The 119714-nt window shown below is 39.5% G+C and overlaps 5 protein-coding genes across 7 annotated transcripts; 1 reads left to right on the forward strand and 4 right to left on the reverse strand.

Moving 5' to 3' along the window:
• Positions 1-1301: 1301 nt before the first annotated feature.
• il11ra (interleukin 11 receptor subunit alpha) lies at positions 1302-63562 on the forward strand. Of its 3 annotated transcripts, XR_003675286.1 has the most exons (13): positions 1302-1431; positions 36154-36250; positions 43369-43435; positions 44206-44372; positions 47234-47348; positions 48048-48205; positions 52308-52471; positions 53050-53194; positions 53419-53520; positions 57653-57755; positions 57830-57923; positions 59951-60062; positions 60199-63562. XR_003675286.1 is itself a non-coding variant. In XM_028463496.1 (12 exons), the coding sequence occupies exons 2-11, from the start codon at positions 36154-36156 to the stop codon at positions 57906-57908; spliced, it is 1197 nt and encodes a 398-aa protein (XP_028319297.1). In that variant the 5' UTR covers positions 1302-1431; the 3' UTR covers positions 57909-57923; positions 59951-63562. The 3 variants fall into 3 exon arrangements, 1 of the variants encoding a protein (XP_028319297.1); XM_028463496.1 differs by having other exon boundaries at positions 59951-63562; XR_003675287.1 differs by lacking the exon at positions 57653-57755 and having other exon boundaries at positions 59951-63562.
• A 3159-nt stretch (positions 63563-66721) lies between these two features.
• On the reverse strand, positions 66722-74378 carry tmem267 (transmembrane protein 267). Its single transcript, XM_028463023.1, has 3 exons — positions 74284-74378; positions 70290-70740; positions 66722-68090 (listed from the first exon to the last, which is right to left on the reverse strand). The coding sequence occupies exons 2-3, from the start codon at positions 70683-70685 to the stop codon at positions 67755-67757; spliced, it is 732 nt and encodes a 243-aa protein (XP_028318824.1). The 5' UTR covers positions 70686-70740; positions 74284-74378; the 3' UTR covers positions 66722-67754.
• Positions 74379-76135: 1757 nt separating this feature from the next.
• Positions 76136-92367, reverse strand: ccdc97 (coiled-coil domain containing 97). The gene is made up of 7 exons (XM_028462814.1): positions 92015-92367; positions 90894-91085; positions 90647-90806; positions 89545-89633; positions 88735-88915; positions 87420-87543; positions 76136-76353 (listed from the first exon to the last, which is right to left on the reverse strand). Exons 1-7 carry the CDS (start codon positions 92171-92173, stop codon positions 76224-76226), a joined length of 1035 nt encoding a protein of 344 aa, XP_028318615.1. The 5' UTR covers positions 92174-92367; the 3' UTR covers positions 76136-76223.
• An 11508-nt stretch (positions 92368-103875) lies between these two features.
• Positions 103876-105110, reverse strand: LOC114473698 (nuclear RNA export factor 1-like). The gene has a single exon (XM_028463466.1). It carries the CDS (start codon positions 104941-104943, stop codon positions 103876-103878), a length of 1068 nt encoding a protein of 355 aa, XP_028319267.1. The 5' UTR covers positions 104944-105110.
• A 12749-nt stretch (positions 105111-117859) lies between these two features.
• On the reverse strand, positions 117860-118600 carry LOC114473699 (nuclear RNA export factor 1-like). The gene has a single exon (XM_028463467.1). It carries the CDS (start codon positions 118556-118558, stop codon positions 117860-117862), a length of 699 nt encoding a protein of 232 aa, XP_028319268.1. The 5' UTR covers positions 118559-118600.
• Positions 118601-119714: the final 1114 nt, after the last annotated feature.

Genomic DNA, 119714 nt, shown 5'->3' on the forward strand with positions numbered 1-119714 from the left:
CAGTATTTGATATAGTCTTTGAAGTTAAAACAAAGACATTTTGTCGACCCGCTGATCTGCCTTTGATGTAGAAATTATTTGATGTTTCTCTATGTGCTGCACTTATTTTTATTCTTGTTCTTTGTTGTTGATTTTTTAAATTTATTTAAAACATGTATATTTTGTTTACAAGAAAGCTACTGTAAATAACCAAGGACAGACGATTTTAAGCTCAGTGCACACAAGCAAAGGAACAGGAAAATTCCTAATACTTTCTTATCTTCTAATCAACATTTGTATACAAAATTGTCTACAGTTAATTAATAATACATTTTTTATTAGATTGATAATCTGTGATTGCTATTGGCGGGACCATTTTCACTGATTAGTAATTGGTAATTTTGACTAAATAACGTGATTAAAGTAAAATATTTACATAACAATGACAAAGTGAAGACCAGTGTTACAAATGGCCACAATAACCTCAATTATTCTTCATTCATATATATATATATAATTGCCAAATTTCATCCCCCCAGAAAATAAAAATAATAATAATGATCATTTCAAAAGGTATAATACATTTGAAACACACCCTTTACAATCACTGTACATCTTTTCTCTTAATTAAAAATTAATATTGCAAATCTGTAACTATATCTCCTGCCCATATTTAAGCTTTTTTTTTATTGAGTTTTTTTTTTTTAAATGTATTTATATTTTCCCTCATTACATTGATTCTTTTTTTTTTTTTTTTGCATATGTAATAATTCTTGTTCTATTCTATATAATGCTATTGTGTTGTTTGCAGATTGTGTTCTTTGGTTTTAAGATTTTTTGTTACCGACTAGCTGAACCAAACTGGAAAGTAGAAATTTCCTTGAACCTTTTATATTTTATTTTAACTTTTGATTAAAGTGTTTTGCATTGCTTTTGGATTTTGCACCATTGTTGTCGTTTTTGTTCCCACAGGCCATTTGCACTATAACTGTAGGTGCTATATTGTATTATTCACATTTTATATATATATATATATATATATATATATATATATATATATATATAAATCCACTCAAATAATAATGTAACACTTCAGAGTTCCAGCCTTGGATGTTTTCCTCCAAACCACACACTGTTTTTCAGAGCTTGGATCAGTGCTGTCAGCTCAGCCTCCATTAATCTCTTTAGTTTGGCCCGCCCACGCTTTCACAATGATTGACAGACTGCTCATCCAACGAGGCGGTAGCAGACATTGTCTGCACCGCCCCCTCCTCCTCCTCCCCCTCCACCTCCATTCCCTATTCCACTCCCTATCCGACTTTTGTTGCTCTCCTGTCCCGCTTGTCTGTGACGGCTCTCCGCGGGAAAACACGCTGAAGTTCGCGTCGAAACAACCAGCCATGGCAGACAACAACGCGATACCGCCTGCTTGACTCAGGGAGGTATTTCAAGGTGAGTTTGTGCTGCTTGTAGTAGTAGAGGGGAGTAGTAGTAGTAGCAACAGGGGAGCTGGGGGCAGGAAAGGAAAGGAGGGGAAAAGTTTCTCCGCCTCAGTGGTCGGGGCTGGAGTGGAGTGGGCCAGTGTACCGTAGCTCCTCTCATTCATTTTCATCATTAACAAGCCTCCTGTACTAATACAACCAGCAGTAGTGTTACATAATGTTTATCATACTCATGTGTTTGAGTTAGCTTTCTCCTAGTCTTTCAAATTAAATATTTTTTGTTGTTGACAATTTTTTAAATATGAATACATCATTGAAAATGAACAGCCTGTTAAACTTTGTAATTAGTGAAATGAATGGCACAGGAATTATGTATGATGATTAGGGATGTCCCGATCCGATATTGATATTGGATATCAGTCCGATATGAGCCAGAAAACGAATATCTGGTTTTATCGGACTGCATCTAAAATCGCCGATATAATATGTATTGTTTTTTTGGATTTATTTTTTTCATTATCTTCCATTTTATTTTTTTTAATTTATATTATTAAATCATAGAATATTCGTATTCTAATAGGTTAATTATTAGGCGTGTCCCGATCCAATGTCGATATTGGATATCGGTCCGATGTCAGCTTGAAAACGAATATGGGTTTCAAATTTCCTGATTTTTTATTTTATTTTTTATTTTTTGCTATTCATTTTTTATTTATTTTATTCAATTGTAGACTACTGTGGATATTATGTTGAAGAAATAAAAAGAAAGAAAATCGCTATCGCAATATTGATGAAAAAAAAAATCGAAATTAGATTATTTTCCAAAATCGTTCAACCCTAATATGGACCATTGTCTAGTGCAGGGGTGTCCAACCCTCTTTTAGATGTTTCCCGTCTTCCAACACACCTGATTGAAATGACCAGGATCGTTATCAGGCTTCTGTGGACCTTGATGATGAGTTAATAGGGATGTAACGATTAATCGTAAGGCAGTTAAAAATCGATTCATAGGTATCACGATTCACATCGATACTGTTTTTTTATCCAGCAGAGGGCGCTATCCAGAAGTGTTGGCAGCGGGCGGAATCTGCTAATACTTTCTTTCTAGCTGCCTTCTACTTTTAAACATGTTCATAAATGATTCCTTACCCCTTTAGCACCAAAAAATATCTGTAATATTACGTGAATATCTGTAAAAGTCACATTTTTCTCGTAGTTCTGTCTGCTCGCGTAGCATCTCTTCTTCACTACAAGATATCTGCATGCCAACCGACCAATGGGTTACCAGCGCCCTCTGCTGGTCCAAACAATTATCTCACCTAAATACAGTGAAATGTTTTTTTTTTTTTTTTTAAATCCAATTAAGGCACAAAATTCATTTTCAGTTGCACTTTTAAAAATAATTATTATGCAGTTTTGCATTGTTTACTATAGAACCAGAATTTTAATTAATAGGCTTCTTCATTATTATTATTATTCCTTTATTTATTTCATTCAAGATTTATTTTTAAATTGCATTGTTTTGAATAGTTTATCAAGGGATTCTTTTGACAATGAAAAACAAAAAAATAAAGGAATATTTTTCAGTCATAATTTTTCTACAGTCCCATTTTGTAAAATAAATCGTGAGAGAATTGTATCGTGAACCCAGTATCGTGAATCGAATCGTATCGGGAGTTGAGTGAATCGTTACATCCCTATGAGTTAATCATTTGAATCAGGTTTGTTGGAAAAGGGAAACGTCTAAAACATGCTGGATTGGGGCCCTTGAGGACCAGGGTTGGGCACCCCTGTTCTCGTGTCTACAGAGAGTTTGACACCCTGGAACTGAACCATAATAAAGCTTTAGCTTCTAACTTCTTCATGAGCTGCCCTAAAAGTAGAACATTATACAACACACTGTATAAGTATTGCAAATATTAAGGGGCAATAAAATAATTCCCAAAAAAGATACTAGCTTGTATTTTTTTATGTTGTATACAAAATTTGCAAACCACATGACATTCAGTTCAAGTGTGAATTGTTGAAGCTCCCTGCCTAGTGCCTATGCTCAGTCTCTTGGTGCTTTCAGGTCTCGCATGGTTCTTCAGCATTTTCACACAGTTACTGTATGTCTTCAGCGAGTTAAATGTTTTTGCAGTTGGATTTCAAAATATTTAAATGACTACTTGACTAACACAGAACTTTCCACAGCTTTGTCTTGCAAAACTCCTCAGTTAATTGTCCGGTTGCTCCAAGGAGAACCATGCAATACGTTCTGAGGTTGTGGCTGGATCTGGACCATGTGCTGTCATATATGCTTAAGCTATTACTGGGTAAATATTGAAACATTAGGCTTTATTTAGACTTCTCATATTATTATGTTTTACAGTGCAGTGTACTCTAGTGCTAATCAGTGGCCAAATTATGTCCTTGTAGAGTTTGCTTTTTATCTACAGTTCACTTAAACCCAAACGTAAGGACGTGATAGATCTGGAAAACAACTGTATGGTATTTATTTGAAAAAAAAAAAACTAGCATTATTTTAGATATCAGACAAATAAGGTTGTAAAAAATGAGTAAACGATGAGTAATTGTTTTTCTATATTTCCTTCTTTCACAAGAGGTTTGTTCTTTCAAACTTGGCAAAGCCTCGTTTAGCTTTTCTGCTTCAAAATACAGATTCTCACTTGACTTGAGTCTGAATGAAGTGCATAATGGCAACCTCAAGCACTTGACCATGATATAAACAAGATTTTTAGTATATTTAAACACAGCCAACTTCTAATTAGGGCCGTATAGTAGAGGTTAATGCTCCGAGTATACAATTACAAATAAATAGTGCGGTGTACAAGAACTCATTTGGCGTAAGGGAAAGCGAGAGATAGCCCTACTGCAGATGTGCATTCCTGAAGCCAGTGGAGTGATGGAGCCTTTAAATAGAGCTCAACAGGAATGCAAACAGAGCAGGCAGAAAGATGAAGCCTGAGGGCATCTGGGTAGTGGAAGAGTGAAGGTAGGTGACGGAACAGTTGGGAGATCAACAATCTAACTTTTACTAAAAAAGACAAAAACAGGAGAGTATGTTGTAATGTCTCCCTATAAAATCAAATTGGGGTCAAAGTTAATTCATAGCAAAGGGTGCAGACTGGAGTCGAGCTGTTAAAGTCAAAAGGTTGATTAAAAGTGTGGCGTCGTACTCACTAAAACTATTGTGACGTCACTTATGGGCTCGTGTTTATTTTATGGAGAGGCGGAGCCTGATTCTCGTAAAACAGCAAGAAGCCAAATCTAAGTCAGCTTTTCGCCTTGTTTATGCAAGCAAGCTTTTATCAGTCTTTTGTTTCTGGAGGCCACGACTAACATTAGGACATGACAGATGTAACTCAGAGTTTAACATGTTACATTGAAGCATGTGTATTCATATTCAGTCATGTGTTAAAGCCACAGGTTTGCTTTGTGTGGGAGTGTGTTTAGTTTCCAGATGTTTCCTGTTACCTGGCGTTGTGTACATGTTGTGCACTGGGGATGCAACATCTATCAACACCTTTTATATACTGTAGTTGCAAATAACAGTTGTTGATACATGACATTGTACTTGAGTATAGAAGAACAGACCAGACTTTTGAGGTGGTATTATTTAGGATGTTTTTTAACCCTGGTGTGTGTTTTGCAGTTCTCTTGCAGAGAAAATGAATAACAGTTGTTTGTGGCCCCTTCTTGTTGAATCTGCATCATTTATAATTATGTTTCTCTCTGTTGGATCTAAAGTCGGATTAATCCAAGGGATCAGGTTTGGCTTTTTCTGAATGTCCTAACAGAGTGCAGTTCTTGTGTCCTTTTGACCACCAGTATGAAAATATATCCGTAAATGCGGGTTGTTTACTTCTTGGAAGTTTAGGGCTTGTGGGTCCTTATAAAATTAAAACATGGACCAGTTTGGGGGGATATAACACTCAATAATAACGTAATGACAATACTTTGAATGTGCCTTCAGTTTTATCCTGACTCACTATTGCAGCTTTTAAGAGCTTTAGTTAGCAATAGAATAACTTCAGTTAGCCTTGTGAAGTGAACAAGGACAAACAACACTATATTTTGGAACTGAAGTACTCATAGAATCATATTATGTTGTGTGAAATCGACAGCATTGAAAGACATTATGACTCGTTTTTAACTCCTCCTCTTTTCTGTTTTAAAATTCCCTAAATTTCGTTACCCATTTCCACATCACGTGAACGTGTTCTGTTTTTTTTACCCCCAATTTATCGTTTTTCCCTGTTTAGATGAATTTACTGAAAACCTCCTGAAATCGTACCAAGCATGCTAAAAGTGGTTAACTACTGTTTATCAATTTTTAGAGGTGTCCCGATATCGATATAGGATATTGGTCCGATAATAGCCTGAAAACGAATATCGGATTCAAATTTTCTGATTTTTTATTTTTATTTTATTTTATATAATTGTAGAATACTATAGATATTATGTTGAAGGTGAACTTTTTTTGTAACCAATTGGTTAATAATAAATGGGTCAATTTTTCTCATCCCTTCTGTTGCTGACTATTGTTCTTTGTTTGAGTAACATCACGTGATCAAACCTTTTCTAACATTCCACACTACAAAATAAGTCATTATAATGTTATAATTTTTTTCATTAAAGAAAAGAGAGAGAGAGAGAAAAAAAAAAAATGTATGTATGATTTATACTGATATCGGATCTATATCGATATCGGTCGATACGATCGGAAATGAAAAAAATCCCTAACATCCATCATTTTACAGTATGTGCTTTAGATATTTATGAAAATGGGAACGTTAGACTGAAATCCACATGAGCCACACTAGACCCTCAGCCTCCCGTTTACCGAGAAAAATAGAAATGTGTGATATGGTTCCAAAACATTATTTGTGAAATTTTTAATTACAGTTTTGCATGAAATCCCACACAGCCGTGTGATTGGAGGTGTAATGTTTCTGCCATGGCATGTCACCAGGTAAACTCATCACCAGTTCAGCTAATACACCACATGCTAACTAGCGGTGAGTATTGGCAAGGATGTTGTAGGGCTGGGCGGTATACCGGTTCATACCGAACACTGGTACGTATATATTTTTATGTAATTTACTGCCGTACCAGTGTATTTGATTACGCAACGTTGGGAATGCTACGCTGCGCCACGTTTTAGATTGGACCCTTTTCAAGGTTGCACAGGGGGAAGGTAAACAGTAGCGCTCTGGTGTTAGTTACGATGTAAATGGTTTAGAAAGACATTGAAAGCTTTGAAGCTGCAGAACTAGTTGAACTTGTAATTTATGTGTACTTATTTTTAGGGATGCACCGAAATGAAATTTTGTAGCCGAAGCCGAATAAAATATAAATGCTTGACCGAATATCGAATGCGGTTAGGTTTTTCACTATTTTTTTTGATAGTGCCTAAATAGCCTAGAATACATTTTTAGACATGTTTTTTAAAGAAAGTAAATGTTTATTGAATATTCTGACATTTTTTTTTATATTCCACTAGCCTTTGCTTTTTAAAAAAATTGCACAACAAAGTTTTTCATTTATATTAGCCCTTCAAATAAAACAGAACATGCGTTCCAAAAAAAAAACTTGCATTAAAGGGGAGGTAAGATGAAAAAAATCACTAAACCTAAGGTCGAATGTGGCTTTTTTTGCAATATTTGGCCGAATATATTCGCTGGCTGAATATTTGGTGCATATCTGCTTATTTTGTGTGTTTTAGTCGTCTTTTGTATTTTTATTTTTTTTTTTTTGAGTAAATATGTGTTTTTGCTGTTTAATGTTTTTGGAGTCATTTGGAGTAATTTTGCTGTTTTGTTTTTGGAGTCCTTTTGTGTGTGTTTTTTACTCAATTTGTGTATATTTCTGTTATTTAGTGTGCATTTTTAGTCATTTTCTAAATTATTCTCTAATGTTGTGTATTCCTGTTGACATTTTGTAGGGGTTTTTTGAGTCATTTCATGTATATTTGTTGTTATTTTGAGTTTTTGGTTTCATTTGTGTATTTTTGGTGTTACTTTGTACTATTTTCAGTTATGTTTTTGTATATTTGTATGTTGTAATATTATTATTAAATAATGACATTATTATTGTATTATTATTTCAGTATTCTACAATATTCACTCATTCTGAGTAAAATAGACCATCCTAAGTCTACTGCAGTAATTCCTCTCTCAACCAGTAGAAAATCCCCTAATTATGCATGCAAAAATAAATAAATAAATACCGTCATATACCGTGAAATTGTTAGAATTTTGAAAAATACCATGATATACATTTTTGGTCATACCACTCAGCGCTAGGATTGTGCAATACGATATGTATCACGATACTTGGGTCACAATACGATATTAATCACAATATATTGCAATATTCTATCCAGTTAATATCAAAATTAAACATACAGATGAAAAATCAAGTTGCTGTATATGTTCATCAGAAGATATGGATCATTCAAAGGACAAATTGAGTCAAACCTATTTGCTTCAAAGCATTTTATTTATTATTAGTGTTTTTGGATATTTTCACAGAAAAAAAATGCAGTGTTATACACTGCCATCATAAAATAACATGTTTCTTTTCACTGAAACTACTGTGTAGAAGTCTCAAAGTAACCATTACAACATGACAGCATTGTAACAATTGTAAGTCAGAACATTAAGGATAAAACACACTGAGTTACTGACAATGCACAAAAATAAGAAAAAATAATTTCTCCTATTGTGTCCCTTTAAACACTGATCTGAACAGATTATATGAAAATAAAATGCCTGTGCAATGTCTCCAGCAGTGGAAAACATATGTCCACGAAAATGTGAAAAGGAAAATATTGATTAAATATCAGAGAAAAAAGAATTTTTTTTTTTTTTAGTTGGTTAAAAATAAATAAATAAATAAATAAATAAATAAATATATATATTGATTTAAAATCGGCACCCAAAAAATTGCAATATATCATGAAATCAATATTTTTTACACCCCTTATTATATCCCTGTCTTTGTACCAGTGGCTTTTCAGATTTGTGTGCAGTCATAATATCTGGACCACTTGTTCATCACTTCAGAAGATTGTCTGCATTCATTTTCAATAACAGGATAACATGATCACTACTTCAACCTTAACAAAGAGGATTATGAGCGGAATCGAACATTATCCATTTGTCACATTTTCTAGACATTCAGTGAGCTATTTTCCGGTGGAAATATTGCACATAAATGATTGATATTCTCCCAAAAACAAGCATTTGTGGCATTTCCGTTTCATATTGGGGCTCGATTTTAAATAAAGAGAGAGAAAGATAAAATAAAGCAAACAAAGCAAAACATAGAAAATCAGAAGCCCTACATTGGACATAGGGAACTTTGTGTAACATGTAATACGTTACTTTGTTTCAATGTTGGAGTTTAAATTAACAGGACTATGTGCCTGAATACTGACTCTTTTAAGTTTTGGTCATAACTTGTCAGCTTGATTTCATTGAGTATGGGGCTCATTTGAGTCCAGCTCAACTCCAAGCACTTCATTTGAGCTTGAGAGGGGTACTGTTATTGGCCTGTGTTTTTGCTTTTGCTTGATTCCCTGCAGACGGATCTGGCTGGCAGCTCAAATCTCTCCTGTAGCCTTGGCCAAAAACCACACGCACACATGCACACACACTCACACACACACACTGGCTCATACAGACCTTGACACAGATCTATGCATGCATATGTGCTTCACAAGTAAAGATGATCCAAAAGGTTTTGTGTGTGTGCGTGCGTGCACACAAACTTAAACACATCCATACCCCGTATCCACACTCATATTTCAGTCACACAGAGGTTCCATAGCAATCAACTTTAAATTATAAAGAAAGCTGCTCCAAGAAATGGAGCTCTGTGTGCCAGGTTTGAGCCTGCTCTACCACTGTGTGTGTGAGAGGCAGAATAAAAGTCAGCTCTTGATATCGGACCAACATCGAGGGGCCTTGAGTAGGGTATTTCTTTGGGCTGCTGTTTTTACACATGCCTCACTTATTATTGCTGAGAGCTCTGTTTTCTCTATAGTTTAGGAGTTTTCAAGATTCAGTTACACGATATGTACAGTATATACCTCAAACCTGGCTCGTCACTTCTCTAGCTCTAAACCACAAGGTCAAACCACTTAAACAGAGTGGGCTCGTGGTGCTGGAACCTGTTTCTCTGTCTGAGGTGGCTTTACAAATAATGGAGAAGATATTGTAGTATTGTGAAAAGAGACTTGTATGCTACAAGAACCGATACTCTAGGGGAAGCTGAGTGATGGTGGAAAAAATAATGGCTTTGAAAACACAAGCAAAGATGCAAAGAATCAAAATTCTCTACATCTGCTTCAGATAATGTAGCTTAAATCACAGCATAGCCAATCCCTTGATAATTAAAACCAAATGTGTTGAAAAAAATCAAAAGGTCAAAGAACAGAATTGCCATGTTTTAAAGTGAAAATCTATGAAATCCAAGTTCAAGTTCTCTTTGTTGTCCCACTAGGGTAAATTGGTTTGCATCACTTCTCACATATAAAACAAAAAAGAACATAATATACAAAGGACGAGAGATAAAACATATCGCAAAAAAGAACTCCAAAAAATTTGCAAATATATACAATTAAATCCAAGCAGATATGTCTCATAAATGCAAATTAATCTTCAAAGTGCTAAGTGCCATTAGGGTGCTTCACAGCCATTGCTTTTACAGTGCGAGTGTGAAAATAATGCAGCTCAAAAATTGATTCATGAATACTTCTTTTCTATTAACTCTGAAACCTGCAATATCCCAAACTGCGATCTACAAGTCTCGATGCGTTAATCCAGCATGCTTATCTTACCACACATTCCAGCGTCATCTTTGCATGCCTTTATTTGTCTCTGATATGTATATCCACATGACTTTACTACCATGGCATAGATAGACTGTTGTTGTTAGTTAATGACAATTGAAGCATAGTGAGGAATCACACCAGTGTAGAAATAACGGTGCAGCTGCTGTTCTTAACAAGGATATGCCAAAACCGTGTTGATTTTTAGTTACATTACAAAGCTAGATTGTGGTGCTCGGGTGATAAATTCATTTAAGTAAACAATACAAAACATTTCTAGGGACTTCAATTTTCCATGATCACTGAAAACAAACCGAGAACATTCTCAAACGGAAAAAGCCATCTGAACCAGGTTTTTTTTTTTTCTCTATCTAAAATCTAGCCCCAGTATGACATGGAATTACAGCCATTGCATGTTTTGGGATGGCTAATATTATACATTTACACACTATTTTCCCCTAGAAAACTTGTGACTGACTGTCTAGTAAGTGTAGCAAACAGACTCATATTTCCAATTTTGCTCATTACTTCATTCAAAATTTCATGCTACATGTTACTGTTCAACTAGTGATCAAGTTATCCTGTGACTGAAAATGAATGCAGAGTTTCATCTCCAGTGTGTTTTCAATGTTGGTGTATCAGCTGAACTGATGTTGAGTTTACCTGGTGACACGTCACCTGCAGTCACACAGTTGCATGCGCTTTCGTGCAAAATGTAAAGGTGATTCGCCAGTTAGTGGAAGTTAAGTTTCACAAATAATGTTTTGGGACCATATCACGCTATTTTTTGAGCACCAAAAGTGTTGCGAACAGACAAGTTAGCGCTCTCGCATCTCAGCGTAACTCTCCCGACTTTTGTACATCGTAGGAAGCATATAAATTTAAAATGAACAACAGTAGTTGACCCTGGTAAACCATATTTAGCATGTTTTCTTTGATTTCGGGAAGTTTAACACGTCAGCGTACCTGCAATACTGTATCTTTCAGCTATGTAATCAAGGTAATTCCTTGAAATAGCAAACAAGCAGCTCATATTGCAATGGTTTTAGTATGATTATGAGTGTGTGTGAAGGCAAACTTAATTGCACAATGGCCCTTGTAGTTTTCTGCAAAATTACCATCTGAAATGTATAGTGCATTTGGCCTATTGCAGTGTGGAATATGAAAAGAGGGCTAGCCAGGGAGATTTTCATATTTTTGCTTTGCAGTAACTTTCAATACAAAAGCAGATTTACAGTTGGTTGTTTGCCCAACTAATGTGGTGAAATACTAATTCTGTTACAACTATATTTGAGCACATACTGTAGATCCAGCACCTTGTTTTGGAAGTGGTTCATTAATGCAGATTTACATTGCTGTCTCAGTGGGGTTTATTTTTAAAGTCTGAGGGAGAGTTGAGAAAAAGCACTTAGTCTAGTGTTTCTTCTCTGCATGGAGTTTTTCCAAGAATTTTGGACGGGAAGTTGATTGTCTCCTCTGTGGCCTAGATAACTGCCCCAGACTTTTCCAGATTTCAGTTTATTTTGTTTTTGTAGTGTAGGTTGTTACAATCCTGTAATTCTTTGTATGGTACTAAATGCAGCATCTAAGTATGGCTCATTCATCAGTGCCATCAACTACATTGCTTTGGCTTTGACTCACAAAGGCTACAAATATTTTAAACCAAGGATCATAGACTCTGTCTTGTTTAAGGTTATACCGGAAAGGTTCAAATGTGAAGATACCTTGTGGTGTATTTGACTGAAGAATTTGTGTTACTAGTGGCCTCTTACAAATAGTCTGGCTACAAACAAATATGTCAGTTCTACTCTTCAGGGCATCTCATGGATGTCTAAATTAGAGTTGACAATTTCATTTAATTAATTTCACTAAATGACAAGAAGAAAAAAGCTATGACATATTTCAGATCCTTTTAGGGCACGTGTCGAACGTATCCGAAACCTATAGAGCATCTATTTTGGCCCGCAGGAAATAGTAAAAATGACAGAGAAAACGTGAGTCGTGTAAATCACCAACCAATTCAGTTGTAGATATCTCAGTCCCTTCAAATACACACACATTCAGTGAAACTCCACAATATTTATCAGGGCTCACAGTTTTCCCATGCTTGTATCACATGATTGCAGGTGTTTTTAACCTCAAATTGTTTAAAGAATTCTCAATGTTTACAAAATCCAAACTTTTTCCTCAAATTAGTACACATAATTTACCTAAATTACATTAAAATTGGTCACGAACGTAAGGATTTTTTAGTGAAGACCCTGCAGGGACTGAGATCTGCCACTAATTGCTTGCTTATTGTTGGTGCCTTACATACTTTATAAATAATTTATATCAATGTTATAATGTGGCCCACTTCAGATTGAACTGCTTCATGTTTGACTCCTGAACTAAAATTAGTTTGACACCCCTGCTTTAAGGTATGCAACCTTCAACAATACACTTTCAGACATTAGATTGCTATTGATTTCTTTTAATTGTTTGGAAATTAAGTGTGACACTAAAAGCAGAATCTATGGCCAAGTCCTTTGGTGGTTGTAGACAAAGTGGAACAGTGGGTGTATAAATGTTTAAGTCTGTTTGTAAAAGGCAGCATTCCTCACTTGGCTTGACTGTGAGATTAGTTCAATGTAGTTGTTTGAGACCGAGAGGTGAGGCTCTGTCAGCCTGTTATCAAACACTGGGTGTGTGTGTGTGTGTGTGTAAGTATGTTGCAAAGTGGCCACTATTTTTACCTGCATGTTGTTATATAATTAATTAGCTTGTCACTTTATATTATGTAACACTCATTTAAAATCTAGTGGGAAATTCTCTTGGGTAACAACCGCATGTCTGTGCATGTGCATCATGCGTGTGTGTGCGTGCATGCTTGTGCATCTGTATATCGACAAAATTGTTTCCTTCTTCCCAGGCTCTGTTTTTCTAACTTGTCTTTATCACTTTCTCTCCATCTCTGTCTCTCTATCTTCTACCTCTATCGTCTGCCTCCTGATGTCCCGATGCGGCTACCGTAATGTTTGTTGTTTTTATGGAGCGTTAGCAGTCTTAGAGGTAGATGAATGGACGCTATCGAGCATGGTGATTTTTATCGGATTTGGCAGGCAGATGACAAGAGACAAATGAGAGGAAATCTTAAACTACACATGCCATTTATTTCAGACAACATTCACACAGGTGAATTTTTCTTGTCACAAAGCCGAGGATAAGGTTCACCTGTGCAAAACTTTGATCAATTAGCTATAAGATTGAAACGCTCGAATAGTTTTGCACATTAAAATGGAATGACTGACTGACTACTGTGTTTATTTAATCTAATTTGTTGAGTTGTCGAGGCTGTGTGCCAAATTAGTGATAATTTCATCTATATTTACAATATTTGTTTTTCAAAATGTATTACAACTATATTCCACAAATGTGGCTATTGGCTGATGCCGTGTTCACACCAGATGCGTCACGAAATGTTTGTGCGACCAGATTACATACAAAGTCAATGGATAGATGCGGCCCAGAGACCCTTTGGCGTGAAGGAGAATCATTGCGGTAGTAGCAGGTAAAAGTTCTCTCTGTAGTCTTCTTCTTTGAAAGTCGGCACTGAGCTAGGATAGCATTAGCCACTAATCACACCGGCTTTTTTCACTGGTGGTTTATGTTTATGAGAGGAGAAAAAGGAGCGCAGCTCCTCGCTTCTGCAGGCAGTGAAACTCGCCGAGTTGGATGTGTCGTTGGTGGGCGGTGCTTCACTTCAAACGTGCATATGAAGTGAATGGGAAAATTTTTTGATCCCGCGACACATGTGGAACGTTTCTTGCGGCAGATGCATCCGGTGTTAGTTTTAAGATATGTGTAAAGATAATCACATTATGTCTACAAAGACACTAAACATTCAACAGCAAGTGTGTATATTTGGAAGTTGGGGCAATTTAACACTTTTAAAGGTTTAGCCTTTAAAACATTGTTTATTTGAGGAAAGCACAGTTTCTCTGCTCTTGCCTTTGATCTTTAACAGACCCTCATAATCTGCCTCCAGGTTTGCATACATATATGGGACACGTACACACAATGATAAAAGTGGCTCGAAATCAACAAGCATTGAAACCAAACCATGGTGGCACACTGTTTGCTATCTCAAGCAGACTAGATGAATAGTCCCCTGTTTGATATGGTGGAACAGTCTGATGAGGCACGCTGTCTTCTCATTGTGAAAGAAACTTTGTTATAGCCAGGGTTGCATCCTGTTTCCAGCAATCAGAACATATTAAGGTTGTTTGTTTCTTCTCGCTCTCTGTCAATTACAATCTAACTGGCTTTGTGAGCTGTGTGAGTTCATATGATAAATGGTGGCCTTTTATCTGACATTGCTTTGAGCAGTCACACTGTTGCGACTGCTTACAAGTACCTGTACTAAAGTGCAGATGATCTTTTGGTTTTCACCTCGGCTCGGTTTACATTTGCAATGTTTGCCTTTGACTGAATAGCAGCACTGTTGATCACCCAACTTACACTAATGTTCCACACTGTAAGTGTCTGTGTTTGGCTTTAGTTTGTTGGCCTCACTATACTGGTTCTGTTTACTTTAGTTGAATTTATTTTCTGAGGTAATGTAAGATTTTGATAAAGGTTGAATAAAAAAAGTGATTGATTGCAAAAATCCATTAGCACATGCTTTGCTAAGTTCTAAAGTAAGGCTGAACGATTTACCTTAATCGCATCGATATTGAGGTGTGATCAGATGCTGAGGTTTTTTATTCTATCTCCATCATTTGAGTGATATATATGTTCACCAATCAGAATCGCAGAGAAATGCCTTCCTAGGCTGCTGACCAATCAGAGATGGTTACAGGACACACGGTTGTATGCGCTGCAGCGAGTCTCTGAGTGCACTAACAACAACTACACTAGGGCCCTATAAAAATAACAGAATCACGGAATCAGCCAATGAAAACGGAATCTACTGTTGAACGCAGCAATGGACAGAATCAGGTTGAAACGCCATCACTGTGAGGAAAAGGAAATTCTTTTTTTATGCGGCTTTGTCCTCCCCACTCTCATTCTGGCCACTTCAAACATCGTCTAAGCCACCCGGGAAAAAAAAAAAAAACTTCATCCTTGCTTCCATTTATTTTTGATTAATCATTATGGTCTAGAATGATGTCATCAGGATCATTTAAATTAGGTTTATTTAAATTATTGGGTGACGTTAATGCTGCTGTCATACATCTTTATAGACATGAATAATTAAAAAGGAGTTGTCACAATAATCAATGTCAGTACAACTTATATTTACATTTTAATTGTATCGTACTCGTTATTTTGAATTACATTTTTGGTTTTGACATACATTTTTGTTTAATTATGTTTTTTTTTGTTAGTTTTTTTTGTTTTCTCACATGAGTTAAAAACTATTATTTTCTGAAAAAATGTATTAATATTGCTTTAAAAAAAACGGAATAAAAAAAAATTGATGTGGAAAACAAGGAATTTGGAGGAAAAAAAATAAAACGGATATGCATTTAAATGTATCAAATATTTTTAAAAATCGTAAATCATAACACTATATCTGTCAGAAAAATTAAAATTAGTTTTTTTGTCGTAAGCTTACAAACTTGAATCACAACTGTTAACAGGCTGTAAAATTGCAGGGGGAACTGTGTGATCCAGCTGCAGTTTTTGTAAGTATTTAGTATTTTGAATATTTTCCTTTTGTTGAAATACTAATAACTGTTATTTCAATGATTTACAATCAACCAATTCAATACATCGCCCCTGGAGTCATAGCATTTACTTCATCATACAACTACCCCAATAGGGAATCTTTTTTTTTAAGTTGTTGAAATGCTTAGTAGTAATTGTCTTGTGAAGTATTAATGAACAGCATGGTCGTGCATGTAAAATGTGATTATGTATTGATTAATTCATGCAGAATCCAGATATTTCCAGAGGATTCACATACTTAAATTGCAACTGCAAATTTGATTTAAAAATAACTTATTGATGACATAAAAAAAGAAAGAAGACTAACCAGTATCACTTTACTTGAAGTTATATATATAAAGGCTGACATTATGCTGCCATTATTGACATGACACCTGTCATTAGCATGAATCATGAAGTGTCCTTTGTTACCCTAACCCCTAACCCTTTGTTACCTTAACCCTACCTAACCCCCTAGATCCCTCCACCTTACCCAAAAAATTTCAACATAGCTCCAAAAGTGTCATAATTTACACTTAATGACGGCCTTTATCACACCTAATTCATGCTCATGACAGCGTAATGTCAGCCATACGTATGTATACAACTTTAAAGTGTGACTGACTAATCTTTAGCAGACAAACTAGAAACAGGACTATAGTATATTCCAAACAAAGGGTACATACACAGTACAAGTTACGAAAGATCAGGCTTTGACTTTCTGCAAAAGAAAAACTTTACGTAAATCTAAACCAGGGGTTCTCAACTGGTCTCCCCCTGGGACCTACATTTTGCCACGGTCATTAAATCGTGACCCAATTTATTTTAGAATTCAACCAACCAAATGTAGTTTTTCAAAAATAGCTGTTGAAAACACAAATATGTAATCTTTTTTAAAACATAAATCTATATATTTTCCTGTGCAACATGCATTCCACAGCATGCCTATAAAAGGCATATTAAGTATTTATTTATTTTTGACTAGCTTTCCGCGACCAACCCAGTACCCACTTTTGGGTCCCGACCCACCAGTTGAGGATCACTGGTTTAAACCATTATCACTTGGTGGGATTGATACAACATAAGGCACATTTGCACTATATGCATATTTTGAGAGTCGAATAGTAATCCAGATGAATCATCATCACTTGTTAGATTATTATGAATTAGTTAACTCCCTGTTGTTGTAGTTTTTAACAATGTAGAACTGCGAATCTCTGGGTTCAGTTATGCAATTCATTTTAGTTTTATTTTGCTTGTATTTGTTTCAGTTGACTTTATGAGTAATAGGGTAGGCATTAAGGATCTGAAAAAGGTGGATTAACTTAACATCACTTCCGGCTTCCTTTTTTTTCCCCGGCTTTGTTATTGAAACGAATGTCAGAAAGATCTATGCCCTAGTTTGTGATTCATAAAATTAGTTTCACTGTTTCTACTACCAATATTTCTCTCTCTCTCTACTCTTTTTTTCTTTCTTTCCCCCCCTCCTTCTCTATTCCTTTTTGTTTCGTCTTTTTCTTAGTGTTGGTGTATAGGCATTCTGGCTGTAGTAATAGGGAAAGCATGGCCTTCCCAGCAGAATGAGTCATAGCTCCTGTGAACTTGTATGTGTGTGCGTGCATGCACTGTAGCAGTGTGTGCTTTAGCTGTATGGGTTTCCCATGTGTTAACTTCCTGATGAACACATGCTTTGATACCTTAACACAGATTGTGTAATGGTCATCTCTAAACATACCTCTTTCACTCTTTATTTAGACTACCGATAGTCTTTGGCTCTTTTAAAGTGTTTCTCTTATTTTCATCTTGCTAGGAGTGTTGTAGAGTTGGCTGCACAGCAGAGTGATGTTAGTAGCAAGAGTGCCTAACAACTAGAAGGCCCCCAGTGTGCGTGTTGTGTGCGTTCTGTCTGGTTTGGCAGTTCTGGCCTTGTGTGGTTATCTCTTGGTAACTATTTTGGTTTTTTCTTATCACAGTGCAGAAAATACAACAGTTGAAGTGTGCATATTGAAAGAATTAGATAATCCCATTTTGGTGCACGAACAGTATTTATGGAAAATCCATCCATCCATCTTCTCCCGCTTAGCCGTTTCCGGGTCGCGGGGGCAGCATCCTCAGTAGGGAGGCCCAGACTTCCCTCTCCCCGGCCACTTCCTCCAGCTCTTCCGGGGGGACCCCGAGATGTTCCCAGGCCAGCCGAGAGACATAGTCTCTCCAGCGTGTCCTGGGTCTTCCCCGGGGCCTCCTTCCGGAGGGACGTGCCCTGAACGCCTCACTAGGGAGGCGTTCAGGGGGCATCCTAATTAGGTGCCCGAGCCACCTCATCTGGCTCTTCTCGATGCGGAGGAGCAGCGACTCTACTTTGAGCCCCTCCCGAATGACTGAGCTTCTCACCCTATCTCTAAGGGAGAGCCCAGCCACCCCACGGAGGAAACTCATTTCGGCCGCTTGTACCCGTGATCTTGTTCTTTCGGTCATGACCCAAAGTTCATGACCATAGGTGAGGGTTGGAACGTAGACCGACCTGTAAATAGAGAGCTTCGCTTTTTGGCTCAGCTCCCTCTTTACAATGACGGACTGGTGCAGACTCCGCATCACTGCAGACGCCGCACCAATCCGCCTGTCGATCTCTCGCTCCATCCTTCCCTCACTCGTGAACAAGACCCCGAGGTACTTAAACTCCTCCACCTGGGGCAGAACCTCATCTCCAACCCGGAGAAGGCACTCCACCTTTTTCCGGTCGAGAACCATGGACTCGGATTTGGAGGTGCTGATTCTCATTCCGGCCGCTTCACACTCGGCTGCGAACCGATCCAGTGAGAGTTGAAGGTCACGGTATGTTGGAGCCAACAGGACCACATCATCTGCAAAAAGCAGTGATGCAATACTGAGGCCCCCGAACCGGACCCCCTGAACGCCCTGACTGCGCCTAGAAATTCTGTCCATAAAAGTTATGAACAGAATCGGTGACAAAGGGCAGCCCTGGCGGAGTCCAACCCTCACCGGAAACGATTTCGACTTACTGCCGGCAATGCGGACCAGACTCTGACTCCGGTCATACAGGGAACGAACAGCTCCTATCAGGAGGTTCGATACCCCATACTCCCGGAGGACCCCCCACAGGAATCCCCGAGGGACACGGTCAAATGCCTTTTCCAGGTCCACAAAACACATGTGGACTGGTTGGGCGAATTCCCATGACCCCTCAAGGACCCTGCTGAGGGTGTAGAGCTGGTCCACAGTTCCACGGCCAGGACGAAAACCACATTGCTCCTCCTGAATCCAAGGTTCAACTATCCGGCGGACCCTCCTCTCCAGTACCCCTGAATAGACCTTACCGGGGAGGCTGAGAAGTGTGATCCCTCTATAATTGGAACACACCCTCCGGTCCCCCTTCTTAAAAAGGGGGACCACCACCCCTGTCTGCCAATCCAGAGGCACTGCCCCCAATGTCCACGCGATGTTGCAGAGTCGTGTCAGCCATGACAGCCCCACAACTTCCAGGGCCTTGAGGAACTCAAAATCATATCATAAATTAATCAATTAAGCAATCAATCAATCTTTATATATAAAAAGTCTTTTTCATACATAAAATGTAGCTCAATGTGGTTTTACAAGGTTAATAACAACCACCTTTTACAAACCTCATTCACCACACACAGACACACAGGTTAAAATATACCCATTGCCACATGACTGTGCCAATCTTGCTACTCTGCACTGGCTTCCAGTTAAGTTTCGCATAGAATATAAAATATTAGTTCTCACGTTCCGAGCATTACATGGTCAGGCCCCTAAATATATCTCGGACTTGTTGTGCCCCTACTCATCAGGGCGATGCCTTCGGTCTTCAGGTCAGAAGACCCCAAAAACTAAATTTAAAACCAGAGGAGACCTGGCGTTCCAGGCTGTAGCTCCCAGACTCTGGAATAACCTGCACCAGTCTCTCAGGGAGCTCAACTGTGTGGACACTTTTAAAAAACTGCTGAAGACTACACTTTACAGTAAAGCTTTTAGTTAACTGGATTTTAATTTTTATTTATCCTTTAATGTTGCTGTTCTTATGATATTTATGCACTCTTGTTTTATTATTCTATTATGTTGCACTTGTACTTTTACCCCAACTCTGTACAGCACTTTGTGATTTTATCTGCAAAAAGCTCTTTATAAATAAACTACTTACTTACTTACTTGTGTTGAGGATCTTGGTGAGGAGACACCATCACAAGGAGCCGTCTACACCAGGAGCAGGCCACAGGGTGCCGAGACAGCCCCCACTGCAGAGAGCTCCACCCCAGGAAACTTTGGCACAAGACCGAAGCAATCATGAAGAAAGATAAAAACAGATTTAAACTGAAACATTCGTAATCCTAATAGATAACGTAAATGATAATCCTAAAACTATAAAAACAACACAAAAGATAACAATCCTAAAACAATAAAAACAGCATAAGAATAAGGTAAAAGATGTGACTTGATAAAATTAACAGTACAATAAATATGATTTAAAAACAAAAAAAAATGAAATAAATAATTATTTAAAAGCTAAATTGAAAAAGTGCCTCTTGAGCCTGTTTGTAAATATATGAACGTTCTCTGCAGCCCTGAGGTGCTCCGGCAGACTGTTCCACAGACGGGGCCGTAAAACAGGAACAATGCCTAACCGTGGTTGTGTGTCCTGACTCTGGGGATTATTAAAAGGAGAGTACCGGAGGACGTCAGGGCCTGGCAAGGTTCATAGGGTAAAAGCAGTTCTGAGAGATAAGAAGGCCCAAGACAATTGGGAACAAATCGATTGCTGTAATGTGTTCCCACCTCCTGGTCTTTTTCAAGACACATGCTGCTGAATTCTGTAGTAACTGTAAACCCAAAATACTCTTTTTTGAGAAGACCAAAAAGCAATTCGACTAGTGATAAAAGCATGCATTAGCATCTCCGCATTGTCCCGAGAGAGAATGGGATGGACTCTGGCTATGTTCTTTAAGTCATAAAAACCTACTTTTGTTATATTTTTAATGTGAGGGATAAAAGTGAGTTGACTTAAAAAAGTCAAAAGTTTTTCTCTCTGGGCCTCAGGACTGATAGCTTACAAAACTTAACTTTTTTTCTTGATTGAGCTGGAGAAAGTTTACTGCTTCCACGTTTTGACATGTAAAATACATTTAACAAGAGCATCCATTCTTAGGATATCAAAAATTGTGGAATATTTCTATAGGATAATTTCAGCTGTAAGGTAGTGGATGGAGTGCAGAAAACAACAATGCAGGGTTATGGTGACAAAAGTGTACAGTATGTGTGTCAAACTCAGGGCCTGTGTTCTAAACCATATTACCAGAAAACCCAATCCTAATTCATTTGCACTTATAGGCAGAATAGGAATATGATTTTGAAATGGAATGTTTATTATCTACATATACTGTTAGTAGGTTTTCCATAGTTATTAATGGGATTTTCCTAAAATGTCCCACTTGAGAATAAGTAGAGCCATATGAGACCCCTTGATTGAAGTTATTTTCACATTCCTGGTGTACAGAAATGAGAGCGAGCTGTTCTGTAGTCTGACTGCATTTGGGGCAAAGCTGTTTCTAAGTCTAGACGATTTTGTCCGAATAGTAATACGTAGTTTTCTTCCAGAGAGCAGAGGTAAACAGTTAGTGTACAGGGTAGCAGGGAGGATATGGTTGTACATGTTTCCCAATGGATGCACCCAGTAGTCTTCTGTGAAGCCTGTGCTTCCTTCTCTGCCGCAGTGCAGCCCTTTAACTCCCATGCAACTTCTGAAACTTGATTTATAGTTCATGTCAAATTTCTAAGTTATGTTATTCAATCTTTGCAAAAAATAATAATAATAATCCTCCAAATATGTTGTAAAGTTTTAGCCTATGAAGAAGTCCAAAACCCAAGTTAGTATGATGCTTCAGAAGTGCAGTTTGCTCTTTTTACTTAGAAATATACCACAGGGTTATGTGAATGTGTGCAGTGCACCCACCTGTGACTTTCATTAGCGAATCTGTTGTAAACCAAACGCACCATTTACATAAACATTACAGGTTGCTGCATCTCGAGTCACATTTTTATGTTCTATAGAAGCTATCCTACTTCAGTCATTCTTTTCATGTACTATGAATTTTTAATTTGTCTCCATTTGTTCCTCTAACAACATCCACTGTACCTGTATATTAACAAATAAACTATCTGTAAGATGTATGTGCTTGTACATTGCATTGCTTCTGCTTGCATACACACACCAGTTGCACAGCAAGGTGTTTATGTGCATATCTTTCAGATATGCAAGATCCAGTTTTGCAAAGTTCTTCTCTGTCAGATCTTTTCTTTTACTTGTAGGATTTTTTCTCATTGTTGTATCTAAACATGTATATGGCTATCCATGGCTTGTGTTTATTAACAACTGGTGTGTGTCAGCCCACCACTGGTTCTGTCTGCCTGACTGTAACAGAGAGCAGATGTGTGGGGAGGTGGCTGCACAGTATGTTTAAAGAGCTTGTCATTGGCTCATAGAGAGCAGATGTTTACTGAGCCATCATCTTCCTTGAGCTACCAGCAAACTCTGCTATGAATCCAGACTCAAGAAGTTCAAACACAAAATGTCTAAGAATTTAGGTCACTTGCTGTTGGCTCGTGGATGTACAGTATTTAGATTTTTCTTTGGTAGATGCATAGATCCATGACTGGGATTTGAAACTTTTCTTCTTCCAAACCAATGTTATTAAAAGCTGCAGCTCATGGCCATAATCTGGGGCAGGGTCTTCAACTGAATTTGGTTAAAAATGTAAACCACAGTTAAACACATCTAAACATGCGGCTATATTGATGTAATTTCAGTTCTCACTGTAGAGGACTGCTTAGTTCTACGGGTGATTTGGTCTGCTTGTGTGTGTGTCAGTGTGAATCAGAGGTGGCAGATGAATAGCAGAGGTGGTGCAAACTTTCCTACTCATTGTTCCATGCCTGTAAAAAGAAGTTGCTGTATATTGTACAATAAACTGTACAGATTACCAGAGTTATGATTCATGTTGCAAAGAAGATATTTTCTGTAATATAAATTCAGTTCGATCAGTGAGCTTGAGTGGGGTGCGTGCATGCGTAACCTTAACAATTCATCATCAGTAGAGCACAGGCAACATGAGTTACAACAGCATAGAGTGAAGGAAAACAGAGTCCATTACACTCTGGCCAAATAAGATTTTTGTCGGACTTCATTATTTTAGTATAAACACATTTTAGTCTCCGCTTCTGTAAACAGGGTGACATACGATCAGGGCATGTTGTTCACTGTGAAACTTTTTAATATGAGCGTTGTGTCTTATTTTGTCTCAGAGACATTCAGGAGAGGGAGAGCTGACTAATCTCTGATCAATGCTGCTTTCTTTCATTTAAATCATTGCAAAAATGTACTTTTTAACAGTTTTTATCTTAAGACTTTAATAAGGGTATGTAAATATGTACTGTATACCGGAGTTGTTAATTAAGTAGTGGAAATTAGAAGGGGTAGGTTTAATTTAGCTTATGCTTCATCCTACTCCTTTTCGGACATGTTGCGTCATATTAATATTGTTGATGTGACTATTCTTGTTGGTTTGTTGTCTGTTTGTTGTTCTGTTTGCATTATTGTGCTACTTGCACATGTTCGAGATCAAATTGAGAATCAGAATCAGGGTTCAGGAGGAGAAGGCGGGGCTGTTAGTAAAAAAAGTGATGCAAGGCAAACAGACAGGCTGCTGAAGGCAGGTGACAGTGACGGTTGTTACAATATATCTGAGGGGTGCCTTAACCTATGATTGGGGGAAAACCCTTATAGTTCACACACTATGGGTTAGGGCTGCTCGATTATAGAAAAAATAATAATCACGATTATTCAAATGATTATTTGTCAACCAGATACTTATTTTTTGTACAAAAAAACATAAAATATATTCTTTAAACATGAATAAAAAAAATCCTTCAAACACTAAAATCAAGTATGTTCACTTTTACACAAAGCAAAACTCTTCTTGCATGTGATGTGTCTTTGCTGTAGGTTTTCATCATCAAACCCAAAGTGTTCCCATACAAAAGAATTTCACTTGCCACTTATTTACCAAGTGTTTTGCTGCGTTTCTTCTGCCATGTTGCAAGACCACTAGGAACAATTCCTCATGTTGGCCTGCAGGCTAGCTTTGACTTTGAGAGGGGTGGGATGGAGGGGAGGAGCTTGCATGTGTGTGGATTAAACAACTCAAAGTTAGAATTAATAACATGTGTGCCAAGCTTTATTATTTGTAGATGTCCGAAATAGTGGATTTGTTTTATTTAGCAAATAAAACATATGACTTTTTTTTTTTTTTTTTTTAATATTCGGTTTTTCTTGATTCATTTTTGTAATCGTTGGGTGTAATAATCAAAATCAGAATCAAAGTTTGATTAATTGAGCAGCCCTACTATGGGTGTGTTTTAGGTTTAAGCACTCACTCCTTCCCTCTGTTCACGGCCACCATCATTATACTTAAGTCGGGTGCTGCGTCACCTGCTTCAATTTTTCCACACGTGTCATCAGACTGGCTTAACTGATTGCACAACACACTATGCACAACTATAACATCCCATTGCACTCCCCATCTTAAAATAGTCAACTCTTCCACACTTCTTCTATTGTCCTACCCCGACTCCCTCTTCCCTGTTCCCTTCCCCCTCACTTAGATGTAACACTGCCCTCTTTTTATATTCTCCCTCTAACATAGTTTTTCTAGGGAGGGCTGGCGATGGTCACAATTATGTAATAGAATAAATTAATGTATTTAATTGCAATAATAAAACATGCGTAACTGTCACAATATGATTGCACTGCATATAATGTTGACCTTCAACAGCACATGCAGACAAGGTAGGAAAAAAAATAATAATAATAATTCACACTATTAAAATCACCTGAAACTGATTGGAGTGAGGTTGAATTGAAACTATACTCCATTGTTAAAGAAGCAGTAAAGTTAATACTTTCAGTTTAGTTGTTTGTTTGCAATAGGGCCCTGCTGTTACTTGTCTGTTGAAACAGATGAGTATATAATTCACCTACCTATGTCCTCTGGGTTCTTCCTCTTATTGTTAGACTGAACATTTTTTGTCATCATCACAGTGATAGAAATAAGTTGGACAACCCCACTATATTTTTAGACAAAACTATGAAGCAAGTAACACTCATTCAATTCTCAAAAGCAAAAGTTGCATGCGTCAGGCATCAATGTGTTTGTAAGTACAAAGTCCTGTGCTTGTGGAATAACGGTACTTTGCTATACAGTGAATATTATGTTGTTAAAGGTTGAGAAAGAAATTATTTTCATAACTGCTGCTGGCTGCTTGTGATGTTCCACTGGACAACATCTGCTTGGCTACTTGGTTTGTGGTCATTCAGCTCAGTAAACCACTAAACTGGGAGGAAAAAAATCTTGGCTTCTAAAGGTTATTCTTAACGCAGACTTCTTGAAGCTGCTTACCAAGTAAATGAGAAGTTGGACATTTCCCTGGAAAAAAAAAAAAAAACTTCTTTATTGCACAGAAATGACATCAGTTCTGGATTCAGTGCTGCCGTTTTATTCTATAATCTGCAGTAAAAGATCAACTCCCATGATGTTAAATAGCATAATTTCATACTGACTAGTGGTTTAGATTGACCTTTTATTTTACACCTATGCTATCGCACATGTTGACGTATGAAGTATTTTCCCAAACTGGTAATACTTCTCAATTTTTTATGCTTGAAAAATTTGGAAAAACTAGAAAATACTCGGACATTTGTAATGTGCTCATATGTTAGCTGAAAAGCAAAGCATAAGAAGAAAAAGTGCATGAAAGGATCAAGCATACAGTGAGAAAAGTTCCCTGCCATCACTATACTTTGCTTAAGGATTAAATGTAGCTGAAAAAAACTCAAAATCTTAAAGAAAGTATTAGAAGCTACTTCTAAAAACCAAAAGTACATCATAATAACTTTGTCAATCAGCTCATTGGTTAATCATCAACGTGTCATACCTCTAGGTGTTTCATCAAACTGTGAGGTGTTTATAGGGTCACATGGCTTCAATTATAGAGAGTGATATCAGATTTTTACTGGCTGGAGTGGCTTGTCTTTTCCAGTGAAGTGAACTTTTCTTTCTCTGCAAACTATCACCACACGTTTGTGTTTCTTTAAGCCGTGGCTCATTATGCATTTCAAGCAAATGTTTGTTTATACATGATGCTGGATTCAGCCTCACATACTTGTTTGCTTGAAAGATTGCTGTCTTCTTTCTGTGTGTGTGTGTGTGTGTGTGCGTGTGCGTGTGCGTGTGCGTGTGCGTGTGCGTGTGCGTGTGTGTGTGAATAGCTGGCATATGGTAGCCATCTTACCCTGGCGGCAAAGTAGGAAGAAATTCCAGCTTTGTACAGCCAAGATACTACACGTACACACGCGCACACACACAGTCCGATTAAACATTTAAAGGACTAAGTTTAGGAAATAGTTTTCCTTGAGTCAAATGCTGTCGTTTGTATTTTCACTTTTTTTCAGTCACTAGTGTGGGAACGGACGAAGTAATATTTCTAACTGAATACACAGGAGCTAGTACTTCTTGTGAGTTTTTTGGGCAAACATTAAATGTGGTTAATGTAGGGACCTTAATGTATCTTAATTTATTTGCTGTGGATGACATAACTCTACTGAAGCAGTTAATTTTAGGTCGACTGATATGGGATTTTCAAAGGCAGATGCAGATACCGATTTAAAAAAATAAATAAAAAATTCAGCCGATGGCCGATATCTAAAGCCGATTTCGGAAGCCGATAGTTGAGGCCGATATACTTTTTCTTTAAAGCACATTGATTCGGAAAGACAATTGAAACACTTATATGATATAAATGTATATATTAGAAATTTAATACACCAATAGAACTCCTAACATTTATTGAACTTTTAATATACCCGTACACAACCAAGTAAAACAAAGATGTTTGATCAGGCACTGTTATATTATATCCTTATTCTATTATCGGCTTTTTATTTGTAAGCCTATTGGCCTCTAACTTTCCCATGCATATGCTATTATTATTATTACCTTTTTTTGTTGTATATTTATACATCTGAATGGATGTTTTTTATGTTCTTTCTTTTTTCCTTTAATGGCTACTCTAAAGTGCTAAATAAAATAAATAAATAAAAAACGGCGATATTGAAAAAAATCCATATATTGGCGTGCCGATATATCGGTCGACCTCTCGTTCATTTGATCATTCTTGTTTCCTATAAGAACATAGAAGTTTGAACAAATAGTTAGTTCCCATAATTGAAGTTGATTGCTACAGGATTACTGTAACCAATTGTGTTTTAGGATCTTCCTCCTTGTTAACAGAATGTTTGCTTTGGATGTTTTTCATGATGTTGATTAGACAGCAAGCTGTCATTGTTTATATACTGTATATATATTTCAGTGACATGCCGTGAGCACTAGGGTTGGGTAGGCAGGGCGTTGCAAATCGAGGCCACCAATGTTGACACCAATGACAGTTTCATATATTTAGGCTGGCAAGTGTTAATCTAACAAAATCAACATTGTAAAACACCATTAAAGAAAAAAACAAAAAGCATTGCACACTCTTTATTGTACACTTGTTTTACCATATTTGATTTACTGTCTAGAAGTTTAGGGAAATACATACATGATAAACATCCAACCATTATTCATAATGCAAAAAAGAGCCATCAGACTGATACATAACGCAGGATACAGAGAGTACACATGGAATATTCTCAAAAACACTAGATTTAAAACTCCCAGATCTCATCCAACTCAAAACTGTCCAAATGATTTAAAAAGCAAGTAAAAGTTCACTTCCAAAAGGGTTGCAGAAAATATTTTTAGAGCAAGAAGGAGAATATAATTTAAGAGGAAAACTACATTTCAAGATACAAAATGCGGGAACAGCAGCCAAAAACATGAGTATAACAATAGCAAGGGTTAAATTATGGAACTGCCTAAAGGGTGAAATAAAACAAAGCAACAGCATAAACCAGTTTAAAAAGCTTTTTAAAATCATATATTTTTACTAAGAAGAAGAAAGAAGAGCAACAATTTTACCTAGGACAGCAACAATATATAATAGGTATATAAGGGTGTACAATATATTAATACATAAAACATAATAAAAGGTTTTTATTCATTTATATATTGCCACTCTAAATTTAATTAATAAAATTTGTGTCGTAATTATGTAATAGTTTAATATTAATATTATGTACATGTCATATACATTCATGTGTATATATATATGTGTGTACAGTATATATGTTTGATGTGAATCTATAAACGGTATATATAAAACTTGTGTGGAATATATATTGAATGTATATTGTAAAAATGGTAATATATTTATATTTATATTTATTTATTTTGATACATTTATAGAACTGTAAAGTTCATGCAATACTCACCTAAGGAGTAGGACATTTAAATAGAATGCAATTGAGATTTCCTCAAATCAAACAATTTATTGAAACAAATCAAACTTAAAATTAATAACAGCACCAACACAGCCTTAAGAGCATCTTGATAAACAAACAAAAAACAAATTTAAATCAACTTATTGCCTTTATCTGCTTTACTTATGCAAGCATACTCGAAGCTAAGTAGTTTAGCAAAGGCTAACACTAACACGGTCAATGTTAAGAAATAATTACCTGTGTTCCCAAGCGTTGTTGCAGATTCCTGTGACTCGAATAAAGACGGGGATAGTTGTTCGGCTCAATCTTTACGTAGGATAGGACAGTATTCATACGATGTCAACAAGATCTCAAAGCATGGGCTTCATTATGGCGCTAGTGTTCGTGGGTAAACTGATGCGTAGTTAGTGACGTTTTACGGTGACAACAGGATGGGGCTCTAGCTTGACGCTTTTGCTGTGGAAAACCAAACCGGTTCTTCAGCTAAACAAGAGTAGCTCTAACTTAGCTCCAGCTCCAACGATAGCTCCAAATGAGCTTCTTACATTTTCTCCACACTTTTAAACCAATTGTAGAGATACTGATCTGTGCGCATGAGCAGTGTTTAAACAAGAGTGTGGAGAAAATATAAGAAGCCATATGATTGGCTGAAAGCAAACACACCTGATTGCCAATGGTGACGTTTGTTGACCCTCGACGTCAGGGCAGTCTCAAAATTCACCACAGATTTCTCTCACAAATGGTTTCACAGCACAGAAGCAGTTTGTAAATGCACATTCAGCAATTCACATTATTTGTGGATTTATATTACATGTGTGCCTCAAAATAATAGTGAATTACAGCATTTGCATTTCAGAATTTATATTACAAGTTTGCATAAAATATATATTTGCGAAACAGATGTGTTGCATTTGTGAATCTGAAATACAACTGCGAAACAAAGCATGTGCATTCGTGAAAAACCCTGCAAGAGTTCATTCATTATGATACTGTTCTGATTCCGTAGTAGAAAGACCTAGAATCTAGGTTACAAACTAACGCTTCATTTGAGTAAAAGGCATTTGAATGAATGGTACTGCATTCTCAAAGTGTGTGATAGTTTTATTAGTTATATGTTTAAAAATCCTAAAACAATTCATTTTAACTGTGCCAAATGTTTAACGGGAAGCAAAGAGGAAAAACTCATGCAGAGCAATGTTATGGGTTCCATCAGAGGAAAAACCACTAATAAAAAAAGAGCTCTTCTATGACGTTTGTGATCCTCAGTCTAAGATGACATTAAGCTATTCTAATTTCAATGCATACGTACTTTCATGGTTGCAATTTATTTAAAAAGGGATTTTATTGTAACACAATTTGACTAATGACATTATACATTTATACTTTGCAATTGTTAAGGGCTGCAAATGACGGTGTGTGACAGTGAATCTGCAACACCAAACGTGTTTCATTATGACTCAGTGATATGATGGGAAAGGCCTATCCCACTGATTATCACTTCTCAGAGCACATGTATGTTAACTGGGTGGGACATGCTAGTAAGCAAGTGGACACAATGCTCTTAAAGTTGACTTGATAGAATCATAATTTTTACGATATCCGCTATAGTCATTTGACAACAATGAACTCACAGTGGATAGAGCATCACTAAACTCACTTCTTGCTACAGTTTCTCCACATGCCTACACACATTATTACACAAACTGAGAAATTGATTAGTGCCATTTTAAACATATCTTTTTTCTTTTATGTGTATTACACATAATTGGGAAGGAATAGCATATTTGAATTTAAAGTGAGATAAACCAATGCCTGCACTCAGGGGCTTCAAACTGGAGCACGCTCACTCGCACCCACACGCACCAGAGGCCAGTGTCATTGTGGTCCTGAAAGGTCAGACAGACTGTGTGCAGACATTCCCATGGTGACCAGAGTAAACACTAAAACCTACTGTTGTGGCCTGAGATCCATGAGCTGTTAGTTTAGTGCATACACACGCATGGACACACACACGTGCGCTCTCACTCAATGCTCTGATTTGCATTTATATTTTCATTGATATGAGCGTTTGTGTAATTGAATAAAAAGTATTAATTAACAAAAATGCAATTCAAAATGTTCATTTCTCATTACTATTTGTAATAATTCCACCTGGACTGGCCTATGGAAAGCCGATTGAACATATATTAGATATCTTTGATATCAAAGCTCAATGTCCTATACTAGTGAGGTCTTTAACTGTACTAGTTTACTCGTCGAATGCTGAAAGTAAACTAGTAGAGAGAAAAAATCCCTACATGTTTACTAGTAAGGTGCTAATTATCTACTAGTTAACTACACTTCTCTTCTGCTCCTCAACTATGATGGACGCTTATGCCTTTGTTTTCCCTCTCTTATCTGCCCTGCTGCTGCTTCTTCGTCATGTGCTGTCTTCTTGTCTGAATCTAATAGGAGCTTCTCTCTACATCTATACCCAAACCAAAATTATGGAATTGATCAACTGGTCTTTCAATACAATCGACCACGGGCAGAGGTGAGGCCTTCTGTCCTAGCGGAACGTTTGTGGCGGGAAACGCGACGAACTCGTAGGAGAAGTGGAGGATGTGGAAGACATCGAAATGATTGGAATTATGATAGCAGGTATGCTATTGGAGCTGGCAGCTATCTGACCTATCACAAAGTCCGAATTACATTGTCAGCTGTTTTGGGAAGGCTGCCTGTCATTTCTGAGGGATTGGGCAAGGCTCTCAACACTCAGACTTCGTTCATGCGATAAACAAACTCAGAAGTAAGCAGGATTCTACTTTGGATTGTCTACGCTGGTTGGAATCGAGCTTGGAGAAGTTGATTGCCCAGCACTTGAGTCAAGGCCATCATATTGTATTTACTGCTGAGAGATGAACTATAGGCTGCATGGAAAAAATGTGCTGCCGGCTGAAAAAAAAATCCTTATCTGCATTCGGCTCCTCACAGCCAACCGTTCAAGGCCGGTTTATCTATTCACCACGATGTTGTGTTGACTGACGCTCCGTCCCCCTCCTCCTCCTCTCCCCACACCACCACCTGGAACTTTGTTTCTGAACTCTGATCTACCCAAGGTTGTCTCACGTCATCTGTGCCTGTGCTGAAGTCAGTACAGAATGAAGCGAACAGGATCATGTTTCAACACCTTCTCGGCCCCCATCCCCTCTCCCTCTCGCACAGTGGCTGCTGGAGGGATGCTTCACTTGCGCGGCTTCTAGCGGCCGCTTGCAATCCTCCCCTCCACAAGTCCCCCCTCCTCGACCACACATGCTATGTCCTCAAATTTTGTTGTGATTGTGTTTTTTGGTGTGTCTCTATGTGCCGAGGTTTTTTTCTCCTCATCCCACACTGCTCCCCCTCTAAACGGGGCATAGTCTGGGATCTGCCTTTTCCCCTCTTTTTTTCCTCCTGTTTTCCACTTTTCATCTAAAACCTCACCAGTACAGGAAACTCAGCTTTGATATGAAATATATCTAATGTATGTTCAATCATCTTTCCATACTAGTTTTTGTTTCTGACAAGCATCACTAAAGGTAAGCTGCTCATGACCACTGCCTTTTCTTTTGCAACTTTTAAAACACAGTTTTCACTGCATCCCAAAGGAGTATTTGTTTGGGAGAAGCCTCTCGGCTCGTTCAGCCTTTTTTGCTTTTATCATCCTCTACAAAATGCTAAATATAACGCCTTCAATATTAGAGATCATCGAATCATTTCACCTGCCAGTGGCCATATTCTGACTATCAACCCTTACGAGAGTCTCATTTTGTTGTCATTTTAGTTGTGACCTTTACACACCTATGCACAAACACACACACACAATTTGTACTAATGGTTTGTCCTTGTGATCAGCCCATCCTGTAATAATTACTCATTTCATTGACAGCAAAACACTGAGCCCACAGTAGTGTGTAGGTATATATTGAGTAGTAAGAGACTAATGTTCCTGAAAAGATTCTTGGCTGACTGATAACATATAGTTGTATTAGAAAGATGTTTTGGCTACATTTTATTCATGTTTCTATTTGAACGCAGTCCTTTGCTCTAGTTCTCTATCTACTTTCTTTTCAGTCTTTGTCGTCTTTCTCCCGTCTCACTTTCAGGTCTGTATTCTGACTGAATGTGCAGTGGCATGCCAGGGTGTGAGTGACTCACGCCATGGGATTGTTCTGGCAAAGAGTGGCCAAGCTAATAGAGAGCACATTTGCATTGGTTTTGTCATTGTCTCCTTTACTATGAGGCTTTTTTTCTATTTCTATTCCCTTTTTTCCCTCTTTCTTTCTTTTTCAGTTTCCACTTTCATCCTTGTTCTTGATTTTACAGTTTCCAATGTATTTTTTTCCCCCTTTAGCATGTTTAGAGCATAATATTATTCATTTATTTGTGGTTTAACAGAATATTTTTGTGGTTTAACAGAATATTTAAAAGCTTTTAGGGATACTTGCTTTATCCAAATGACAAAATCCTGTGTTACATTGTTCTGTTCTGTCTGTTTTTACATCTGCTGGAAGAGTCACACACGCGCACACAGTAACACACACATGCACACACACAACCTGTGGAAAGAATTTCAACTAGATTAAGGGAGTGACTTCCAAGGAATATTTGCAGTCTTTTTCTCCAAGCAAGGCAGTGTCACTGAAGGATAGCATAATTATTAGGTAAAATAATGGGAGCCACCAGGAGAAAGCAGGAACATATTGTTTGTTACAAGAGGATGGACCAGCCTCGTTTCCAAGTAACGGGAGGAGAATGAGGAGCAGTTGCTTTAATATGTTTACTGAACCCTGTGCTTTTTGGCATCAGGGATAAAGAGAGACTGAGCTACAAAAACATTAGAAGGCAGAGAAAATGGACCTTGACATTTTGTGAAGCTGAGCCAATGATATGAGACACCAAAGTGATGGAGTCTACAGTTACTGGTATTCTTTTAGGGAGTGTGATCTTTTTGCCAAGGTCTTTAAAGAGGGTTGAACACACTGGACTCTATAATCATTTTTAATCCATTGGGAGTTTTGATACCTTATTTACAAAATATTTAAATATTTCTAGAGTTATTTGCTTATTAACCAGGCAAGAACACTATGTACTAGAGGTGAAACTTGGAGAGCATAGAAAGAGGAAGATAGCAGTCAGAAACAGTGAAATTTGCTGAGTTGGATGATGATACAGTGGTGAATGTGACACGGCTGTGCTACATCATGAGACCCCAGTGGGAAAAGGGTTGCTCAAAGCTCCTATACAAATGTTTCCAAGAACATTTACTCGCATTCAATATAGTGAGTGAGGACTTTGTCTTTTTCTCTGTGTTTCTGTGGGCATGTGCACTTTGCTAGAGGTTTTAATTTTCCTATACATTTATGATGCTTTTGCATAATCTTCTAGAAATTGTGTGAAAGCCAAATAAAGTAATTCAACCATTCTACCCATTCTTACTGTGATTTATTTTCTCCTTGATACCATATTTGTTCGTTTTTTTTTCCCGGTATTCCCCAGGGAAATGACGTTTCCACTTCTATGCACCCGTCTCCGTGACTCCACATCACACAAATGAAATGTGTGAAAATGTCAACAAACTGAAAGTACACAGTGGAGATGAAAACAAACTTATAAACAAACAATATTTTGACCTTTTTCTTTTCGTTCGATTCATTGATCTATGAAGATTACACTAATATTACAATTGATAGGTTTTATTTTTATAATGGCTAGGATTTATATAGCGCTTTTTCAAGGAGGCTCAAAGCGCGTTACAGAAACCTTTTTTTCATTCAGTGGTAAGCTACATTGTAGCCACAGCTGCCCTGGGGCACACTGACAGAAGCATTGACAGCCATTTTAACCTCTCAAAACTATTTAATAAAAAGATGCAAATGAACTATATCAGACTTGCTCATTTTTTGTGTCAGATCCTTCCTTACCTTACAGCAAGGTGTTGATTAAATATTCAAAAGTTTGATATCTTAAAGCTGATGTCCAGAGTTTCTGAGAGAATGTATTGATGTCCCGCCCTAAACCGCTCCACCTCCTCCCCTGCCTCTGCTAAATTACCAGAAGCCACGCCTCTACTTTTCTGCACGCACATCGAGGAACATAACAACGTTGCATTGGGTCACATTGATATCGGTCTTTTGGCGATGGACATTTCCGAGGTCATATTTACCTGTTTGCTGTTGTGACTCGTGGCCTTTTTTCTGTCCACAGTTCCGCATTCACTTTGTTTGACAGTCCGCTACAGGAAGTCGAAGCCTATTGGCTGGTCGATCACGGCGCTCGTTTCCTTTTGTAAAGGGGTCTATAGGACAAAGGCGGGACTTATGTACATTATTTTATTTATATATATATATATATATATATATATATATATATAAACACAGGCAGTAGACTATAGTAAAAGACTAGTTGGATATTTTTTTCACATTTTAAAAGAATCATATATAACATAGATTTCTCAGAAACTCCAGATATCAGCTTTACCTTAATTCTAAAATTGATAACATGTTTAGAATATAGTATATAAATATAGTATGTTAAGAGACCATGACATGGTCAGCCTCCAAACTCGTCTGATTTTTCTCTGTAGAAGCGACATTGAGATGCATCCATGTCTGCACAAAGGTTCAGACTATTAGTCAGCCCACAGAACATGTCTCATTAGATTTATAAAGAGATGTGACATTGAACCATTTCCAAAGTGTTTGAGAAAGATGAATAGCCTCATTGAAAATCTCTGTTCTTGAAAACCACCTTTTTTTTCATTACTGGCTGCATCATCGTGTTGGCTGAAAATCCGATACTTTGCTGTTGCATAAAGTTAAGTTTGCATATAATTTTCCTTTGCCAAAAGTAATCAGTAAAACAAGAGACTCATTCATTCATGCTTCACAGGTCTGGAACAGCATGATTTAGTTTTATTTTTAGTGTCCTGTGTCTGTTATTTATATCTTCTTTGACATTATTTCTAGTAAAAAAAAAAAAAAAAAACAACTTTTAGGTGTTTGTGCACAATCCACAATATTGTAAACACATGGTTATTGTTGTCATCAGAGTGTGTTTGAAACACGTTTTCATTTCACAATACCATATGCTTTTTATTTAGCCATTTGGTTTATCTTTCTTCATATCCTAGCTGGTTTGCAAAGCATGCTGACATTGCATCCCTCTGTCTCTTTTATCAAGTGTTGCATGACGATCCCTTCATTGATTTTAGACTTGTTGTCAGCACTGTGATGTGTAACAAACCATCCATCCATCCGTCCAACTGTGTTATTGTTGTATTTTACTGTTGGTAGATTTAGATTATAAATATTATTTTGTTTTGACTGAATTAGTCACAAATTGAAGGATCCTTGACTACATTAATCATAAGAGGATACTAGATCCTGAATGGACTTGAATGCTGCACTTATTTTTCTGTGAATTTCTCAAACAAAAGCAGAATTTGACTCATTATTGTAGCTTATTTGGGGAAAAGGTCTTATGGTTCCCAGCAAATCTAAGGAACACTAAAACCAAGCCCAAAAATATTTCTCTTTCAATGTTCTTGTGCTTTATGTGGTCTTCAATAGATTAATAGATTTAATAGATGTTTCTTTGTGACAGAAAACCAGATCTGTGGTTGTTTACAGAAAGATTTTTTTTAGATATTTGCTCTATTTTAGATAATTGCTAAAAGCTGATGTGACTAATGCATACGGCTACTTTCTCTTTTTTAGATGCCAGGCCTTTTGTCCAGTGCTGTGTGTCTGACACTCATCTGGTTTCTATCTCAGTCACTGTGTCCCGATGGTGCTCAGATTTGGACTGATGAAGGTAAGAACCACACAACGATGCTGCATAAGTACAACACAGTGATGCTGTTTTCAATCATGATAAAACCCTAAACAATATGGCTTTTAATGTGCAGGCTGCCATCATGTATGCAGACACTCTGTTAAGTATCAGTCATGGATTCCTGTGGGAACTAATTTGGGTGCTCTCAGATTATCTGGACTCAAAGAGCTTACAGATCAAAAAGCCACAGCAAGAGGAAAGTCAAGTTGGAAAAAGTGTCTTTATTTGGAAAGCAAAGACATATTTAGAGAATACATTTAAGTACTTCTAATGCTTCTTTGTATTCTTTGAATTTATGATTCTCACTTTACATTGAAGATTTTATTAATTTTGTCTGGTCAGGGATTTTCCTTCTTTTTTTTCCTGCTTTCTTTACATCTTTCTGTCTTTCTTTGTTTCATTCTTCTTTTTTTACTTCTTTACAACTTTCTTTCTTTTTTGCTTCCTTTACATCTTTATTTACTTCTTTACTCCTTTTTTCCTTTTCCTTTTTCACTCCGTTACTTTTCTTTCTTTCTTTCATGCTTTCTTTACTTCTTTGCATCATTCTTTCTTTCTGTCTTTTTTGCTTCATTCTTTATTTTCTTCTTTATGTCTTTATTTCTTTCTTTTTTCTTTATTTCTTTTTTACTCCTTCTTTCTGTCCTACTTTTTTTAAATCGTTCTTTACCTGTTTACGTGTTTCTTTGTTTCATTCTTTCTTTTTTACTTACGTATTTACTTCTTTATTTATTTATTTTTTTACTCCTTCACTTCTTGCTTTCTTTCTTTCCTGCTTTCTGTTTCTTTGTTTTATTAGTTCTTTACATCTTTCTTTCTGTCTTTACTTCTTTCTTTCTTTACTTTGTTCTCTTTATTTTTTTTCTTTCCTTTTCTCTAGTTCTTAATTTGTCCCTTCCATCCAATTATTTTTACCATTCAGTCGAGTCACATTTTATTGTTTGGAACGTACTAAGTTTCTCCAAGCTTTCAAATTCTTTATCCAATGGACCATAACTGTGAGGAAAATCTTGCAGGCTTGGAGAATGTGTATATGGGAGTGTGTAATTAGTCTTTATGTGAGCGTGTAGATTTATGTGTGTGTGCAGTGCACTTACATACATGCCTTGGCTGTCTTGCCAGAGGCAGAATGAGATGAGTGGAACGCTGCGGGTTTGGGGAATAATGTACTTCATTGCCAATAAAACATGAATACACACATTCAGACAAGACGAATGCAGGTTGTGCACCAAATTCCCAGGTAGCACATTCAGAGAGAAACCTTCAACTTATATTGTTTGACACAGCCATGCTCTGTTTCCAAACTCACATTTGAAATCAGCTGGCAGAAAAAAGACCAAAAAATACCATTTCTCGGTTGTCCTATGCTGATTGAGTTGGTACAGTACACACTTTTAATGAAAGAGATATTTAAAGGAACAGAAAACAGATCTTTAGATAATCTGTCTGTAAGATTTGTTGACTATATTTCCTCCTACATGTGGTTTTGCAGAAAGCACGCAGGTTCTTAGATTCTGCATTCCTCCAATGCCCTAATCAGTACCCATGGCTGACTATTAAAATTCAAATTACTATTTTTTTTTGTTACTATCAAAATTAATTGCATATTTGTCAAACGGTGGTCTAAAATTTTCAAGAAGTAAAAATAATGGCTTCTACAAATTCATTTAGCAGATGCTTTTGTCCAAAGCAATGTACAACACAAGCAATAATTTAAACTGGAGGAAAAACCCTTAACTAGTGCAACCAGTGTTTTAAGTTTGATTAACAGCAGGTGCTGCCATCTAGTACTAGAATAAGTGTTTTGTTTTGTTTTGTTTCATAGCATAATAAAACCACAACTTACCCAAGTAACAATTCAATATCAACAATGTTAGTCAACATTCAACAACACTCAACATTGTAGATCAAAAGCCTAAGTGTTCTCCGAACAGTTGAGTCTTCAAACGTCTCTTAAAGTAGAAAGGGACTCTGCGGATCGGAGTTGGGTAATTAGTTCCACCAGATTTGGGAACAACAGAGGAGAAGAGTCGAGCTCGTGATTTAGAGCCATGCTGGGCTGGGAGGTTCTGACTTGTCAGAACTTTACAAAGCTAGCATTTTCTGATGTCTGTAATTATGAAGAATTTGGCAAAGTAAATAGTAATGGTAAAGTCTTCAGTTTTTTTTAATTATAGGATTAATCTAATTCAGTTAGGGGTCTATTCTCCCGTCTGGACTTAGCGTTTTTGTGCATGCCTGCAGTTACGCGTGTTTCTCCTACGCGTATTCTCCGGTCCAGGCTGCTGACACGCCTGCCACGCGTAAGGTAGATCAAAAGCGCATATGTGTGAATGAAGGCGGGCTGAATGAAAGGAGGTGGTGATGTCATTTTTTTGGGCTGTCTAGAAATCACGGAACATGGAGTTTTCTCAATACTTGTCATTGAAATCCATGAAAATGAAAGTTCACTTTTAATTTGAAACGCCTTCATTGATAAACAATGTAATAGGTTGATTTGATCAGATCATTGATCAGATTATTGCAGTGTGACTGAGTCACAGTTAAACTATCTCTCCTTGATCATCATCATCATCATTTCTGTAAAGCGTGACAGAGTTAGATGCGCTGGAGATATGAGGAAATAACATGGCCGCAGAGCATCCTGCTTTAATATAGAGGGATGTTTGCAGTGAAACAGAACTATTGGCTTCCATAATACACAGTTTTAAATATAAATAGTTTAAAGTGACCTTTGCTGAGCCTCATTAAAATATGTGTGGGAACAGTTTCTCGTCCATCCTCATCTGCATATGACAGCTTGTTTCACTCTGTAGTGGATCAAACTGTGACTTTACGTTGGACATAGTATGAAAATAGTTGAAGCACTGTGACCAACGTGGACAGAAGTCTGCGTCTGTCAGAGTTTTAATTAATCACGCAGCAGCAGCTGAGTGATCACAGTTGCTGCTGCACGATGCACGAGTCCGTGCCCCAAAAAAATTGCACTTCCCCCTTTTTTCTTAAGTAAAATGTATTTTTCAAGTAGATAAAGATGAATCAGAAATTACAAAAAAAAGATCAAGTCAAGCAGACAGCTTGTTTCCAGGGGGATTAGAATCCAACCAGTTGGCTGTGCATGCTTGTGTGATGGAGGTAGAGAACTAATGAAGCTCTGTATGTGGCAGCCCATCCAAATTGTTGTCACTCATTCTACTGTAAATGCAGCTTTTTACACTCTTTAGCCAAGCTAAACTTGCACATCAACATGGCAAATTATCGCACTCACCACTAATATTTGCTCAGCCATACACTGTACACTTAGTATTCTTTCAGATCAACACCAACCACCAAATAGGTTTGCTGCAAGTTGTGTTGTTTTGCGATTGTTGTGTGACGTAAAAGACCTGCTAAAGTCTTACATTTAACTGCAGTACTTAACTATGATAACTGTGAGCTGAAGTTAGACTTCATAAAACGTCATCTATGAGGTGTGTTTATCTAAAATGCTCTTTGTGTGGTCTGCTCCAACAGATGAGCTACTGTAGGAGAATTACCTAAGGGAAAATTTAACTGTACCTAAAGCAGAACTCAATAAATCCTTCTTGTAATCTCAGTGCGGGTAATACAAGTATTTATGGTGTGATTGGGGTGTGTTTCACCCCCCCACACTGTCTCTGGCCAGAAAACAGCACTTCGCTGCCTCCGGCCCGGTGGCAGTCTCGCAGCTTTGTTCTCGTTCTCGTGATAAGACGTACTGCTTTACAGCAGCCCAATACACACTAAGGCTAGGCTATCACCTGCTCCGTGGCTGGTCATGGTTGTCTACAAATTCACTTTTCTCAAACTTATATCGTGGCCGAGACATTAAAAAAAAAAGGCAGAGAAGACTTTTGTCCGAGGAACGGAGCAACTCCATGCAGTGATAGCTCAGCAGCAACATGCAATCACGTATCGTCGTCACTGCAACAGGCACGTGCACACACTCGCAACCCAGCACTCCATCAGGCAGCACGCACACAAATATCCATCTATATATCTATCCATCCATCCATCCATCCATCCATCTATTTTCAGAGCTGCTTTGTCAGCACACAAACATATCACACACATTTCCACACTCCCTACCGTATTACTCCCACATCATTCATTTATTTTACTTGTCTCTCTTCCTCATACTGTTCACATGGTCACATGGGGCTATATGTGTGAAAGCACCCTTAGTGTCACTGTTGTATTAGGATTTTTCAGTGATCGGTTGCTACCGTCTTTGGAGAGCAAAGGTGCTCATTGTAGCTGTGGGGTGGGACAGGTGGCGGGGGGTGCAGAGTTTTTACAACAGTGACATAACCAAAAGGGACCTTTAGTACAAGTTACTTAGATCTGCTTTAAAGAGTAACTAAACCCCTGCTTTCTGCTAACCAGCCACTAGGAGGGAAATTAAAAAAATGCCTTGATTATGGGCGTTACTGCTACACACGATGATGTATTTGTACACACACATAGCGAGTTCACAGCTGAGATGTTTCACTACAGCCACAATCACGACGTGATGCTCACACACTCTCCCTCCACTTCACGCACATAGCAATAAGATGTACACACACGTTTGCGCACACGCAGAGGCAGACGGAGATATGCACACTATTTGTCTGTAACTACATACATAGCTTGATGGACTTCCTCATTAGAACTGTCAATCAATGCTCACTGAGGGCTGTGTTTGGTGGAAACCCTCCTCCCTCCACTCAGGGCGGGGCCATCAGTGAAAGTTGATGACGCAGGGCAATCCAAATAATCCATTTCAGCCAGTAGCATAATTCAATTGTAATAGCTGGCGTTCAACCCTTAGAGGGCAGTAACTCTGACATTTTACAACTAAATATGCAAAATTAAAATACTTTTACTAAAATGTGAAGAGTGGGACTAGGATAATAAACAGCACTACTTATTAACCAAATACATATGTGTTCAGCAGAAAAAAGTGGGTTTGGGGCTTTGTTACTCTTTAATGACAAGCATGCTGCAAATGACATCAATATTTGGTTAATCCTTGACTATTGAAACCAATGATTTGCAATTAAAGTTTAGTTTTTTTTTTTTTTTTTTTTACCTCGTCGTTTTGTATTTTGCAGTTCTTTACATTTTTTTCCAAAAAAGAATCCAAGGATTTAGTGTCTCTGTCTGGCTTCTTTGTGGTCCATGATGCCAGCTGAGGTGGTCAGCACAATGTATCCAAATTGTCTTGAAGGCAGCAGATTGTTCTGCCACGTTTCCAGGTTTTTGAGCTGGAGATCAAAACGTGGACTAATCACACCACACTTGTTCAGCCTGCCTGTGAGATTGACGACAATTTTTCTAGCTCTGTGGTCATCAATGACCTCAAACTCACCCATGTAACCGTGCTTCATCACTATGACCTTGGAGCGGGGCCTGATGAGGACCTGGCGTTTTGGGTTTGCTTCGGGCTCGGGCCTACAATTTAGGGTAATAGGTCGGGCTCGGGTCGGGCTTTATGTCCGCGGGCCCGGGTCGGGCTGGATTTTTTGGGCCCGATCTAACCTATCTGCATTATGTTTGCTATTGAAACCTATTGTGTAAGTTGGTGGGAGGAGAGAACCAGATGTGGTTCCAGATGCTAGTTAACATTTTCATTGGTCTCACAATTTGATACGATTATGATTCATCACGGTGCATCATTCACGATGCAGACTAATTAGTTTCATCATCTATTTCCTACATTACTGCCTGTGGCTACTTTTTCATCAGTGAATACAAGTCAGATAAGTATGATCTCCATTTTTTTTTTCTAGAAAGTGCTTCAAAAATCAGTAACATAAATGTATTTACGTTACATTGTAATTAAAAATAAATAAACTTTTTCGGTCTAGCCTCCCTCTTTCAGTGAGAAATTGTTCTATCCTCAAATCAAACAAACACTTCTGTTAGTGTTTGTCCTGAATGAGTCTGAACACTGCAGATAACAAGAAGTATTTACAGGAGTAAATCACCTATAATATTGACCCATCCCACTGGGAAAACTCCCAGTACTCTTAATGGCCAGTCCACCCCTGCTGTGCACTCCTGGCTACATGGTTGGGGTCAATTATAATTGCAATCGTGTAATTGATAAATAATTACAATTATGGTGCAGTTATGATCGTTAGGATCGTTAAGATAATTCACTTTGTAATTGTAATTGCCATGGAAATTAACTAAAAACTGTCAATTACAGTTTAATTTAAAGCAAAACAGGTCTATGGCTTACATAGATGTAGTTAACAATTAATGAAATGTGTTTCATTTTCACACCCATACAGGAGGTAAGGGTCAGAAAAGTTGAGGCTTAGTGGATTAGAGGTAGGATATTGTTTTTGTTTTTTTTCAATATTAGGGACAAAAATGTTTACAGAGTAACAATAGTATGAATGTAACTGATGTTTTGAACAAAGAGTTTATAGCTGTTGCTAAATTCCAACTTTCGTCCCTAGTTGGGCTTTTACATAAGATATTATAATAAATGGACTCATATGTAAAGATGCCAAAATGACATCGTACATACATAATAACATGCATACAATCATCACAACGCGATAATTTTAATTGAACTTTAGTCATTGAGAATGGGGGGGAGGGGGGGATAATTATAATGTATTTGTAATTGGGAAAAATGCTGGTTATCATCATCATAATTGAATTGTAATTGAACATGGATAATTGAAAGCTCAATTGTATTTGAAAAATGCAGTTGACCCCAACTCTGCCTGACTCATTATTTTCAATTCCCTTTGTTCTTTTCTTCATTTTACGATTGTCAAAATGGATTATCTGATTCTTGTAGTGTTAATTTGAAATCGCCATTTTAAAACATTAGCATTAGCATTAGACTGTGTGACAAAGTCTTTCAATGTAATCGTTGGTCTGTTATATTACAAACCTTGTATGGTCATGTAATTGTGACTCTCTTTACTGTAAATTATGAAGCTTTAATCACTTTAAAACTGACATGGAGTACTTTTAGTATCGTATGTCACTTTGTGTGTGATGCAGGTAATCCAAGTTGGACAACAATGTGCTTTAGTATTTATTTAATGGGCTACCTGTGTGTTTCTCTGCAGTGTCGGGCATGCAGTACGGACGCCTGGATTCTAATGTGACACTTTCTTGTGGGAATTCACAATTCAGGTCTGGAAACAATGCTAGCTTTGTCATGCACCATTAACCAACTGTAAAGTCTTTAGGTTTGTGTGTTCAAAAATTTTAAACCAATTGAATTTAAATATTTTTAGTTTTTGACTATAGCGTAATTTTACATCTACAAAACGATATCGACAAACTGGGTAGTGGGTATCAACCAATACTGTATATTGCATGCAGTACTTCTAGTTGTTTGTGATTAGTCATTAGGGTTTGATACAGGTCTTTTATATATAGGTCTTTATATAATATATAATATATAATATAGGTCTTTTGTTCAAATGGTGTTTGTCAGTAGTTGTAGAAACTAGAAGTTAACATTCAGAAGGGCATATCTTTTTCAAATTTCCACAGATTTTAATGTATGATACATTATTTGAAAGCTTGTAATATGCTTTCATAATTTGTAAATAAATACCAATAAAATGACCTCAGAGAAATATCCGTATTAATTATTAGTAGTTGCACAGTGTTAGTAAATGCTGCAAGTGCAAGTTTTGGGCTGGACTGGGACTGGAACAAATGTACAGTTGCTGAACATTTAACAAATAACCTCTTTTAGGCATTTTTCAATATTTGTGTGTATGCTTTACAATGGTATTATAATGTGATAAAGTCACAAGATCAGATTCATAAACACAATGCAGAGCTGTGTTTTATTGTGAAACATTTGTCTCCTGTTGTTTGGTGACTAAGCTGTGATATGTAGGTCGGGTTTAAATGAGTATATTAACCACAATGAACATGTCTCCTACCAGGTTACCTGTGTTTTGGCGTCTCAACAACAACTCGCTGTTGCCATGGCATGAAGTGGCCCCAGACGGGAGGTTAATCCTGCTGCACGCCAACCAATCAGCACAGGGCAACTACAGCTGCCATGACACAACTGGGCTCCTCGTCCATTCTGTGACTCTCAGGCTGGGCCGTAAGTGTTGAAGTGATTTTGGTGAGCTTAGTAATGTCATAAATCAGTTTTGGGAATGCAGCTTTTTTAGATTTCTAGTTGGTAGAGTCCCACAGCATTCCTTTGGTACTGAGGCTGCATCCTGGTTCTTTTCACTTCACTTCACTCTTTGGATTATTTAGCAAGGAGAAAGTTTGTCCTTGTGGCTCTCAGCCACTCATCTGTCCTAAAACACAAAATATTTGTTTCAAATTTTTCTGACTGGTCCGTATCGCTTATTGTCCTTATTGTTTTGTTATTACTAAATTTTTCATACAACACAGAAAGAAAAAAAATGAAATAATAGCATTCAGGAAACGGATCTTATCTGGCGTCACATGGGCAAAGTCTTCCCCTTCCTTTAACTGTTCATAGCAGGAAGCAGCTCCCTATAATGAACTTTCCTGTGAAAATTAGGGGGAGTTTTTCATGGGACTGACTTCAGTCTGCAATAGACAGGACTTTGAATACCTTAAACTCTGAAAATCTCTCTTACATTTTATTGGTTTTTACAAGGAATATTTCAATGATGTATATAAGATGTAAAAACATTTGTATTGTATAGATAAAGCTGCTGGAGACAATATTGAATCAATATATCAAAAAAATATGAAAACTGTGAAAGGGTGAAATTGCCACATGAAGGTTTGTTTGGATCTTGTGTATAGTACACACTACAATTGACATTGACTTCCCAAGAGATTTATTACACGGTTTACATGGAAAGATCCAAATCCGAAATTGAATGTCCCATTAAGTGAGGTGATATCACGGGTAATACCGGGAACAAACTAGAACAAAAACAAAGTCAAGCGAATTCCTGTCTTCCTTGTCTGGCAAAGAAATACAATAATTCATGGTAAGGTTGAAGTACAAAAAATTTTATCTAGTTGACAAAAAAGAGCAGCAATTTCCACATTTTACATATTGTTTTAGAGCAAATTATCTTAAATTTATTGATCTATGAAGCCTATACACTATGGGGCGGATTCACTAAAAGGTTTACAGGTATTAAAACGTTTGCAAATGTTACTCCACGCGCTGATAAGAGGTACAAACCCCAGGGAGTCGGGACTGTCCGTGTTCAGCGCATCACAATGAGCCCACAATCTATGTAGCACGTTTCCCTCTGATGAATATGTAATGTTGGTGGATCACAGAAGGGGCGCAAAAAAATGGGAGGAGGAAATGCACATAAATGAATGCAGTGGACACAATGCAATTCATCAAACTGGAACTGTTTGCGGTGACTATTTCTGCACTGAAAATTGTATGACCCACAGGCAGGTGCAAACACACACACAGAGGTCATAGTTGCAGTGAATGTTGACACAATACACAGAGGAGATGAAAGAAAGGCTCCAGTTAACCTTTCTAGTATAAGAAAATAATTTTTTAAAAAAAGCAATAATCAATGTTAACTCATTCAGTGCCAGCCATTTTCAGATTTTCTACCCCCCTCAGTGTCAGCCGTTTTTGAGCATTTTGACTGATTTTAAAGACCCACAGAATACTTTCTACTGTGACTATCTGAAATCTGACACCAAATTCTAAAAGATTGAAGCCTTTCGTTTCTAAAAAAAAAGCCCTGTCAGTTACTTTAAAGCTAATTTGTTTGCTTTAGTGACAACTCTAACATCTGAACATTGTTTCCTTATATAAAACAAAAAAAAACACAGAGACCGGGTTTTTTTTGGCTCAGTTAGTTAGATGGTTTCATCTCACTATCGCAACATTATCAATAATAGACTCATGTTCCAGCATGAGCTGTGAGCTGCTGGATACATCACAATATCACTCCGTTGCGCCATAATCTCACTTGTTCCTGCTTCTTCCTTCTTTGCTGGGTAGCATCAGTGGTTAATCTCTCATCTAAAGGCGTACTGCTGCCACCTTCAGGGCACAGTTGGTCCCTACAACACCCCACAGCTTAGATATTGATGAGGGACCTTCTCCCGGGTGTTTTTTAGTAATCCCAGTGAAAAAACGCAAATGACGAGTTATCTCGTCAATAGCCCTGAGCGTTTGGATTTGAAATGACGAGTTATGTCGTCAATGGCACTGAGTGAGTTAAGGCCACTAAATAAGAAAATACAGAGTTAAGTGTGTGTGAGGGAGAGAAACAGCTGGACACTCGAGGCAAGTCGTTGACAGAATCAGCTGACAAAGCGCTACTCAGGACAGCTCACAGACTGGATGATGCTCAGTATCATCTTCAAATGGTGCATTCCTCTGTTGCTGCAATAACTCGGATCAATGGACGGTTTCAGTCCAAAGCTGATCCTGTTTTCCATGGACTGATAAGAGCAAAGTTACAGGAACTGATGGAGCAGCCACATGAAAATAGGGGGAAAAAAATTAGATTAAGTTTTAAAGTTAATTAAGCAGCATTTTTATTTTGTTTATTTTGTTTTCAACATTATTAAATGTTTGTGCAGCATACAGAGAAGTTCACCTGCCTCCAATTTAACTTCTTCAAATTTCATTTTGTGCTTCTGTGCACTCACCTCTCTACATGGAACGAGCAAAATGTTCATTTAAATAGGGCGGTCTCAACCACGTCTACACGTACACCTATTAGTGAATGTTAGTGAATTCCCCACAGCAGGTGAGGAAACAGCGCCACCAAATGATTTAGGGATGCACCTTGTTTACTACCCTTTATTTCAGATCTTAGTGAATCCGATGTCTCTATCTGATTAAAGAATGATTGTCTCCAGCAGGCTCAAACTTTAAAAGAAAAATAATAATAATCTTAGCACTGTGGTTTAATAAAATCTTCCTCTGCAGATTTAGATGTATGATGTAAGTTGCCTCTCTTTTTGTTTTCCACTATCTTACAGGTCCCCCCGGGTTGTTAGACATTGCCTGCCAAATGCCCAATCACACATTCATGCGCTGCTTGTGGTCGGATAGAGTAAAGACTTTACTGCCAGCCAAGTACAATGCCTCCTTACAGTAAGATTTGGTTACTCTACTCTACTATCGGCAACACACAAGGCCTCTCTCTGAATCCAATGCTGTTCATGCCTTTACCTCTTCTGCATTAACCTCATATAATGCAGGGATGTGCTGATATAACTTTTTCTAGAACAAGAACTTAGGTTTGTGTGCTTACATTTAGGCTTCACACAATCAGGATTTTTTTTGGGCGATAACCATTCAGTGAGTTTAAAAAAACAATCACCCATTCGATCACAAGTAGGGATGAGTACCGAATTTGGTATTATAGGAACTGACCAAATTCCTTCAGTACTACATGGTACCGATTCACGTAAATTCAAACGGTACCATTTTTCAGTAGCTAAACACATACTTATGACTGTGACGGAGTGGAAGAGTAGGCGATTTACCATGCAGGACCTGAACACAACATTGAGATCAACACCCCGTTGTCATGTACTGAGTTCACATTGTACTGAGATTGTATATGCGCGCACATGCGCACTACTGTAAAAATGAATGTTTTATTTGTTTATTGGATTATGTTAGGGTTAGGGTTATAATTATAATTTCAGTACGGAGATAAACTCAGTACGTGACACCGGTATCAGGCTCAACCAGTATCAGTATTGCGACATCTGTAATATAATGTTCCTTTCATGTAGCCTACATTATATTGTATTTTTTGGTTCTGATTATATTCTATTTTTTCAGTGCTGGTCTGAGTTCGATGCCATGTACCTTGGACATCACTCACAGGCACTGTGAAGTCCACCAGCCGCCCTTGTGGATCGCCGTTAAGATCAAAATCACGGAGACTAATGTCCTCGGGAATGAGACTTCCATTGCCCACCTCAACATGCTGAACCTATGTAAGATCCCTTAAAACTCCTAAGATGTTTGTTAAAAGTGAACTCAAAGTTGAAGGTGGACCTAACAGTTTGTGAACAACTTCGGTGTCTTAAATGGCTAACCTTCAGTCTGTGTGGAGGCTTTACATCGTTTATAAGTTGTATGATTTTGCTTATTGAAAGATTTCAGTGCAGGGCAATGCTGGTTTAATAGAGAGCTGTCATGTTATCTGAAATGGAAATGACAACATTGTTAATATAATTTTTTAAATATTTTAAATAATTTTTTTTTTTTTTTACAAAATCAAGCAGAAATTGAAATATGACAGGAAATAGACCCTCACAGTGTTTTTACTGTAATTTTGTGGGCAAATAAACCACAATGTCAATTCTCACACTAAACACTCACTGACGCAATTTTAGATAATATCACCCATTTTCTCACAATTTCCACTGTAAAAGTGGTGATCTATTGTGTAGCAACTTAAGCAAACAAACATTAAACCTCACGTGTTTTCAGCACTTGCATCTGTTTCAAATGCAGCAAAGAAATGTGAATTTTAAAACAACAGTTAGTTAAAAATATTTGGCACGATTTTGGGAAATTTAAAAGCCAGTAATGACATCTGATTTTGGAGAGTCGATTTATTTATTTATTTATTCAGTTTATTTCCTTTTTTTTTTTTTTTTTTTTTTTCCTGCACATTCTGTTGAAGGTTAACACTACAAGAAGTGCAATCTTTTAACAGCAATGCATATTTTGTTATTGCAATTAAATAAATTTATTTATTTCATTCATCCCGGCGACCACCCCACGGCCAAGCAGCCCCCCGAACGCCCCCAAGATCCCAAGCCGAGAGGCAACCATCGCCCCCCCCATACACACCCGAGAAAGCCCCAAGGAGCCAAGGACCCAGCGCACCACGCCACCGACCCAACCCCCAACCCCCAGAACCCCCACCCCACCCCCCCCCACACCCCCGCGCCCAACCCCCCGAGGGGAGGGCCCAGAGAGCCCCCCGCCCGAGACCCCAGCGGAGGAGCCGAAGCCCACGCCCAGCAGACGACCAGAGCCACGCCGAACGGGCAGCCGGCGGGCACCCGCCGCCGAGCCCAGAGCCAGCAGGGACCCGACCCCAGGCCAGAGGGACCCGGAATGGACGCAGCACCAGGAGCAGCCCGCCCAGGGAGGACGACCACACCCCAAGCCACATAAGGCACCAGGGGGCCGCCGGGAGTCTCCCCGCCGGCCCCCAGGCACCCCAACCTAGCCCCCCATGGCGCCCCAAATCACCTATTGTTGATGCCGCCCGCACCACGGGCTTCAGTTTTTTTTTTTTTTTAAAGCCAGGGCCCCCTCCAAGGGCCAAGCCAGACCGCCTTGCCGGGATGTGGCCCCCTATGCATCCCCGACACCCTGCCTCACGGGGCACTGCCTAAGCAGGGGCCGTACCAGTAGGTATGCAAGGGCGCGGCACGTGGCACCCGCCCCGAAAGACCCCCGCCAGGACCGGCCCGGCCAGCCAGCCAATCATCCCGGGCCCCAGGAGCACCCCCCGGGACCAGGACCCCCCAAGGGCAAGCCCCCCGGGACGCACCCCCCACCCCCGCCCAGGACCCGGCCACAGCCCAGCAGGACCGCACAGCCCCGGACAGCCCAAGGCCAGCAGCCCAGGGCCCGCTGCCCCCCGGGCAGCGCCAGCCACGGAGCAGCGCCCCTCACCGGCCCGCGAGCAACCGGCGATCCCCACCGCGGGAACGGAGGCACCCCAATGGCACACATCAAGTGCGGAACCGCAGCCCCGAGCCAAAGATGCCCCGGACCCACCCACCAGTCCGCAGATGGGGGTGTAATTAAAAGAAGGGGGATGGAGGGGAGCGGTGCTCCCCATCCTGCCTCTGTGGATATATGTGTATGTGGTGTAATAGGCCGGAGGGTGTAAGTGAGGATACACCCTCCGGGGGGTGGCATGTTGAGGTGTGATTAAAATTGGAGGGATTAGTAGGGTAACTAGAGGTGGGAGTGCCACCCCCACGCCACTACATAGTGACACAGGTGGCGGCCCCCTCCACCCCCAGGCCCACCATCCAGCCCCCCAAGGGTTGGGTATGGGTGTGTGGTGCATATTGTGAATGGGCCAGACCAGCTGGGAGTGAGGTGAAGTGTACATGTAGGAGGCCTGTCCGGTGCGAGCCGGGCCCGTCCGCATGGCGGGCCACGCGAGATGGTAGATGGTGCAGACGGGCAAGCGGCACTGTGGGCCCCGGAGCAGCAAAGCCGGAGACCCCCCCACGGCACCCCCCAGACTGCGACGGCCCCGCGGAGCGCGGCGGCACCCCCCACCCCCGGGCGCAGCCAGGCACCAACCCCGTCCCCCGGTGCCCCAGGGGGCGACCCCCGCCGCACGCCGGCCCAGAGCGACGCCCCCCCGCCGCCAAGAAGAGCGGCCGAGCAGGGGGGAGGCCCGCGCCCGCACCAGGGCCAGCACAGGCCCACCCGGCGCCACGACACAACACCCTCCACCGGAAGGCGGCCCCGGCCCCCCCGACGAAAGAGGACACCATCTACCGCCAAGCAGGGCCACCCCGCCAGCCACGGACCGGCAAGCCCGAGTACCGAAGCACCCCCAGCCCGGTACCGCCATCCCACACCAACGGCGCCAGTAGAGCCCCCCCCCCCCCACGGAGGGGACCCCCGACGACCCACGCACCGGCACGAGACACCCCCCCGACGCCAGCGCACCCCGGACGACAGCGCGCCCCAGGCCACCAGCCCCGCCCCACCCAAGGCTGCACAGCGCCGCCACGAGCCGCGGCCGGTCCCCGGGCAGATGACAGGAGAGCACGCCCCCGGACACCCAGACCACGGATCCACCCCCGGGACACTCCCGCCCCGGAATGGCGCCCACGGCGCCCGGTGCGCCCAGCCAGCAGACCAGCCAATCCCAACGCGGATCCACCAGGCCAAGAGCCACGCGCCGCGCCCCCGCACACCCACCCAACACGACCCCCGGGGAGGTCCCATAGCACCCCCACCCCACACCCCTAGCCGTACTGGCCACACCGGAGGGGGGCCCCGCCCGGCCCGTCACGCAAGCGACATCCCTGGCGAAGGCGCGCCCCAGGTAGCCAAGCCGAGGACCCGCAAGGGCCGACGGAGCAACCCACGGCCACACCCCGCCACCCAGCGACCCAGGAGGCAATCGTCGACCCCGGGCAGCAGCCACCCCCAAAGCCACCCCCACCCCAGATCCCCCCGGACTATTCAGTTTATTTCCGACATGGTTACATTCACTTTTTTTTTTTTTTTTTTTTTTTTTACATTTTTTTTTTTTTTCTTTTTTGTACATGCCGAATGAAATGGGAACAAAACCAAAAAGGGAAACTAAAGTGAAAATCAACTGAAACCGAATCTGGAAATTTGAAATGAAAAAAACAATCCTTTACAGAAGCAAAACAGTGCTTTAGAAATATCATTACACACATTATTAAGACTTACTGATTTCATTTTGTATTTATGTTACCTTTATCCAAAATACTGTAAATACTGAATATATTACTTAATTACTTTTTAGCTACTTTAAAAAGTAAAGAATCTGACAAATTTTTTGAAGGCACCTTTGCTGCCTCTGCTCAGGGCTGTGTTTTGTTCCGTTTTGTTTTTTTCTTTAAATGTATCACGTTTGGCTGTATTTTCTCCACCTGATGCTTCCTTTACTCTTCAACAGAGCAATCTTTAAAGTGTCTAACTTCTTTTTTCTCAACACAGTTTAATTATTTGATTAGGGATGTGTTTTAAGTCTATATTACAGAGTTTTAAAGATTTCAAAGTAAGAATAATAAATTTGTGTGTTTTTCTAAATGAAAGTAGCTTCACTGTTTGATTTTAACTATTATAGCTGTGATCACCTCAGCTAAAAACACAAAAATGTGTTGTTTATGGTACTTCCATTAAAGCATCTGTAGCTTCAGAAAAAAAAAAAAGTTAAGCACAAACGCTAAGAAATAAAAGAGTGAGAATTTATTGTGTTTAAATTGAGATTTTTTACTCTATTTTTGCCGCTGTTGAAGATCCTTGTGGCCACATTGATGTTTTCTCTCTCTGCTGCACTTTTCTTCTCAGTAAAGCCGGACCCTCCAGAGGCAGTGATGGTCAAACCGCTGCAGAGCTTTCCACAGAGACTGGGGGTCTCGTGGAAGTTTCCATCCTCGTGGCGGCAGCGTAAAGGGTTCCCGCTTTTGTTTCAGATTAGATACAGGCCTGAGGATTCTGAATACTGGTCTCAGGTTAGTGAACTCTCAATGGGTGTATTGTAATATTGCTATGTCAACTTTCCATTGAGTTTATACAGAGATTATAGGTTGTGGGTAATTTGATTACGTGCAAAGTTAAAGCTTTGGGTAAAAAACAAAAAGAATAAATATAAATGTTTAAATGTTGATTGTGCCTTTTTTTTTTTTTTAAGGTCACGTAACAAAAAGTTTTTGCTTTGATCCACATTCTCAAAGGTTAAATTATACATTAGATAACACTACTTCAAGTTAAGTTTTTAGTTTTTTGCTTTGGTTTTCCTCGGGTATTCAGTTTTTTTCCTACAGTTTAAAAAATAAAAAATGAAAATAATTAATCATTAGTCTCTAAATGACCCATCTGTCCATCTCAGTGACAGAAAATTTATAATACATACATGATTCATTTCAGTGACTAGTGAAATTTTGATGACTTATGTGTTCTGACCCACAAGAAGAGAATAAATCCCACCCACCCTGTTCTTGTTGCTTCATAAAACTAGAGTTACCATACCCCTACAAGGTTTTTATTAGTGCACATTTGTTTTAAAGTTATTTCTTCCTGTTTCCATCAGCTTAACGCAACAAATTCTTCAGCGGTCATTATGGACGCCCTTGCAGGACACATCCATCAGGTTGAGGTTCGAGCCCGTGATGAAGTGAACTCAGACTCCCAATGGAGTGAGTGGAGTCCTGTGGTGCTTGCCAAGCCCTGGGAAGGTAAGCCATGCAAGCTAAAGCTCTTATCACTGCATCAAGTCCAAAGTATTGGTGCCAAAAGACCAAAAAGCACACTGAATTTAGAACTATTAATTTGAACAATGTTAGTCAATTTTTTGTGACTTTAGAGAAATGTAAACATAAAACGATACTTGATCAGTGTGAGCATTAAACAAATGTACTTGTATGGATAATAACTCTGTCTTTGTTTGTTTGCACCACAGTGTTTACAACCCCTGATACTACATTAAGGCCAGAGGACGCATTTACAGACTATTCTTTCCCCTTCCCCACGAAGCCGGAAACGGTCACTGCAAAGTCACACAGTAAGAGTCTTAAACAATCACACTTTGACTTTTGCCTTTTTACCTTCATTCCCTTTTTTCCCTTTAAAACAAAACATTTGATTGAAAACACATTCATATTAACCTTATAGCTGCTTCATTTACATCACTTCACCTCAGCGTTTCCCCTAATTTGCTAAAACAAATAATTAGTGGGTGTCAAGAAACATACGTGATAAGTAAACATTGCATGAGCTTCTGGATGATATACAGTCCCTCAACATTTGCCTTTGTTTGAATGGAATCAATCCCTGAGTTTAAACACACTTTAAAGCATCCAGGCTCTAGTTTGAAGTGAACCATTTATCTCCATCAAGCTTTTCACCTTGTTTTTAAACAGCCACCAGTCAAAAACTCAGCTGCTTTCCCTATAAAAGGCATTATTTAGATATCACAGTCTGGATAGAACAGTGCCTGCCCTCATCCCCAAATTATATATAATTGCAGCAAATTGCAGCTGCAGGGTGCTGTGTTTTAAATACCTCGCCACGCTCCGTGGATTAAAAGCTAAGCATGTAGTTACATGTGTGCATGTCCAAAACTGAATGAAAAGCAGCCTAAATGCATGGAATTGAGCATTAAAATAATGCACACCCTCATACAGTGTATACTAGCCATCTTAAAATAAATATTATTAATATTGTTAGATGTTATTTGTGTTGTAATCACAATTATAAATCATTTTTAAAAGCCATCATTTGTTGATTGGGAATAGCTTCCTTCACCATAATATAATCCCAACTAGACATTCCACATCCACATAAAACCCTCAATGAAAATATTTTTGCTTAACCTTGTTGCTTTGTTATATAAATTACATTTTGAATTGAATGAATTAAATATAGGGATGCAAAGGCCAAAGGAGGTGGAAATATTTGGGAATTTGTAATGAGAATTTATGATTGGGAATTTTAGGGTTTTTATCCTAACTTTATCATATCCAAAAATAAATTAGCCTAAATGCAAAAATAATACAATTAAAAACATAACATTTCAACAGATGTATGTGTTTATAGAACTTTATAATTATTTAAATTTTGGAAGCCTCTTGTTTTTTTTGGAGCTGCAGAAAGTAATACGATCTTAAACATAGAAAAATGCGATTTCAACTCAATACCTTCACAACTTTAAATTTCAGTGGCAAAATCATTGGTTGTTTTAGATTATTAAATTACAATTTTCTTAATTAGTTGATTGAGCAATCAATTATTTCACAACAGACATGGATGTTGAGTGAAATATTACTCATCTGCCTGACCCGTTATTTGAAAGTAATATTAGTGTTAAAGGCCAACCTTCAATCTGGTAAATTCCCTGTTCATTTTTAATTCCTGTCAATTCTAATGGAAATGTTCCAAATTTTGCAATCTTAATTAAGATTATAGTTATACAGTATAGCAGTTTTATAGACACTTTTGTCCTCATGGTTATTCAGAGATCTTTAGTGGATGCAACCTTGAGTTTTAAATATGATGCATATTAAGTGATGATGCACAATTGCACACCTATACTGAACAAAAATATAAACTCAACACTTGTTTTTTCTCCCATTTTTTAAGAGCTGAACTCAAAGATCTAAAACATTTTCTACAAACATAAAAGACCTATTTCTCTCAAATGTTGTTCACAAATGTGTCTAAATCTGTGTTAGTGAGCACTTCTTCTATGCAGAAATAATCCATCCCACCTCACAGGTGTGGCATATCAAGATGCTGATTAGACAGAATGATTATTGCACAGGTGTGCCTTAGGCTGGCCACAATAAAAGGCCACCCTGAAATGTGTGGTTTTGCTTTATTGGGGAGGTCTGGGGGGGGGTCAGAAAACCAGTAGGTGTGTCCACCATTTGCCTCACACAATGCATAATGCTCCTTGCATAAAGTTGATCAGGTTGTTGATTGTGGCCTGTGGAATGTTGGTCCACTCCTCTTCAATGGCTGTGCCAAGTTGCTGGAAATTGGCAGGAACGGGAACACGCTGTCGTATACATGCTGCAACATGAGGTGATGGTCTCGGATGAATGGCACAACAATGAGCCTCAGGATCTCATCAAGATATCTCTGTGCATTCAAAATACCATTAATAAAATGCACCTGTGTTCGTTGTCCATAACATACGCTGCCCCATACCATAACCACACTGCCACCATGGGCAACTCATTCCACAACGTTGACATCAGCAAACCGCTCACCCACACAATGCCATTTCTGACAGTTTGTGCAGAAACTCTTTGGTTATGCAAAGCGATTGTTGCAGCAGTGTCTGGGTGGCTGGTCTCAGACGATCATGGAGGTGAACATGCTGGATGTGGAGGTCGTGGGCTGGTGTGGTTACACGTGGTCTGTGGTTGTGAGGCCGGTTGGATGTACTGCCAAATTCTCTGAATCTCCTTTGGAGATGGCTTATGGTAGAGAAATGAACATTAAATTCATGAGCAACAGCTCTGGTGGACATTCCTGCAGTCAGTATGCTAATTGCACACTCCCTCAGAACCTGCTACATCTGTGACATTGTGCAGTGTGATTAAACTGAACATTTTAGAGTGGCCTTTTATTGTGGCCAGCCTGAGGCACACTTGTCCAATAATCATGCTGTCTAATCAGCATCTTGATGCCACACCTGTGAGGTGGGATAGATTCTCTCTGCAAAGAAGTGCTCACTAACACAGATTTAGACACATTTGTGAACAATCTTTGTGAGAAATATTTATGGTCTTTTGTGTTTACATAAAATGTTTTAGATCTTTTGTTTTACCTCCCATTTTTCATGAGCTGAACTCAGTGTTGCGTTTATATTTTTGTTCAATGTATAAGGGGTTAAAAAGCTAGAAGTGAGTAACTGAGAGTGCAAACCTTCACCAAGTTTCGAGGTGCAAAGTCACCAGCAGGTGGTGCTGTAGAACCAACCAAACATCCACATCAGGGTTCTCATCAGTGCTGTTGAGCATGGGGGTCCTCAGTGTTGTAATTTTTGTTTTCAGCAGCGTAAGGGAGATTTGTTGTTGTTTTTTTTCTTTTTTAATCAGTACCGTCATAATAATTGTTGCACACTTGGACTTAGAGCGTGCACGGGTTGTTTTAACTCTCTTTTTAATCTGCATAACTGAGAAACACATACATTAGCCACATCATCTATTTTATACAGGCGATTTGCTCGGATGCTCCCGTCTTTACCTTAGGACCCCCTGCCGCATTTTCGCTGCCCCCGATGCTGCCTGTGTGCATCCTCCGCTTTGTAACCCATAATCACTTTCCAATATAAACAGTGTGCTTCATAATCTAAACAAAGACAATCAACTAAAAAAAAAAGTAATAAACAATAATGAAATGAATGTGTGTGTAAAATAAATACTACACAACAGCAGTGTATTTACCACAAAGAAAATAATAATAATAATAATAATTTGATGAAAAAAAAATCAAATTAAATTAAGTGAGAATAAATGGTTACGAAATCCTGCACGTGAAGCCTGTACATGACAGGAAAGTTTCATATAAGTTTATACTTCCTCCTAGTCGAAAAGGAGTATGAGGAAGTATAAACTTACAGTATATGATGCTACGTAATAACAAATAACTTTTGGCTTTAAAGTAAGGCAGTAACAAAGATAAAAATGAAAAAAACAACGTTTTAGCTTTACTTCAAATTTGGCCCTCAAACCTTTCATGCCAGCGGTGCTCGCTCACACACCACGCGATCTCCCTATTCTGTGACAAATTCCTGGTGAGAACTCTGAGAACTTCTGGATACTGTATCCACAGTACCATCCAGATCTTCTCCAAAATCGAACTTTTATCAAAATCTCAGTTTACCAAATGTCATTTCAAACCGTTCAGAACTGTTATTGCCTCCTTGGCAGAGTTAACAATAGAGCAATAAATACCTGTGGTCCCTTGGGCCAGGGCAGCTGGCAGTTGTGCAATGTGGGCTGTGTAGTGTTTTTTTTGCAGTAAGCGCTGGCTCTGCTCTCTTGTTATTGTTTCTAATTTTCCAACGGAAACCTAACAAAGGGTATAAATGTCACCCGGAAGTGTCCCTATGTGTTTTTTGTTATGGTACATTTCCTTTTTTTCACTAGTTTCACTTTCTTTCCTTCCTCCTTGTTCTTACTCAGATCCTGGGCAAGAGGAGGAAGGTAATGTTGGTTTGGTGATCATTCTGGTTATATTTTCTGTGCTCATCCTCACCGCCATCTTTTCCCTCGTTTTTGTTTGGTGGTAAGTCGCAGAGACACACAGTCCAAACGTTTCCATTCTTCAGAGCTTTTCTGGTAACTGTTTTATATTTTCAGGTTGAGACAAAAGCGGCGAGATAAGGCAACCAAACAGGTGCTCACGTCCATGGTCCGGATGAAGTCCATGCCCATCTAGTAGAAGCACACTGAAGTGAGTGAACTTTAGCAAAAGAAATGTTTTAATTCCTGAGGGACGCTCTTGGTTTATTTATGCTTGACGTTGTTAGCACGGATAGCCCGTGAGCTTTGATAGTGATTAGCATAAGAGCTAATGCTAAGCAGGCTGATTCATTCAGATTTTTATTTATTACTTTTGAAAACAGTTTTTGAAAGTATGTTGGTCAGTTTGTTTGTGTTTGTCTGTTTCTGTACACGATAACTTGAAGGGTTATGAACGGATTTTGATGACATTTTCAGAAAATGTTGATAATGGGTCAAGGAACAGCTGATTACATTTTGGTGATTTTCTGGCTACCAAAAGAAAATATACAGATATATATCCCATTCATTTTCCCATCCACACTGTGGAACTTTTGTTAAACATTGTTTTAGAACACTGATAATGACATCAACAGTGATGTCATCAATGTACGATTGTGTACATAAACAGACGCACACACACAAACAGACTGACCAACATACCAACATTTCATGGATAAGGAAGCCTAACAAGGTAACCAAGAGATGAGAAACAAATTAGATGGTAGACAATATTGCATAATAATTTTTGAGGGAGACCAAGAACATGTAACATTTCACATACAGCAAATTATGACTCGAAAAAAACCAATACTGCCAAAAACACAATTTTGCTCACAAGCCACAATCTCCCTCATCGCAGGGTAATTATGGTTCCAGTCTGAGGTCGCTTTAAAACAGAAGGACCTCTGACCAACCTCTTTATGGATGGGAGGTACAGTAAAAGTTAAATATAAAGAGCGTCTCAATTGATAAGTTGAGGAAAATTTGAGAAAATAACATTTCAAATATGGTGGTATCGTAAAATGAATATATTTAAAAATAGTAGTGATACTGTCTTCTTTTCTGAGGCTGTAGCCAGTTAAGTTGATCATAGAGTTTACAATGATGAGTTCTGAATCTACACAAGGAGTTAAACAAAACATTTTAAATCGGTGTGCGCTATATTACGAGGCTGGCTAACATCTTACGGGGCTAAACCACCATGGTAACTTAGGCTGAACAACTAACCTGGTCACGACCAGGTTTTGTTCTGGCTTGGATTGGAGGGAGTACTAAAGTCCCGCCTCCTGACCAATCAGTTCTCTTGTAAAACGACCTGCCCAATAAAAGGAGGATCATTGTGTGAACACATCGTTGTGTGGATCTGATGTGACGCTGACAGGAGAGAGAAAATATTTAGACATCGATGCAATCCTTTCATTTACCGATGATGACATCCTGTAGGAATCATATAGATTATCATCTGATTGACTCGCTCTTTCAAACTGATAAATGAATTGAATAATTAATTAATTAATGTATTCTGTGGTGATGCAAAGAGCCTCAGTCCTATAAGATTATATAAAATCTAAATATTGTCCACCTAATGATGTAGGCTGAGCTGTATGAACGCAGCATCAGGGCCACAGACAATGTGAAAGTGTTTATTCTTCGTTTATAATCTCACTAATTTAAGCTTTAACACTCATTCATTCCTGCATTTATTCCTTGCTGCTTTTACTGCAGCAACAGTGTTGTTTTTTGTCTGAATTATACATTTTAATTCTTCATATTTTTAAAGAATTATTCCTTAATTGTGACGTAAATCGCTCTCCATTTTCTACGTGATTGGGATTGCTCTGATGCTGTAATCTCCACCTAAGAGCGCGCACGTAGCCAGGCTGAAATCAACTCACCTAATTTAGCTTGTTGTAATCGAGATTCTTAGGACAGCTTCTCTCTGACAAAGAATGTTTGGTTAGGTGAAGCCTGCTAACGGTGATAAATCAAGGTTAAAATTATGGAGCTACGTAGTATCAGCCCAAAATGAATTTAGATGTTTTTTTAATGTATGTATTTTCATAAACATGGATAAATGAAGACATACTTGTAATTGAAAAATGTAATTGACCAAAATCTTGCTACATTTGTTTAGATGTTTTTTTTCTTCCATTTTCTTCATATGTTTCACTTATCATTCTTTTTTTTCTGTTTTAGGTTCTCTCCATCCACGTCTATTGAGTCGGGCAGCCGTCCATGTTCTGCTCCGTAGAAAAACAGGGAACCTTAAACTCCTGCAAAGAACATTTAATTGATTTATTTACACGGGGTGAGTTTTTCCCTGGACACAGTGGGTAGTCTCAATGAACTGCATTACCCAGCATGCATCTTTACACTAGCGCAGGGATGAAAGGCTTTGATTTATTGATCACTCCTCTGAGACTCATTGGATGACTCCCTTTCAGTGCTGCTTAGTTTGGACTGAGCCCTCGGCCTTTTACTTGGAGGGTACAAACTTTGTGCAGCAAATGAGAAAGAAAAGGAAAAGCAGCTGCACAAACAAGACTGTCATTCTTTCTACGGAGGAGGGTGGAGACATTACCTCTGTGACAAAAAGCCTTTCCTCTCACTCAGAAACCCTTCACGTGTTGAGGAGGAACTCAACATGTGTTCACTTTGACATCAACTGACGGAGCAACTTAATGCTGTGAAGGAAGCAGAAAACTGCCAGTCTTTCAGTTTGTGTTCATTTGTGTGAGAGATTGTGTGTTTCTCTTGTGCCAAAGCGGTCACTACGGGCATTAAAATCTGGGGGGGATTTGTGGCCCGAGGGTGAACATAGACAATGGTTCTGGGTAAATTGATTAGATGCTATTTCATTAATAACAAATTTTGCACAATAGGGTGACATTAAGGTGTCATCATGTTCACACCCCTTGAATGCTTTCTAGTGTGTGTGCGCGCGTGTGAGTATGTGCGTGCAAACCAAGAAAAAGAGGGATCTCATGGCCTTTCCATTACCAGCATTAAGCCTATACAACTCAACATAATGAGTTCTTTGGAAAAGTCAATGCAAAACAAAAATCTCCAGAGGTTGGGTCCAGATTTCCCGTTTCTGAAAAGTGACTAAAAAGTCAGTGTTTCCATTAAATGACCACGACTGCTTAGTTAAAATATTTTAGTCTAGGAAATAAATGAATGGTCCATTGAGCCCATTTATGCTATTAAAAGTTCAAAAATGTGTTTTTAAGTATCTACAATGATGCCAGCAAGCAAAACAACAGAGTTCACTAAATATATTCAATGTAATAACAGAGAGAACCTAAAAGGTTCTTATTAAAATATAGTCCTGCTATTAATGTGGTTTTTCATCCACTATGTTCTGTTAGTTTAAATCTGTTCCAAATCATAAGGAAAGTATAGTATGTGTTAAAGGAAAGCTTTGTAAAGAGCAGCGTAGCTGGAGACGTGGATTTGACTGAAGCAGCTAAAAGCTTTGAAGCACTTTGTTTCCTTCTGTGTTTTGTAGTTTATGTAGAAAGTGATTGATAGCTGTAAGCAGATCCCTCAGTCCAACGTCCGTCCATAGTCTCACTGTGTGGGGCGTCCCTGGTACATGATGACAGAGTACAGGAATAAGTGGATACAAGGTGGGAGGAGGTGATGAAGATGATTGTTGACATCATGGGTCATTGAACATGTCTGACACTATTGACAGGTTGTCTTGGTTGCTTGTGTTGTGGATGATTCAGCGCAGTATGCACCCACAGTTAAGTTGATGAAATAGGATGAAAGCTGCTTTTGTAACGCTGATGTTCTTTGAGAAGAAGAAGAAGAGCAGAGCAGTGAAGCATCAGCACAGCGACCTTGACTCTCTGACTATTGTCTCACAACTCAGTCTGCGTTTAGTGAAGGTCGTCTGAGCAGAAACCAAGAGAAGAAATGAATGTATGCAAATACCTCAAGGACTTGTGACAGATTGGCCCAACTTTCCCCATTCACACACTATAATACACACGACAGACAGGTGTGTGTGCTTTGTGGGGACTTTGTTTCTCTGATGTTAAGCTGTGTTAGCGTGTTACAAGGTGCACCAAGTCAATCTGTGTTTGACGGCTGTGTTATTTCTCCAGCCAGCTCCATATATTATGCATGTGTCCAGTTGAAGCATTTTTTTTTTGTACACTTGTATATCTCACTTTAAAAACATATACGTTATATAGTTGGTGCTTATACATGTAAAGGAAAACTCTGTGGGTCGTTCTGCCAGGTACACCTTTGATAAGTGGTCAGTCCCTCCACCAATCACAGGGCTGAATGAAAACATACTCACCGTGGAGACACACCCACCATTTAAAATCGTGTCTGTGCAGCATCCCAGCGTGGTTTTTTTGTGCTCGCCACTCCAGTTTTATGAAGCTGTATTACTGTAAAAATACTTTAGGAACTCACTCAGCACAAAAGTGTTTTAGTCTGTTGTTATTCTGCATTAAATCACATGTCAAACTTAAATCAAATTTGGCCTGCTCGAAAAAGTAAAAATGATGACGTAAAACCTGAAATTTTTTCTTAATTACCAATTAATACAGGTATAGTTATCTCAGCCTCTCCAAATACAAAAACTCTATTAAAATCTACAATGTTAAGTTGAGGTTTTGTTTATTCAGACGAGGTTTTTCAGAAAATGTTAATCTCACGACATGTTTTGATAGTCACTTGCCAGTCTTTGTCAGAGGAGATCTGCTGATCGCCTTTGATGGTTCTTTTGAAGTTTCACTTGACTTCAATGTAATAGTTACAGCAAGATTAATTTTCTCTTCTTTTTGAACAGTATGTTAAGGTTATGTTAAGACGAGGTTTTTCTGGAAATTTTTATCTCCTGACATGTATCGACTGTCAACTCCTCTGAGGAAGACTGGCAGTCTACAGTCAAAACATGTCGGGAGATGAAACAAAATCCTGAAAAACCTTGTCTGAATAGACGAAACCTCAACTTATCATACTATTCAAAAAGAATCTCGCTGGAACTATTAAAATCCACAATATTTGCTCTAATGTTTTCCACAATCTGACAAATTGTCCTCTAATTATTCCGCAAAATTTTCCCAAATTTTCCAAATCAGGGAAATTTAAGTGATAATCCTGCAGGGACTGATATACTCACATGCTTTATCATTTATATATCATTTATACGAGGAAGTGCAAATCAGGGCACATTAATGTTGAATTTGCACCTTTTCCCACCTAAAATCTGTGGCTTACTTAAAGGTGCAGTCTGTAACTTTCAGAGCTCTCCCTCCCCGCCCTCTCTGCTGCTCTCTTGCCTTGCCTCCAAAGTCCCTCCCTCAGAGGAGCTAACAAGCTAACGTTAGCCCGATAGCAACATCACAGTAATGTAACATGCACTGGTAAAAGCAGCGCTTCTCTCTCTCAATGTGCACACACCAATCTATCAGCAGCAGCAACAACAACACAGTGTCACTCACAGCAGCCCACATGGAGGCTGCTGTGTTTTCACTGCACACACGGGCAAACAACACATGTACTAAAGAGTTCTAGTGTAACAATTACAAATCAAACATAATGTAAATCAAGCAACAGTAATTACCTTTCAAGCAGAAAAGTTGCCAATTCCATCTTCTACTCCTCCAGACCATACACTGTAAAAAAAAAAAGGCACTACCTTGCTATTAGCATTGCTGTGTATTGGCCACGGCGGAAAGGGGCGGGGACTGTGAGCAACAGCTGTCAGACAGGCCAAAAAACTCATTCCTGGCTCTGATTGGTTCTTTTTGCTCAGTCGCGTTGCAAGTAGCAGGAGGGACTCAATGAAACAGTTTTTTTTTTACACAAACTACTAGTTTGATGTAAAGCTGTCCTTACATAGTGACAGCTTTAGCAAATATGACAAAAAGTCACTTTTATACCTTTAAGCCCAAACTGGTCCGTATTTGGCCCCTGAACTAAAATGAGTTTGATACCCCTGCTTTAAATGATCTTACATTGATATTGGTTATAAAAGGGTAAAGTCATTCTTTTGTAAAAGAAAAAAAAAGATGAATTTTAATGAGAAAAGAAAATAACACAAGCTTTCTGTTCAAAAAGTTTTTGACTTTAAATCTGTAAAACAAATCACTAACTATTTCCCTCTGACATACAATACTAGTCAAAGGTTTGGACTTTATTATTTTATTTACATTTTTTGTAAATTCAAAATTGTCAGATGACACTAAAGTAAACAAAACAACAGGGTATGTTTTATATGTGAGATTATTTGAATTTGTAAGCTTTTTACTTTAAAGACAATTCTTTCATAGTTTGGATGATTTTAGTAATAATCGACAATTTAGAAATTAAATAAAATAAGTAGGGATGTCCTGATACAACTTGTTCACTTCCAATACGATACCGATGTTGCTGCCTTGAGAATTGGCTCAAACCGATATTGGTCAGACACAATGTCAGCATGAATCATACATATTTGTATGTATTAAAGAAATTAGAAGATCCTGAGAAATAACCTCAATAAAAAGAATTAAAAAAACATTGTTAAAGTGCAAAATAAGTGCAAGCAACCACCACTTAAACTTAAACATAGGCTACAAGTAAATATGAATAATAAATGAATTAAAACACCCTAAAAAATAACTTAACTTCGTCACTTGATGCAAGCTGATATAATCTATTTTTTTCTGATATCAGATCAATATCCAATATTGGGATACCTTTAAAAACAAGGAAAATAAATTTAAATAAAAAGATGTGTCTTAGTGTTTGAATAGTAGAGTAAAATACCTGGAAATATGACAAGACAAATCCAATTTATTTTCAAAATAAAGTGTCCAACTGTATTTATTTTGAAAGGTTTTACCTCTTTAAACAATGCCGTTTCATACGAAAATGCCTTTTCCAGCAAACATTGTTGGATGTTTATCATTGTATATTTGTTATGGCTGAAATGTATATTATTCCCAAAATTCTGGAATATAAATGTTTTTACTTTCAAACCTCAGGAAGTACTGACTACATGATCATCATTTATCTCCACCCAGATTAGATTTTATGAAATAAATCCAATTTAAAATGTGGGTATTTAATTTTCCATTTTCACAACTGTGTTGTTTAGTGTCTGTGCATTTTTGTTGTGATATTGAGCACCTCTCAGTGGTGTCTTCTAATCATTTTGTGGACACATTTTACCCGTTCCTCTGCAATACGTGACAGCAGGAGGATTCTGTCGCTGTCATGACGCTAACACCTCAGGCATTCATTCTCAGATGTACAAAGTGGGTTTTTTTAATTGTGTTTGACAGATATTACCATAAGCTTTTATTTTTTTTTCCTTTGTGTCCAAGTCTGTTTCTTTAAAATAAAATAAAAATATTTTATCACACAAAGTGTCATGATTTTATACAGCTTCAGGCTCCTTTAACCAGATCATAAATTATCATGTTTAATCGCTCTTCAACAACCTGTGCGACGTGTTTAATTCTCTCATCAGCCTCCAGTCACAACAGCTGCACATGCTGTTTTTAATCCTATTTACAACCTTTAACCTCTTCAAAATGTCTCCATTGGTTAAAGCTTCAGTGGGTGGGAAGCAGGGTTGAAGTCAATTACATTTGTCAGTTACAATTACAACTACAGTTACAAGCATTTTTTTTTTTTTTTTTTCAATTACATTTATTTTTATTCACAGAAAGACAATTATGTTCTCAGTTACGAAAGTTCAATTACAATTACTGAGCCTGAATTAAATAACCTAATAAAAGTTAACCTTCCTCTTGTGTTAGCTTTCTGTTAGCATCGCTCATGATAACAAGTCAGTTTGACCCATGTCAAGTTAAATCACTGCTAAAATACACTAAAAACAACCATCTATCATCTAATTTCTTTCCTATATATTGGTTACATTAAGGTTTCTAAATAACGAAAATATAGGTTTTAATGTTTTTTTAAATATTACAATGTGGGAAAGTTTGATATGAAACATATTCTAATAATTGTTAACTGTGTAGACCTGTATAAAACTAACAAGGTTCCCCAGTTTTGCAGTAAATCATAATTGTCAATTTTTTATAGAATTTTCATGGCAATTCCAATTATAAAGTAATTTATCTGAACTCAATTACAATTTAATTCCGATTACAAAATGTTTTTAATTACAATTATAATTATGCCATAATTGTAATTTATTAGTGACCCCAACCCTGGTGTGAAGGGTTAAACAGTGATGTTGCTTTGCACTCGTGTAGGGTGTCATTATTGATACTTTGATGTTTTTATCAATGTTTTCCTGTCATTTCTAGGATACTGCTTCCTCGTGTAAAGGTGATGAAAAAAAAAAGATGTATAAGAAAATGGTTTACTTTGAGTTTGTAGTTGTGTAATCCTGTACGTCAGTGGTTAGGCTTTTATGGATTATGATCCCTTTTCGTATCACAATGTTCTGATGAGTTTGTTACACTGTGTATATAATAATACAGTTAACAATAATACAGAATAGTTCATTTAAATTTAAAGAACGATTAAGAAAAAATGTAAAATATATTCTGATTAAGTCATTCTTATTGAATACATTCTAGGTAAGCCTGAGGTTGAGAAACACTGCTGTATGTGATGTGTGTGTAAGAAAGCAACACTGACTGTAACAATAAAGACAAGGAAACGCTCACAAATAATTATCCAAGATTTTGAGCTGAAACATAAATCTATTGTCAGTTTAAATGACATGTCAGAAAGATGTCATGAGGATTTTAATCCACACATTGTTATTTCAACATATTTAAAATAGTATCAATACTAAATATAGAGAACATCCGTTTATTCACAGCACTTTAATTGAAAGCAAATGGAAATATCTCTCAAAGCAGCAAAAAGTCAGTAAATGTGTTTTTTCAGTGGATGATCAAAGTTATGGCTGTTGTATCCTGATCACCAGGCTTTTATATACTGTACCATAATAAGTTACAAATACAGAAACAGTAATACAGGTGATAATTTATTCATATGAGAGTAGCGTATATGATTAGTACACCTAATGTTAAACTATTGAAACTAAATCCCCATCATACAATACACTCACCTTACTGTCCTTCACACACAGCTTCATTTAAATGTGCAAAATTCAACATGTAGAATAAAAAAAGCAGCTCATATTTCCCTCAATACAACAAAGACAGTTATTGTCCAATAAGGTGTGAGCTTTATGTAAACTAAAGAAGAATCTTTCCTGGGTTCCTTTTTCATCATTTCTAGTCAGAAGTTCTCTAAACCATTTAAAAATAGTCTTTTTTACACAGACAGTGACACCAACTGGACAAAAGGCGTTATTACGTATTCTAGTGTGACTTCTATACACAACCCTCAGTACTACACAATTGATTTTAATTATTCAAAAACAGTACAGAAATAAACAAATAATGTGCATCTATCTACATCAAAAAGGGTCTGGACATAAACTCCAAGTGTCCCTTTACATGATGATGTTTCACAGTCAGAGGCCAAAGTGTTGGATCTTCAGAATAAAAGATTGAAAATAATTTACAAAACAAAAGTATTAAAAAAATACAAAATGTACAAAGTATAATAAATCAAAAATAATGAGTGAAATTAAATCATGTAAGTGGACAAAGCCATAAAGCATGATGTATAATGAGTTTCTTCAGAGCCAACACTGCCATGTGAGTAAAAAGGCCACATCAGGAATGAGTCACTGCTTTGTCTAACAATGACTTTGTCAATTGTTTGTTCCAGCTTTTCTTTCACCTTGTCTGATGTTTCCATGAGGACGTACGACACAGTAGCTCAGTGCTTTAAAGGGTGACAGTGCTCTTCTTTCTGTAATAGAACAACATCGTCCTCACAGTGATTCATAGAAAGGAGTTCCAGAATAATCCATGAGCAGCACTCAGATCAGGAGTTTTTACACGAAGCTTCCTTCCAACCACAAATCTTCTGTAAACCTCCCTCAGGTTGTTTCAAGTGCTTCACATGTATTTAAAAACATCATCCGTCCATGTCAGACGTCGATGGCCACCCCGTGTTTAGAGGAGATCACGTCCCTGGTCCCGGTCAGATACATCAGCACTGAGCAGAGATGGGGGAGCGTCGCCGTGGTGCTCACGTACAGCCAGTAGGGGAGGGGCGCCGTGTTGCCGAAGGGACACACCCACAGACCGTGGCGAACGGCATCTCTGACGTGGTGCGTCGCCATGGAGATGAAGAGCATCCACGGCAGGGAGCACCAGGCGTCTTTGAGGCGACCGATCCACATGAGGAAGCGAAGGCTGAGGCAGAAGATGGGGATGAGGGAGGAGCAGTGGAGAGGGGGGCGCTGGGGGAGGGACACGGCAGCCTGGGGAGAGAAGAGCAACACCTTCACACTAGGGCTGGGCAATATGAACCAAAACATATCGATATTTCATTTTAAAATGGTGATAAACGATATTAATCAATATTTTTATCCCAATAAAGTCTGACCAGAAAGACAATTCAGGGTTAAATTTGCTGATGAAAAATGACACACAGTCATATTTATTAACAAACAAGCTTTTTTCTCCTAGTGTGGCTTGGAATTGTTTGTTACATGTTTTAATGTATTAAAATATAAAGATTATCTTTTGTTGTTGTTGTCCAAGCCACATTTTTTAGTTCCAGCCAACAGAGAAGCAATAATATGATGAAATATGATCTGAAGTGTTTTATTTTGAAAAGTAAATGGATGTTTTAATGTTTAGTATTGCTTAACTTCCTGTTCCACTGTATTTGCTCTGTGCTGAGTTGTGTTCCGGCATCTGGCAGAAATAGAAATCCTGCGTATCTCTGGCGGAGGATTCCGGACTGTCGCAGCTGGGACGGAGCAGGTACGCAGCGCACTGGACCCGATGGAAATGAACACAGACTAAAATGTGAACCTATCAGCTCCCGTGGCGTAGCAGAGACGTAACGCAGCAGACCCGCATCCAGTGGAAATTGGGGGTAAGTGTCAATCGCTAAATGATGACACCTAGTTTTACCCTACTGATGATGTGTTGTTGCCATAGTAATCCTGCTCTGCTATGTTGGTATTTACTGGGTTAGGAGGAGAGATCTAATGTCAGCCTTTATGTATAAAACTTCAAGTAAAGTGTTACCGAAGAAAATCATGGAATTCACTTCCTGAAATGGAAATATTTTTAGTTAAACAAAACTAGTAGGGCCTCCGGTTTGCCGTGATGCATTAATTTATTTTGAACGAACAAATGAAAAAAAATGACAAACAAATCTCAAGAAAAATAAAAAAGTCAATTTCAATATAATACACATTTGACTTGTTCAATAAGGGATGAGAAGAATCCTAGGCTTGTCAAGTCCTACCCACATTGTTCACCATTAAGAAATGCAACATCCAATAAAATCAAATAAATGTATGATGCAAATAAATACTTTAATCCAACTATTAAGAAAAAACAGAATTAAAACACGGAAAACAGACAGAAAAAAAAACTAATCTGAAGGATATAAAATGGAAAATTAATGAAAAGTAGTTGACTATTAACTTTATTTAGCTTGGTATGATTTATTTAGCTTGGTATGATTTATTTAGTTTGGTAGGATTTATTTAGTTTGGTAGGATTTATTTAGTTTGGTAGGATTTATTTAGTTTTGTATGATTTATTTAGTTTGGTAGGATTTATTTAGTTTGGTAGGATTTATTTAGTTTGGTAGGATTTGGGGAGGTTTAATAGCCACTAAAGTCATCTAAATAGAGAAAGATAATGAAACAGAAACAAATGGAAAAGTTTAAACTGACCAGGAGAAATCTTCAATCAGAGATCCTAAACATCTATTTAGGGTAGTGTTTCCCAAGCAGGGGTACGTGTACCTCTCGGAGTACAGGAGCACATTGCAAGGGGTACAGGGAAAGATTTAACAATTAATTTGAAAATAATCAATAAATGTTCCTAGTTCCTTTTTAGGCTTTTTAGACCACAAACTAACAGTACTATTGCTCAATAAAATACTATATTTTCTTTTAATTTATTGAAACAGGATTATTTTAGGCTATAGAGGCCATTTATCACACTTCTGACAATAGGAGACAAAAATCAGATGCATTTTACAAAGGAGACTGTATTTACTTACCATTGATATAATCACATGGATGATAATTAAAAAAATGTATTAAAAAAATCCACTTTAAATTACACTAATTGTTTTAAAGTTGTGGAGGGAACCATTGATTTAGGGAAAGCCAATGAAATGGAAATGGGTAAATTCATTGAAATGGTTTGGGGAAAATTTGCAATTGAAAGTGGGAGTCTGAATCAGTGTTTGTAATGAATCACTGGAGACAAAGAGTAAAAGCTCCTTTCAAACACCTACATTTGCTAACAAGTGACAAAGATGGACCAGTTCTAACTCTCTTCTAACACAGACACCAGGAGTGGGCGAGAAACATTCAGTAATGGAGGAGGGTGGGAAGGACAAACAGATGGAGAGGCTTAGTCTGAGGACGGACTTTGAGTAACAATAAGCTAAACATTGGATGTGAGGGTTTGAGTTCAGGTCTGACCTTGAGTGACAGAGACCCAGCCATGTAGAAGTGATCCAGGTCTATGATGGAGGCCAACAGCCCAGCCAGCAGCACCTCATACACATCACTTTTCTTCCTCAGTCCGATAACCACAGCCCACGACCACAGGCCCACCATGCCGTGCGTGGCGTTGTCCAAGGCCGCACGCAGCCACAGGTGGTTCTGGATGACGAACAGCTGAAGGATGTGGTCCGCCAACACACAGAACACGCCCAGGCCTGCTGAAGCCAGCAAAGAAGCGGAGCTAAATGTCTGCAGCAGGGCCTGAGCCTTCTCCGTCTCCACAGCCAGGCTGAGAGGCACGGGGACGCCATTTCCCCCATGGACCGCACCCAGCAGGGGGGACGAGTCTAGCTTGGAGTAGAAGCCTTGCATGTTGACAGATGGCTGGAAGGGCCAATCACCAGTGGAGATCAGCAAGTCACGCACGCTGGGGTGGAAAGGAAAGGAGGTGAGAAACACTCATTCATTTTAATTAGGACAGAATTTTTGGGTTTATTTAGCTTTTTACTTTTTTACCAGTTACTGTAGCTTAAAATGCTAGACAGAAACTAGGGAATCAGTTACATTTAACTTGGCACGGAGGATTTAAGCAATGCCAATTAAAGTCTAAAAATGGTATCCTGTGGAATTTCTTGCATGCCTTGTAGTTAAATACATTGGACTAATAATAAATCAGTAAATAAATCAATAATGATTCATCACTTTAGCACAACAGCTTCTTGATTTTACAGTGTAGTTGGCTCACTGTACCATACTTGTACTTATTTGTATTATGTTTGTATATTTGTACATTTGTTTTTATTTTATTACTTTTTCATAGAGGTGTGCACTTATATTTAATCTATTTAATTATGTAAATTGTTTTCTTTCTTCCTTTTCTTTTTTTATTTTTTTTTTTTTAAAGGATTTTTTTGGCTCTAGTGGCCTTTATATGACAGTTGCTTGACAGGAAAGGGGTCAGAGAGAGCAGGGAATGACACGCAGGAAAGGGTCCCAGGCCGGGAATCGAACCTGGACCCGGTGCAGGTGAGGAACTATAGCCTCTGTACATGGGGCGGGCGCTCTACCCACTGAGCTAAACACCGCCCCCTTTCTTCCTTTTCTATGTTTTAGTGTTTGTTCTTTTCATTTAATATTCTGAAGCATCTGTAAAAAAAAAAAAAAAAAAAAAAAAAAAAATAAAAAAAAAAAAAAAAAAAAAAAAAAAAAAAAAAGCATATCTGATTCTGAAACATACAGTTATATATAAATATATATACACATTACATACAGTGGTATGCAAAAGTTTGGACACCCTTGTAAATGTTCATGATTTTCCTTAATAAATAATTGGTTGTTTGGATAACAAATTCCAGTTAAATTTATCATATAGGAGACAAACACAGTGATATTTGAGAAGTGAAATAAAGTTTATTCGATTTACAGAAAGTGTGCTAGAATTATTTAAACAGAATTAGGCATGTGCATAAGTTTAGGCACCCTTGCATCTTATTGATTTTAATACTCTTAGCACTAATTATTGGAACTCAAAATTGTTTTGGTAACCTCAGTGATCCTTGATCTTAGGGTCTGGATTCTGGTGGGAGGTATTTTGGACCATTCTTCTCTGCAGATCATCTCTAGTTCAGTCAGGTTTGATGGTTTCCGAGCATGGACCGCCCGTTTTAAAGCACACCATACATTTTCAATAATATTCAGGTCTGGGGACTGAGACGGCCATTCCAGGATGTTGTACTTGTTCCTCTGCATGAATGCCTTAGTAGATTTTGAGCAGTGTTTAGGATCATTGTCTTGTTGAAAGATCCAGCCCCGGCGCAACTTCAACTTTGTCACTGATTCCTGGACATTGTTCTCCAGAATCTGCTGATATTGAGAGGAATCCATGCGCCCCTCAACTTTAACAAGATTCCCAGTGCCTGCACTGGACACACAGCCCCACAGCATGATGGAACCACCACCAAACTTTACTGTAGGTAGCAAGTGCTTTTCTTGGAATGCTGTGTTCTTTTTCCGCCATGCATAACGCCCCTGGTTATGCCCAAATAACTCTATTTTAGTTTCATCAGTCCACAGCACCTTGTTCCAAAATGAAGCTGGCTTGTCCAAATGTGCTTTAGCATACCTCAAGCGACCCCGTTTGTGGCGTCTGCAGAGAAAAGGCTTTTTCCGCATTACTCTTCCATACAGCATCTCCTTGTGTAAAGTGCGCTGAATAGTGGAACGATGCACAGTGACACCATCTGCAGCAAGCTGATGTTGTAGGTCTTTGGAGCTGGTCTGCGGGTTGACTGTGACTGTTCTCACCATCCTGCGCCGCTGCCTTTCGGAGATCTTTCTTGGTCTTCCACTTCGGGCCTTAACTAGAACTGTGCCTGTGGTCTTCCAATTCCTCACAATGTTCCTCACAGTTGAAACTGAAAGCTTAAATCGCTGGGATAGCTTTTTGTATCCCTCCCCTAAACCATGATGTTGAATTATCTTTGTTTTCAGGTCATTTGAGAGGTGTTTTGAGGCTCCCATGTTGCCACTAATCAGAGAAGATGCAAAGAGGAAACACCTAGAATTTTCCTACTTAAATACCCTGACTCATGATTGGATTCACCTGTGTATGGAGATCAAGGATCACTGAGGTTACCAAAACAATTTTGAGTTCCAATAATTAGTGCTAAGAGTATTAAAATCAATAAGATGCAAGGGTGCCTAAACTTATGCACATGCCTAATTCTGTTTAAATAATTCTAGCACACTTTCTGTAAATCGAATAAACTTTATTTCACTTCTCAAATATCACTGTGTTTGTCTCCTATATGATAAATTTAACTGGAATTTGTTATCCAAACAACCAATTATTTATTAAGGAAAATCATGAACATTTACAAGGGTGCCCAAACTTTTGCATACCACTGTACATCACGCACAGATAAAAAAAAATAAATAAGAGTAGCCCTTCCTAAATCAGCAACACACCTGTTAAACCAGTAGTCCTAAAAAGAATAGGTTTTACAAAATTTTAAAACAATTAAAGACAATGTTTCCCACCAAGAATTGTAAATAATGTACTAAAATCTCTATGGGCACCCGAATTAGAAACAAAGACCTTTAGTCATACATTTTGTTAGCATTCAGGTTCATTTAAACAGGACTCAGTCACTGATGCAAAGAGTGAAACTACACATCAGAATGACTTGAAACCTACTGGGTCACACCATGGGGTCAGGTGCTATAACCCTGAAGTGGAATTATTCTTTGATAACAGGGCGATTCCTTTTAAAATGAATCCAAATTCATATTTATTTTCTGCCATATTTGACACTTTGACAGGCTTTTACTTTGAAACTACACACTGGAATGACTTGAAACTTCCTGGATGGTAATATGAGGTGGTGTACGTCAACTGTTACTCAGAAGTGAAATGTGTGTGAAAATAGGGGCTTTTATTTTGAAAATCAGTTCTGAGATGCTATTACCGTAAAGCTTCTATAATCACGTTCAACAAAAAATAAACTGTGTGGGTTGGCTTGACCGCAGTCTGTACAGACAGAAGAAGAGCTCGTTAGGAGAAGACAACATACAAATTGTATGATGTCTTCTCCTAACGAGCTCTTCTTCTTCTTCGATATAAATATTTCATTATCAGGTTATTTCTGTCACCTGCTGCTAGCGATAGACTAGCATCTGCACAGACTTCTCAGGTACATGTTGACGTACCACGGTTGTGCAGGGTTCATTAACACAGTGTTTTAATTGACCTTTTCTACAGCCGGTGACTGCTGCTAGCTGTGAGCTAGGCGGCTAGCAGGGACAGATGTGTCTCTTTGTGTAGGCGGCCTCACTGCAAAAGCTCCGACAGCATTACATAATATGACGTTTAATGGCCAACATTTCGACTGATAGTGACAGCATGGAATAGATAATAAAATGTATAACATTATTTGAGAGATAGCAGATATGAAGATAAAGACGCACTCACCCATTTCACTGTGTATTTGTCCTCCGCCGGGGGCGGAAATCTACATTTCTTCTTCTGCGCAGGTCAACTGCAGCTTTAGCGCCACCCACAGGACATTAGTGGGAACGGAGAGAAAAGGAATTAATCCCACACATTTATAAACAGATAAATCCTGATAATTGCACGAACAAGAGCCAGAAAAAAAAGGAAAATATTAGCATAGAAAATAAAATGCATATTAAACATTTATATAATCAACCATGTTCCTATGCCCATTACAAGTCAAGTTAGTTTCCTTCTTTATTTGTGTGATGTTGGAGTATGATAGCTTTGTTAGTAACTGTGTTTAGTAGGTCTGCTGTCAGAGCTTCTCAGTGACTTCTTTAATTTAAGGCATAGCTGGGTTTGTATTAGACTGTCTGCAGTCTGAACACTATTCTGTGCTGCACTGATGGCATTCTCACTGGTCGGAAACCAACAAGCACGTTCTGATAAAATGTCCCGGACAGTTTCTTACAGATGTTCTCAGGAAGTACACTCTAACTCCAATTCACGACCTGTCCAGTTTGTTATCCAACAGCAAATATCGTAAGACTTTCACATGTATATTTAATTATAGACTCACAGTGAAGGACGGCATTTTATAAACTATACCAGAAAAGTAAAACTCTTTTCATTTTTCAGGCCACAGTCAGACCAGCTTGTTTTCAAGAGGCCCAGACCACAAATGGTTAAAGTATATTACTAAAATAAATGGCATTTTAAATGCGCATTAGTTTACATATAAAGATTCAAATCAGCAAAGCATTTAGTGACAACTATATAGTGCTAATGTGAATAAAGTTTTGACTAATATTCATTGTTTTTCCTGTCATTTTTACTCACAAATCACTGCAAACTTCTGCTGTTGGCTGAATGGATGCTTTGAAGACGTTTTCAGGATTCTGTAAGTGACTATTTTAAAATGTTCACCAACAGCAAAATCTAACCTAAATAATAACTAGTCTGGGACACTGACGTTCTATCTCTCTATCCTGTTCTGTTGGTCCTTCAGTCCACTAACCCCAACCAGTCAAAGCAGATGGCTGCCACCTCTGAACCTGGGTCTGCTGGAGATTTATTCCTGTAAAAAGGGAGTTGTTTCTTCCCACTGTCGCTAAATGCTTGTTGATGTGGATCTTGTTGGGTTTTTTCTTTCTGATTATGAATTTAATATTTTTTTTGATAAGCGCATTGAGATGACCGTTGTAAATTGCACTATACAAATAAAGTTGAATTGAATTTGACTAAAGCTGTAGGAACTATATATATATATATATATACACACACACATACAAATACAAAATAGATAGATAAATAAAATAGAGAGGGAAAATGAGAGAAAAAAATAATTAAATAAAAATAAACAAAAATTATAAATAAATGGAAGGGGGATCAATGATTGTTTCAACCTAAAGCCCAGCTCCCAGCTGAACTGATGGGGCCAAGCCAACTAAAAAAATCAAAAAATCAACTAACCAATCATTTTTTGTTTTTGGATTTCCTTTCCTGAACAGAAAACTCAATGGCCAAAACATACACTGACCTAGATCCTTAGGCTAACATTAATTTATTCTAAATTAATATATTGAAGACAAAAATCACTCTTTCCTACATTTGCATTCAGATAATCAAAGACACATTTGAATGGATCTCTTAATTCATTCCAGGCAGTGAGTAAACCTAAGAATGATATTTGCTGACTCACTAGTGTCAACTGAAGAAACAAAAATTTAGAACCAAATATTTTAAAGCAGATGAAAGAAGAATACATATTAAAAATCTTAATTTTAAAGATGAGTGTAATTGGGGAGAAATTACCACAAACATCAAGTTGTAGTTTTGTGTTCTGACATTTATTTAGAAAACAGAAAACAGTCTGTATTAACAGTTAAATCGCAAAGTGTGGGTGTGGAAATCTTTTAATCTGTCATTTCTTCCTCCTCTGATTCGCCATCTTCCTCCTCTTCGTCATCATCATCAAAATATTTATCCTCCGCATCTCTGCTGACGATGTCCAGGTTATCGTAATCTGGGTTTTCATCCACCTCGCTGTAACACAGGCCCACACATGTTGACATTGTCAAATTATCGAAAACTTCACATAAAAACAATGAATACATTTAAGCATTTAATTAGGGTGACCACATGTTGATTTCCCATAAAGAGGACACTTGGGATGACCTTGACATAATCAAAGTATTCTAGTTTTCTAGAAACTACCTTGTAATGACAAAATACAATATAACAGATAAAAAAGTTATTGTCAATAAGGGTTAAAAATTGATTTCCCCCTTTATAACAAACACTTAAAAAAGGACTAAAGTCAATCACCTTTATTATGCATTATAACAATCTGTCCTTGAAAAAAACTCATGTATACCTTCTAAAAATCTCTCAACCATTGAAATAATGAGAAACATCTCCTAGAAAGAAAATAAATGGGGGAAAAAAAACTCAAGGTCTACAGAAATACACTTAAAAAAAATAACTGAAAGTTTAGATCATATGGTCCCATACTGACTCTGAGCTTTATTCTGTCTGTTGTCATGGAGACGGAGGTGATGAAGTGAAGTTCAGATTAATTTGAACTACATTTGAAATTTCACCTTAACTTTCTACATTCTAAGTTTCTCCCAGTGGCTCCTCTGTTTTCAAATCACTCTCTGAACCTCCATGGAGGTTTTATCATCCAGGAACATCTTCCTGCTGATATTTTTTTAATAAATCCACCATATTTGGTCTCTTTAAATCAATCTTGGACTTCAGTCTCTCTTCTCTTTTCCTCGTGTGCGATGTTATGGTCAATTATTATATTCATCATCATATCCTCAAATGTATGTTCATGTGTACAATTTGTCATGTTTTAATACATGACGACTCCATTACTCATTACACTTTTGAACATCTGATTAAACAGTACAGATCGTATTATTCTCAGTGCAGCACAGTCTCTGCCAAGGCCAGAATCTCTGCTCACATGCAGACATACACTGACGCACACACTTATCAAGACAGATAAAGACTGGAGCCAAACCTTCTCATAACATCTTCATCATCCTCCAACATTTCCACTATGGGCATCTGACTCCCTCCCTTTTGTCTCTCACTGTTGGGACCTTTTCTTATCTGTATAAAAAGCTTAAGCTTTGAAACTGTTGGAGCGGGGCGCGGCACTTCCTTCGGACGTCCGCCTGGACGGACGCTAATTTTGTTTCATTTTGTTCCATCTTGTACCTTTTTTCTTAGTTTAGAATAAACATTTTTTATATAAAATCATCAATGCTTCTCCTGGATTCCATCATTCAACCAGAGCAATAAATCATGTCTTCAAATAAGGTCAACCGTAAATTCTGCCGTAACAATTGGCGTCGACGAACTGAATCCATCTTCTGCTCTGTGGGGCGTCGATCGTGGACCAGCACTGGGTCGACACATTTGAAGCCCCGGGGCTGGCCCGCGGTGGTCCGCCCTCGGACAGAGACTGGAGCACGAACCATCGGTTGAACCTCAAACACCAATTCGGACTAAGGTAAAGCTGCCTTTATAAATATATATATATATATGTAAATTTTCATTTACATATATATATATTCGCTCTGTGTTGATTTTTTTTGGAACCAGTCAAGCATTGTATTGATTTTCAGCTTTGAGCTTTGATTGTGATCCTCAGCTGTTCTGTGTTTTGACAGTGAATAGAGAGAAGGGCTCAAATGGTTGAGGTTCTATGCTTTTTAATGCTGTAGGTTCCCTCTGTTTTTCTTCGGGCTCGGATATTTTGTTTAGGCATAAAATACGGCTGGTCATTATTTACTTTGGTTTTGTTCGGACACCCACAGACAGCCTGTGAGGTCCTGACCATAGATAGACGGGCAACCAAAGTTTCCAAAACATCCCAGCGGTGCCATGATCTGAGTTCACCTCTGTACCGAAAGATTAAAACCCCGAACCTAACCTAAATTGTGTTTCTGTGAATCAAACAGATGAACAACCCAATAAACAAATAATATATGCATACGCATATACAATCTTGGTATGATGTGAACTCAGATCATGCTTTCAGGCGAGTTTTACTTTTTTTTATCTTTGTTTTTATTTTGTTTAAACGTGGAATCAGATTTCTCCCTTTGGCTTGGCTTTCCTTTGAAAGGGAGAGAAAGACAGAGAGCCAAACACACACACACGTCGCTGCTGTGTTTTTCTTTTTTTTTTGGACGTGTGAACACACACACACACACACACACACACACACACACACACACACACACACACACACACACACACACACACACACACACACACACACACACACACACACACACACACACACAGAGAGCGAGAGGGAAGCCCGCGCACGCACACGCACAGGCACGCGCACGCACAGAGAGCCACACCCAACAGAGAGAGAGAGAGAGAGGTGGCGCCCCTCACTGGCCAGTTTAGTGCACTACACACTTGTGACAGAATAGTGCCATTACACACAGACACTATTTTTATTTTAATTTTAAATTTTATTTTGATTTCATGTTTGATGGGCAACACACACTCAAACACACACACACAGATGAATACAGTATTTCATTTTATTTTATTTTAATATTACTGTTACCATCATTATCATTTTTTATTATTTAAATTGTTAGTTTCTGTTGGCTTTGTGGTTGTCCCCTGAAGAAACGACATCTTCAATGAAAGAATGAAATCACCTTCAACTCTTACGCTAATGAAATGTCAACATCATTCAAAGGACCAAGCATCAGAAGGAAATGGACAATCAAAGGTGTGTGACCTTTCAGGACTCAAGGACTCAACTCCCATTCAGCAAAGCAATGCTGAAATAACTCGCTCAGTCCCAAGTCAACTCTTCATCGTCTATGAATGGGCCGCATGCCAATGCCCCATCATCAAAGACTGAGAACCTGTGGGCGTCGGAGTGGACACTCCCCCCACCAATGAGTTGCGAGTTAAACGCCACGACTACTGCCTGAATGATGGGCAGCAACTGCAGACTGGTCACACGTCTGCTGGAAATCTTCACCAAAAAGACACTGTTTCAAAAGCCACAAGGATACCAAGCAACAAGAAGTCCACCACAGCCTTTGGTGGTAGTGCTAAATCACTTTAGCCTTGAACTTTGGCATGGAGGGGGACAACTAGCAAATAGCCAACAAGCTTCTCCTTCGCACAATACTAACCCCTCTATCTTCTGACTGTGCACTAGATTATTTTGTTTTCATTTATTCTCTCACACGCAGACAGACCAGACATACAGTCACACACCCACATTCACAACTATGAGAAACACAGGACCACCAGAACTTCACACAGAACCCTTCTGTTTGCCACATGAGATCAAGTGTGCCCATCATTTATCTTTGCTTTTATTCATTATGTTGCTCATTTATTTACACTGCTTTGGCCTTTATGAGAAAACAACAAACAAAGGGGAAGAAAATAGTGTTACTGATAAGGTTGTTTTTGTTTGCTTTTCTTTCATTTATTTTCTTGATTGAGGGGAGGCCCCCCACAATGCAAGATATGGTTACATCCGCTGAAGACAGAGCCCTCTGTTGCCTCAGCTTTTGGAGCTGAAGTTTTAATTTTTATTGGCCATGATTTTTTTGAGCTCACACGTTTTTCTCCTTTGTTATTTCTGAACGATTCTTCTTTTTCTCTTTTGTTTTTACTCAATTTCAGGAAAATTGAGACAGAGATTGAGGACTGCAGCCTCAACAAGTTTAAATTTTGACATTTTTTTGACCGATACCCTCGTAAACAATCTGTACCTTACCCTTTTTGAAGCTGCTTGCGACAGACAGCCTAGTTCAACATTCATTGTTTTCATTTTGCGCGCCTCCCCCTTAACCGCGTCGGACTGTCTGGCCGGCCCAAAGCCACTCGACAGCAGGGGGGGGTACCAAATTTTTCCTGAGAAAAAAAAAAAAAAAAAAAAAATGTCCCAATAGTTGCTATGAGTACATAGGCAATTACTTTTCAAACAAGAAGTCCTGGTTTAATGTGCAGAAAAAGGATAAACCTTGCTAGGGAAAGCGCTCTTTGGGGGATAGCGGTCCACCTGATTTGATACATGCTTGGTAACCGAATACCGTTCTGAACAAATTTCTACGTTCCCTTAGAGTGAGGGTTATTAGAGGTTGCGTGCTCCGTCCAATCTTAGAGGTGCCCAATAAAAGTCCTGACAGTTGTGCGATGTTTTCCTTCAGTTTGGTACTGTTGTGAATTATCTCCCAAACTCTTATTTTCAAGAGCGGTGGTTGAGCCCCGCTGATTCAGAGATTGTTTTTATATCTTTGGAGACGGACGGCGGGTGAGTTTTCCTTCGGTTTGGTACCGAAGGTTGTGTTTTCCTTCAGTTTGGTACTGTTGTGAATTATCTCCCAAACTCTTATTTTCGAGAGCGGTGGTTGGGCCCTGCTGATTCAGAGATTCTTTTTTACATTTCTGGAGACGGACGGCGGGTGAATTTCCCGCGGTTTGGTACCGCGGTTGAGTTTGTTGAGTTAGACACGGCTGTGCTATTCCTGCCTGATCAGCAGATGAGCAGACTGTCAGTACCACGGGCGATAATCTAAGACTCCGCCAAGGCGGAAGTAAAAAGGAGCGTACCTCTTAGTAATCAGACGATACCAGTAAAAAGCAATTAATTAACACTAAAAGGTTGCCAAGCATGGGGGGGCAATAAGAGCTCATTGACCCTGAGAGATGAGGTGGACTGGCTATCGCCACTGGTGGGTTAGATGAGACCTATATTCCACTTAGACACTATGCAGCAAAACCTTGTGAATGCATGGACGTGAAAATTGAGGCATGAACGTGTGCGGTGCATGAGTGACTGAATGATGACACGTTACGTATGCCTGAGAGAACCGCGTTGTGAGTGCGAATGTGCCGTGGACGTGTCATTGAGTGATTGACCGATGAATGGCTGTTTGACTACACATGTTCCTCTGTTTCACCTTCTTTTCCTCCTGGGTTCTGATGCACTTGATCTTCTCCCTGTTTTTGCCAATTATGTAGTGGGGTGTTCAGAAAACACTGCTGCTTGTTAAAAATTAAGGTTTTAGGCCTTGGGCCCTCTAAAAAGTTACCAGGTTTTAAAGGTTTTTTTCTGGGTGTTTAAAAACACCAAACGACGTTTTTATATATGATACCACTTTCAGTGGAATGACTGGCTTTGACCTTGACTGACCTTACTGTTCATGTTCAGTGTCCATGTTTTTTGTTGTTATATGTGTATACTCGTTGTGGTGTGCACTTGTCTACGTCTTCGTCTTAGTTGTTGTTATTATGTAGCTTTTTCCAAAATACAGGTCGCTGTAAGGAGACGAATCAGATCCAACTAAAGAAAAGAGATATTTTAAATTATCCAGTTAAGTCTTAATGGTTTGCTCTCTTTCTGTTTCTGAGTGTTTCCTAACAGAATGCCACCGCCTTCTCGACTCCGATCCTTCCTCTTCGCCGCCATGCCTGGTCACTGCTTCTTATGATGAAGGATGAGAATTAAAGGGAAGTATTGTCCATAACTGTAACTGGGAAGCAAAGGGGAAATAGATTGAAATAGACACGTGACAATATGACATATTGTGGATGTTCTAACATAATATCTATTCCAGAGACTACAGCGACTTCCAATCCAACTGCAAAAGTGGGGACAGATCTTCAAATTTCCAAAAGGAGCGTACAGTTGACCCAGGCTTTGACCTTTTAAGGCTGAGGAGGAGGAGGTCGAGGAGGTTGGAGGGCACAAAGGCAGGCGGACACAAGAGAGAGGAAAACGGAGACACATCCAAAATGATCAGATAAGTGATTTTCCAATGATATTTATCATATGGTTTTAAGAATCCAAATGTATTCTTATGTAAAAAAGGGAAGGGAGCGGGCCAACGTCCCTCTGGTTTTTTATTTATATTTTATCATAGGAAAATATACATCAAACCCTCCAACTATTTTCTTCTTGTTCCACCAGCACTTAGCGTGCAAGACCATAAAACACCTTCACTGGGTTTAGACACTTTTAAGGGAAAAATTAAGTGTTCTCAACATTGGGTTGGTGGCCCAATCTGGGTCGCCTGAGATTAAAAAAAGGGTCCTCCTGAAATTCTTGATAATTGATTGAAATAAGAGATAGTTTAAAGTTGAGTAACTTCCAAGCATTTAAGGAAGCTCTCCAAACCGTGCTGGGGCTCGTCACCCCTACGAATGGGATAAATACAGAGAGCAAAAGACAATATGATTGTTCGACTCAACTTAACTTTAATTCTGTCTAACCTTAAAGGGCCAATAATCTTGCTAAACTCTGGTTCAGACACAGAATAGGAGACACTTTTGCCACCAATTGACCTTCAAAATTAAGTAAATTACATCTCAAATAATAATTATGAGGGAAATGAATGAAATAAATGAACTGACAAATTCAGCTCTATAAAAGAATTAGGCTATGTGAATAGGTGTGGAGTGTTAACATTATTCAGAATAAATAAAGGATAGAATAACATTTCTCCTTCACAAATAAGAGATAGCAACGAAAAATGAAACAAACAATTTAAATAAATAAATAACATTATTTATTTATTTGGTTAAACTCATTTAGCTTTCTCACATCTCCATGTCTCCCAATTGTATGTATTCATCTTGAGAAGACATGTAACCACACTCCACACTTGTCCGACTTGCATGTCCTTCTCCGTCCGACTTGCATGTCCTTATAAACAGTGGTTCTCAAATTGTTGCTTCTCACCAGGTAAGTAGATGTACCACAGATAATCACTGCAACTCCAGCTATGCTTCTTCTTACTCCAGGAAAAGAAAATCGAATTAATACTTCCTGCTTTTCTTTCAGCCTCATATTTTCCCACTCGCGTGCGAATGGGCTACAGAGCTAGCATGGCTAAAAGCTCACTAACCCACACCTAACCATTGTGTGATTGTGCAGCAGCACCTTTTAGGATCTGAAAAGCTCTCAGATCCTGACCTCTGACCTGTCTCTGCCTTCCTGGCCATACTAACTATTCATTTAGTTAGTTAACCAAACCTAACACCCCTAAACTTTTATTCTATTCTATTCTATTCTATTCTAGTCTATTCTATTTTATTTTATTTTATTTTATTTTATTTTATTTCATTTCGTTTTATTTTATTTTGTTTTGTTTTGTTTTGTTCGGTTTTGTTTTCCCCCCCCCCCCCCTTTTTTTTTCTGTCCAGGTACCAGCTAAAGCCTACCAGGTACCAGGTACCAGCTAAAGCCTACCAGGTACCAGGTACCAGCTAAAGCCTCAGTAGTGGGATCGCGCCTGTGTTCAGGTACCAGCCAATCCCAAGAGTTCTGTTTCGGTGTTTTTCCCCCTCTTCTGTTCAGGTACCTTCCGATCCCAAGAGAGGTTGCCAGGTGTGTGGAGACTACCCTTCCTCAGACAACAACCAATCATCTACAACGCCGACCGGAAACGAACGACCCACACGGCAGTGAAGGTCGCGGAGCAGGCAACATGGATCCAAGATGATTGCCGACACCAGCTGATGCTGAGACGGAGGCTGACCGAACAATGAAGGGGGAACCGACAAGGCCACTGAGACACACACACAAGAAAACTCTCTAGAACAAGGGCCTAGCTTTGTTTATAAGCCACACCAAATGCTCATAGCTAGGTTGAGGGAGGACAACCTCACACCTAGCTGCAGGAATACAGTCATAAACCCTTCTGCTACGATTGAGAAAAATACTCAAGGTTCTTCACTCATGATGCTATTGGTTACCCCAGTTACCACTGAACTCAGCCGATGAAGACGAGTGATGTCCTTGATGCAAATGATGATTTTTGCTTATCTAGATGTAATAAAGGATGATTTTTGATGATTCATGCCATTGATAATAATGATGAAGTTTTTTTTAAGGTTTATTTCCACATTTTTCTTGATATATCTGTGCCTCACAAAAGAAGAATATATCCAATGTATGACAATAAGGATGCTAATGGTTAACCCTGACAGACAGCAAAGGTGGAATATAATAATTTTGTTTCTTGATTTGGTCGTTGAGGCGACCAAAAGTGGGGAATGTTATGGTCAATTATTATATTCATCATCATATCCTCAAATGTATGTTCATGTGTACAATTTGTCATGTTTTAATACATGACGACTCCATTACTCATTACACTTTTGAACATCTGATTAAACAGTACAGATCGTATTATTCTCAGTGCAGCACAGTCTCTGCCAAGGCCAGAATCTCTGCTCACATGCAGACATACACTGACGCACACACTTATCAAGACAGATAAAGACTGGAGCCAAACCTTCTCATAACATCTTCATCATCCTCCAACATTTCCACTATGGGCATCTGACTCCCTCCCTTTTGTCTCTCACTGTTGGGACCTTTTCTTATCTGTATAAAAAGCTTAAGCTTTGAAACTGTTGGAGCGGGGCGCGGCACTTCCTTCGGACGTCCGCCTGGACGGACGCTAATTTTGTTTCATTTTGTTCCATCTTGTACCTTTTTTCTTAGTTTAGAATAAACATTTTTTATATAAAATCATCAATGCTTCTCCTGGATTCCATCATTCAACCAGAGCAATAAATCATGTCTTCAAATAAGGTCAACCGTAAATTCTGCCATAACAGTGACCATTTCGTCAAAGCAGCATCTTTAATAATTCCGTCAGGTATGAGTAAAAGTACATAAAGAGCAACCCATTGCCTTTCAGAAACTGGTGGGATTTCTCAGATAAAGGCAATATTAGTGGAGTTAGTCATTTAATTTAACGTGATCCTCTAGATGCGTTCAGGATCCCTGGGAAACTGTAACATTTTGATGAGTTTGTGAAATCCGTCCAGACAAGATGTGAAAAAAAGACATGTCTGTGTAAACCAGGACGTATGGTCACCCTAATTTAATCCAAAAGTCATCTTTTCTTAGGACTGCACGTTGTACCAGTAAAATTAACAGATTGTGGGATCCTTATTGTCACACAATGTTGCAAGGCTAAATAAAACCATTGATAAACAGAAATATTCTGATAAAATGTAGAAACAATCAGAAGAATTTGAAATCTCATGCTCAATTGTGCCGATAAGGTAGTTGTGCTAGTTTTCTAACATTTCACCTGCCTATATACTAGAGGTGTGACGATACACTCAGCTCATGAGACGAGACGAGATTTTAAGAAAACTACAAAGACAAAATATATGACTGGATCAGCAGACATTTATTTAACTGAGTTGCACTTGCATTTTGACATTTTTTATTATAACTCTTTACATGCACGATCTAAGCATTAGCTTATAATAAACTTCTTCTTCCACAAATTGAAACAAAAACTAAAATGTATAAAAGTTAAAATAAAATGGATAAAATAAAATTATATATATATATTTATTTTTTTTTTGAAGTGCAAACAATATTACGTGCAATAAAAAACCAAAGTTCTACTCTGTCAATACAAATAAAGGAAACAGAGCCTGACCAAGTATGTCATTAACTGCAACTACACAGCAATGTTCTTTTAACTGTTCATAAACAACTTCTTCCACAAATTGAAACTAGAACTAAAATGTACCTCTTCTTCTTTTCCTTCTCCTGCTTTAGGTTCTGGCAGGCCATTACTGCCTCCACAGGCCACAAATGGAAGTTTGGATCGCTCACAAAAAAAAAAAAAATAAATAAATAAAATCTTGCGAGGCAGATTTTTAACGCGACGGGAAATATCGTCAAGTTTAATCTCGTCACACCTCGAGAGCAAAGAAAACAACGTAACTGTTGAAAGTGTGGGACCATTATAAACTAAATCGGACGCAACACAGTACAATGCGTGTACTGCAAGACAAAATTAGCTTTCCATCACAGCACTTCTTCAATGCCAAGCAGAACCAACAGGTTGGTCTAATGTTAATGTCGTGTTCATTGTTAGTGTACATTGTGAAAGAATAGTTGTAGTGGCCACATGGCGAGGTATTATGTGAAAAAGTGTATTTGTGAAGTGTTACACAGAAAATAAAATGCTACAGTTACTATACAAATTATTATGATTGTGACACACACATACTCTCTCTTTCTCCCGCATGCACGCACGCACACACGCGCAAACACACGTCTCACAGACACACGTCACACACACGTCACACACACGCACACACACGGTATTTAAAATAAAAAAAAATACTAAATTAGTAAAATAAAACAAAACCCAAACAATATTTATACAAAAAGTACACAAAACGACAACAGAAATGCACAAAAATATACAAAATGACAACAAAAACCAACAAAATACTAAATATACACACAAAGGCTCTGAAAACACACAAAATGACTCCTAAAAACATACATTACAAAAAATACACCAAACAACAAAAAATATGAAAATGAGTTTAAAAAAACCCCACAAAACTAAATATTTATACAAAAAATGCACAAAATGACAACAGAAATGCACAAAAATACACAAAATGACAAGAATCACACTACAACGGCAACAAAAAACAATAATTATACAAAAAATGCACAAAAAGACAACAGAAAGATATAAAAATACACGACTCCAAAAAAACAAACAACACAGAAAAATACACCAAATGACAAAAATATAAAAATCAGTAAAAAACAACAAACTAAACAATATTTATTAAAAATGCTAAATATGGACAAAACTGAATTCATTAGCATATATATTTATTCACTGAATTTGTTGTACAAATCAATGTTGTTTTTTTGTCAACCCACAGTACATCACAGCAGCGCACAGACAGACAGGTCCCTCATGCACCGTGGAGGAAGCTGCAGGTCTTACCACATGGGTTATAGCAGTGGCTACACCTGTTTTACTTTTTTTTTTTTTTATTATGATAAACCTAAGGAAATAGTTTGTATTGTATTGTATTGTATCGTGTTGAAGTTTTGAAAAAGGAATAACTGACAATTGCTTACTCAGGTCTTTCATATTTCATAACACACTATTGATATAGTTGTTTACAAACATAAAAGTGTAATTTATCCGATTACTTGATTAATCGATGAAAAAAATCGACAGAATACTCAATTACAAAAATATTCAATAGCTGTAGCACTACCGTAAACACAGGCTGAGGATCAGGCTGACCTGTAGTTGAAATCCTTGTCTTTGCCATCCAGAAAGCGTTGGTGCATCTGACTGATGAACTCCTCCCTAAGCAGAGCCTTCTCCTCTGGAGTTGGATCTACCTCCACCTGTTGAGCTCCGTTATCTACAGTAGAAATGAAGTAGTCAGAGTAAAGCTCCAACATAACGGGGTATTTCTTCAAAGTGTTCTTACCCAAACCATCCGTCACCATGCAGGCTTTTCCCATTTCATCAAACTCTTCTCAGCTTGGAGCTCATTGGCTCAGCCAAGCCAGCTGACAATGTGTACGACTTTAGAAGACCAATGAGATCGATCACAGATTTAATGATTAAAGACATGAGGGAGCATGCGCAGCATCTTTTCCAATAGAAACCAATGCGTATTTAGTTGTAAAATGTCAGAGTAACTGCCCTCTAAGGGTTGAACGCCAGCTATTACAATTTAATTTTGCTATTGGCTGAGACAGATTTGGATTATTGTGCATCACTAACAGAACCGTTGGCCCCGCCCCTCCTATAAAAGCTGAGAGGAGGGAGGAGGGTTTCCTCCAATCACAGCTCGACAATACACACGGAGCAACTGAGCAACTTCATCCTGAACTGCGATGATGTTTTTGACTCTGTGCTTCTATAAAGAGCAAATTCTGCTCTAATCAGAGGGTTCATTAAGCTCTGTGTGTGTACATACAGACACCTCATGTGTGTATTCCCGTCTGTCTCTGCGTGTGCGCGAACATGCGATGTAGTTAGTGTTACGTGTGTGCGTCTTTGTGTGTGTGTCAGCGGCGCTCCAGCCTCTGCTCAGCTACTGTGCAGCGCTGTGACTGGGTGTGTCTTAACTGCTCAGGAGCCCCGCCCATAATCCCACCTAGTGGCAGGTCAGCAGAAAGCAGGGGTTTAGTTAGTCTTTAAGAAGTTTCTGTGGTTTGAACATTTTAAAAGTGAAGGGCTGAAGTTGGTGTTTTCTAGTGAGAAAAAGTATAACAAAAGTCTTTTTTACTCCTTTTTCCTTTTGTTGGTCTTTGTTGAGTGTTTTAAAACATCACAGAATGAATTTATTCAAATTAATGGTGGTTATGTGGTTTCACGTGAGTGCGTCTGCAGCTTAAGCCAAGCCTGCTGCTTAAACCTGGTCAGGAGTAGGTTTGACCACAGACCGTGTTACTATGGCGACTAAGATGTTTTCTCTTTGATGAAACGGATGTTCCAGTTAGAACCTGCTTTAACGGAGCCGGACTCTCAGGTTAAACCTGGATTTAACCCTGAGCTGGGTTTGATGAAATACCCCCAGGATTAGATTGATCTCCTGTCTCACCATCGTCTTCATCTTCCTCCTCCCGTGCGCCCTCCTCCCTCTCCTGCTGCTCCTGCAGACGGTTCTGAATGAGTCGCTCCTGATAGGAGTCAAGGAGAAGGTGGGCGAGCCCTCCCGTTCCTCCTCCTGGTGCCCCCGGCTGCTCTTTATCCAGCATCGCCTCCTGGGAGTGCTCCAGCACCTAAGCAGCAGTAATTCAAGCTTTTAAAAGAGTTAATGGCCCTCATTTATCAACCTTGCGTGAAAACGGGTGTAAATTTGAGTTCAAATTTGGTCGTACGACAGGACCAACGTGTGATTAAAGGCTCAAACATACTCGGGCGGTCTCCACGGCGTTGTAGTTTCCATTAAAATCCTACATGTCCCGAGATTCTTAGCGCTTCTCTGTAGTCCTTGTACTCTGTTTTAAAGGTGTCGCTACTGTCGTTCTCAGTGTGTGTCTGCTTATGCTTAAATGACAGCTGAAGTTTGTTTAATACTTAATTTTCAGACTCACTCACATTTTGCTGCTGCACCACAAATCCACACACTCAGATTATCGTACACGAGGTCAGACCTGACGTGATTGTACGTCACAGTTGATAAATACGAATGCTTGCGTGAATGTGGTCGAACACACGTTGTACGCTCAGATCTGAACGTACGAACGGTTGATAAATGAGGGCCAATGAGTCCAACCATCTTTGACACGATGATAGTGAGTGATCAACGCAGGGTACACCCCGAACCAGCTTCTTGGACGGAATTCTGGAGCAAACTCACATATACTCACGATTATGAAGACTAATCAGGTATAAAAGTCAAACTAACCTCCTCATCCGTCATGTACTGGCCAATGTACTGTTCATACAGCAGCGGCTCCCGCATCCGCATCTGTTGGTCACTGAAATACTGACCCCCTGTAAGAGCACGAGTGATCAGTTGAGAGTGATGACAGCTCAGCGTTTCACATCAAATAACCATGGAAAGTGAACCACAAAGGGAAAAAAAAAAATCACAACTTCACAAGTTTGACGTACAGGGTTTTAAAATCACTGGGTTAGAATTAGGGTTGCATCATGGGAACATTTCCAGTAAATTTCCATAAGCTCTGCAATTTTGGGAATATTTACCGTAAAAATATAAACTTTTCATGAGAATTGTCTATTGGAATTGAGCAGAAATTTGGAGTAACTTTTAAATAACTGACGCTGATATTTTAGATGATGCTAAAATATATTTTTTAAGAACTTGTAGAACACTGGTACATAAAAAAAATTTAAATAAGTTGCATTAGAACATCTGGGGAATCCAGCACTCACAATAAATGCAATTTGTAAATAAATTATGTGAGTTTTAAACATTTTTAAAAAAAATTTAAAAACATGAAAATATTAACCGTAAAACTAAGGGACCTGCCTAACAGAAAAAAGCTCAAACTACCAAAATTTTGTCTTTTTACGCCGTGACGTCATCGTTGAAGGACTTAAAAGTAACATTTTTAAAATGTAAGGAGTAGAAAGTACATTTGTTTAAAAAAGTAAGAAGTAAAAGTTAAAAGTCGCCAAAAAATATATACTCAAGTAAAGTACAGATACCAGAAAAAACTGCTTAAGTACAGTAACAAAGTATTTGTACTTCATTACTTGTCAACCCTGATTTTTAACCAGCTGTCCGCGGCCCACTTTTGTGTCCCGACCCACCAGTTGAGAATTGCTGATTTAGACCACTTAAGGAAGTGATATTTGATTTGATCAGGACAGTGGGAAGAGGGTCCAATGAGCACATTGAGGGTCTCATGTTGTGTATGAGAATCTGAATCTGTGTGGGGAGGATGACCTGAGAGATCAAAGACATGTTTAAAAAATCGTATGCAATGTAATACTGTATGTGTGTGTGTGTGTGTGTGTGTGTTGCTGAATGGTGTCCTCACCCTGCTGCAGAGCTCTGAGGGCAGCGTAGCGCTGGTTCTTCACTCTGGTCCTGGTGGTGGATCCTGCTGATCTTCTCTGGATCACTTTACTGTAGTGCTGGGCCCGAGGGTCTGAGCTGACGTGGGAAAACGCCGACAGGTACTGTGGCTTCAGACATGCCTAGGAAGCAAAGGAACACACTTCTTTTCACAACCTTTTTTGAATTGAATATGTGTGATTATTACTGATGTGTGTGTGTGTACATACATGGTACCTCTCAAGGAACACCAGGGGCCGGCTCTGGTACTGCTGCAGTAGCTCCACTCTACGCTCCTCTAAGGTCAGCTCAGCGTCTCCCACCTGCTGACTTTTCACCAGGCTTCCACTGCAGGCTACTACCTCGATCATTGAGTTCACAAAACTGGACTGAGATTGGTTTAGAAGCTCTTTGGTCACCACCTGAAACACATTTAGGCAGTAACTGACCTGAGACTATTGTTTTCTACTGTGTAGTAACTCCTGTCTGAGTCATTTATATCATTTCAACAAATAGCAAACACACTGTATGGATTTCTTGAGATATAGACAATTTAGTGAGAGGGGTATGTGTTGATTTTCATGCGTCGTTATTTTTCTTCCATTTTCAGCTTCCAATATCTCAAGAACTACATCATGTAGGAAACTGTAATTTGGTATAGTAATGTAGCTCCACCTACTCTCTCAGAATATACATAAAGATCTGCTATACGTCCTATCTGGTGGACATGCCAGCTCCTCAAAATTGGAAAACAGTTTTTTGGGGTTTGTGGCTAAAAACTAATAAACAAGTGATTATAAAACAAAGAGGCAAGCTGCAATGGCCTCATGTAAAGGATTTTCAATATTCATTGAAAATTTACAAAAAATTGTTTTATATCCCAAGAAAGAGTAATCATTATACTATAAATTAAAACAGAGATCATCATTTTTTTCCTAACATTCCCACATGCAGTTATGAACCTATGGAAATAATGAGAGGATTTTTTCGGATTTAGAGAGACTGTCACCCAAGAAGAACCAATGCATACATGTAACTAATCATCAGATGATGTCAACAGTTTATGTACATAAAAATGACAGGGAACAGAAGCAAATGATAAGTTGTTTGCTGAAGACCCAAACCCTGAGGAGCTAGCATGTCCACCAGATAGGATATATGTCAGAACTTTTTGTATATTCTGAGTGAGTAGGTGGAACTGAAATTGCAGTTTCCTATGTGATATAGTTCCTGAGACACTAAAAGCTGAAAAAGGAAGAAAAATAAGAACACACGAAATCTATTGAAATGACATGAAATGACCTAAATCTGGTATTTGGAGTCACGCAGCCTCATGGTGCTAATGTCTCACCTGTGGTCGCTGCAGACTGTTTTCTAAGAACCAAACATCATCCTTCAGAGGCTGAACCGCCTTGGTCTCTGTTAACGAGTCCCGGTCCTCTTCATCTTCTCCACCTGCAGCTGTAGGCTCAGGCTGAGGTTTAACCGGAGACTCGATCTCACCCCACATAACTCTAATACATTACTTATGAAGTGACCTCAATTCAAACAAAATACCTGCATGGAATCAACGAGTTTTGCTTTGTAAAATAATAACTCATGGCTTTAAAATGAGATATGAAGACATTTTAAAGGATGTTTTTTTAACCCGTCACTGCTTTAGCTTAAGACGCCACCGCTACGATGGTCCGTCAGTATTATTGTTCCGCTGTGCAACAACTAAATGTTCCCCATCTTCTACCGCCACCTACTGTACCGGAGTATGTAGCTGAGCTTATGTCACTATTCACACTAAAAATAAATAATAATAATAATAATAATAATAATAATAATAATAATAATAATAATAATAATAATAATAATAATAATAATAATAATAATAATAAACTAAATCCTAATATATCTATGGAAGCCCGTTTCCGCCACTAAAAAAAGAGAGAGAAACAAAGTCATAATTATGAGATAGAAAGTCATAATTATGAGAAAGAAACCTTTTTGGTACATCCATCTGTACCCATGGCACTGACCAGAAATCTCCATTTGTTGTTCAATATATCGTGTTACTTCAGCCACATCAGTTTTATCCTTTTGACGCCAGAATCTCTTTTTCCTTTTTCCTTAGAATCCTTTCAAGGGTGCATTTACTGAGCATAATTCCATGTGAATTTGCAAGCAAACAAAGTATTTCATGATTTGTAAAGCCCTGTCTAGTCTTCGATAGTCTTATCAGCCATGTCTCAGCGTCAGCTACTCACCACGTGAGCTGCTGTAAATGTGTTAAAGTATTTCATAATTATGACTTTACTAACTCATAATTATGAATTTCTACCTCAGAATTGTGACTTTCTTTCGCATAATTATGACTTTACTAACTAAAAATTATGACTTTGTATCTAATAATTAATACTTTCTAACTCATAATTATGACTTTCGGTTGTGATTTATTTATTTATTTATTTATTTTTTTGTGGCAGAAACGGGCTTCCATGTATATCTCTATATTTTTCAAGTATTCTATCACAGCTTTCTGTGTTTTCTTGATTCCCTCTCCTGTTGTTCCAAGTAATCCCTCAATGCTCCATTTCCTCCCTGCTCTCTTAACTTCTGATTTAGCCTTAATCTTTCTTCTCTGTATTTTGTGCAATGAAACACTATGTGTTCAACATTTTCTGTGACTTTACATTCCACACATTCATCTGTTTCCCTTTTACCTAACAAAAACATTGTTTTATTCAGCCCTGTATGATCAAACCTCATTTTAGTTAAAATTGTGTCCTCTCTTCTAATTTTTCTCTGACAAATTTCAAACATTAAATCTTCTCTATCAGATTTCATATTTTGGATACTATAAGGAGCTGCTAATGAATCACAACAACAAACTATAAAAATAGCCATAATTTTTGCCGTATAAACTGACAACTGATCAGGTAATTATTAAATCGGGGCTTTCGTCTTTAATTGGCCATGTAATGTTGTAACGATTCACCTGTCTTTTCCAAGGCAATAAAGCTACAACACACTTTCAGGTCACGGACGGATCGGTCTACCAGCAGGGATGAAAGCCGACACACACATTAACACATAAAATAGCTTTGGCTTATAGGTATTAGCCTTGTATTTCGGGCAGTTCAAAGCACATCCCACCCCAACGCTCGAGCGTAAACCCATGTACAACCAAAAACCAAACACAAAACTACGCCCTATGGCGCGAGAAAACTAGAGTTTATCAGTCCATCAAAAGTCCATGCACGCTGACGTCCAAAACCCCGATGCCTTGCTCCCACCGCAGGCTCGGTCAAACACCAAGCAGCTGCCCTCCCGTGCATCCGAAGTCGAACCAGATGATCCCAGCAGCTCCGCGAAGTCTTGTCCTACCCGTCAATGGATGATCGAGGAAACCCAACGGTACAATCCACAAAGAGGTATGCTCCACGGTATTGCAGCTCTGAGCAGTGTGTCGTTGGCGGGTGACGTCACAACACTAAGCGCCTGGCGCCCGCGACCTGATCACCTCATATAGGCGTGACAGCTCCCATTCACAATTACAGCTCCATTAATAAAACAGTACTACGAAAGAAAATGACCAAAATTAAATGATTTTATATCCACTGTGACCAGGTTCTGCACAATAAATGACATTTAAAAAAGGGTTGGCTCATCCCTGCTGGGTGACACACACGTAGGGACCTATGCGGTCCTTACATTCCCCCCCCCCCCAGCCAGCGGCTTATCAGGACCGAAGAAGGGCTTCATGTCGACTACGTTAATAGTGTCCACCTTCCCCTGATCTGTCATCCAGCGAACTTGGTAGTTCACAGGGCCTAATTTCTTCTCTACTCTAGCAGGCCCTTTCCATCGAGGCGCAAGTTTAGCAGAGAACTTAACGGAAGCTTTGGACAGCGGGTGCGACCTAACCCAGACCAGACTACCAACGGCAAAGTGTACATCCCTGCGTCGTGCATTGTAGTACCTGGCTTGTCTATTTTTGGACACGCCCACATGTTTTTCGACCTCCTCCCGCAACTGTGTGTGTGTTTGAAGGGTGAGATATGCAGATGTGTATGGCGCTGGAGCTCTGTGCACTAGTCTCTCGAGTGGCCCCTTCAGCTCTCTTCCCAGGGTCAGCCTGGCAGGCGTGGCCCCCGTGGTTTCATGCACAGCGGTATTGAGGGCCAAACGGAACTCAGGTAGCCACTTGTCCCAGTCCTGGTGATGGTTTCCAACATAGGAGGCCATCATAGTTTTCAGGGTGCGATTGACTCTTTCTGTCATGTTGGTTTGGGGGTGGTATGCTGTGGTGAGTTTTTGTGTCACGCCCCATGTTTCACACACTTGGGCCATCAACTGACTCGTAAACTGGGGTCCCCGATCCGACACCATGAACTTGGGAATTCCCCAGCGCGTGAAAATCTCATTCTTGAGGATCTTGCAGACCTTGGGTGTCTTTGCATCTTTCATGGCAAACACTTCAACCCATCTGCTGTAGTAGTCCACCACTACCATCAGTATGGAGTTTCGATCTTTGCTGAGGGGGAATGGTCCCATGAAGTCCACCCCAATCATCTCGCCTGGGTCTTTCACCTCCGACGATTGGAGGAGTCCAGCTGGTTTCTCATTGGGGCTTTTGTACTGCTGGCATGTACTGCAGATGCGAACGTAATTCCAGACATCCCTTCGGACCGTGGGCCACCAAGCCACCTGAAGAACCTTCAACAGCGTTTTCATCCTACCAAGATGTCCTCCGAAGGGACTGTCATGGAAATACGCCAGGAATTGGGGCACCAGCGCCGCAGGCACTACTAGCTGGTAGTTGTAACCCCCATGTTTGGATGGTACCCCCCTATACCACACACCCTGCTGGAGTTGGCAATGAATACGGCCCGGACTGGGTTGGTCTGTAGAGGGACCGAGCTCTTGACAGGTGGGGTCCAACTTTTGAGCATCAGCTATTTCTTGGAGTGATCTTGGTAGGTCAGCCCAGTAGGTCTTGGGAACGGCTAAGAGGACTTGCCCTTCAGAACCTTGGGGTGCACGTGACAAGGCGTCAGGTACGATATTACAGCAACCCTTTTTGTAGTGCACCCGAAAGGAAAATGCCTGGAGGCGCAGGGTCCATCGTGTCAATCGCGACGATGTTTTAGGGCAGTTGAACGCCCAGGCCAGGGCGCTGTGGTCGGTGTACACATCAAAAATGGTCCCTTCGAGGAAATGTTTCCACTTCTCTACAGCCCACACCACAGCTAGGCATTCCTTTTCAGCTGTGGAATAGCGCACTTCAGCACCTTGGAGAGCTCTTGAGGCATAAGCTATGGGTCGCTCCTCCCCATCAATACTTTGCATTAGCACAGCTCCCAGCCCCTCATCGCTTGCGTCGCAGTGAACCTGGAAACTGTGGTGAAGTCGTGGCTGTGCGAGGACTGGAGGTGATTGCAATAGGAATTTGAGATGGTTGAAGGCAGCATGGCAGGCCGAGGACCACTCCCAAGGTATGTCTTTCTTTTTTAGATGGTTCAGGGGAGCGGCGATGTCTGCCAGCCTGGGGATAACTTGTGATACCAGCCGACCATCCCAAGGAACCTCTGGAGGCTTTTCAGGTCGGTTGGAGGGGGATAGTCTGTAATGGCTGAGACCTTCGCTGGATCGACCTCTACTCCTTTGCCCGACACCAGATGTCCCAGGAAAGTGAGCTGGCTTTGGAGCAGGTGACACTTTTTTACATTCAGCGTCAGGTTTGCGTGGTGAAGCTTGGCGAACACAGCTTCGAGATCGTGCAGGTGTTGTTCTTGGGTCTTTGAGAACACAATTATGTCGTCGATGTATACAAAACAGATCTTTCCCCTGAGGTCACCCAAAACGATCTCCATCAGACGCTGGAACGTGGCCCCAGCATTGCGTAGACCGAATGGCATGACCTTGAACTGGAACAGGCCAAGGTGAGTGGTCATTGCAGTCTTTAGTTTACTCTCTTCATCCATAGCCACCTGCCAGTATCCGCTCTGGAGATCCAAAGAGCTGAAATGCTGGGCGCCTTGCAGGGATTCTAAGATCTCGTGTATTAGGGGCATAGGATAGGCATCATGCTGTGTCTTGGCATTTAGGGCTCTATAGTCCACACAGAACCGTGGGGTACCATCCTTCCTCGGTGTGATGACCACAGGAGAAGCCCAGGGGGAGGTAGATGGTTCGATTACATTGTTCTCAAGCATCTTCTGAATCTGCTCCTCAATGACATTTCGTTTCTCTGGGGACACCCTATAAGCCCTCCGTCGCACTGGCATCTCATCTGCTGATACTATTTTGTGCTTTATCACCTCGGTGGTCCCAGTGGTCACAGTCCAAACAGTTGGCCACTTCTGCAGCAGCGGCCGCACCGCCTCGGGCTGGGAATCTAGGAGGGGGATGACAGATTGGTCGCCCTTGGGAGTTGTCACAGCCACATAGAAGTGCACCGAAGGGGCTTGGTGATCCCACTGAAGATTCAATCTTGACTTCGGGAGAAATGTGTATTCCCTCCCTCCTGGCATGGTGTACCTCCTGAGGTGTGGTCTCAGGGTGATCTGAGACATGGTCATGAAGTCGAGACCGAGCAGCAAAGGCATACACAGGTGGCCATCAGCTAGAACATGGACTGTGAGCGTACCGTGGAACTCATTCAGGGTGAGGAGCAGGGTAGCCTTTCCACTAGGTTTGTTCTCCTGTCCATCAGCCATAACGAACCTTGGGATTTCACTCGGGGCTAGGATCTCGCCTTCCTTTCTCACAGCCTTCCATAAGGTGTGGCTCATCAGGGAGTAGGTACATCCTGAAGAACCTTCAACCTTCAACAGCGTTTTCATCCTACCAAGATGTCCTCCGAAGGGACTGTCATGGAAATACGCCAGGAATTGGGGCACCAGCGCCGCAGGCACTACTAGCTGGTAGTTGTAACCCCCATGTTTGGATGGTACCCCCCTATACCACACACCCTGCTGGAGTTGGCAATGAATACGGCCCGGACTGGGTTGGTCTGTAGAGGGACCGAGCTCTTGACAGGTGGGGTCCAACTTTTGAGCATCAGCTATTTCTTGGAGTGATCTTGGTAGGTCAGCCCAGTAGGTCTTGGGAACGGCTAAGAGGACTTGCCCTTCAGAACCTTGGGGTGCACGTGACAAGGCGTCAGGTACGATATTACAGCAACCCTTTTTGTAGTGCACCCGAAAGGAAAATGCCTGGAGGCGCAGGGTCCATCGTGTCAATCGCGACGATGTTTTAGGGCAGTTGAACGCCCAGGCCAGGGCGCTGTGGTCGGTGTACACATCAAAAATGGTCCCTTCGAGGAAATGTTTCCACTTCTCTACAGCCCACACCACAGCTAGGCATTCCTTTTCAGCTGTGGAATAGCGCACTTCAGCACCTTGGAGAGCTCTTGAGGCATAAGCTATGGGTCGCTCCTCCCCATCAATACTTTGCATTAGCACAGCTCCCAGCCCCTCATCGCTTGCGTCGCAGTGAACCTGGAAACTGTGGTGAAGTCGTGGCTGTGCGAGGACTGGAGGTGATTGCAATAGGAATTTGAGATGGTTGAAGGCAGCATGGCAGGCCGAGGACCACTCCCAAGGTATGTCTTTCTTTTTTAGATGGTTCAGGGGAGCGGCGATGTCTGCCAGCCTGGGGATAAACTTGTGATACCAGCCGACCATCCCAAGGAACCTCTGGAGGCTTTTCAGGTCGGTTGGAGGGGGATAGTCTGTAATGGCTGAGACCTTCGCTGGATCGACCTCTACTCCTTTGCCCGACACCAGATGTCCCAGGAAAGTGAGCTGGCTTTGGAGCAGGTGACACTTTTTTACATTCAGCGTCAGGTTTGCGTGGTGAAGCTTGGCGAACACAGCTTCGAGATCGTGCAGGTGTTGTTCTTGGGTCTTTGAGAACACAATTATGTCGTCGATGTATACAAAACAGATCTTTCCCCTGAGGTCACCCAAAACGATCTCCATCAGACGCTGGAACGTGGCCCCAGCATTGCGTAGACCGAATGGCATGACCTTGAACTGGAACAGGCCAAGGTGAGTGGTCATTGCAGTCTTTAGTTTACTCTCTTCATCCATAGCCACCTGCCAGTATCCGCTCTGGAGATCCAAAGAGCTGAAATGCTGGGCGCCTTGCAGGGATTCTAAGATCTCGTGTATTAGGGGCATAGGATAGGCATCATGCTGTGTCTTGGCATTTAGGGCTCTATAGTCCACACAGAACCGTGGGGTACCATCCTTCCTCGGTGTGATGACCACAGGAGAAGCCCAGGGGGAGGTAGATGGTTCGATTACATTGTTCTCAAGCATCTTCTGAATCTGCTCCTCAATGACATTTCGTTTCTCTGGGGACACCCTATAAGCCCTCCGTCGCACTGGCATCTCATCTGCTGATACTATTTTGTGCTTTATCACCTCGGTGGTCCCAGTGGTCACAGTCCAAACAGTTGGCCACTTCTGCAGCAGCGGCCGCACCGCCTCGGGCTGGGAATCTAGGAGGGGGATGACAGATTGGTCGCCCTTGGGAGTTGTCACAGCCACATAGAAGTGCACCGAAGGGGCTTGGTGATCCCACTGAAGATTCAATCTTGACTTCGGGAGAAATGTGTATTCCCTCCCTCCTGGCATGGTGTACCTCCTGAGGTGTGGTCTCAGGGTGATCTGAGACATGGTCATGAAGTCGAGACCGAGCAGCAAAGGCATACACAGGTGGCCATCAGCTAGAACATGGACTGTGAGCGTACCGTGGAACTCATTCAGGGTGAGGAGCAGGGTAGCCTTTCCACTAGGTTTGTTCTCCTGTCCATCAGCCATAACGAACCTTGGGATTTCACTCGGGGCTAGGATCTCGCCTTCCTTTCTCACAGCCTTCCATAAGGTGTGGCTCATCAGGGAGTAGGTACATCCTGAATCTAGGACTGCGTCGCCCTTGGACCCACGAATACTGATTGGCACTACCAATAGGGACTGCTCGCCCACAGCCGTGGCAAGGTCCGCCCCAGCATTCCGACCTGGACCATGGTCCGATTTTTTCCCCGCTTTTTTAGGGGGGTGGGTCTGTTGAACGCGGCTCCAGTAGTCTCTAGTGTTACTCCAGTCCTTTTCAATGAGCGAGCCCACCTTGACCAGCTGCTCCACCGTGGTCACTGTTCCTCGTAACCCGCTAGCCAGCCTTGGATTGCATGCACTGAGGATACGATTCACAATATCTCCCTCCAACATGTCTGGTCTCCACTTCAAGCAGAGGGCCCGATGATCATATGCAAAGTCTCTCAGACATTGGTTTGGGGCCTGGACGTTTGCTCGGAGCTGTTCCTCGATTTCTGACTGATAGTCCGAGGGCAGGAAAGCTTCGAGAAAGGACTTCTTGAATTGTTTCCAACTGTTTATGGTGTTGCGAGCAGCTACCCACCAACTCCGTGCCGGACCCTTTAAAACAGCATTGAGAGTACCCATCAGCTCCGCATCACACAAAGGCCGAAGGGCCAAGAAGTTTTCACACTGCTCGATAAAGTCCATGATATCCGCAGAGCTCCTGGATTCACCAAACTGGGGAAATTCCATCCGGATGGGCGGTAAAGCAGGAGTTGTTGGGGGTATGGAGAAAGTAGCGTCACTAGGTGTCTGGCGTCTGAAGGACGTAGGGGCGACAGGTGTGGAGTAACTGGCGGGTTTCCACGTCAACCGACTTTTGGCGAGGGTTTGTTTCAGCTCTTCGCTCCACTTTTCATCCCTGCGCCGTAGGCAGGCTGTGACCACTTCGTCAAAATGTTGCATCTTAGCGTCCACGTACTCTTTTAACTCACTCCCTAACCTCTCCATACCCGCTCTCAGGCCATCTTCTCTGCTGAGGGTACTGTCCACCGCCTCTTTAAGCCGGACCTCCAGATTGTCCACCGTCTGCTGTAGGGCCTGGAGCTGCTCCCTTACAGCCTCTGTGGCCTCTGAGCCTTCATCATTCTCTTCCTCAGCTGTGACTGTATTTTGCTCTTGTTCATTGGACTCATTTAAATACATAGTTTCGAGTTGGCTAATGAGCTCTGGTACCCCGTCTTTGGCTTGCCTAACGGTGATATGGCGGTACGGGTCGGTGTTGGCGTCTACTACCCTTTCCCCTTCAGTCTCTTCGGGGTCCACCAACCCCCTTTCTGGTGGCAGATCTTCCATTATTCAATCCAAATGCGCCAGGAGACTGTAGATGTGAATAGGGAACGTGTAGAGGCTAGGTTTGCTTATAAGAATGGGTTTTGAGTTTGGTTCCCAATTTATTTCATTGTTGTAATTTTAATTTTTTTTTTCCCTTTTTTATTCTTATTATTTTTATTAGTTTATTAGTTTTTTTTTTTTTTTTTTTTTTTTTTTAAGAGAGTGAGTGAGTTTTGCAGCGGTTCGGGCTTATAATTGTGCGCGGGCGTACGTGAACCGAAACCCTATGCGCATGCGTGCGTAAAACAACCGGCCTGGACACTAACCCCAGCAACTCTATCCGCTAAATGCAATGCCGTGGACTTGTTCTGTAGGGAGTTACGCCATATTTATGCGCTACGAACGTCAGTCCGTTTATAGCAAAGTACGAATAAAAGCGCTGAAATGAATGAGAACCTGATCCGCGGTCCCCTTACGGGCCACCACTCTGTAACGATTCACCTGTCTTTTCCAAGGCAATAAAGCTACAACACACTTTCAGGTCACGGACGGATCGGTCTACCAGCAGGGATGAAAGCCGACACACACATTAACACATAAAATAGCTTTGGCTTATAGGTATTAGCCTTGTATTTCGGGCAGTTCAAAGCACATCCCACCCCAACGCTCGAGCGTAAACCCATGTACAACCAAAAACCAAACACAAAACTACGCCCTATGGCGCGAGAAAACTAGAGTTTATCAGTCCATCAAAAGTCCATGCACGCTGACGTCCAAAACCCCGATGCCTTGCTCCCACCGCAGGCTCGGTCAAACACCAAGCAGCTGCCCTCCCGTGCATCCGAAGTCGAACCAGATGATCCCAGCAGCTCCGCGAAGTCTTGTCCTACCCGTCAATGGATGATCGAGGAAACCCAACGGTACAATCCACAAAGAGGTATGCTCCACGGTATTGCAGCTCTGAGCAGTGTGTCGTTGGCGGGTGACGTCACAACACTAAGCGCCTGGCGCCCGCGACCTGATCACCTCATATAGGCGTGACAGCTCCCATTCACAATTACAGCTCCATTAATAAAACAGTACTACGAAAGAAAATGACCAAAATTAAATGATTTTATATCCACTGTGACCAGGTTCTGCACAATAAATGACATTTAAAAAAGGGTTGGCTCATCCCTGCTGGGTGACACACACGTAGGGACCTATGCGGTCCTTACAATGTTATTACATTAATGGAATTTGTCCTCTGCATTTAACCCATCCCTGAGGAGCAGTGGGCAGCCTTTTTGCCATTTTTCCTAATTTTATTATTTACTGATGGTATACATGATAAACCTATACCTATCCTATCCTCTTCATCTTTGGATCCATCTGTATAAATATCTATATAATTGTAATATTTACTATTTATATACTGACCTTGATGGTAAGTATTTGATATTAGCTGGTAAGGTCCTTAAAATGTACACATTTAAATCATATTCCATCAATTTCTTTTTTTTTTCTTCAGCCTCTCCCTCTGTCCTTGGAGAACTCACCAAGTTTTGGCTTGGGTGGGAATTCTCCTCAGACAAAATTAGAGTCAGTGTGGTGAGAGGGCCTTACTTTAAATCCCAAACCTGTTTTGGGACTGTCCATGTGCCTTGTCATTTTATGACTTTCAGCGGTTTTTTTTCAGAATAAATGGAGAGATGCATTGTGACATTCTCGACTGGTTTTAGTCTGGTACAATATATTACATACATATATAAATGTAACAGCTGCCAAGCCTGACACTTTGCGAGTGACAGTCACATAATTTGACGCATTCTCACACCACACTTGACATTTCACACGATTATTTCCCCAATCAATACTCTATTACTCTTACGTTGCTTCTGATTTTTTTTTTAATAATTGTGTGATGCCTGCCGTGGTTGGTTAGATTTAGGCACAAGGAAACATGGATTGGTCTTGGATTGGTTATCTTGGTCAGTCAATCAGAGTTACTCGAGCTATGGCAAGCCACGAGGACCAAAGTTTTTTCATAAAAAAATAGAGTATTGAATGGGGAAATATAAGCGTGAGAAATGTCAAGTGTGGCGTAAAAATGCGTCAAATTTGCTGACTGTCACTCTCAAAGTGTGAGGAATGGCAGCTCTGCTATAGAAAGCTGCTCAGGAATCAACACAACGTACTACTCTATCTGGTTTTACCTCCTCCAGCCATTGTAGACCTATAATAATAGCCATCATTTCTGCCGTATAAACTGACAACTGATCAGATTTCCCAATTTTTATATTTATTTTATTTATTCAGTTCATTTCCGACATGGTTGCAATTACTGATGATATACAAATACCTATCCTATCCTCTTCATCTTTGGATTCATCTGTTTAAATATCTATATAATTGTAATATTTCCTTTTTATATACTGACCTACCAAATATACCTTTCCCCATTCTCTTTTTAGTTAAATTAAATAAAAATCTCAACGTATGGAAACATCAAGTGTGGATATTACTAATAGGAGTAGGAGAGTTAATAAGTACATTTTCAATCTTATATTCTTTTACTTTTTCTTATATTTCCCAACCAAATTCATTGCCTTTAAAATAATGATATTCCCAACAATCTTCTATTACACTTTTGGCAAGATTAACACTATCACTTCCATGGAACCTACTCCTATATGTTAGCATGCGTTTATCACTTCTAAGGTTCTCCCTCAAAAATAATAATAATAATAAATAACAATTAATGATAATAATAATAATAATAATAATAATAATAATAATAATAATAATAATAATAATAATAATAATTACTATTATTATTATTATTATCATCAATAATAATAATCATAAATATTAGTATTTATTGATTAATCCTTTTTTTCAATAACTGTGGTTTTATTATATATAAAACGATTAACATGAGTCAACTTTGATTTTAATCAACACAAAATTGCAAAGACTTTTTTTTTTCTTCAACTTTTTATTTTAGAAAAGCCACGTCTGGGATCTTTCCCTCCGTCTTTAACTGAGTGAAGATCTGTGCTGCTCTGTTGGAGTCCCACTAGTTGTCCTGCAGACACATCAGGGAGAAGGCAGTGAGCATCTCCTGCTGGGGGGTAGTGAGGGTGGGCACTGGGCTGGAGGAAGGGGTCGGGGCAGGCGCCACAAAAGTGCTGCGGATCTGCTCTGTTGTAGCCATTCTATTGAAGAGTTGGTCATTGACGATGCACAAACCACAGTTCCTTGCTGGAACTGTGATGAAATCAGAGCCAAAGCAGCTGCCCTTGCAAGACGGGATAGTGGTGGGGGTTTCTACATCAAAGCCAATGGGTGGGGGGAGGTCATTTCCATTCAACTTCAGAAGCCGGGGAAACCTCTGGTGCACAGCACTGATGAATGAAGACTGGTCCTTGAAAAGGGCACAAAAAGGGTTTCTGACCAGCGACAGCTCTTCCAGTTTCAGCCCCTTCAACTTGTCCAGCTCATGTTCGCTTTTCAGTTTGTTGTGTGAAAGGTTCAGGGTCTTCAGATGAGGCACTTTGGTTACAAGCTTGCTGAGTTCATCCAGTCTTTGGATGCGGTTGTAACTGAGGTTCAAGCATGTCAACTCAGGAACGTTTTCTTCTATGATCTTTATGATGGCCTCCATGCTTGTTTGTCTGTTTAAAATTACTTTGATTTTTTGGGACACCAAGTCTGGGTCTGTATAAATGTTGTTTAGATCCAAAGCTTGGTGAGAGCCATCAAAACGTTTCGCCATACATTGCTTTAGATGCTCCAATTGTTCAGGCTTCAGAACAGAGCGCCTTTTTCTGCCACCACCTCCACCTTTGCCTCGCCGCCGACCTCTGTCGATACGGCCGTCTCCTCTCCGAAATACTCTTCCATAAGGATTGTATCTGTGCTGAGAACTGCTGTCCTGAAAGCTGTCGGTCATGGTCACATCTCCATCAATGTCGTAAAGGCTGGACCGGGGTCCAGGTCCTCCAAATCTAGCGAGGTGGTTCCTCCACTGCCGGTCTCTGCGTGACGACAGTCCTTTGTGGAAGCATCGGCCTCTGCGGTTTGAAAAATGCTGGGGTGCAGTTGTGTCATCATGTTCGTTGTAGTGGTGTACACTGTCCGCCATGTTCCTTAGGTCGTGTTGTCTTTCAAAGACAACTCGGCTCTGTCGGTCAATCCGTGAAAGAGGGACTTCTTTTTTTATCCGTACACAAGGTAAAAAACCCAACAAAAAGACCAGTAAACTCTGCCTCAATGTATCTGAGAGAAAAACACACACAGATGGCTGAGACACGACTATATGCAACTGCTAGTTTAGTACAGAGCAACTCCCGCTTTGAAGATGAAAAAAGATGAAAGCCTGAAAAAAGATGAAAGCCTTTGTCTTACAATTTCAAATAAGTAAAAACTATCATCAACAAACGTGAACAGTTGCCGTGGCTGCAAGATGAAAGGAAAAAAGTACCAAACACAATAACTTCAGTGTAGCTTCTTTTAGTCAGGGGTGGAAAGAGTACAAAAAAATCTTCTCAAGTAAAAGTATTGTTACTTTGATGACATTTTACCTAAAGTAGAGGTAAAATTACTGGTGTAAAAATCTTCTCGAGTAAAAGTAAAAAGTAGCTCACTTAAAATGTACTCAGAGTAAACGTTACTCAATTTTGTTTTGGGGGGGGGGGACTCTACGCTCCCATTCAATAAAAAAATAAAAAGACGTGTATTAAGCTCAAACTAAGTTCTTTTATTAATTAATATTAAAGAACACAATTTCAAAAGAACGTCCATGAGAACAAGACATTGTATGGCTAAACTGGATAAAATAAATTAAAAAAATGTCAACGATGTCAATTGGATGAGGTATGTGCTTGTGTCAATACATCCATTAAATCAACTCTGAAAGCAAGAAATGCGTACAGTAAGTTATATATACAGTATATATAAGTCCATAAAACATTCTAGGTGGAATGAGCCGAAGGAGGAAAAATTGATACTGACGTGCATGCGCCTACAAATACAATTTTATATTAATAATAATAATTGTAATTAAAATCACATGATCATTGCACAAAACTGCTGATCAATTGGCTACAACACCTGTAGATGTTAAAAAAAGAAATGCGCACACAATGCGTAAAGACGCACAGTGGCTTATCTGGCACTGCTGGAGTACGAGGCGCATGGGAGACTAGAGTCGGTGCAAGGCAGTATTAAATTGGGGGCATTACACCCCCGACCCCCCACCCACCAAAGTCTGCGCACTTCTGAGTGGGTGGGTCCACAACCTCCTCAGCAGTAATGGCTATAATGTAAGCAAACTTGCAAAACATCTTAACAACTACATTAGCCTGACAGTCAAGGATACATGAGGTTTGTTTGTCACATCCATACAGTATATACTACAAAGCTGCCAAGCATCACGCTTTGAGTGTGACAGTCATTATGTGACCCTTTCTCACACCACACGCCACACTTGACATTTTTAACGCTTATATTTCCTCTATTTTTTATTATTCTAATTGACTGAAAGAGATAACCAATCCCAGTCGTCTTGTCATAGCGGCTGCCTCTACTGTCCTCCTGGCTTCTTACTGCACAGTCTACGCTTACTGCATGCTACTGACTTGAAAACAAACCAATATGGCAACCAAACAACACATCTGCTGAATAATAAGTGTTGGCCTGTCACTGGTGACGTACGAGGATATGATAGGCTGTTTCCACACGCTGGTTCCACCCGTGTGTTAGCTGATTGGATGTTTGTGTGTTTCTGTCGGCTGAACACAGACATGAATACGTACTAAACTGAGACAGCTCCGATTCGATTGAATTACAATTCAAAACAAACAAACAAGCTGAAGTTCTGTCTTACCCAGAAGCTCACACCGTTACAAACACTAGACAACACACTCACCATGGATGAAGCACCGGACCAGAGCGGGGAGTTTGCTGTAGCGTTGATTGTCAGTGGCATCAGTAATTTTGCTCAGAAAAACAATCTCCAAAAGTCACATTTGGAACTATTTTGGCTTTAAACAAGGTAGAGAGGTAAAGAGGCGCTTCCATCAAGCTATAAGAGCCAAAGGAGGGAACTCATCAAACCTCATAAAACACCTGCCGTGTCGTCACGTGTATTAGTTCTCATTGGCTAATAATAGTTAAAGGATGTCAAAGTATAACGCACCTACAAAATGCATAAAAATATAGTTTTCACAGTGAATCAGTTCCTGTTTATTGTATTTTATCCTCTATGGTTTATTATGTTGGAGAAGAAACATGATTGTCAAATAGATTTTTTAAAAAGACAGTGGATTTGTTATCCTAAGTTAATCATTTATATAGTTATACTGTGCCCTCCGTCTGAATTTAGTGCTCTCATTTTGTTGTGATGCAGCAAAGTGAGTGACGTCACGTGAATCAACAAAACAGACCATAGACTTATACACATTCTATTGGCTGATCCTAACAACAGCTTTATGGTACGTTCAATAGCACAAATGTCCCGTCCGGGTGCTGGATTTATGTTACTCTGTAACGAATCTATTTCAAATGTAACAAAGTACTGTTACTTGAAACAAAATGTACTTGAGTAAAAGTAAAATTACAGACTTTAAAAAGTCCTCAAAAAAGTAGAAGTACACAAAAAGCTACTCAATTACAGTAACGAGAGTAAATGTAATTCGTTACTTTCCACCCCTGCTTTTAGCGCTAGTGATTGGGTTGGACAAATTCTCTTACTGAATGGAGTATATAGAAATTAAACAATATTTGTGTATTTTAAAAGCTTAAACTCTGATGAGGAATGGCTGCTGCAGGTAAGAGACTTTACTGATGTTACAAATTATTGTTTCAAATGTATTTTTACTCAGGTTTTAATATATTGAACATTTAAAAAAAAAACTGTTCAATATTTTATGGAGATTATACTGTTTTGAACAGTTTGAGAGTATTTCTGTGCCTATGGTGTGTACATATATTACATAAAATAAGGGTGTTTGACTTCAATTTTCACAGAATGAATGAGATACAGCAGGACAATAATAATAATATAAATACCGTATTTTTTGGACTATAAGGCGCACTGGTTTGTTATTATTATTATTATTATTATTTTTATTATTATTTTTATTATTATTATTATTATTATTATTATTATTATTAATACACATTAAGCAAAACAAAATAGTCAGATAACTCAAACTTTATTCAACTCATTAACAATAACTCTCAACATTGTTCAGGTTTAACACATAAAATACAGAACATTACTCTCACTTTTTCAGTTCAGTATGTTGAAGCACAGTACAGGTACATATCACTCCGCGAGGCGCCTGACTACGTTAGCCCTAAAGCGCCAAAAATCCATCAAGCAGTGCAGCTTCATAGTTTACTGTAGTTTTACAAAAACATTTTGACATATTAATTTCATACATAAGGCGCACCTGATTATAAGGCGCACTGTCCATTTTTGAGAAAATTAAAGGATTTTAAGTGCGCCATAAAGTCCGGAAAATACAGTAAATAAAAGCTTATTTGCTAATCTTCTCATCAAAGATACTCAACATGTTCAACATGACACGTGGAAATGGAGGTTGTCCAGGAATTCTAGTATCTAGGGGTTATCCTTGATCCAACACTGTCGTTCAAAAGTCCCAGAAAAATAGTTGCTCCTGTGCTTCAATATAATAATTGAAATTGCCATCATATTCGGAACAACCTGAATTTGAATGCAGCAAAAACATATTTTTATTCCATGATAATTTCTCATATTGATAACTGCCTAACTAGGTGGTCACTTGCATGCCCCACAACAGTTACAACCATTGAAAACCTCTACAAACGAGCTCTAAAAATGTTTGATAAAAAACCCTTACCCCACCATTACTGTGACGTTCTGAAAAATCACAGACTACTAGATATTAACAACATGATTAAACTTAAAAGAGCAGGTCTAATTTACAAACTCCTGCATTCCCTCGCTCCCCCGCCTTTAAAGGAGTCTATTAAATGTAAAGAACATTCTGAAAGGTCATCACGCGCCACCACGAGAGGGGACATGGTGATACCTCACAGACGTACTACCTTTGGCAAAACTGTACTATCTGTCCAAGGCAGAAACCTGTGGAATAGTCCACCGATAACACTGAGAAAATGCCCAACATTCTGCTTTTTTAAAGCTCAAATGAAATAGTGGTTATGGTCAAATCAAACCTGTTCTCACTCATAGCAACACTGGGTTGAGTGCATTAGTAGAGGGATATGGGCAATTTGGAATTTCCGTCTCATTCGGAACAACCTGAATTTGAATGCTGCAAAAACAATTGCGTCTGTGCGCACTGTGTGAATGCACTGATGAATATTCTGCTTGCTTTTAAAATATATTCCCCCAAAATAATCCCCCGTTTTAACTAAAAAAAACAAACAAAAAAAAACTGTAATTTGATTACACGTTTTTTTATATACTGTCACAGATCACAGTTAAATGTTTTTCGTATAATGATTACGCAACACTGTTACTTGTAATCTGTTACTCCCCGAGCCTGCTAATACATAGCGACTGCAAGCAGGTATCGCTTGAACAGGTATCAACTAGTCAGCCTGGACAGAAAGACCGTCTTTACTTTGACATTGCTTTTACCAACTGCTTGAGTCATGAAGTAAAAGCAATGTCAAAACGTAAATGGAAAAGACACAGACAAAACAGAAAAAGCAATGACAAAATGGAAAAAGCAAAAACTACATGGAAAAAGAATATACTACTTTTTCATTATTTATTCTCTTTATATTTAAACATTTTTATTATTGATTCTCTTTTTATTTACAAATTTGTATTATGGATTGCTTTATATTTCCACATGCATTTCCTTTAAATTTTGGCACTCCTGTGATTCCATAGGATTTAACCACATGGATTCCATTATGAATAAAAGCAGCTACTTCACAAATCCAGCCACAAACAAACTGGATGTAAGCTTCCAGTCCCTTGACACTTTTCATGTGGTCCATTGTGCATGAGCTAGATGGGTAGACGAGGTAGTTCACAATTGTTTCTCATATGTTGCAATAGGATTACTATTGCAACAACACATCATCAGTAGGGTAAAACTAACCTGTCTCACGACGGTCTATGTCAGGATAAGTCACTTCCGGGAAATAAGGGACATCTTCATTCCATTTGTCAACAGGAACGTTGTAGGGGTCATTCCCGCCGATCAGACCCAGCTTCCCCAGCATCTGGTAGAGTGTCAACATAAGCTGTGGCCTCCGACATATTGAAGTCAAACGAAGACGACCTTCGACAATTGTTTAGCACATGGGCTGCTTTCAATAAGTCAAAAAAATTTTTTTCAAGTAAACACACCCACGAAGGTGTATCCGTATAGGGCCGCCATCTTCTAAGATGGCGCTGGGTCAAAATGCCTTGACGTCAGTCGCAAGAGTCTATAGTGACATCTGTGGATATCCAAAAATGCAGCTGTATGTAAGATTACAGTAAATAATTATGCTGTTATATGTCAATGAGCTTTCAGTGCTCAATTGTACCAAGTAACAGAGATTGAACTAGGTTCATTTGAACATTTTTATCAAGAAACAAGTTTTTGCAGCGTGTTTGTGCCAACACGATGCTGCCTTCACGTCCTGTGGGGAAGATGATTCTTTCACTTGTAAACTGGAATTTACGAGTGCATTAAGTGTTTTTGATGCTGGTGGGCACACAGTTCATAAACTAAAAACAAAGTAACTCCACATGAGTCGCCTACTTTTTATGAGGCAGAATATCTTAAAATGCATTTTCTATTACCATCATTGACTCTTATGAAGACTGGCACCCTGTCCAGGGTGTACCCCCGCCTAACGCCCAGTGTGAGCCAGAGATAGGCACCGGCAGACCCACGTGACCCTGAAAAACAGGAACAAGTGGGTCAGAAAATGGATAGATAGATGGACTCTTATCAATGTAACAGTTTGAAAAGTAGAGTTTGTCATTTGATAAGCTTTAAGTGGCAAAGTGGAGTACTATAGTTAACTCAAAATGTTTTATATTTTCTTTAACACAAAAGTGTAAGTATCAGATTTATATACAGATTTTCACAGTGAAATGATTTTGGCTGTTTTTGTATTATTGCTCTCTTTACTGTCAAGCTTGATTGAGACAAAATTTTGACGAAGCAGCAGAGGGATGATATAAACAACCTGGGTTCTTCCTGGGACCTGCCTCATCTGAGATGAGATGAGATGAGATGAGTTTATTTGTCATTGCACATGTTACAGAGCAACGAAATCACATTTCAGTTTGATCCCGTCCAAGAAAACATGAAAAGACAATCATAAACATGGGAGCACAGGAGCGGGAGAACTGTGGTTCGCCACCAGGGCGGCGCCCCTTATTCAGATGAGAAATGGGATAACAAACGATGGGGAGGAAGAAGAGATAAAAAAAGGCAAAAACCAAACTAGGCCCTTGTAGAGAGGGGCAGAGTTTGGGATCATGAAAAAAAACTCTTCAGCAACATTGCGACAGAAACCCACAAACACAACATTCAATTCAATACAACAGAACGTTAGCACAGGGGATGGGTCTTTAGGATGGGTAGTTTGCAGGTCAGCCACAGTGTGGCGCTGCCCTTATGGCGCACCTCCTACTGACCAACCGCTGGGAGGGAGGAGGGTTGGAGCAAGAAGAGACAGTGACAATATAGGATATGTAGTGATGTAGGGGGAGTGAAAGTGTTCGTTGAGATAAGCCTGTTTACTCAGACTCTGCTGCTGACTCTCACATAGAGATGACCTCGAGAGTTCGTTGGCAGAGCCGGGACCAGGTGTACATGAAAAGTGAGGGAAAGGTCAGAGCGTCTTATCAACATTCCGTCCTTGGAGAGTTTGGAGAGAAGAAAACAGACCACAGGCTGCTCATTCAGGGGGGGGCCGAATGAGAATAGAGAAGGTGTTTTGAGACGGGCTAGCCATAACATGGCTGCCAGCCCTACTGTTCCTGGTCAGTTCGATAAGTAATCCAATAGTGTGGCCATATCCTGTGAGACAAACTATCCTCCTCTAAAGTTCCACGGTGGAATCCATCTGAGAGAGTTCATAGAGTTTGGCTCCTTTCTTCGTTAACTGCGGCTTCCAATAGTGCTGCCAACGTAATCCAATTTTTTGCAGGAAAATGCCAGATCCATCAGCATAAGACCCGATATATACATTCCAATCTGGTGATGGATGTCTTCCACATCCTCAGGACTTGTGAACTCTCCCATTTCCCGTCCTTCTAATAGAGAAATTTGACCAAAAAGCGAAAGAAAGACCAGATAATCAATTCCATGTCTAGATTCAGGATTGGGATGCTGATAGAGGCTCCTGTTATTATCGACAAAAGAGCAGCAAGCAGGGAAAATTTGGGAGAGGGAAAAAAATAGCGTCCGTCTCCTCTGAGAGCAAGTGCAGAAAAAAAAAAGCAAAATCGCCATTGGTTGTTCTAGCAGCTTGTGAACAACCAATGAGGTGAGGTGAGATTAGTTGAAAATTGAAAATTGACTTTATTAATGTTTCATATTTGTTTCATATTTGTGTAATTTGTCTACGTAAATTTTTTTTAATTTAATGTCAAATTATATTTGACAGGTAATTAGACAAAGACTTTGCCAGATAAAGCAAATCAAGAAAGGACTAAAAACAAACAAGTGTTTAACCTACTCAAGAAAGGCCTGACACAGCTCAAAATCTTTTTCCTTGTCGAGCAGAGGCTGCACCCACTGCTCAGGTGAGAAGGAAGCACTTTGTGCGTGCTCAATTAAAAATGTTAAAATTAGTTCAGTTGAATGTATTTTAATGAACATCTTAAGCGACAACACAGTATTATGATTTTTTTTGCATTTTTCAAAAAATCTCACTGCCTTAGGCATCTATATATTATTTATTTGATTTATTTATTTATTTTTAATTATAATATAATTATAAATTATATATTTTTCCATTTCCAATAGCCTACAGTACCTATAACTTTGAAAGTGTCCGCATTTTGTGGGCATTTTTTGCCCAAATTACTAAATAGCGCTACTTCCTGGAACAGCTGCACAGTCTTTTTTTTCTTTTTCACTCCGCTGTAAGGCAGAGGGAGGCCACTGCCTCCGTTCCCATTGCGTGTTTTTACGTGTTTTTACGTGTTTGCGCATGCGCAGTCAGGTCCCCAAGATGACAACCATTTACGTGCAAAGGCAGTGTAGAGCGCTATGCTAAATGCTCTACGTAAGTTCACAGTACATGAGTGAATTGATATCACATGACCGCTGCTGCTACGTTCTCTAGCGAGTGGGCGGGATAACACTACAGTCATGATGACAGCGCTAAAGACAATAGAGAAACTTTGTTTTGAGGAAAAACGACAGTTTTTAAAAGATGGGAGACCAACACTGAGTTACCAGACCTTCAGCAAAAGTAAGGTCAGAACATGATTCATACTTTTCACAGTGAATGGAACAAAAGGAAGGATTGACTTTGTGGATGCTCCTCACTGAGGCTGTTCTGAGTTGTTTTTGTCATTTTTCTCCGTGTTTCTGTTTCCAACACAAACAACGACTGCGCTGCCGTGTCATGAGATATATGTTGTTGGGAGAGTATGGAGGCTATATTAAAAATTATTTATGTTTCTTTAATAGTGTTTATGATGTTGATTTTGTTAGATGGCTAAATACTTGTTCATGTGGATCTTATTGGGTTTTTTCTTTCTTAATATGAATTATTTATTTGGTTAAGCGCATTGAGATGACTTTGTTGGAAATTGCTTTATACAAATAAAATTGATTTGAATTGAATTAACACTTGACAGCAGAAACATATGAAATTGTCATTGGTGGTCTCGATTTGCAACGTGCCTACCCAACCCTAGTGGTCACGGCACGTCACTGCTATAGGGACAGTATTGATGATTTATAAAACCTGAAGTTCACTAACAGGCTGTAAGACGTGATCAACTCAGGACTAAAACAAATGGTCCAAGTATCCGGTTTACGTTTGTGCACAGGAATTATACTATGGATAAAAGGTCAACTTGAAAGTTAGTGTCATTGCATGTTTTTGTATGTAATGTATTTAAAGATTGTATAAAGCTGTTTTGCACTGATGTCAGCTGCACAAACAGTGGTTATAAAAGTGTTATTTCTAAGGTAATCATGGCTGCTGTGGCCTGTCGGTACCATAATGGAGACAGAAATGTTAAGTGTTTTGAAATGATTTTCCCATTTGTTAGGCAAACATTTATCATGTTGCGTGGCCAGGAGGGAGCAGCGATAGTGACGAGGACTGCCCCCCAGGTACTAGACAGGAGTGTTGGCTTTCTTCTGCAATTAATAGAGACTTCAGTATTTGATATTAGCTGGTAAGGTCCTTAAAATGTACAGCCTCTCCCTCTGTCCTTGGAGAACTCACCAAGTTTTGGCTTGGGTGGGAATTCTCCTTAGGCAAAATTAGAGTCAGTGTGGTGAGAGGGCCTTACTTTAAATCCCAAACCTGTTTTGGGACTGTCCATGTGCCTTGTCATTTTATGACTTTCAGTGTTTTTTTCGGAAAAAATGGAGAGATGCATTGTGACATACTCAACTGGTTTTAGTCTGGTACAATATTTTACATACATATATAAATGGAACAGCTGCCAAGCCTGACGCTTTGAGAGTGACAGTCACGTAATTTGACGCATTCTCACGCCACACTTGACATTTCACATGCTTATTTCCCCAATCAATACTCTATTACTCTTACGTTGCTTCTGATTTTTTTTTAATAATTGTGTGATGCCTGCCGTGGTTGGTTAGTTTTAGGCTCAAGGAGACATGGATTGGTCTGGGATGGGTTATCTCGGTCAGTCAATCGGAGTTACTTGAGCTACGGCAAGCCACGAGGACCAAAGTTTTTTCAGAAAAAAATGGAGGATTGAATGGGGAAATATAAGCGTGAGAAATGTCAAGTGTGGGGTGTGGTGTGAAAATGCGTCAAATTTGCTGAATGTCACTCTCAAAGCGTGAGGAATGGCAGCTCTGCTATAGAAAGCTGCTAAGAAATCAATACAACATACTACTCTATCTGGTTTTACTTCCTCTACCCATTGTAGACCTATAATAATAGCCATTATTTCTGCAGTATAAACTGACAACTGATCAGATTTCCCAATTTTTATATTTATTTTATTTATTTTATTTATTCAGTTCATTTCCGACATGGTTGCAATCACAGCAATTCACTTTGACATTTTTTTTTTTTTTTTGTCTTTTTGCATGCCGGAAAGGGCGACGGAAAAACGCATTTTGCTTATCTAGATCCGTCCCCTGATTTGAACACAGATAATTTTACATCAAACCTCGTTTCTTCCCTGGTCAAAGATTCTTATCTTCTTCATACCATAATTTCATCTTTTCATTTATGTTTTTTTTTTTCATTTTTATGTGATGAGTTCTCGTCTGCAGTCATTGTTCCTGTTGTTACTCCTCCTCACTGTCCTTTTTCTCCTTATCTCCTTGAGCTTTCTTTTCCAGTCGTTGTTTACGTTCCTCCAACTCTCCAAACGAAAAGTTCTTCTCAATGACCAGTTGATGAGTTCCGTGTCAGCGCTGTGTTGTTCGATGAAGAGTTGACTTGGGACTTGTATGCGTGTAGGAATATCCTCCGTGTTTTCTCCTTTAACCTTGTCAGATTTTCGGATTGTTGTGTCTCTGCATCAAGGCTATTCCAGAGGTTCATGGCTCTATACACTGTACTATGTTTCCCAACGTTCGATTTGACCCTGTCTAGTCGAAACACGTTATTATGTCTGAAGTTGTAGGAATTTTGATTGTATGTGAACATTTTTGTATTTGATGTGTAGTTTTTTAAATGATGCCCTAAATGCGTGTATTTGTGTGTTGTAGGTATTATTTCTTGCAGTTTTAGGTATTTTTGCCTTCTCAATAATTTGTTTGTGTGTGTGTTGTGTGGTGCTTATGTAAAATTCTTATAGCCTTTTTTTGTAGTTTAAATAATGTTTCAGATGCGTTTTGTAGTTATTTCCCATATTTTGGAGCAGTAATTTAATGCGATGCTATGAGTGAAAATAGATGTTTTTAGTGATTTGGTATGTAGGATTTGTTGAAGCTTCCATAGCTTCCATCATCACTCAGACCTCAAGTGGGAGCTGAACATCAGCCCCCTTATCAAAAAAGCTCAACAGAGGATGTACTTCCTGCGGCAGCTGAAGAAGTTCAGTCTGCCAACAAAGATGATGGTGAACTTCTACAGCTCCATCATCCAGTCCATCCTCTGCTCCTCATCACATCTGGTACGCTGCAGCTACGGCCAAGGTCAAGGCCCAGACTGCAGCGTATCATCCACTCTGCAGAGAAGGTCATCGGCTGCAATCTGCCCTCCCTCCAGGACCTGTACGCCTCCAGGATTTTGAGGCGTGCAGGAAAGATTGTGGCCGACCCCTCCCATCCCGTTCATAAACTGTTTAAATCTCTCCCTGGAAGAAGGTGTCGGTCCATCAGGACCAGAACCTCCAGACATAAAAACAGCTTCTTTCCCTCTGCCACCATCCACTTGAACACACCCCAAGTCACCCACTGAACCCCCCCCACCCGATCACCACCTCTATGATGATATTATCTGCTGCACTGTATATATATATATATATATATATATTTATATTTATCCTATTTATCCTTTATTCTCTATCTATCCTTTATTTATCCATCATCCTTTATATTTATCATTATTATTATTTTTGTTGCTGGGTTGTTCTTTGTTTTTTTTTGTTTTTGGTTTTTTGTTTTGTCCACCAACTACCAAGACAAATTCCTTGTACTGTCCTTAAAACTGTACATGGCCATTAAAACATTTATGATTCTGATTCTGAGGATGTAACTGCTTTTGGCAACCTTGTTTTTAACTATTTGTATATGTTTTTTCCAGGTCAGCTTGTCGTCCATCCACACTCCTAGTACCCTATATTCTTTTACTTGTTCTATTATTTCCATGTTTAGTTACAGTCTTATTTCTCCTATTATTGTTTTCTTTCCGAAATTGATGAATTGTTGTTTTGCTGACGTTTAGGGCAAGTTTTTACATCTAACCATGTCTGGATTTTTGATAATTCTTCATTTGTTGAATCTATTAAGATTTTAATGTCTTTACCTGAGCATAGGATGGTTGTGTCTTCTGTGAACAACGTTAGTTTGAGGCTATTTGAGACTTTGAAAATGTCGTTTATGTATAAAATGAACAGTTTTGGCCCTAAAATTGAACCCTGTGGCACACCATTTACTGATGATATACATATACCTATCCTATCCTCTTCATCTTTGGCTCCATCTGTTTAAATATCTATACAATTGTAATATTTCCTTTTTATATACTGACCTACCAAATATACCTTTCCCCATTCTCTTTTTAGTTAAATTAAATTAAAATCTCAATGTATGTAAACATCCAAATGGGGATATTACTAATAGGAGTAGGAGAGTTAATAAGTACATTTTCAATCTTATATTCTTTTACTTTTTCTTATATTTCCCAACCAAATTCATTGCCTTTAAAATAATGATATTCCCAAAAATCTTCTATTACACTTTTGGCAAGATTAAAACTATCACTTCCATGTAACCTACTCCAATATGTTAGCATGCGTTTACCACTTCTAAGGTTCTCCCTCAATAATAATAATAATAATAATAATATAATAATTAATAATAAATAACAATAACAAAAATAATAATAATAATAATAATAATAATAATAATAATAATTATTATTATTATTATTATTATTATTATTTTATATTATTATTTTATTATCAATAATAATAATCATAATTATTAGTATTTATTGATTAATCCTTTTTTTCAATAACTGTGGTTTTACTATATATAAAACGATTAACATGAGTCAACTTTGATTTTATTCAACACAAAATTGAAAAGACTTTTTTTTTCTTAAACTTTTTATTTTAGAAAAGCCACGTCTGGGATCTTTCCCTCCGTCTTTAATTGAGTGAAGATCTGTGCTGCTCTGTTGGAGTCCCACTAGTTGTCCTGCAGACACATCAGGGAGAAGGCAGTGAGCATCTCCTGCTGGGGGGTAGTGAGGGTGGGCACTGGGCTGGAGGAAGGGGTCGGGGCAGGCGCCACAAAAACGCTGCGGATCTGCTCTGTTGTAGACATTCTATTGAAGAGTTGGTCATTGACGATGCACAAACCACAGTTCCTTGCTGGAACTGTGATAAAATCAGAGCCAAAGCAGCTGCCCTTGCAAGACGGGATAGTGGTGGGGGTTTCTACATCAAAGCCAATGGGTGGGGGGAGGTCATTTCCATTCAACTTCAGAAGTCGGGGAAACCTCTGGCGCACAGCACTGATGAATGAAGACTGGTCCTTGAAAAGGGCACAAAAAGGGTTTCTGACCAGCCACAGTTCTTCCAGTTTCAGCCCCTTCAACTTGTCCAGCTCATGTTCGCTTTTCAGTTTGTTGTGTGAAAGGTTCAGGGTCTTCAGATGAGGCACTTTGGTTACAAGCTTGCTGAGTTCATCCAGTCTTTGGATGCGGTTGTTACTGAGGTTCAAGCATGCCAACTCAGGAATGTTTTCTTCTATGATCTTTATGATGGCCTCCATGCTTGTTTTTCTGTTTAAAATTACTTTGATTTTTTGGGACACCAAGTCTGGGTCTGTATAAATGTTGTTTAGATCCAAAGCTTGGTGAGAGCCATCAAAACGTTTCGCCATACATTGCTTTAGATGCTCCAATTGTTCAGGCTTCAGAACAGAGCGCCTTTTTCTGCCAACACCTCCACCTTTGCCTCGCTGCCGACCTCTGTCGATACGGCCGTCTCCTCTCCGAAATACTCTTCCATAAGGATTGTATCTGTGCTGAGAACTGCTGTCCTGAAAGTTGTCGGTCATGGTCACATCTCCATCAATGTCATAAAGGCTGGACCACGGTCCAGGTCCTCCAAATCTAGCGAGGTGGTTCCTCCACTGCCGGTCTCTGCGTGACGACAGTCCTTTGTGGAAGCATCGGCCTCTGCGGTTTAAAAAATGCTGGGGTGCAGTTGTGTCATCATGTTCGTTGTAGTGGTGTACACTGTCCGCCATGTTCCTTAGATCGTGTTGTCTTTCAAAGACAACTCGGCTCTGTCGGTCAATCCGTGAAAGAGGGACTTCTTTTTTTATCCGAACACAAGGTAAAAAACCCAACAAAAAGACCAGTAAACTCTGCCTCAATGTATCTGAGAGAAAAACACACACAGATGGCTGAGACACGACTATATGCAACTGCTAGTTTAGTACAGAGCAACTCCTGCTTTTAAGATGAAAAAAGATGAAAGCCTGAAAAAAGATGAAAGCCTAAAAAAGATGAAAGCCTTAGTCTTACAATTTCAAATAAGTAAAAACTATCACCAACAAACGTGAACAGTTGCCGTGGCTGCAAGATGAAAGGAAAAAAGTACCAAACACAATAACTTCAGTTTAGCTTCTTTTAGTCAGGGGTGGAAAGAGTACAAAAAAAATCTTCTCAAGTAAAAGTATTGTTACTTTGATTACATTTTACTTAAAGTAGAGATAAAAGTGGCTTATCTGGCACTGCTGGAGTACGAGGCGCGTGGGAGACTAGAGTCGGCGCCAGGCAGGATTAAATTGGGGGCATTACACCCCCGACCCCCCACCCACCAAAGTCTGCGCACTTCTGAGTGGGTGGGTCCACAACCTCCTCAGCAGTAATGGCTATAATGTAAGCAAACTTGCAAAACATCTTAACGACTACATTAGCCTGACAGTCAAGGATACATGAGGTTTGTTTGTCACATACATACAGTATATACTACAAAGCTGCCAAGCATCACGCTTTGAGTGTGACAGTCATTGTGTGACCCCGGTGTGT

The sequence above is a fragment of the Gouania willdenowi genome, chromosome 12 (assembly GCF_900634775.1).
Source record: "Gouania willdenowi chromosome 12, fGouWil2.1, whole genome shotgun sequence".
NCBI classification, from domain to species: Eukaryota; Metazoa; Chordata; class Actinopteri; order Blenniiformes; family Gobiesocidae; genus Gouania; species Gouania willdenowi.

Coding starts and splice junctions, on each gene's coding strand:
- il11ra (XM_028463496.1), top strand. CDS start 36,154: ATGCCAGGCCTTTTGTCCAGTGCTGTGTGTCTGACACTCATCTGGTTT. Junction 44,373..47,233: donor TGTGACTCTCAGGCTGGGCC/GTAAGTGTTGAA, acceptor ACTATCTTACAG/GTCCCCCCGGGTTGTTAGAC. Junction 53,521..57,652: donor GGTCACTGCAAAGTCACACA/GTAAGAGTCTTA, acceptor GTTCTTACTCAG/ATCCTGGGCAAGAGGAGGAA.
- tmem267 (XM_028463023.1), bottom strand. CDS start 70,685: ATGCAAGGCTTCTACTCCAAGCTAGACTCGTCCCCCCTGCTGGGTGCG. Junction 68,091..70,289: donor CTGGGTCTCTGTCACTCAAG/GTCAGACCTGAA, acceptor TTCTCTCCCCAG/GCTGCCGTGTCCCTCCCCCA.
- ccdc97 (XM_028462814.1), bottom strand. CDS start 92,173: ATGTGGGGTGAGATCGAGTCTCCGGTTAAACCTCAGCCTGAGCCTACA. Junction 89,634..90,646: donor CCTCAGAGCTCTGCAGCAGG/GTGAGGACACCA, acceptor GTGCTCTTACAG/GGGGTCAGTATTTCAGTGAC. Junction 76,354..87,419: donor GACAAGGATTTCAACTACAG/GTCAGCCTGATC, acceptor CCTGTGTTACAG/CGAGGTGGATGAAAACCCAG.
- LOC114473698 (XM_028463466.1), bottom strand. CDS start 104,943: ATGGCGGACAGTGTACACCACTACAACGAACATGATGACACAACTGCA.
- LOC114473699 (XM_028463467.1), bottom strand. CDS start 118,558: ATGGCGAAACGTTTTGATGGCTCTCACCAAGCTTTGGATCTAAACAAC.